General features: G+C 41.7%; 6 protein-coding genes and 1 pseudogene across 8 annotated transcripts; all 7 read right to left on the bottom strand.

Moving 5' to 3' along the window:
• Nucleotides 1-15,803: 15,803 nt before the first annotated feature.
• On the bottom strand, nucleotides 15,804-46,944 carry LOC146992242 (vasorin-like). The gene is made up of 2 exons (XM_085785003.1): nucleotides 46,654-46,944; nucleotides 15,804-20,315 (listed from the first exon to the last, which is right to left on the bottom strand). Exon 2 carries the CDS (start codon nucleotides 20,292-20,294, stop codon nucleotides 18,174-18,176), a length of 2,121 nt encoding a protein of 706 aa, XP_085641129.1. The 5' UTR covers nucleotides 20,295-20,315; nucleotides 46,654-46,944; the 3' UTR covers nucleotides 15,804-18,173.
• Nucleotides 46,945-63,818: 16,874 nt separating this feature from the next.
• On the bottom strand, nucleotides 63,819-66,129 carry LOC146992241 (tripartite motif-containing protein 16-like). The gene has a single exon (XM_085792442.1). It carries the CDS (start codon nucleotides 66,116-66,118, stop codon nucleotides 64,451-64,453), a length of 1,668 nt encoding a protein of 555 aa, XP_085648568.1. The 5' UTR covers nucleotides 66,119-66,129; the 3' UTR covers nucleotides 63,819-64,450.
• Nucleotides 66,130-71,067: 4,938 nt separating this feature from the next.
• Nucleotides 71,068-72,797, bottom strand: LOC146992240 (tripartite motif-containing protein 16-like). The gene has a single exon (XM_085792433.1). The coding sequence runs from the start codon at nucleotides 72,795-72,797 to the stop codon at nucleotides 71,142-71,144; it is 1,656 nt and encodes a 551-aa protein (XP_085648559.1). The 3' UTR covers nucleotides 71,068-71,141.
• A 3,569-nt stretch (nucleotides 72,798-76,366) lies between these two features.
• Nucleotides 76,367-91,786, bottom strand: LOC146992239 (formin-H-like; annotated as a pseudogene).
• A 3,969-nt stretch (nucleotides 91,787-95,755) lies between these two features.
• LOC146992238 (tripartite motif-containing protein 16-like) lies at nucleotides 95,756-97,786 on the bottom strand. The gene has a single exon (XM_085792423.1). The coding sequence runs from the start codon at nucleotides 97,424-97,426 to the stop codon at nucleotides 95,756-95,758; it is 1,671 nt and encodes a 556-aa protein (XP_085648549.1). The 5' UTR covers nucleotides 97,427-97,786.
• Nucleotides 97,787-106,436: 8,650 nt separating this feature from the next.
• On the bottom strand, nucleotides 106,437-125,939 carry LOC146992236 (beta-1,3-galactosyltransferase 5-like). 2 transcript variants are annotated; one of them, XM_085784981.1, is made up of 2 exons: nucleotides 125,788-125,939; nucleotides 106,437-107,539 (listed from the first exon to the last, which is right to left on the bottom strand). In XM_085784981.1, the coding sequence occupies exons 1-2, from the start codon at nucleotides 125,798-125,800 to the stop codon at nucleotides 106,527-106,529; spliced, it is 1,026 nt and encodes a 341-aa protein (XP_085641107.1). In that variant the 5' UTR covers nucleotides 125,801-125,939; the 3' UTR covers nucleotides 106,437-106,526. The 2 variants fall into 2 exon arrangements, with proteins under 2 accessions (XP_085641107.1, XP_085641115.1); XM_085784989.1 differs by lacking the exon at nucleotides 125,788-125,939 and adding an exon at nucleotides 109,733-109,861 and having other exon boundaries at nucleotides 106,438-107,539.
• Nucleotides 116,680-125,937, bottom strand: LOC146992237 (beta-1,3-galactosyltransferase 5-like). Of its 2 annotated transcripts, none has more exons than XM_085784970.1 (2): nucleotides 125,788-125,937; nucleotides 116,680-118,523 (listed from the first exon to the last, which is right to left on the bottom strand). In XM_085784970.1, the coding sequence occupies exons 1-2, from the start codon at nucleotides 125,826-125,828 to the stop codon at nucleotides 117,368-117,370; spliced, it is 1,197 nt and encodes a 398-aa protein (XP_085641096.1). In that variant the 5' UTR covers nucleotides 125,829-125,937; the 3' UTR covers nucleotides 116,680-117,367. The 2 variants fall into 2 exon arrangements, with proteins under 2 accessions (XP_085641096.1, XP_085641088.1); XM_085784962.1 differs by lacking the exon at nucleotides 125,788-125,937 and adding an exon at nucleotides 120,016-120,209.
• Nucleotides 125,940-133,096: the final 7,157 nt, after the last annotated feature.

Raw genomic sequence — 133,096 nt, 5'->3', positions numbered from 1 at the left:
CTAACCACCTCTGCGTCACAACAGTCGGCCTGTTGAGTTTCCGTATTTCGCATGGTTTTCGTGTCAGAATCAATGCATCGAGTTCATCCAGGAAATACACTCTAAACAGAATTACACTGTTGACGCCGTTTATTTAGACTCTTCACATTATGAGAGGAAGATTTTATGATCTGAAAAGCAGATAATGCAGAACAAATTTGTAGTCCTTCATAATAAGCTGCATCGGATCCTGGTGTCACACGAACACGAGAGGGAGGAAGCTTCTTCACAGATGAGCGTTGCACCATCACAGCCGTGCATCGCGTGTGTTTTCATGCTCACCATCTTGTTTGTGTTTAAAGCTTTCCCAAACAGTCTTTTTTTTTTGACGGCAGATTCCACACAGCGTTGCTTTAAGTCCCCTAAGATTAGGTTGTCATCGTAGGTCTAGTTTTAGCCTCTGTTTGTTGGAACACGCTTCTGTTTTTCCGGTTCGACTGCTTCGGTTTTTATGCCGCACATCTGTCACAGCTGAATTAAGCAGGTTTGGCTCATTTGAAATGACAGGCTGACGATCAGTGGAGGTTTTTTTTTTTTCAGACATTCAACTGTGTTTATATGAGGCTTGCTGTAGCTTGAGGCAATGAGAGGAAATCATGCAGGTCAAAAACAAACACAGAAACCCATAATAACCTTATAATTAGCCTCAGTTGTTCTGGCACAAATTAAAGCATCATTCAAACTAATAGAACCAGGATATTCTGCCCATATTTGCCTCTTCTAATGTATTCACACACACATCTGTTTCATTAATCTGTGTCCTTTTAAAAATGCTTCCTCACCGGTTTCTCCCAGGCAACACATCACAACACACTCACACACTCACACATCTGACCGACACATCCTGAGGCCTGGTTGCTTCTCAGTTCGACACCCTCTCATATCTCCTCTCAGCGGGTTCCACACAACTGCTGCTGAGTTTTAATATTCGATCTCTCCCACCCACCAGCTTTTCAGTGTTCACACAGTCCGCTGCTGATCCCACGCAATCCTAATCTCCCTGAGTGTGAGGAGGAGGCGGACGGTGATGTAATGTGATTAGTCTGAGTGTGTGTGTGTTGGGTTTCCTCTGGTACAAAACACTGAGAGAGAAGTTGGTTTATATTTAGAACTTCTTCTCTTTCTTTTTTAATTTTTATTATCAGCTGTCACTCCCTGGATCAGAAGAGTTCAATATTAATATAGACTTTCTCCAAATTTCTTCATAAATTATCCTTTTAATACCTTTTCTGTACTTTAAATCAAATGTAATACATTTTATGTAATCTGCTTGTCTGCCATGAGTTTGAATCTGTCAGCCTATTATCATCATAATGACATCACATGTGTGTTTTGATAAAGTTAGGTACCTTTTTATTAATGCATTCATTTTCTTTTAATGTTATAATAGCCGGCCTAATAAAACAGAGTCTGATTATAGAATTTTAAAATCAAGTTATTTTCATTTTTGCTTTCATGAACATGAATACACATGTGAATATGCAGGGAGTCAACACTGATGGTGGAAAATGAAAGTCAGAACAGTTTCACATCTGTCACATTCACTGTAAATGTTATATGCATCTAATTTGTCAGAGCCACACAGAGTTCAAATCCTGCACAGCATGAAATTTATTTTCCTTTTACAGTACATCCAGCATGCTGTATAATTCTGTATTGATGCAAAACTAACAAGACATGCATAAAAAGAAAATCAGAGCAATAGTATATACCACTCTACTTAACAAAGTTACACAGTGCTTTACAGAAACAAATGAGGAAATGATAATCTATATAGTAAATTCATTGTATTCTTGAACAATAGAAGCAACTGACGTTCCCCTCAGATGATGCGATGATAAAAGATAAATCATACATAGGTCAACTATAAATAATCATCAATGATGAATCAATATGATGTATTATTTTTCAACACTACCAGAGTCTATATTAACTTTATTTTCATATTAGAGCGTAACAAAAGGTGACAAAAGGTGAAAGTACAACAGTGCGTGTACACAGTGTGTGTGTGTGTCTGTCTCTTACAATGGGAGCATAGCTGACCTTGTCTGTCTGGTCTCCGCGGTGAAACCATTGTGCCTTCAGTCGCCTGCACCTGCCGACCGAGTGCGAGTCTGAGGAGTTTTAAACATTTCATCACTCAGAATCATTTCAATAGAGACGGAGACACAATGTCTTTTGTTTGAGGAGGAAAAACTCATAACTGAGAGAGGTCACTCATTTGTTCAGAGGCTCTTGGGGGGCTTCTCTGTGTGAAAGGAAATGAGCTGATGTTTGTCAATCAACAGGCTTAGAGTGGCCAAACATGACTGAAGTGCAGATGTAAAATTAAAAAGGGGAGTTGTACGGACACTTTTCAGCACGTCTGTCAGGATAGTTCAGACGTCCTGTTCAACATATAACATTTAACGCAAAAAAGAACCGCTTTTATTCAGCGGAGGAAATAAAACTTTTTCAAAATTTAATAAGAAAGAGTGAAAGAGCACAATATGCTCGTAAAAGTGCAACAGTATGGGTTTTCATGAAATATTAGAAACACTGGAGACAAACCACACCCAATATGAAACCTTACATTTCCTGCTCTGGGTTCAGTTCAGTCTGTCTGTGACGTTCAGAGCCACGATTCAACAAACTAATTGAGTTTTCCACTGAATTCTGCAAATTCTCACTTGTTCGTCGTCTCTCGTCGTCTTTAACCTCCTCAGCAGGACGAGAAACCGGTCCAAACCATGTCCACCGTATAGGAAACAGTGAATGTGGAAGAAGACAGGCCCAGGAATTGGTTGCAGAAGCCACACTGAAAAAATAACAAACATAATCCTCCCTGAGTTAAAAACAAATAAGCATTACGACGGCTGCTCCGTCTGAAAAGCCACTGGAAAGTCCAGAGTACGTAAAACAACCTGACAGGAGTTCAAGAGGAGAAACCACAGAGATCTCTTCTCTTCTCTTCTTTTTAAATATCTCTGCTTCCTCTTTTTCTGAGCTTCGTTTTATGTTGACGGAGCCAGACTAACACCAGGAACACACTGTCTACAGCTTGCACATATGGTCACACTTGTTGTCTGTTTACTATTTTTTACAGAAAATGACACTGAAATAAAACTATAAACTAAACTGTCAATAAACTATAAACTAAATGTCACTGTCCCTCATGCATCTGCTAAAATGGAGAGAAAATTTGACTACAATAAAAGTTGTCAATTTTATGCCTGACATCAACAGGTTTTTTCTATGTTGAGACACTGAATGTGTGAAAAATAGGCAGAAGCTGAATCTGAGATTAAAGTCAAGATGTTCCACAGCTGCCACGAACAAGCCCCACATTCAGTACTCAAACTGTTTAACCTTGTACTCCCAGTCTTTGTGCTAAACTGATGCCGACCATAAACCAAAACTCTAGCATCCAAGTTTGGAATAAAATCTTCTCGAGAGTTTGATCGTTTAGTGCAAACTAATTGTCTGAAGTGTCTGAAGTCCGTGTTGACGTCTCGATAAAATCAAACATCTTGGCTCAGGGACATGAACAGTTTTAACAGGAAGTGGACAACCAAGTTAGTTTATCATGAGCATATAGGTGCAAGAATGTGTGTGGTTTGGTGGAAGGCCTCACCGAGTAGGGAGGAAAGAGTGAATGGACACAGAGTGAAACCGGAAATACAGAGGAAGTAGTTACATAATAAAACAGGAAGTCATAAAAATACAAATTCTACACACTTATCTTTGAGCCAAATCATATATGGGTGAATTCCAATTCCCCCTATAGCCCTAGCCCTCGGCCCTACCCCTTTGTTTTGCGCGTTCACGTGAAGTGGTAGGGGTGTCCCGATTCTGGTTCAGACGAGGGTTAGGGTGAAGTGGTAGGGCTATCTGACCCTTCAAACTGAGATTTTTCAGAGGCACACTTCAAACCGAGGGGTATGACAAGTTTCCCAGAATGCATCTCGCTGCAGTCAGCAGCTGTTTTATTTCTCGCTGTAGCGCTGTTATTATGTCTTTTTGTTAAGTTTTAATATTTTTTCATGCGAGAAAGTAACTGTTTAGATCCCCAATGTGAGGTCGGTTTATCGAAATGACGGCTGTTAAGACGTTTGCTCCGATGTTTTTCGGAGAAGTGAAGCTCGAGCAGATCAACGGCTCGTCACAGAGACACCACCCGTCCAGAGAGCTTGTCAGCCGGCCAACCTCCGTCGTCATCCCGGGAGAAAAGACGATCGCTAATTTTTTTAGTTTTTAGAGGTTTACCACCGGCTGGTTACATTCTTTTTAGGAGATAAATGCTGGTCTCATTGATGAACTGTAACAATTGTGGCAGTCGCATTAGTTTGTTTGAATTAAAAGTGAAAGTTCATGTGTGTATTGGACAGAGGAGCAGCGCCTGGGGGCTCTGTAGCCTACGTACAGAAATCACCACATTTACATTAAGTTAACATGGTTTTGAACAAGACTACAGAGACGTATGTGATTGTTGAAGGGGTGTCCCAATTCGTAATTCAATTCCCAATTCCTTGTAGCTCCGTTTCAAGGGGCAAGGGTTGAGGGCTAGGGGTAGGGATGAAAATTAGAATTGGAATTGGACAGTACTGGTTCTGGTTCTGGTTCTAGTACTGGGTCCGGTACTGGTACTGGTTCTGGTACTGGTATTGGTACTGGTTCAGGTTCTGGCACTGGTACTGGTACTGGTTCTGGTGTCCCAGTTCAGGGGCTGCATCCTTCAGGCTGCGTCAACTGTTGGTAAATGGGACGGTCTAGCCTTCCAATGCAATTAACGTCCTAACATCACATTTGAGAGCAGCAGCTTTTTTACACTTTCCAATTGGTACTCGGCTCCATGACATAGGGATCTGTGCCTCCAAGCCGGCTGCCAAAGGTGGATGCCAACAATCCAATAGCTAGCATGCTAGGTGGCTAATAATGACAGGTGCGCAAATAATCTTGGGATACGAGAGGCTATGAAGGATGTGTCCTCCTAGAACAGGCAAGAGAAGCCCGCATTTGGAGGAGCCTTCAAATGAGGACAGACCTTGCTGTGGCGCTGTGACGTAATCTGCCTTCAAATGTGTCTTCCAAAGGGATGCAGCCCCTGAATTGAGACATAGCTACTGTCACTAGGAGCATGATGGAAAATAATCTCCAGGGGAGTCTAATTTTACAAAAGTGACTCTGCAAGATCTCAAAATCTCAGTGTGCGATGAAAAAGTCTTTGATTTCTCATTTGACTGAAGCACATATCCCCAAAACGTGTGTAACTAATCCGTAAGTCATGTGAGACACAGTTTGAATTTCAAGTTGACATGTAGTGACACAGTGTGACAGTTGTTTGCACAGTGATTGAATTACGTCGGTGATCACTGTAACAAGATGCAGTTTAAAACTAAAACACCAAATCTAATTTACTTTAAGAGATGTCAAATTATTTAACCATTACTTTAGATGCTAATTTACCTGTATCTCTGGAATAAGGATTTGGCGGCAGCTGTGATGACTCGACAGAAAACTTTTTGGTTCGATTTCTGATGAAGAAAAAAAAGGGGGCTGAGAAAAGATGAAAAGGTTGTGTGGCCTCAACTCACACAAGATTTGGCTGGATCAGCAGGAATGGCAGAGAAGAAATGAGAATCCAGTGTCGAAGCCAAGAGGGAAATTAGAAAATTAAAACATTCTTGAAATAATTAACTGGGTCGTGTCTGTCAGTAATCTGTCTTTTTTTTTTCTCTCTTTCTGCACATTTGGCTTCAGAAAAACCTCAAAGTCAAAACTGAACTGGAGCTTTAAGTTTTGGAGCAATAAAAATGCAAAAGAGGATTTAAGTTCATTTTACTTTAGATTCAATCTGAAATCAAACCAACAAATACAATGGCAAATACGAAATCAACATGTTTGATATTGTCCAAATACAAATCACCACCTCCTTCGCTTCCCTCGTAGTTCCTCCCTCTCATTCCCCCCGATGTCTTCCTGTCCTCCACCCACCCACTTCTTCCTCCTTCATGCCAGGTCATGTCAAAACCTGCTTCACATCTGGCTTGACACAAACACCAATAAAACGAACCCTTTGTCACGGGGGGGGAGAGGCGGCAATTCAATAACTCAATTGGTATCAATTTGATGAGGGGAGGGGTAGCCCAGAGGCTTACCAGACGTTTCCTGAGACCATGGGAGAAACAAACAGAACATGGGAGGGAAGGAGTAAGAGGTGAGGGGAAGAAAGAAAGAAAGAAAGAAAGAAAGAAAGAAAGAAAGAAAGAAAGAAAGAAAGAAAGAAAGAAAGAAAGAAAGAAAGAAAGAAAGAAAGAAAGAAAAGTGAAAGATATATAAAAGATCGGGACATTTAGATGTAAATGTGTCTGAGCCAAAATTGAGAATGAGCAAGAATGTCTCATTAAGTTAAATAAAAACACACCAAGACAACGAGTGGGAGAGAAAAATCAAAAGCAGGGTTGTAGAAGAAGAAGTAGAAGGATGACAGAGAGCATTTAATTTAAAGTGACATGGGGATGGGATGAGTTACTGAAAATAGCTAAACACCCCAAACACATCCCGTCTTGTTGTTAGAAGTGGCCCGCTCCTGCTGAGGGTCAGAGGTCACCTGTTGAAGGGGGAAAGGTCAAGGGGAACAAGCCCTGCAGCAGTAAGGTTTTTAGAGAGGGGCTTTGTTCAGTAAAACTGAGAGGGATAAACTGAGAGGAAAAGAAGAATCAAAAGAAAATCTGTTTACTATCAACTGCTCAACCACCTGCAGGGTTGAAAGGTAGGTGTGTAAAGCCTGGAGCTTGTTTACTTGGACAGTGGCAGTGAGATTCAGGTGGTAATTTTATTGCTATATTCTGTTATATCATAATCTACTCCTCTGCTTTGATTTAGCATGCATATGCACATTTGAAATTGCTTCAGTAATCTTACATAACCATTTCTGCAAAAAAACGTTTATATAAAGTGATTTGTCGCCTTATAAAGGGACAACGAGGAGTTTCTATTTGGTTATAAAAAAGTCTCACGTTAATGTGGATGAATCTGCGTGACCCACACTTGTTAATGGCTTCATTTTCGCTAAATATATTGTTTTGTCTCTATCGTTATTTTGTTATTATTAGTGGTGGCGGAAATGCTGGGCGAGCCGACCGGCGTTTCTTTACTTTAGGTTTCGAGTCATGAGAATAACGCCGCCAAATCTCCGTTTATGGTCGGAACTACGACGGTATGTGATCGTTATCGAACCTCTGACTTTAATTACTGATGAATGAAAACATGAGTCTGTCTTGCGCCGGTCAAAGAATTTCACGGTGCGCGCGGAGGCTCATAAATGTAGTGTGAAAACGCTTCGCTTTTCCAAAACTCCTCGTTGTCCCTTTAAAAGGAAAATTAGGTGTGAGTGCAGGAAGCACTGTGCTTTGAATGTATAAAGGTGAATGAAAAGGTCATAGGTCATATCCTTGAACAAAGAGTCAACTTTTTATTGATAAGGGTACCGTAATCAAGAGGATTTTTTTCCCCCCAGGGCCTATAGTAGCAAACTGGCTTGGCACTGAATCAAAAGTGTTATTTCTGTTCTGAAGGTTTAGGCTGAAAGGCTGGACTTTGTTTAAATATGAGGTTACCAGCGCATACTTTCAGACCGCCTCTGCTGGAAATAATTCATAGAGTTCAGTTGTACTGATGGAAAGAGAGAAAATGTCAACCCGACCTCCTCAACACCTCACAGCTCAGTGTGTCTGACACAGAGATGATTTACATGGCAGAGAAAGCAAAACTGTCACTGCACATGAAAAAAAAAAACTATCTGGCAGCACTAAAAAACAGTTCTGCCAGATAGTATGTTATGATGACTTTACCATATGCGAGACAGTCATTGATCTCTTCATTGATAAATTTAAACTACTGCAAAAAATATATTGCAGGTCTAAGAACAACCCTGATGTTTTCATCTTGTTTAACAAGCATTTGAAAGTTATTTTAAGTGTTTCAAAGGTTTTCATTTGACCAGATTTTTCAAATCCACTGAGTAGCATGTAATTATCATACTTCAAAAACATCACAAATTGAGTTATATGGTTTTCACATGACAAAAATTCATAGTTTACAGGCAAGAAATTATAGATTTAATGTACAATACGAGCATAATCAGTGGTGTAACTGGTCCCTGCATCCGTGTTTCAGACATGCCTGCACGCATGAATGTGCCTCTTCATTGTAAGCTTATTTGCAAGCATATGGTTTACAGGCATGTATGCTGCACCGTGACGTATTATTAGTCTTGTGTGTTATGCTTTGCAGTGCAGGCCCGAAAAAGGTGCAAGTCCTCGATAATCCCTGCTCTGTGCAGTCATGTCACCTCCTATCACAACACGACCCTGCCTGGCCCTGAGGGCCTATTGTTGTAAAAGTACTGGAGCCTGATAAACCCTCGGCTGCAGCTCCAAAGCCCGGCGTTCACTGCAGAAACTCTTCCCATCACCTACCTGCAGGTCACTTTTCTTTTCTTTCTGGCCTCCTTGTTCCTGGTTTTATCTCTGGTTTGAAAGAGAGGAATTTAAAGACTATGTGTTCTTGCTCTAGTTTCTCCTCTCTCTCTTTCTGCTTTCTTCATCATCATTATTTCATCTCATCTATTAGTTTTAGTAGAGATGGCAACGACCCCAGTCCTCATACTTGTGGAAAATGTTTTTATCTAACAGTTCCAGTGATCTGTGACATCTCGGGTGGTCCTGTGTTGTGCTGTGTTAAAGACTTTTTCATGCAAGTTCAAATTCTGCCTCACAGAACGTGGAAGTGATTAAGAGCCCTGGGTAAGAGGAGACCTTTGAGTTCCTCGAGCAAATGAATGGCAATTAAATCTAATTCAATTAAACCTTGTGTTTTATTTCAGAGGGAAAAGGGGCCATCCACAACTTTATCCACTGTGATTTTCTCATGAGAATAAGGAACATGAGCCCTTAACCCAGACTGTGTGGGAAGCCATTTTGGAGAGAACTACAAAGCGAGGCTCTTCTCAAAGAGATTGGATTAGTCTGTTCCTCTTCAATCTAAAAGGTAACTTCCACACAACTGGATTTGGGATTGGTATTTTGCAAAGCGGGTAATTTAATTGAATCCCAATAAGAGTTGTTGTTACGTCATTTAAGTCAAACCAGAGTCAAGTGTCACATCTGTCTTGATGAGCAAATTCAAGCCAAGTCTTAAACCTCAAAGACTGACCATTAAATGAACAGTTTTCTTTAATTTGCCTGGAATTTATATAGGCCTAGCAGTATCCGATTTAACATTCAAAAAGGCTATTTGTAAATTGTCTTGCTGTTGAGGGTTTCTTGCTGGGTGCAGGTGGTGGCGGCTGAAAACTGAGCTTCAGCAGTTGTTGCATTTATAAGACGAGACATCTTCAGGCAAGACTGGAGGCTACAGATCACAGCTGGAAAGTGACGAAACAGACTAGAGCTAGCTGATTAGCATGGTAACACGTGATACAGACATGTTGAAACATGATGGTTTCTACTACTGAAGACTAAAGAAATTAAGTTTGATGTTGAACTCGCAACTGGTAAGTTGCATGTGCAAAGTCTCAAAACCAGAGCTAGCTGGTTAGCATGGAGCTTTAGAAAGAAAAGACATGAAGCAAGAGTTAACATTAGCATTGCATTACATTCTGCTGGAGATTTGACAGGAAGTCTTAAAAAGCCGGTGCTTTGGTTGGGTTTAGGCAATGAAGAAAGGTGTTGCATCCGTCTGTCTGTTCGGACTCCGCTTTTTGGAATAGCGGGGTCTTTAGAGAAAATGGGAAACCCCGCCATTACTAAGAATGGAAGTCTATTTTCGGAACGGCGAGTTTTCGAAAAGGCGAGGTGTAACCCAAAAACACATTGGTCTGTTCCCTACTTCCCTCCTCTGTCTGCTCCTCACTGGTCAATATGAACTTTTAATAAAAGGTCACATTCTTTAAAAGTCTCAGTCGTATCCTAAAACAGTTGGCAACTGTAGTTTTTAGCAATTGTTTGCCGTTGACTATACTCTCATCTTTGCTGTGATTGCATCAGCAAGGGACTGTACATGGGATCAACTCACATAAAATTACAGTGGGTTAGTTAATGAAAGAACATGTCACCCAGTGCAACACTGTGGTTCATTTATGTGTTTTTAATGGTTTTTGGACAAACAATGGAGCTCTATGCCACAGAGGAATACGATATCAGGCTTCAACTACACAGGCTTGTTTGTTGGATCAAATCATTGTCGGTTTTCGGTCTTTTAATGGGCATTGTTGACAAAAGGAAAAACACAAGTCTCCAGTCTTCCAGCTCTAGTTTCAAGATCAAGGGCATCAAAGTGCAGAGCTTTAAATTCTTGTATTTTACAGATGCCGCATTTGCGTTAATCATGTGGTTAATGCAGCTCCGGATCACGGAAAAGTCTTTCAACTGACAAATTTTGCCGCCTGTGACGAGTGAATGGAAATTTTATGGAAACTTTAGGAATTAGGAGTCATGCTAGATACAGTAGCCTGGTTTTTCAGATCCTGTTTGAGACAAGCTTTTTCTTGTTTGGTGGATTTAATGGATTTTCATTGCTTGCCCACATAGTTGGAGCCAATGATAAAGCTATCACAGCAAGAAAAATGTAAAAGATTCAGTTAAGCAATCATGACTCATCATACTTTTTTTTTTACTTTTCCCCAAAATATTGTTTCCGTACTCAATCATCCAATTGTTTAATGCCACAGATGCAAGTCCAGTCCCTGTGAATTGATGAATAAATGACTCCAATACATGGCTGTGATCGGGATTTAGTGGGACTGGATCTGAGCTGAGGCACCAGGACATAAAACTTCAGAATTCCTCTTTAAAGAGCAGAAAAATGTTCTGGAAAAGGATCTGTGTTATGAGTTAGTGCCAAAAGGTTTAGTGTATTAGTGAATGGTTTTAAACACTATGAAGTGCATGAATCCCTTTTTAACTGAGACATCTCTGCTCTCTGTGCCAGAATTTTTCTCCTCAAAATGCATCAACATCCAAAAGACACATAAACCTTTGCCTTTCGTGTGCAAACAGATGCAGTAAACATTCCCTATCTCTCGCTGGCTCTTCCTATATATATCACCCCGGTATGTCGGCATTGATAGAAAGATATATAGCAGCGTGGATGAGTTGCATATGGAATTCACAGTTGTAATGCGGTAAGTTAGGTGCAGTATTTGCACAAAAGTATGCATGCACACTGAGCAGGGGGAGGGGTTGGGGAGGGGGCTTAAGAGGCTTGTAAGGTCCGTTTAAACCATTATCAAGTCCAACAATCTGTCTGCAGTTGGATTTCACCGCACTCACTCTTTCCTCCCTCCTCTTTTCTCTGCTCGCTCCATCTATCCACCCCCAGCGAGCGCTGACCGCTTTCATTACAACCAGATTGTTCAAATAAATCAAGCCTCTCCCTCCTCCCCTGGCTTCTTTTTTTTCCTCCCTCTGTTTCTGTCTTTTCTCTTGGTGCCCCACAGCAGTCCATGTGGAGCAAGGTCTCCAAACGAGAAGCACATTTTGGGGCTAATAAGGGTGATGGGCTGTGAAGTTGGGGTTTGTTTTAATTTAGGGGCGTCACTGTGGCTCCACTGTACGCTGTATGCATTGTCCATTTTAATTAAGGAGGTTGAGCCAAAGCTTAAACCTATCAATGAAACCAACCCAAGTCAACCTTTGATCATGTTGGGAACCGGCCATGCTTTTTAATTCTTACCTTGGGTTGTGAATGTGTTGCTGGCTCTGATTTAAGGTGTTTGTACTTGGAACCATTTCCACCAATGTGCGTCCAGGTCAATGTTGCATTGCCGAACCTACGCAGTAGATCAATAAAATGTCTTTACTTCATCAAATTTGCGTGTGCCTTTCTTAAATTCAGCACTCAAGTGGAAAGTTTTGTTGTTTAGAAACATTTTTTGCATTGCTGGTTATTAGCCAAATACCTTTAAGTACAAAAAAATCATGGACATGGGTTGTGTTGTCTTTGCCAGGAGCAGGTGGTGGTGATTATTGCTTAACAATCTTGGCCATCATTGTGTTTATAAGACAAGAGGTTATTATTCACCATCAGAGCAGATACATCTTCAGGGCAGATTGAAGGCTGTGAGAAAGTGATGGGCTGGGGCTAGCCATTATCATGCTAACCTCTCTATGAAGAAAATATGTGATACAAACAAGTGTTAAAGAGGAACTATGCAAGATTTCCACCTTAAACAGCTTCGGAGTAGGTAAAATGACTTGTTACGGGGAGAATGGAGGCTCTCTGCCTTCTACCTAGCATCTCTTGGCAGAAAACCTTGCAAAATCAGGGCCTCCGACCCGGTGTTTCAGATCTCGTCTCATGAGAAACATGGACTGCTTTGCAGCAGTACGACACAAACACACCTGGTAATCCGTAATCTCTTGTTAATGTTACCCACCTCGGTAGACATCGCTCCATGGATTGCCTTTTTGCCAGCTTTGTTGAAAATAAATGCACATAGCCGGGGGCAGGGAGTAGGGTTAGCTGTGACCGTTAGAGAAAGAAAAGTGACCAAAACAGCGAAAAAAGTGACTGGACTTGTACAGTGACAATCTTTACTGAGCTAAGACTGATGAGAAAACAGTTTTAGAAATGTAGCAATAGCAAACCTTGATAAAATGCTAAGTAGATGACTGTTCATGCCTTTCAAACTTTCCAAGTTTCAGTCATTCATGTGAATGACTGATTGACTGACTGAATGTCAGGCCTTGCCTCCATTAACACAAAACCAACAAGCTAGCTTAATAGCATTGCTATGTATTTTGATGTGGCCCACTTGTTTCTCATCAGGCCTTTGTGGTGATGTGCGTCCTCCCCCTCTCCCAAACACAGAGTTTAACTGGTGGTCCACATCCATCAAGTTGGACCACTCACTCCTCACAGTGTAGAAACATCCCCCACATTTGTAAGTGACAAGTCTTACCTTTGATGCCAAACACATTTTTGTCTACACCTGCGTAAGAGCTTACGAACAGACTTGCCAGCGACCGCTTGGTTACCAAACTGATCTCATCTGTTAGATCTGTTACTGTCATCTTATATTAAAAAAAAACTCTCCCAGTTCATCAGTACAAATTGTCTCATATCCATACCTCTGACAGGTTCAGACAGCGTGACACTGAATGCCATTCTGGCATTGTGGTGAAGTCTGTTATGTTTCTGGGGCAACATGTTGTCACGAACGGTGATCTGGCGCTCGTAAAATGTGTTGTCGTTGAATGGAATTCTCTTTTTTTTTTCAGAGAAGAAAAATATTTCAGTCACAAACACGGTCCTCGTGGCTCCATGTCAGCTTCCTGTTATATCTCTCTGTGCTATTATTATGACATTTTATTAGATTTATATTGACTTTTGAGTACACTGCCCTCTGTTTTGCTGATTCCTAAAAAAGAAATCTTTCCTTTCTGCCACAGTAATAGTACACCATCTGATGCCACGCCCTTTAAAATTAGGTCTAGTTTTAGCAAGCACATAAAACAAACAAACAAACAATCCTCACCCCACTAGTAATTTTCTGTGGAATTCAGGATGATAATCTGAAAGCCCGCCCTCTCAGCCACAGCGGCTTTAGCCAGTCCTTCAGCTCTTTAAAAGAATCCCCCGAATTTTAATCCCTTTTTCATAAGAAACCAAAAGGCTGTAATTTGCCGCAGTATAACTAGGTAGCTCTATTTCTTTATTGACTTCTTAGTGTTTATTCCTGGCCACTAAACTTGTTCGACTGATGCTGACCTCAGCAGGAGGTTGTGCTTAATGTCCTCCTGTATCTGTGTTTGTCTCATTGCTGCCTGCTTGTAAACCAACGGCCGTCATGAACGTGCTCATACCGTAACAAGTGTCATTTGTAAATGGGGCACATGCTGCTAACACCTGTGGGGGGGATCAATTGTGCTCATGCAGATGTTTCACTGTTAGAAACTGCGTCTGAGTCGTGTGATTGGTGACTGTCAGGGTTTTCCATTTCTTAGGTCATAATTCATTTTTTGACCTTTGTCCGTCTGTACTGCAAGAGAGCCTTCATCCCATCCCAAGTCATGGCTCATTCACTGTGTCTATTTTCTGCATTGAAAATATAGATTTTTAATCTCTCGATAATTAAGACTTTTCACTTACTAGCATCTGAATTCAAATGGAAAACATAATCCTTTGTCTCTAAAGCTCTTCCACATTGTCACCACTGCTGCTTCATGAGTTTCCTCCAACAAATGAAGCAGAGCCTCTGGCGTCTGGGTGTGCCACTTCCAGGGCTTTGGTATTTTTGATGTTGGCTCACAGTTAAGTCTCACTGATTGATACCTGTGCACTGACCAATCAAAAATACTTTTCTTAAAATAGATCATGGAAATATAAATATAATTCTTCCAAAGCTCCAGAGCAGACATACCTGAGCAGTGAAGTCACTGCTGTCTCCATTTGTTTGGCCACAGTTTCTGATGAATGCATGTTGCTGAACCACAACTATCTGAATTTATAATCTGAACATCAAGCTGGTATAGGAACGGTTTGCCAGATTCTCAGAAGAGAAATTAACCTTCTACCCTTACATGTTGCATCTTGTGTGTTTGGACTTTCAGTTTATTGTGTGTTGTTTTTGTTGCACTTAACTGTGGCTAACACGTGAAAAAATGTAAACTCTGAGTCAGCAAGCTCTGAGCAGCCACTGGCAAAGGCACCCGAGGTCTTGTAATCAAAATGATTTGGAAACTCTGTGCTATTTTGTAATTTTTTCCACTGGCATCTGTTCTTGGCGATTAGCAGGAAATACAGAAAATGACCTCCATCCACACACCAACATAACGTCACAAATAATCATGTTGTGGTTGAGGTTAGAGTGTGTGTATGTGTGTGTGTGTGTGTGTGTGTGTGTGTGTGTGTGTGTGTGTGTGTGTGTGTGTGTGTGTGTGTGTGTGTGTGTGTGTGTGTAATGATGAATTGAGAGGTACAGGCTGTGCACAGTCTCATGTTGTTACTGGAAATCCTTTCTCAGTAGTTGTTTTTAACACGGCTTTATTACGACACCTCTGCACATTCAAAATGGACTTAATGGCCTAGAATTGGCTCAAATCCCTCAAATCCACAAGCAGGAGGGGGAAAACAGCTAAAGCCCTCGCTACTGAGCACATTAACATGTACATTACTGCACTATTAAATAACTCATAAAAGTGACTTGAATCTGCAGCCAACACCAGTCTTGATTAAACACAAAACCACAGGCTATTATTATTGTCGTCATGGCATTTTAATACTGTTCTTTTTCTCAGCATCGCTTTTCTGGCAAACATATACACAAAAACATAATTGACATAATTGACAAACATAAAACAGTAAGAGGAAAAAAAAGTTTCCCTAAATAAACAGGGAAGGTATTGTAACAAGCATGTTGAAAATATTTCAAACATTTCCTGTCCAGCTCACTGTCCAAAGCAATACAGAGTGTCTTCCAGTTGATATATTGGAGGAAAGCAGATATATGAGCATCTGTGTCTGTGTTTATATTGGAATATTGACAGAAATGAAGGAAGGACTGAAGCCAGAGAACGGTAAGTTGATTTTGGACAGTGCTAGTGCATGTGTAGTGCATGGACTCAATTATAAAGAAGACAACGTACTGTAGATGTGGAAGTAAAAGCAAAAAGCAAAAAAAATGCAGACATGCACACCTGAACAAACGAACTGATAACACCCAGTCGTCTAAGCTTTCAGTTGAAGGATATCAAAGAACCAAGGAAGGTCTTTTTTCTTCAACCTGGATGAATTGATAACATTACATTTCATATTTCTTCATTTTTAGTTTGCAATGTAATATAATGCACTGTCTTGTGAGGCAAAATAAAGCCCCTTTTGTTTCTGAAAGACACATCAACTTGTAACATGACACTACAAGATCTCAGTAGGGCTCTGCACCAATGTTGCTAAGGCACGTCTCTGTAAGCCTGTTGTACTTTCTATTTAAGATTATTCTTTAACATCTTTTTAAAAAGAAATGATATTTCAGAAGTAAAAAAAAATAATAATAAAAGGAAAGTAACACTAAAAGCTAGTGACATTCTCAGCCCCAGACAGGAAAAAGAGAATAAATACCTAAGAATGGTGCATTTCACAGTCTGGTTAGCAGTAAACAAGCAAAACAGTCTCCAAACACACGAGCCAGTAATCATTGTTGAGCACAAACACACTGGATGGTTAAAGTGGAGGGAGGTCAGAAAACCAGCAAAAGTGTGTCAGAGTACAAAAAGCTGCAGGGGAACTCTGTTTAGGGGGCGGCACAGTGGGTCAGCGGTTACCACTGCTCCCTCACAGCAGGAGGATTCTGGGTTTGAATCTGCCGACCGGCCTGCAAGGGTTTCCTCTGAGTATACCAGCTCCCTCCCGCAGTCCACAGAAACAGCAGTGTGGTTAATTGGTGACTCTTATTGTCCAAAGGTGTGAATGTGACTTCTGTATATCAGCCATGTGATTGACCTGTCACCTGTGCAGTGTGTACCCTGCCTCTTGCTCTTGCCCAAAGTCAGCTTTAATTGACTCCAGCCCCCCATAAGCCTCAAAGAATAAGCGGTATAGCTAATGAATGGATGGATGGAATACTTTAAACCATATCTCAGAAATGTGCAGCTGAGAACGGAAACATGTGTCTAAAATTTACTGGCACTCACAGTAACTCACCACGAATGTCTCTTTTTTGGGCACGCGTGTGCCACTTTATATGAGTGGGATATGTGGCAAAAAGCCTTTGAACACGGTTTTAGGAGCTCTGGCAGTCAAATGCAGTCTGAGGCTTGTCTTAACCATGGAAGCATTGGTAGACCTGGCAGAGACAGCAAAGTGTCTGCCACTTGACATTTAGATTTATGTGGTGACTTCCTCAGTTATACTCTGTACAGATAACAGTGTTTTAATCTAATCTTTTCATTAAAATTCTTATGATATTTGATTATTGCTGGTTGCTTTTAGCGCTGGCCTCACTAGTAAACTAGCAAGCATTTTAAAGAGGAAAAAACAATGACATTTCAAATGACAGCAATAACAAAATCTGAATGGACATCAACGACAAAAAAACACAGTAAAAAAAAAGGAAAACACATGACAGAAACAGAATATTATATCAGCTAGATAAAAGAGCCTTCTAGTCACGGCACAGAACAATGCAGGCAAGTCCATTTACAATGGCTCTTCGTTCAGTCCATTTATCTTTCACAGCAAATTTATCTCCATGGAGCCAGAAGATTTGGGATGTGTGGAAAGAATTATTGTGGATCTGCTGACATAGAAAAATCCAAATCCGCATGTGATGAAACTTTAAAGTTTTGTTTCAGATTACATCATGTCAACAGCACTGTTTGGAGTAAAGGCAGCTTTTATGGTTATCAACCTATTACTAGCTTTATGATGTGTTTTTTTTTCCTTATGTGACCGTTGGTCTTGTGGCAGTTCATCACTGGGACATCAAAAAGGAAAAGGAATATTTCTTTCAGTGCAAGCTCTTTGTATTAATTCCCATGAAGCAGTTGGAGTTGGTTGAAAAAACCCCATTTTGTACCAGGACGTGTGGTCCAAGCAAGTCTGGATCCCTGTTTTTATTTAAATCACTGTCATTTCCTCCTCTTCTGTAGCCATAAATCTGGAGGCACTTCTCTCCTTACCGTATCTCCCAAATCCAGCAACAAGATTACAGCTCATTCACACAGTGTCTTTCATATTAACAAAGAAATATTCAAAAAATGAGCCGCCGATTACAGTTGTGTCAATGCAAAAAGGCACTTCCGTTTTCACTCTGCTACTAAGACCCCTCTAGTCGATTGCACTTAGGTTAATCACTTGGTTAGGTCTCACCACCATCAAACTCGGCTAGTTGACTTTAAACCACACTCTGTTTATTGTCCCACAGTGGTTTAGCACATTTCCAATTTGCTACGTAATCTTAAATTCATCATTTAGTGTTAGCATTTGAACAAGTCCAAATAAGTAAGTGCCACTTTTCGAATTGTGGATTTGTGAAATTGGAATGAAAATCATATTTTGTACCACTAAGTGAGCCATAACAGGATCTCACAAGTCCCGATGGGCAAGCCCAATCACTCCAACATCTTTCCAAGTGTTTGTATTTTTTTTGCATCTCAGAAATAGGATGGCTTTAGGGATGCTATATTGTTATTTGATGGGCAGTGTCCTTGCATCAAAGGTACTTCATAGTCTAAGCTCCCATTTTGTTGCAACGATTGTGGCAGCTGTGGATTGTGACAGCGGTCAATCTCAGGCTGTTTGTGGGGTAGTGTACCATTTCCTCCATTCTCCAGGCATGCCTTGATCCCCTCCAGCTCCATGGGATCAGAATCAGCTGGGCCCAGCTCAAGCTCCATTCCTGCCTTGGCTTGCCTCCTCTTCCGCAGACAGATGATCGTCCCAGCCACCACAGCCAACCCCAGCACCAGTGCCAAGGCAGCTAGAGCAGGGATTAGAGTATCTGTTACCTGGTTCTGTGTCTCCACCCTCGGCTCTGAAGATGTCAGTGGGACCCCCTCAGTGCGAGCCTCTGTGCATGACACTGTTTCTACAGAGCTGTTGGCTCTTGAGTTGACTCTCAGGGGACTGGCACATACTGAGTAGGTACAGTTGGGTCTCAAACCTCGCAGAGTGTACTCAGGATAAGATGCCGGTACACTCAGGATCATGGGGCGGCGGTCAGGCCCTGAGAGATTGCGGTAAGTCAACCTAATGCCACGGATATTTGGTCGTGTCTCGATGAAGCGGTGCAGGTCCAGAAGGATAGATGTAGAGGTTACCTGCCGTGAGCTGATGGCATCAAGTTCAGCAGGTATCACAGGGACAACTACAGAGACTTCTGTTGGTGAAGGTTTTGGTGGTTCAGGAACTTCATCCACATTTTCACAGAAGAGGCCAGTGGTACCTGAGGGGCACACACAACTGATCTGACCCAGTGGGTCAAAATTACAAGTACCACCATTGACGCAGATGTTAGATGGGCAGATGTGCTGCTCGTGTTTACCGCTGGTGGTGCTGGGGGAGACCGGAGGCTCTGGTGGAAGTGGGTAGCTGTCTGTTTTGGAGGAGACTGTTTCCTCACTGGGTGGAGGAGGGGGAGGAATGGCATTGGTATGGGTAGTTTCTGGAGTTGTGGTGGGCATCAGGGGAACATGAGTACTTCCAGTGGGCAAGCCAGTCAAAACTGTTGTAGTTGGTGGACATCCAAAGTCTTTGTGCTCCAGCGCTGAAAGCTTCTTCCCAGCATTAACTAGAGGGAAGTGACACCTGGTTTCCTCAGGCCTTCCAAGATTCACACCTTTCTCTTTTAGCCACACAGGGAACCAGGCTAATGGACACAAGCAGTTGAATGGGTTTTCAGCTGCTGTCAGCTGCATCAACCGAGGGAAGCTCTGGAAGAAACCCTGAGGAAAACCTTGGAGATTGAGTCCACTGAGATCTAATTCTTGAAGTCCAGTCAATTTCTGGAAGTCCTCCATCTTCAGCTCACCAAATGGATTGGTTGCCAGGCTGAGCTTGATCAGCCCTTTAAGGGAGTCTTGCTTTAGGGCCTGCGGCACCTCAGTTAACTGGTTTAAGGAGATGTCCAGCTCATGGAGGTTTCCGAGGGAAGCTATGAGATCCTCATCCACAGTGGTGAGCCCAAGAGAGGCAATCTTCAGTGCTTCTAGGTGGGGAGTCTGGAGGTCTGGGGCTCCCAGGTTTGGGATGTTGTTGTTGCTCAGGTCTAGAAGCAGAAGTCTGGGGAAATTAAGGGACGGCAGAGAGGTGAGCTGGTTCCCTTGGAGCTTGAGTTCCAGTAGCATCTCTAAACCATCAAAAGCTTCATAATCTATACTCTGAATGCGGTTTTCATGGAGATACAACCTCTCCAGCTGGACCAACCCAGAAAAACTGTCTTTTGAAATATGGGTAATCTGGTTAGAGGTGAGATCCAAGTTTTTCAGCTTTGACAGCATCTCAAACGCACCATCTGGAATCTCTGCCAGCTCATTCTGACTCAAGTCTAGCATCTCCAACTCCACCAGGCCTTTGAAGTCATCTTGGGACAGAGTGCTGATACCGTTGCTGAAGATGTAAAGGTCTCTGGTGGTGAGAGGAACATGGGGCACAGTGCTGGCTTGTCGATGATTGCACATTATTGAGTCCTGGACTGGGCAGGAGCAGTCTGCAGGGCAGTCGGAGGATAAAACCAGACCAGATGAGAGGAACAAGAACAGGACGTAAGGTAACATGGTGACGTCAGGCCTCAGACTCTGAAAGACATAAAAGAAGAAATGGTTTGTATTAGTCACCATTTGAATACTCAGGTGGTCCAACATAAAAGTGAAATTTTACAGTACAAAATTAACATTAAGTAGAATGAATCAAATAAAAAGGTTATACATTTTTTTCTCAGTCCTATTCCTAAAGCTGCACAATCTAGCAATGTAACCCACAGGCATACTGTATATGCAAACAGTGAAAATTACTCTCTCATTGTAGGGATTTTATGGTTTATATCCTTAATGGCCAGACACCCCAGGGATCAGGACCCATAGGCCAAGGCGACAGGTTACCGCAGCCCACCCAGGGTGACCCCTCCTGGGGTAAGTGAGAAACCTATTCAGCCTTTTTCCTGTGTTTATGACACAGTCCTTAGCCCATGCAATGCAGTCTGCTGTAATGCAGCTGGACGCCCACACGGCTTCAACATACAAACATACCCAAGGCAAATATGCTGTGAGGGTGAAGGCACACACACGCATACACAAACATTCAATCATATGCTTTGACATATTTGCCTAATCATGTTACCAAAAACATAAGCAGAACACACCAGACTGCAGGGAATTGCTGGGCAAGCGGTGATCTATGAGTGTAAATGTGTTGGAGAGAGTGAGACGATGAAGGTGAGTGCCAAGCTGTAATTTATCATAATAAAGCACACAATGAATGTGTGTATTTGTGCACACGTTTATGGCACAAAGTTTTATCAACCAAACTATCTAAACACATCACGTCACTGTGCAAGAATATAGACAATCACACCCTTATCTAACCAGACCTCTTTACTTTCTCATAATTTGATATAATTGTATTGTGTGATTGTTTTGTAGCCACTTGACGCATCCATTGACCTGGTTTGTGTTAATAAACTCTTGCACTCTTGCCCTCTTCAAGACTCCTGAGGTGGAAGTTGAGGAGAAACCTGAGATGTTTTTATTAAAGTCAGGAACGTACCTCTGGCCCCATGCCCCCGTTCCCCCTTCTGCCCTTTGTCTACTCCATTTATTCCCTACGCCTCATAACATGCACCATGCAATGTCAGGTCTTGTCAGTCTGGCAGGAATTTGCAATATACCCTTATGTTCTGCCTTTATTTAGCACAGTAGAAAAAAGCAGGAAGAGGGGGGTTAGGAAGAAAGAAAGTGGGAAACAGAGAGTTTAAAGTGACTAATGTATTCTAGTGGTGACCAAGATTTAAAAACCAAAGTTGGGACTTCTAAAAGCAGCTAATATAAACCAGAAGTTGCCAAAGCTAGCAGTGGTGTGGTGGTAGAGCTTCAGTGGGTAAAAAGGGAAAGATCAAACCTTTCATCTTTAATCTCTTACTTGACAATAGCCTACGTGTTATGTTTTAATTAGCCGGTCCATGAATAGCAGTTCTCAGCTAGATGCTACCACTTTTTTTTAACATGCAATGGCATTTACAGCAGGCTACAGGAAATCTTACAAGTTAAGTGTTCAAACTGGATTCCTTTAATTGTAAGAGTCTCTCATTTTACGCATGTTTTACTTTTCTTTCTAACGCTTCTTTTCTTGTACTGAAGTTAGCATGCTAACTGGCTAGCCCAGGCTCGGTTGTGCTGTCAATTCACCTTCTCACTTGACAGTCCGTAGTAGTTTTTGACATCTCATGAAAGACAAACATGATCCAAAATGCAATGTGATGCTTTGACAGTTCACCACAGGAGGAAGTTGAGTCACCAAGAAACTGAAATGTTTGTGTGACAGTGATGGGATTAGTTTTACTTTGTGCAAAGACATGAATAGAGACAAAGGCTACCACCGCAAACAAATGTCTGGCATCATCTGAAAGTCACCAAACCACTCCGTCACTGGAGTAATGATCATTATTCAGACTCATGGCTAAAGCCAACGCCAAAGGACATGCACGTTGAAACTGTCGGACAGCATGCTCCACTGATGATGAAGTATTGCTGCTATGCTCTGCAACTGCTTTTGTTTAAGGTGCATGCCTCAGTCGGCCTACAGACGCACTGTGCTTGGGAATCCAGATCTTTCTTTGTGTGCACACACACTGTTTATAGAACAGTAACATGGTTATAATAGGAGCTACTTGTCATTCCTCTAAGGGTGCTGCTGCCGCTGGTACATTTTGATTGCAGGGGAGGAGAGAGGAATGACTGGAATATGAACGGAGGAATAATTGTGTTTCAGAGTCAAGGAAGAGGGAGAGAGAGGTTTTTTCTTTTAACAGTTTGCATATTAAATACGAAAGATAACAAAACAAGCTTTTCTTCCACCACTACTTAAAATAGATCCTTTTAAAAACCATGTCTGCCATCTCAAATCCAAAGCAAACACTGTGCATGTGGTCTCCTGGCTTGGCTGGTCCAACATATGTCAGAACATGCACTGTTGTAAACCCTCCAGAGAGGATGTGTCATCACTGTATAAGTTTACTGCAGGGAAACACACTGGCTGCATGCTCTGTGCAGGCAGGTGATGAGGTGGAAGCACCTTCAGCCACAGAGGATAAGGATTCAAACCTCCATGACTGCGAACATCCGCCCTTCTGAAGCTTTCTTGTTTGAAAAACTGAATCTCCTTCACACTTCAGGGATTCAGCAAATTATTATTGTTTTTTAAAGCTGTTTTTTTTTCAGGCATTATCGTAGCTGCAGTGAGAGAGAGGGACAGGAAGGAGGAGAGAGGGGATGACTTACAGCAAGGGGCCAGAAAGAGCTTTTATTTTCTTGACTCCTTTCCTGAAAGATTACTCCCACAGTGAAGGGATTGCATGTTATTACAGCAGACTTTGGTAAATTATGCCTTTAAATGTCACCTTTTGACATCTGTAAATGTCAAAGCAGCTGATTTTAAGACAATATTATCAGTGTGTCACAGCAATTGTCTTGACTTTTTTTTTAGAAATCTTTGCAGAATAGAGTTAGTAGCTGGGAGGAAATGTCCCAAACACAATATTTTTTGAAGAACTTGCATTAACTTCAATCACAGCTGCTTCATACACCAGTACACCTCCTCTTATTGTGAAAGCTTTTCAAAGGAATGACAGGATCAAGTGGGAGGAAGCAAGGATGCCCAGAGAAGATGAAGTGAGGAACGAAAAGCTTACAGCTTAATCTGTGCGTGCCTACTTCAACATCTCAGCCTTTTGGTCCTGTTGTTTGATACTGAACTGGAGCCCACATCGCAAAGCCAAGAATCTGCCATCCAGCACATGCAATCAGTCCGGCGTTACGCTGTAATAACAGAACTCTGGAGTTACGTTCTCTTTGCTCTTTCATAAATTCATAATTAAATGTGACAGTGAGCATTCTGCTGCTAAGACTTCGTGGCACGCAGTGAATCCTCTGCTATTTGTATGAGAGCAGATAAGGCCGCGTGATGAAAGAGAAACGTCGCCGTCAGGATGACATGAAACAGGTCAACATGCACCCGAGACCTGTAGAGCACTGCACATGTACACACACACACACACACACATTCCTGCACATGTTCACACCAGCAGACACACACACACACACACACACAAACACCGTCTGCAACACAGCTGGATTCTGTTACCCACAATACACTGCAGCCATCTCTCACTGTGAGACAGAATGAAAGGCCCACATAAACCTTTGTCCTCCCCCGTGATAGGAAAAAGGTAGAGAGAAGGGGAGACTAATAGACAACGAGTGAGAGAGGGAAAAGGATATGAGACGACGGTGCAAGAGAGAGAGAGAGAAATTTAGTGTTTTAATAGCTGGTAGCTGATGACTGCCTCCATTCATCCAAAATCTGCTGTAAACAAACTGACTCCAACGAGCCTACAGAGTAAAACAAAAACCAGATATGACATTCTCTCAGACTGAGGACGAGGGAGTCCGAGAAAATCCTGTTCAAGCACAAATACTGCGACCTGGCCAACTATGACTCCTTGTAGTTTTATTTTTTGTAATACTCTGGAATTATGTTGATGCTTTGGAAAGCAGAAGTGCACTGCATTGATTGATCAAAATCAAAATACAGCCAGGTGCAATATCCAAATCTCAGGTGCTGCAATATTTTAACTGAGGGAAATATGTCAAATTGTTGTTGTGTATTGTCAGCACCATGTGTTGTGTTGCTGCAGAGAGGCCCTGGCCAACAAATCATAATCTTAAGATGTAACAGGACATGTTTGTTTATTTGTTTGGTTCAAACCCAACACAAATCAAACGATCAATTTCATATTTTCTTATGTTAAAATGAAAAACAAAATAACCATTCTCACTGAAATCACATATTACGCCCATACAGTATCAGGCAGCTCCATAAAAAAAAACCTTCACCGGTACCGAGGAAAGTAGAAATGATATGATTTGCAAAACAAAATACAAAATGATGATATATTCTTCATTCATCTTTATATTCTGTGTTACTGACCAAAATGTGTTGTGTGATCGCTGTGAGTATCACAAACAATCACTGCATCTCTGTCCTTACAAAAAGCATCCAGTTAAACCCATGTGTACTTCTTCCAAAACAAAACAAGAGCCAACTCCTAACAAACCCTTTTCATTAGCTCTACTTCGGCCCAAAACTCCTCAGGTCACCTTTAAGTAAATGCAACTGTGCAAACAAAACACAACACAGCTTTCAGCAGAACGCACTGCTCCACTTAGCTGAACCTTTTTTATTTACAGTAATCAACTCTTAAAGGATTTACACCAGCCTCCTTAATTGTGAGTAAAAAGAAAAGAAAAGGTTTCTCTTCCCTTCTCCAGCTTGGCCGGGGGTTTTTGCCGGTCATTATTAGAAGTCTTTAATTGATGTCAGATCTTCAGCTCCTTTAGTTCTTTGTCATTTGTTTGTATTGTTTTTCCACTTCATTCCTATCAGGGGTGAGCACTATCAAAGGGAGGATGCGGTTGAAACCAGGACATGGAGGTTTGGTATTCCTTATTTACACTCCACGCCATCAGGGAGCATTATGGAGATTAAAGAAATCACCAAGACGACTTGGAAACACTGCTAACAAAGGCAACCACAATAAAGGAGCAACAAAAGGAGCAGTTCTGCCCGCTGCTTTAAAGTTACAGGTATGCAGGTATGACTTAATGCTTAACGCCGTCTAGAAGCAGGGGCATGCAGGAGGAGACTGGAGGTAGAAAGAAGGAGAGAGTGGATCATTAATCCTGTCTGGAGGTCCGTCCACAGGGAGATGACCTCACTTTCGTGGAGGAAAAAAAAAGAAGGTAGTGAGTTAGTGGTACAAACTTTACCTTAACTCCCTGTGGTGAAGTATCTAGTTACCTCGTGGCTGAGGAGCTTGAGGGTAAAATCAGTTTCACCACTTCAACCTGTTGCCTCAAAAGCTGCAGCTAAATGTTCATATACTGTACGAGATGGTACACACACATCTGGATCACTACACACACACACACAAAATGTCTAAGATACTTATTTTGATCAGGTCAAACCTTTTCCTTCACCTGTATTGGTTCATTCTTAAAGGTACAGTACACGGTGCGGTTACGTGATGGGTGCCGTGTTAAAGCTGCTTTGCATGACATGAATGAAGTGAATGAGTAAAGCTGCATTTGTGCCATTGTTGTTATAGGTGGTGACATGTTGATGATCAAGTCCTGTGAGTCAGAGTTCAAACCAGGAAATGGTGCCACATTAATGGATCAACAACTCCCTGCAGCTGTTGGTAAACACTTTAGTAACAGTGGATACAGCATGGCGGCAGCTCTTGCAGTTTTTTAGTGTTTTGTTTTTTTGGTTTTTTTTATATGCGTTAGTATTACTCCAGCTCTAAATTAAACTCATGAAACTTCAACATCTGTCATGTGACCACTGGAGTTAACTTGATTGGCTGGATGGATCGATTGATTATTTCCAATATCCTGGATGTTGAATCAGACATTTTAACTCAAATCTTGTGGATCTGAAGTTTTTTTTAACCTTAAATTTTTCATTTTGAATTTGTGATAATTGAAAATAAGGGTGCCTTAATTAACGTTAGCTAGTACATTATTAAGGATTAATTAACTGTTTACAGATATATTAACAATCATTATTATGTTGGATTAGGAAACACATTGATTAATGTAGCCTATTAATAAGCAGTTAATTAATGTTTACTACTCAAAGTTAGTTAATAAATTATTAAGTAATAATAAAAGTTGAATAATGTAATTAGTTATCATTATGTATGCATTACTCCGCATTAATTAACACATTTACATATTAATGTTTAATGATGTGCTAACTAATGTTAATTAAGGGACCCTTATTGTAAAGTGTTACCCAACAAATAATATAAAATGTGATTTTCAGTGCAATTCAGTGCAACAAATTCACCGCTTTTTAATTTCCAGAATCTGATGATACAGATTTGCCTCCATGGCCAAACCAATGGGAGTTTGATACTAACACATGCTTGTTTCCGCTGCAGTCACACTTTAAAAATGTTCTGCAAAATCCGAAGTGCTGTTAAATGTGAAATGGCAAGAATTTATGATGGATGAAGAGACGGTCATGAGGAGCAAGTTGAGAAAATTAAAAACAATAAACACATTGAAATCTCTCATTAAACGTCGGCAGAGGAAGACGTGTCCGTGGCCTCGACAGCGGAGCGACTGTACGCCCGCAGCGAGGCGAAACAAAGCAAAAAACCTCGACCGACACCAGCAGCACATAAATATGTCACAACAAACACAATGGACTGTGTGAAAGAAACAATCAAACACACGCTAAGTACTAGTGTAAAAACTTAATTACAAACACAACCTCCCACACAAAGTCCTCTTTCTCCAAAGCTGCACAGAAAGCCTCAGCCTTTCATCTAAATAAAAACACACACAACTACACACAAAGGAAGTAAAACCCGTCAACTCTCCTACAAATCAATATCTCAACATGTCACAGCTCATCAGTAAAACTGTCTAAAGGTTTCGTTGGCAGCTGATCCTGAGTCAGATGTCTTCTTACCTCCTTTTATTTATCGTCTTTCCCTCCACTCATCCTTCCTCTGTGCCTCTTCCCAACTCTCGATCAAATCAACATCTGCTGCTCCGTGCATCTCTGTGTCCACATTTGTCTTTACACAAAAGCAGAAACAAGCGTTTTTATAGCAAAGTCACTATTTCTCCTCCGTCTGGCCCTGTTCGGTCCCAGTCGTTCTTCACGGCAGAGTGCAGATCAGTGATATGACAGAACCACCCAGCAAACAAGCTGGATTATTGTCTCATGATCAATCATCATTCGAGAGTGATTTAATCTTTGGTGTCGGGCCATGCGGCTGCCTCACTGACGCATGGCTGTTTTTTGTTGTCTGGCAGAGATGCCAGCTAGCTACTGTATGCTGCTGCTGCTGCTGCTGCTGCTGCTGCTGCTGCCGCTGTTCATGCTGCTGTGATGGAAATGCAAAGCAGCACTTGAACACCAAGCTGCTGCCCGTCAAACCTCGAGGAAACATCGCTGCGAGGGGGTGTGGAGTAAAACACTACAACCTGCCTGTTTACAACCTAATCTGTCTTTAGCTGGAGGTGTTAGTGGGCACAAGCCAACAGACACTTTTTTTTATTATAAATTGATTTTTTTTCCCTGCTTAAGTCGTTGTAGACCAGACTTGTATCGTCAAGTCCCAGATATTAGTCTAAGTGGAGCGTGCACTGTCTGCCAGTAAATCATGTTGATGTTTAAACTGCAGGTACAGCAGTCAAGAAGTTGTTGCTGGTAAAATCATTATAAAGGCAGAAATATTTCAGTTTGACACTGACCCGTCTCATTTTGATTTATTGTGCATTTTGGCTCATGACGCTGATCACTGTTGCTGCATTCCTTCGCGGCGTTGCAGATATACTGTACCTGCCGCTTCTCTGGTTCTCTGCACACTTGTAATGAACTATGGTCTAAGTGCCTGCAAGTAAAAAAAATAACTGAAGATGGTTTCGTCTCTGTAGTTTTGCCGTTTATTCTCCATGTGGATGTTGCTAATCTTAGAAAGCAGAGGTTAAGGTAGCACGGGTGCAGTAGTCATCAAGGCACCATGTGGTGTTTTCACTGGAAGCAACTGAAGCATGTGAAGGCCGAGGTTACGCCTCTGCAGAGAACTGACGCTCTCTTGGTATGACGTAGGTGTGGCCATCATCGTAGCCTGACAAGCACCTCCGACGCACCTCCGACTTCAACAACTGTGATTGGTCACTAATAGCGTCACATTTCGTCCCACTGTCTCTCAGCTGTTAGACAGAAACACAGGATTCTCCCTCCTCCCGTCTCAGTTGGTTCAACATCTCCAACGTCGCCTGTTTTCGCTGCAACTTCGCTGTAATCTCAGTAAAAGATGCCGATGTTGGAGGCTCCAATCTCCCCAGCATGTGAAGAGCTTCTGGCGTGGAAAATCACACATCCAGATGTGTTTAACAATAGGTTCTAACAGCTGGATGTTTACTTCAAACATTTGCAACTCCAATTTCCCTTAATGCTTTTGAAAACTGTCCCATAATCATGATTGTGTGTCATTATCCTCAATGAGACTACTGCAGCAGTAAACACACCACAGCAGGCACCTCTCCTTGTCATTGGCTTTTTAACTATTTATGTGAAACAATAATACGATGGAAACTACACATCAAATTCTTTAAGTATGAAAATTTGACAGTGACACTTTAGTATTACTTCATACTTTGCTCTCTTTCCAAATGCAGTAAATCTTTAACTGTCCTGTTGTCCTCTTGGGTCAAGGAAGGAAGGCAGGAAAGAAGGAAGGCAGGGAGGATGAAGGGAAAGAATGAAGGACAAAGGGAAAGATGGGAGGAAAGAAGGAAGGGAAAAAGGAAGGAAAGATAGAAGGACGGAGGGAACAGTTTGGGTCAAAAAGGCGGGAAGAAGTAAGGACGAAGGGAAAGAAGGAAGGAAGGGGAAAAGGGAGGAAAGAAAGATGGAGGGAGGGAACAGGTCAGGTCAATTGGATCAAAAGAGGAAGGAAGAAGAAGTAAGGACCAAGGGAAAGATTGGAGGAATGAAGGAAGGGAAAAGGGAAGGAAAGATAGAAGGAGGGAAGGAACAGATTGGGTCAGTTGGGTCAAAAAGGAAGGAAGAAGTAAGGACAAAGGAAGGAAGGAAAAATGATTGTGGAAAGAAGGAAGGGGAAAAGGAAGGAAAGAAAGACGGAGGGAGGGAACAGATTCGCTCAAGGAAGGAAGAAGAAGGAAGGAAAGAAAGATGGAGGGGGGGAGGGCACAGATCAGGTCAATTGGACCAAGAGGAAGGAAGAAGAAGGGAGGGGGGAGGAAGAGATGAAGGAAGGGAGAGAAAAAGGATTGTGGAAAGAAGGAAGGGAAAAGGAAAGGAAAGAAAGATGGAGGGAGGGAACAGATTTGTTCAAGGAAGGAAGAAGGAAGGAAGAAGGAAGGGAGGGAAAAGGATTGTGAAAAGAAGGAAGGAGGAAGGGAACAGACTTGGTCAACCCAACAGGACGGTTGCTGATGTACAATGAAATGGCCTTCTGTCGTCACCTTCCCTCGGGTTACCTTTACCTCGGTGCAGCTGGCGGGAGAATGCAGAGCGGAAACTCACTGACCAACCTGGTCTGGTATTTCCTCGTTGCACAGTCGGTGCCACCGGTTTTTCCACTTTGGCTCTAAAACTCCGAGCCGGCGGCAGCGAGGCGCCACAGACACAGTTGGCCATCGAGCAGCAACCGCTACAGCAGCGAGTCAGTCGTAAATGTCAGAAGCCGTGTGTGCGTGTGTATTTGCATGTGTGTCTTCACACTTCACTGCCTGAGAGTCGGTCCTGTCTGTCAGCAGTTGGAAATGAGCATGTCACCTGCACTCAGGCTTCACACAGGTGTGCCAGCAAGCACCTGGCAGTGGAGGCAAACCTCCAAAACACGTCTGCTCCTTCCTCGTCCTGCCCTGCTGTCAGCCGCTGCACATCTGATTCATTATCTGAGGGAAGTTACTAAACCTACAGCTTTACTTCTCTGGAGTTATTGTAGTAAGTATGTGAAGCCCGACACATAATGACAATTATTCCAACGATTTCTATGCAATTATAAATTGGCATTGATTAATACTTACTTTTTCATTTATATTTTTCCAAGTTAAACAGATTAAACTTAAGTATGTCGATAACTTCTCACCCTAAAGCGGTGAGTGTGGGTGTCTAGTCCCTCCCACATCACCTTCAGATGTGTCAGGCCTGCCGACACTCGTTGTTCATCGTAATGAGTTGTTTACATCTGGAAACGGCATCTCACCTGAAGCTGAGGTGCTGACAAAGGTCACAGAAGCAGCAAGTGTTGTTTCAGTATTGTAGCAGCAGGTTTTAACTGGTCCTGTTTTCTTTGCACCTTCTATTTGTCCCATTGTCACTGTTGTACAATTACATGTTGAAACCTAAAAGTCAAATACACTTCATTTGCTGCTGCTGCTCCTCATCCACTCCTCTCCCTCCAGCTCAGGTCCTGATTATACTGACTCCATGGGGATCACCTGCGGGACTCTTTCCCAACAGGGGCCCCGTCATGCTTGTGAAAGCAAACTGTCAGTTACCCATGTCTGGCCCCTGGCAGCTACAGACTGGGCTGGACTGAGGGGGAACGAGGGAGGTGATTAACGCTCCCCCACCAAACGTATACATGTCAGGACAGGCAACCGCTACAGCTCATTGAACAAATATCAAACATATAATCTCTATTTCTGATCAACTTAAAGGGATAGTTCAACATTTTGGCAAATTGGCCCATTGCCATAATCACTATAGTCATAGCAGTAGGTTCGTTACCTTTAATTGTCGGTGCAAGCTATTTTTAGAACGGCGGAGCAGAGCCGTGAGCTGTTCAGAGCTACGCTACGGAGGCTCATGGGATTTCTTGGTTTCCCTCATCAAACTCATCAAATACACAATCCAACAACTCCAAAACACTCTGGTGGACAAGTTGTGACCTGCATTCGAACGTTATGAGACAGAGTTGTTTTCGAGGTATACTAGTTAAAGGGACAACGAGGAGTTTTGGAAAAGCGCTACATTTATAAGCCTCCGTGCGCACCGTGAAATTATTTGACCGGCGCAAGACGGACTCATGTTTTCATTCATCAATAATTAAAGTCAGAGGTTCGAAGACGATCAGATACCGTCGTAGTTCCGACCATAAACGCCGATTCGGTGGTGTTATTCTCATGACTCGCCACGAAACCGAAAGTAAAGAAACGCTGGTCGGCTCGCCCAGCATTTCCACCACCACTAATAATAACAAAATAACGATAGAGACAAAACGATATATTTATCGAAAATGGGCCCATTAACAAGTGTGGGTAGCGTAGATTCATCCACATTAACGTGAGACTTTTTTATAACCAAATAGAAACTCCTCGTTGTCCCTTTAACAAGCAGCTGTGAGCAGAGCTACTTCCTCTGAAATCTGCAGTGCCTCAGTATCGGAAAGTGACAAAGTCGCCAACCGGTCTGGGGCTAGCTGGTTAGCATGCTAACACCATTAAAAGGGCAAAAAAAGATAGAAATTGGACCAAAACACAAGAAGCTTGTTCTGAATCAGATCAGGAAATCAATAACTTACTTGCCAAGCTTTACCAGACCCTTACCTATCAATTCAAGTAAATATACACAAATATTTTTGGAGGTCATATGTCAGAGCCTCGGATCCACAGTGACATCATGGGACTTCTGCCTTCACCAAAACTTACTCAGTAATTTCTGCAGGAAATGTGCAGACATGGCAGAGTTGCTGTGCAAAATCAGCAACAATCAGCATCGTTATTCACAATCACACGTCCTCATATCATATTTGTCCCGTGCAAACTCGACTTTACGCCATCATGAACGCTGCATTTTGCTGCGCTCGTTAAAACCCTGCATGCACAGAAGCCTGCACACACACACACACACACACATGCAAAATGAAACTCATGACCCAAAGACCTCTACCAACCGTCCCCTGCTGCTGGATCACCTCATTAACCCAGTGTTAGGTCAGGGAGTGTGGATGGATTTACTGCAGAGAGAGACTGTAAGAGAACTGCCAACACACACACACACACACTGGCAAACCGCATGAACACAGAACAATTTATTAATATGAGACATAAAGGCACAGTTTATGTGTGTGACTCCCTGAAGTGTTGTTTCTGTGTGTGTGTGTGGGTGTGTGCGCGTGAGGGATGGGTGTTTACTTTGTCACTTATCTATTTACTTAAACTCCTGACAGATCCTTTAAAGTAAACACACACACACACACACACACATCTCTGTTGAAAAGGGAATCAATTAGTGGAAACTGAAGCACGCGTGTGTTTGTGTGGCTCGGTTAAAGCCACCGACCTTGGCTGGTTCATGACCCAGAAACAAAGGCTGCATTTTTTTTACACAGGAAGAAAAAAAAAATCTGAATTTTAACTCTTTGCGCTGCGGGTTCAGAGCCACGGCAGGTCGTCTGCTCAGAGTTTACAAGACCAGATCTGATTCCCGGTCATTATTTTCACAGTGTGCAAGCTGCTACAGACACGTAAAACGTGTCCTGGGAGGGCGACTCTGCTAAGAGCGCTTTGTGTCTGCGGGAGGAGGAAAATATGGAACTCATTCCAGTTTGGACGCAGATCGTCCTGAGCTATTTGTGCGAAATGTCACTGACAGAAAATGAGTTTTCATGCTGCAGTCATGTAGAGTTTGATGTTTTACAGGACGTTCTTGACTTTTTATTAAGAAAACTCGCATTAGCCAACACTAAGCACAGAAAAAAGTGGCTGTTTCAATCTGACATCATAGTTGATATTCATCTAAACTCACAGAGCAGATTGTGTTCAGGCCTCTGATGACATCACACTCACACACATCGGGGAGCTTATCTCTTCAACAGAGCATTAATCAAGACAGGAACCAGGCTCTTTTCTCCGTTTGCATCCGCTTCATATGAGCAGTTGAACGTTCACCTCGAATAAAAGACGACTCAGAGTCAACGTCTTGAGTGAAAAATCTTGTGACCAAAATTCATTTGTAGATTGTGACATTGAAGGAAAAGCAGCCGGGATTACAAGTGATTTAGTTAAATGTGCTCAAAGGTCTGACATCTCATTGTTTTAAGAAGGTGGGACGTTTATATCAGCCCCTTGATAGTGACATTTATGTATAGGTCATAATTGTTCAGATTTTCATGAAATCAACATGTTTTGTGTTATTTCTGGTCTGATATAAAGCCAATTTGAATTTAAATTTTAATTGAATACCCCTGCTGTAGCCACACGTAACTCAGAAAACGTTAAAGCGCCATTAAGTCAGACGGAAACCAGTACAAACCAAATGTACAGGCTCTCAACCATAACAACCCCATTTTATTAAGTATGCTTGAGTATAAGTATAGCAAGTATACTATGGACCATGTACTTGTAGCATACTAGAAAGTATACTAATTTAATACTTCTTCTGACTAAATTGGAACATTTTAAGTTTCTGAAAGTATACATTATAGGTCATTTTAAGGTGTGTCGAATGATTACATTAGAAAAAGGCCAGTTTGTATCTTTGTCCAGTTTACTGCCCTTTAATCACAAATCTGCCAGTTGCGAGCCTCGCCGCCGCCCTCTGCAGTGGAACTGGACTCTGAGGAGAAATGTGAAGGAATGGCAGCGACACGCTCGGCTGCAGACCGGGGCGCTGACACACGACTCTGGATTTTTAAAAAAAGAAAAGTGCCCGAGGCTTGTGGGGATTTGGAGAAGGAACGTGGGGGGAGAAAAATAGCGTTGTTGTGTTTTGTGTGGATGGATGGATTGTGCATAGGCGCAGACACACACACAAACACAAACAGAAACACACACGCTAGACTCCCACAGAAGCCACAAGTGACCTCGTTTGATTTTGCACAGATAACATAGACAATGGTTCCTTTTTTAAACACAGTTCATGTAGAGGGGGATGAGGCGATTCGGCTGGTTGATTATATTTCTGGGTTATTTTTGTGCTTCAACTATTTTTTTTTCCTTTTAAACACAGCGAAAGTGCAGGAGGAGATGGCAGAGCGTAAAAAAAAGTGACAAATATGCGTAATTGCCAAATTATGGTTTTAAAACCCAGTGGAAACAGTCGGATGTAATTTGAGTGTTTGAAGTATTTTTTTGTGTTTTTAACTTTAAAGAGTTTTGAAGGAGTTGAAATGCTCCAGTGGAAGCGTGACCATGCTTCTTTCAGATTCCTTTACAGATAGTATCTGCTCTGTTCGATTTCATGGGAAGATCGGAGTATGTGACTGTTTGAACTATAGCCGAGGAACATGTAGAAGCTGAACTCAACAACAACAACTTCAGTCCGTCCTCGTTATTTTCTTCTAAACGTCATTTTTAGATCATTTATTTTTTACATCATGTCACATATTCTGCTTTCTTTTTTTGCCCACTTTTCACAAATGAAGTCCACATTGTGCTGTCGCTTCAGATCAGGGCTACATGTACAGAAAGTGAATCTCCCTGCAGGTTTGATCTAGTTCTTTGCGACTCATGTTCATGTGGTTTCAACTCCATTTAAACTCTGCACAAGTCAGAGGATCTGCTGAGAACATACATTGTCTAAAAGATGCGAGAGCACAGTTAAAACAAATACATACATTCATATCTCTACAGACTCAGCTGCACTTCAAGCTGCTAATTGGAAAAATACTGTATGTTTGTTTCGACTGCAGCGACGTTACTGAGTCAACTTACAGTTTTTGACTCCATGTCCACTGTTGTTTGCTTACTCAGCTGTCCTGTGCGCCGACCCTGATGTGTTGTTGCCCTCAGCTGACATCACATATAAATAGTTTTTTCTATCCTGAAGCAGAAACATTAAGGAAATCTTATATATTAAACCGACTACATGTGGTAATCTATATTGCCTTCGTCTGGGCAGATCTGGGGGAGACGGTGTCCCTTCCTGAACCACCACATGCACACTTTGAATAATGGCAGCAATCAAATTTTTAACGAGCGGGGAGTTTAGCGAAAACCAGAAGTGTCTGAACCGACCAAAGAGCCCGACTGGAAACCCAACACATTTCTGCTACGGCGCTGGGAAACGGCTTCATCAGTCTTTGCTACCTCAATTCATCTAATACGTCCCATCTGTTCCAATGAGAGCGAGAGTCTGGTGTGTCTTGGCCTCGTCGGAGGTCTGGTCTGGAGCAGCGTCTGTGCGGCTGACTGACCTGCTCACTGCTTGTCTTGGACTTGCAGTGGTCTGTCTGTGTTTATGGACTGTCTTGGTTTAGCTATAGCGGCCAGCGCTAATGCATTGGTAGGGCTACAATACTCACGACAGACACAAAGAAATAAACACTGTCTGCTGTCAAACCTTAAAACAGACCCTGGCAAGTGTCAAAAGTACAGTGTTAAGTTAATGCAAACTAAATGAATAAACTGCCCTGCAATTATTTAATATGTTCCCCCAGACTAATGATTTGAACACACAAATTAGCAGAGCAGACACAGTTATAGCAAGAAGTTGTGTTTGAAAGACAATAACTAAAAAATATATAGCCTACTGTAAATGAATCAAAAATAACAATGTGTTCCTATTAAACACTGGCAGCCCATTTAGATTGTCCACATGTTTGTTTTTTGTCTGTATTTGAGCAGCATGTGCACAGTTAGATAATGTTAATGTGAATGTTAATGGAGTAAGTGAGCTTTGAAGAGAACATTCGTCAGTTTTCTCTGCCACCGAGCATGATTTCTTGTCTGGAGTGGGTGCTGGTGACTGTCACCGGACAAGAGTTTCAAACTGATTAGAGACTAAGTGAGTCTATCTGTCAAGGCCATGGCTACTTAAAGACAATACATAGGACTAATAGAGATAAGTATCAACACTGGCACTGGCCGACTCTTGAGACAGATGTTGGTGAATAAAGGAATAAAGTTTGAAGCTGAACCCACAACGTTTCTTCTTGCCTGTAAGCAAAACTATAGGAATAATGACTCCTTTAACACAATAAAAAAGCATGATAAAGTGTTCATTTTTAGAAATATTTATAGCCTATTCATTGATACTGTATAAGCTATAGCCTACTGCATTGAGTCATTTGAGCATGAACAATGAATAGAAAGGCTAGCATGCTGCTAACTCCTTGGTAACTCACCAAGCTAGTAGCTCTCCTATAAAACTTCAGTTTAAAACTTCAAAACATGTCACCTTTTGTACCTTCCAGCTTCTTTATTATCTTTCTAACATTTAGTGTGCTTTGTTTTTAGGTGCAAATTTGTATGTTGCCTGTTTTTGTCTGTTTTTTTATTATTATTAATACACACACTGCACACATGCACATAATACACTATATACACAATTATATTATTCACTCCTTTTGCAGCCTGAGTGCACTGAGGCTGCTCCAGCCTCACTTTTGATCCGCCTGCCCTCCCTTTGAAGTGGCTTTCTGCTTTCATTTGTGAACAAGATGTCCAAATTAAAGATACCACAGGCTCGCCCACAGCCGCAGTTTGCTACGCTGGGTTCAGCGGGCAGACTGGTGTTTCATCTCAGACAGCACTAACTCAGCTGAAGCTGGGGGGTAAAGTGTTGATAAGTTGCGATGGCTTTATTTTCAACAGATAAACCAGATTTTTTTTTTGCCGCCTCTTGCACTTTTTAGCGTTTTAGCAAAGAACGTGACCATACTAAAAGCTGTTTGTCTTATTCCTGAAGTGCTCCTCGGCTCTGCTAACATACCATGTGGGAGCAATAAGGAAATAATTTGTGCTTCGCTGACTCAAAACAACAACTTTAACAGTGTTCGTTATAAACATTCACAACTGGTTCAAGCTGACGGGGTGTTTTCGAGGATATTATTGCACTGTATAAGTATTCTCAGCTTATTTTAATATTTGTGTCCCTGTTTTTTACATTAAAGCAAAACTCTGCTATGTCACCCGAAGGCTGCAAAACACATACTTTCACAGCGGGACGGGACAGAGCTGTTTAATTTGGAGAAACACTCACTTCAATCATAGTTTTCTTCAGATACTTTATATTACACGGATCATTAAGTCTGTCACTTTGATCTTTCGTCCATGATTTACTGGATGTTTTTAAGACTGCCGTCAGTGCAGGGCTCATTGTTGCAGCAGTGGAGACAGATGTTGTCGGGCCTGAAGAAATATATAAAGGATATGTTTTGTGTGTTACAGTAAAATGTGCATCTGTCAACAGACTTTACTAATGACATGGAAACAAATACATCCAACAGGTTTTGGCAGTTCTTCGCTGGAGCTGACCACAGGACGTGCCTTCCCGGGAAAATGCCACACACTTTGCTGCAAGCGCTCTGACGACGAGAGCCAAGTCGACTGTTGAAGTCGTGACCTTAACCTGTTCTCATTACGATAAACAAGTGAGTAACAGTTGTAAGTCTTGCACAAGCCCCGGCGTGCTGGTTGGATCTGTTTGTCTGTCGTGAGCCAAGTATCCAAGTATCATCAGAGGGTATCGGCTTAGAGCCAGGTGGGAAAACGTGGTGAACCACAGAACGTAACTGTAGGGTTGATTTTTGTCATTTGATTGATCTGTTTTGTACGTTTTTACTCTGATTCAGCGCCGCATCCGCACACCTCGCTTTACTGCAAGTGTTTTTTCTGCCTCGTCAGTTTCTTGTCGCGCTCTGTGGGCTGACTGGTTCCCCCCCTTTGACTCCTGACCTCTTAATCCCCTGCCAGCTGCAGCGAGGCCTCCACAAGGAGGACTGGTTGTGTGTGCATGCATGTGCGAATGTCTGTGTGTGAGTGTGTGACAGAGAGAGGACAAACTGTCTTTGCAGGAATGGATGTGTGCAAGCGCACACGTAGTATCTGTATTCAGTGTTGTCTAAAAGTTGCACTTGAATGTGTCTCTACATTAGTGTGGATTAGTGAGTGTAAATGTCACTGATCCTCTTGCCAGTTAAATAACAGATTATAACAATACAACTGGGTACAGCAAGTTTGAAAATACACACAAACAGGCTTTGAGGCTTAAGGCTGTTTTTTCACAATAGAAGAGTGACAATTCCTGTTGTGTGTGTGTGTGTGACTTGTAGCCAAACTATAAATAAAGTTAATGACAGTTTTCCGGGTTGAATTTGTGGAGACTCAAGTGTGTGGTAGCTACTGTACCACACCTGCAGTCACAGAGTTACTGTCGTTCAGTTGTTGTTCAGCAGTTTGTCCTCGCAAGTTGTGTCTCATCACGCACCGAAGATAAAACTCTACAATCTATAATTTGGTTGAAGTGCATCCTCTGACATTTCTCCGTCAATACTAATCAAGAGGCATTTAATTTGTTTGTGGTGAAGCAGCAGCCGCAGCTTCTTGGGATGAAATTATAGGATCCTCATGAGCGGCTAAACAAGCTGCTGTAGATCATTTTATTTTGACAAACCAATGGAACCACAGATTTTAATTTATTATTATTAGTGCATACCATGAAATTAGAAGAGCGACAAAAAACCAAACACATAAAAGTATCCAGTGCTGTAGCTAATTGATCACAAAAGGACGACATGATAAAGGATTTGTTTCTAAAAGGTTAAGAAAGGTCGAGTAGAGCTGCAGCAAAATCTGTGAATATTTCACAGCAATGTAAATGAAATCCAGTGAATCTGCTGTAGATTTCAACACAAACTTCCCATTGCACAAGTTTGTTCCCTCCATCAACAGAAAGCCTTGTAATGACCACACAGAGAGGACGTCAACCTAGTGGCACTCCATCAAACACGAATGGTTGCAAATTATAATAAATTGTATGATACAAACTTTTCTGACAGTTGGCACACATGCTACCTCCAGAAACTCTTTATGAAAATGTAAAAACCCTGAAAATATTATGCAAAGGTGGTAACAAGTGCCTCATAACAGAAGTAACAGAAAAAAGTGTTAGCAGTTAGCTTAGCGGCTAAACCAGTCAGCTGGCTCTTATTCCTGGAGCCAAATGTTTAGCCAAGACACACTTAGATTGATTTTGCTCAGGCCATAATTTCATAGAGGTAAATTAAACAGTTATGATGCAGAGTAATCACATTAGTTGATTTGTTTGGGTAAATTAGCTCTCTTGCCAGGTTTCCACAAGTCACCTCTTTCTCCGTCTTAAAAACATTAGCACATCAAAATCTGCAGTTTTATGTGAAAACAAAACGTCTCCCCTTCGTTACTCGTCACATACGTACACTTAATGTTTCTCCTAAATGTTGGCTCATTCCACATTCCTCCCATAGTTACGCTCGGTCCGATCTATTTTGCTTGTTTTCTATGTTCACTCCCACAAACCGAGACCCGTTTTATACGGTCACTATCAAAACTACTGTTTATTTTCTCAAGGCTGCTGTCAAACAAATGATAAAACCATATATATATAAGTGGTATAGTTAATATTTCATTTGTAAAAACATGTCAAGACATCTAGATTCATGGGCTTAAACTCATTTGTCATTCCAACATGGCTGCATTTCTTTGTGAAAAAAGGCCTTCGTATTAAATTTGGGATATATTAAATGGCCTACATGGTGTCTTTGTAGTAAACCTGCAAAAATATGTATTAAAGTGCTGAAGGCAATAACAAGAAAAACCTCATGCATGGTAGCCTACATGAAAGACAAATGCGGACATGCAGTTGCACAAAAGCAGGATTTGATTGTCGACTCTGCAACAAGAGGAGAGTCAAAGTAAAGGGAACATGACACTACATGTGCACCTGAATGCAGACACACAACAGGCACAAGACCCCGCTCCCCTACACTCACACCTGAGGCGTCTGTACGGCTCAATGACACATGTGGAGCTGCACATACACAAGTATATGAACTTCATTCAGCAGCACACGCGCCCACGGTAACCAACACCAGGCAGGGAGACTATACTATACGTCCTGTTGGTTAAACGGCGTCTCTCTTCACCTGTTGTGGCGGCGAGTTGTTCAGGATTTATCACAGGTCCAGACGTCAGTGCTTTGAAGTGATTTGTGAGTACCTGTCTGTGTGTGTATGTGTGTGTGTGTGTAGGGGAATGAGGGTCGTTGTGAATGGGGATGAAAGGGTGTGTGTGTGTGTGTGTGTGTGTGTGTGTAGCCTACACTATGTGCCCTCAGGGAGAAAGAGAGGGGTGGGGGCTTAGAAAAGGGGGTGTAGAAGGTGAGGTTGACTAATCTCCTCTCACCCTCGGGTAGTGGTATATGGCTGTGAGGGGAGGGGGATGCCTTATCTTATCTAAGTGTACTGTAAGGTCTGAAAATAAAAAAGTATCATCCCTGAGTCTCAACACAGCGAATAAATGTGTTTAACTCTCAGTTTTCTGGTTTGTTAAAGGAGGTTTATTTTTAGATTTACAGAGCCAGATAATCATCTTTGATCAGAAGATTTACTGTTTTATTCTGGAGAAAATTTCAAGGGAACATTTTATTTGATTTTTTTTTTTCTTCTACTTCTTCTTGAGATCTCGGGCACAAAAAAATGCCAATAATGTTTCCAAATTAATGAAATCAGACATGAGGTCTGGTAGATTAAATCTAACAAAGCCGTCTTTGAGAGAACAGGAGCCAAGTTTTAAATAAACTTCTCTTCAGTCTCCTTTTAGCCCCGAAGACTTTGTTGTAACCTAGACTGGACAAAACAGTGAATTATTGATCCATTTTCATTTTTTTATTTATTTTAGAGTTATATATAAAAAGGTCTTAAACTGACTGTATCTGCAGCTCTGGTTCTACAGTATTGTTGTAATAATGAGTGAATGTGGGGTTGTTGTGCTTTGTTTAGCCTGTCGTTGTTGGTATTGCTAACACTGTCTGTTCTGATTATGATGTTAATGTCTTGATAGCAAACAGCAGGAAAAGATTAAAACATATTTGCTTCATCTGTGCTAAAGGTGGATGTGATGGCTCCACTTTGTTGAAGAGAACTTTTATTGTCATACAAGAGGGAAAAATTTAGAGGATCGACAAAAAGTCCTTAGAATAAATCCTTTCCCCTTTGTTATTATTCTTTTTATTTTTAGCTATTTAGAATCTGTTTTTATTGTCGTGCTGTGTGTGACTAGTTCGGTGAGAGCAGTTGACACATCTGAATTTCCCTCAGGATTAATAAAGTCTATCTATCTATCTATCTATCTATCTATCTATCTATCTATCTATCTATCTATCTATCTATCTATCTATCTATCTATCTATCTATCTATCTATCTATCTATCTATCTATCTATCTATCTATCTATCTTTTCATGCCTGTAAACAGTTGTCATGATGTTTCGAAATAAGATCTGTCATCTAGAGATTGTGAATATGAAGATCAATTTACTAATCTTGTGTAGTAGACTGAGTCGCATACCTACAAGTCAGGCTGCTGGAGGCTAAACAACACTGAAATATTTTAGTCTGGGTGTATTTGTGAAGAGCCAATCAGCCTGAGGGTTTGTGTCTTTCACCATTTTCCGCCCAAATCCTAAAAAAAAATGTTTCTTTTACTCTGCAACTCCCACGTTTTAAAGATAAATCCAACATGTCATAAGGCGTCCAAACATATATCCTGTCGAAGATGTGTAATTCTTTTGACACTTCGTGCGCTGAGAGGGAAAACTGATCTGACAGTATCACGTTATCAAAAGACTGATCGCCGTTACAGCCTGGGCCTCGTATACTGTACGTGTGTGCAGGGAAACCTGAGCGCTGGTCTGCAGTTTGAGGCATCTTCTCTCCTCTCCTGGTGTCTCCTGGTACCTAAGAGGAATGTTATGAGTCTATATGTGTCACGCTCTTTACCTTCCTACTGAACCACCGTGTTTATACAACACACTGTGAGGATGAAGGAGGGAAGGAGGAGGAGGGGGGGTACTTAGAGACACGCTTCGTGGGTTAGTAAAGGGGCAGCAACCCCTAAACCCTTCCCTGGGGGGATGGAGGAGGAGGAAGGGGAGAGGAAGGGGAGGAGGGGGAGGTGGAGGCCGGGGGGTCGAGTTCTAGGAAAGTGGAGGTTCCCCCCGTTGGTGGAAGCATGTTGAGTCTCGGCCTGTTGTAGGCTGGAGTGTAGCATTCCTGCGGTGTCAAGGAAGCTTGTAAAGACGTAACGTGAGCCTTTTCATGTCGCTGGAAACAGACACCAAATCTAGCAACATCCCCGATGCCATCAGTGAAGTCATATTATATTCAGCTAGTTCATGTTAAAACTGCAGAATGCCAGAAATGCATTTATACGTATGGGAGGAGGAGGAGTGTCCATTACCACTGACTTACACTGCACACACTCTTATATATCTTTAAATTCAACCTGCACTGCTTCGATTAATTGGATTTTGATAGCCAGTAATTGATCTAATGATGTAATTTATCAAGCAGTCATTCTCTGGTTCTGGTTCTTTTCTCTGTTTTATTTTTTTATCGGTATTTATTGGGTATTTTTTAGCACAGGCACACTTTTCACTTTACTTGACTGTTTTAACTGGTCTTAAATGTTTTAATTGTTTTATTTTACTGTCTTGTGTTGTCTGTCTGAAGTGGACGCTTTACACTTTACACTGCAGAACAAGTTTACCTACAGGTGCAATAAACACCGCTGGTCACCACACATGACTTCACAGTATTGACATTGTGCATGTTGCTGTGTTATGTAAAGCTAGCGGGGCAGGATCTAATAGACTTATGAAACAGGGAAATTCTTGTTCACAGGTATTTTTCTATCAAACTTTTTATTGACCTATTTTTTTAATTGATCATCATGTGTCTATTGGTACATATATATCATTATCTAATTATCCCTCAGCCTAAGCCTGAACCTGAATCTTATATCATTGCACATATAGTCTGTCTTTGAGTTTCGACCCTTCATCAGACAAAACCAACACCTTTGGTTCTGGGAAACTTTGTGAATCAGTCATGAGTGATCGTATAAATTTTTATAGTTCTGGATAGTTTGGGAAAATTTATTAGCCAAATAACCCGAGCAAAAGTGGAGCAAACAAACCGTCGTCAGCAGACATTATCAAAACGGCTCGTTACTGTAAATGGTTTCAGTGTGTCTGCAGAGTTTCAGATTAGGCCTGTTCACTAGAGAGAGGGGGGGGGGGGGAATCAGGCCCTGAGCAGCGTAATGACTGAACGGAGCAGCAGTGATTTATCAGCAGTCAGAGTCTTGATGCTGGACGTCCGCTCCATCTGCACGGTCCCCGCTTCCTTAAACGTTCCCAAATGAGCCGACAAGCCGCCCAGGCCACCCCACCTACACATCTGCATAGCAGCAAAGAAGGAGGGAGCGAGCCAGATTCCTCCCACCTGTTCTCAGTGTAAAGTTTGAATTTTTGGAGGCTTTAAATCCAAATGATAAAAACATGAGGAAGTAAAGAAGCCAGTGAGTTCAAACCTATAGCTTATGGAGCAGGATTAGAGGTAATGAAGTGGGAGTAACCACAACATTACTTACACATATTTCATTAACCTCAAACACACCGATGCAATGTGTAGATATTGTGACAGGAAATTAAAAAATAATTAAAAGTCCCATAATTTAACTCTTTTCCTGCAGCTGTAACAACCAAAAACCATCTCAGTGTAGTTTTACATCTCCTCTCTGCAGCTCTAGTGACAACAGATTAATGAGCCAATCAGAAGAGAGGAGGCACTGAGTCTCTCTTCTGATTGGCTGGCTGTTTTGGGAGTAATGGATTTTGCAGATTTCAGGTAAAACACTCAGAGAAATCCTGCAAGGTTGGCTTGTGGGTCTAAGTGGGCGGGGCTTAGGGCATGATTGACTGGGGCTTTGTGACATCACAAAGATACAGAAGTCCTGACGACTTGTTTCAAGGCTCAGTTTCTATATCCTGATGTTTGCATTTCTCTGTGGACTGAAGCTTTGATTCTGCCACAGTAACTCAACCTGCTCTATAATCTAAAAACACATGGAGATCCTGCATTATATGGGACCTTTAAGTTACATCATCACGGCATCGGCATGTATCACCAGGATCTGAGCGAGTGTGACAGACAGTCTGCTCCACAGGAAAGAGAAACCCAGAGACGATATTAGCGCAGCAGCAAGATGGAAAACAGATCAAACAGAGCAGAGCGAGGGCACAGGAGGGTGAGGCTGGAAACGAGACGCTCCGCTGTGGTAAATGTGTCACGTCTGCACATGTCAGACACTGTTGATGCAACAGTCAAAACAACAACAACACCAACAGCAACAACGGTAACAGCAGCAGGGAGACACTTTCTGGAGGGAAGGAAATCACTGCCACAGGTTTTGAATATAGAAAATAGTGTGTGTGTGTGTGTGTGTGTTTCAGGAAGTGAGACGTCAGATGGTTCGACAGTTTGGTCATGTTTTATTTCCCTATATAAATCTCCTCAGCCAGTGGTGCAGTACAGTGACCGAAATCTGACCTGGGGTGTGTGTGTGTGTAACATCAGAGCACCACAGGGCACACACTTAAATCCCACTAAGAGGAGGGGCTTTCAGTTGGTGTGCTTGATAACAACTCTTTCTCTCTCTTTCTCTCTAACACACACACACACACACACACACACACACACACACACAGACTCTAGCCCATCCATGTCCCAATCCTCTTCACCTTGTAGCTCTTAACTTCCTTCATGGGGTTATTAACTCCCTGATTGGGGGAGCTTTCCTTTGGGGTCCCCTCTATTTAGTTGTCATGGTGGCATGACCCGAACACTTATTAGCTGACCCTTGGGATTAGTCCAAGCTGGAAACGGGGGGAAGATGGGGGGGCAGTGATGTGGTGGTGGTGGTGGTAGTTGGGGTTAAGCCTTCACCTCGAGGTGCTCGCTGCAGCATCTCACACAAACCTTAATTAAATTGCTGAGACACCGAGTCAGGAATGTTTGCTTTGCTCTCCCTCCCTCTCCCTCTTTCCCTCTCGTACGGTCGGCCGTCCATCCCTCTGTCTCCACCTTTCTTTGCTTTTCCCATACTCATACACCACCACGCTGGGTTTGTTTTCCTGCCAGTGCAGCAGCCAGTATATTGACTTGGAAAATCTTTATTGTACCTGAACACCTCACAGAAGGACGACAGGTCCTGGCACTTTATATATCGCCAGTTTATAAAAGTCTATAGAGAACACTAACATCTGATATCACTATGTAATATGATGCTTACAATGATGTTCTCATCTTATAATACTTTAATTGCACATTTTACCACTGCCAGAAAAAGAAAAAGTTTAGCACTGCAGATCCACAGCTACAGCTGCAGCTGCTGATGATTCATCCCTCCATTGTTGATTATCATTCTTTAAAATGTCAGAAAACATTTAAAAATATCCATCACATCTCCTCAAAAATCCTTTTCCTTCCAACCCTAACCCCAAATTAAACCTCATTCATTTAAGTGATGTCAAATGAATAGAAACTCTTCCCTTGGGGACACTGTGGGCATCAAATGTCTGACTAATTGTTGCATCTCCATTCTGAACAACTCAACTCAAACAACTTCTTTTTATATCCTTGTATTATCTTAATTATCCATAATAAATAATTAGTAGGCACCTTAATTGTACATAATGCTCAAAGCAACAGCTTCAACCTGTTTTATTTATCAGAGCATCGGTCCAAAACCGAAGAGAAGCAACAACTGGAGGAGAAAATCATCCATCCATCAGTCATAAAATCTAATCTGTGAATAAAAACGCAACATAATCAGGCAGTAAAACGCCATAAACGCATCATTCCTAACCCACAGACACGTATAGGTGCCAAATGGGAATAATGTGATCAGTCTGTGAGGATCACGCAGATTAAAACTCTCACATCGGAGGTGAGGAGAGAGAGAGGGACCGTGGAGGGGCCAGATAACGACCTCTAATCCGATACATTCGCCACAAACACGGCGTGGAGCAACGGACAGCGATAAGAGCTAATCCACTTTCCACATATCTCTGCAGGAAACCTCCTCCTCCTCCTCCTCCTCCTCCTCCTGCTGTCCGTGCGTCCCTCTCTCCGCTCGTCTGGCCGGCAGATCCTGACCCGAGATAGTAGTGACCCGTGCGCCGGGACAGGAATGCGTGGACACAAGACCACAAGAGAAGCTTTCACACGTGAAGCAGCCAGATCTGAGCCGAGCCGAGCCGAGCTGAGCTAAACTGAGCTGAGGCTGGATCAATTATCATCAGAGGCTGCGAGAGCGTCAGAGTTATAGACTAACTGATTACCCGCGTGCTGCTATAATCGATATCACAGCATCTAGCAGAGCTCTCACACACACAAGAGCGGCTCTGTCATTTACAAGGTGCTGAAATCGCATTAATCTGAACCGAGGAGCAGAAGGAGCTGTTGTGTTCTGTTCACTAAACACACGCAAAGCGCAACAACAACACTCAAGAGGCAAAAGGCGCACGAGAGGCGGCTTACCTTGGCAAAGTAATCCAAATTTCACCGGAATGCGCTCGTGCAGCTTGTGCCCAAACTCTTTCTTTTTTTTTATCCACTTTGTCCCCGTGCAAAAACTCCAAAATTTAACAAAAAATAAGAAGCGTCTTCTGGTTGCAGCGAGTCTGGAGTCACTGCGCTCACACACTCACACTCACACCTCAGACTGAGAAGGTGAATCACTGCAGCGCTCAGCTCCGCTCCGCTCCGTCTGTCAGAGTTGAAGACCGAGAGACACACACACACTTTTTCAACAATAGCGCTCGTTGAAGTGAAGGAGGAGGCGAGCGCTTAAACAAGCTGGAGAAGTGGGAGGCGCCGTGTGTGAGGCACCGGGGAGCGCGCAAAGCCATTCCGGAGCGCGTCCCCGACTCTGGCTGCACCTGCAAAAGATATAAGATATAACTACCACAGAGAGGGAAGATGGTTTATTCTCCCCGTCAGAGCTGTTAAGTCCGCATGTTACACACAAACACTCAAACACACACACACACACAGATCTGCATGACCCTGTTTACAGCTTTATGTCTGATGTTGTTATGTCACTGTTCTCTATCCTTTCTTTTTTATTCCCTGGATCTTTGAAGCTTTATTTATGAAGCAGCCTCTATAGAAATCTGACCTGACCCACTCTGAGGATCTGATGTGATGTAGTAGAGGTTCATGTTCTGTTGGATATAAAGTTGTTTTTATGTTGAACAAAAAACTCCTTAAAGCTGCAGTCACTGATTCCGTGGTTTGTCCACTTGGTGGCGCTGCAGCAAACTGTAACACAACACTGACGTTTCACCTTCCAAATTTCACCTGGTGCACTTTTTTAGCAAACACTTTTTACATTTTTACATTTAGTAACTTATCCAAAAGCAACAAGTGAAGGGACATCAGTGAATATTAAATATTGAATGTCACATCTGGGGGGAGATTGTTCAGCAAACAATCAGTGAAACATGTTTGTGTCTTTAGGAGAGTAGATGCTCTGAGAAGAGATGAGTTTTCATGAGATTCATGAAGGTGGAGAGAGATTTGATAGTTTGTTCCACCATCAGAAAACCACAGATGAGAACAATGTGGACTGACAGTCCCCTGTGTGCAGGGATGACGACTCCAGACGTCTGACAAGGAGCACGAGGCTGCGTGACTCATTCTGGTGGACAGTGTGGCTCAGTGCAGGTTGAGCTGTTTGGCTTCATGATAAGGGGATCAGTAGGTTGTCCTTTAATGTGTTATAGATTTATGTATGTATAGTTGTTAGTTAGTAGTTATAGTGTGTGATTTGGCATAAGCACTATGGAAGTGTATCAGGTTTGGAATGAATGAATGACTTTTATCATTGTGTCATGCACACTTCTGTATGCCCAGCATGCATGGGCTTATAAGACACCAAGAAAACAAACTGGGACCAGAGCACATAAAAAAAATAAGAAAATAAACATGGGCTCAAAACCTTTATCCAGAGTTGCATTTCTGAAAGTTAAGATAATATTCTGACTATTTCTTCAAGTTTTTACCCACCCCCGAGGGAATATTTGACTGTTTAGCTCCAATACTGTATGTTCAAAATCTGTCACTTTACTCGTCATGTGATCAGTTGTTAATATCAAAAACACTGATCAGAGCAGATTCGTTACGTTTTTTTGTTGTTGTTTTTTGCTCTAACCCAAACACACTGGTAACACCAGTTACATGATGGCTGATAATTCAGTGAGTGTATTTTAATCAACCACAGGAAATGACCTTACGACACAAGGGCTTATGGGTATATGAGGCGAAGTGTGTTGACGTCTGACAACCAACAGTTCTCTTACACTTTGAAACATGAACACAGCTAAATTTAAGCTTTATTATCTTATTATCAGTTACAGCATTTATATGATCCTCTTTAGTAACAAGGACTGATCTCAGTTCTGCTGCTACAACCCAAATCTCCAAATGAATCCACTTCACTAAATTGACTTTTCAGTTTCTAAAACCTTATCTGCAGTGAAGCACATTAACCAGCATGGCATGATGGTAACAGTACGTTCTCTTCTGCAGTTTGAGGATTATTTACAGCTCCGACTGTGATCACTGTGTCTTTTTCCTCTCATTACTTCATTGTTTTGATAAAGCAGAATCAAAAAGCCGCAGCAGCTTCAATCCCTGTTTTGACTCAGCGTTTCCTGTTAGCTCCATCCCATAAACACTGCACTCAGAGCACAGAGGCTGGAGGACACACAATAAACATCAGCGATGGTGAAACTCTATAGACAATGAAAAACACTCGGCTGATTTTGTTTTTCACCTGCTTTGCTTTGCTGCTCCTCTAAAACAACAACAACAACAACACCCCAACTATCACCACTCTTTTATCTACAAGTTCTCTCTCTCTTTCTCAGGTTTGCATGTCCATTTTAAGCCGGTGTATTTATACTCGGTCTTGGGAAAAGTTAACATACTTCCAACATTAACCAAATACTTCCGTTCGTCACCTGAGCTGCAAATGAGCTGCGGAGCTACGGAGACACTAAACTCAAACGCACACGGGGCCTCGGTGCTGCCTTCACAGGCACACAGTGAAACCTGACGCTCTAATCGTTTTCACCAGCGCTCCGGCCTGGAAGAAATGTGTGTGTGTGTGTGCTGACAAAGACGCACACACACAAGTACACATTGTGGTGTCAAACATATATACAAACACAGCAAAGTGGATCAATACAACAAGAGACACACATGTAAATATGTAGTAAATGCATACAGAATACATGCAGGTTACACACATGTGCAGCAGCATGTACATAGATGCCTCCGACGCACACACACACACACACACACACACATACATACATGCACATTAACACGGTGACATCTGAGAGTCTAAAACGAGGCGGTCAGTCAGACAAGCCAGGACTTGCATGAGCTCTGTCCAGATGAAATCCTGTTTCCATCAACATGACTCACACAATAAAAACACAGAGGAATGTGCTCAGTTCGCCAAAGGTGATCTGTCTGATTTTAGTGAAGAAAAAAAAAAGCTTTTAGACTGTTTTAACTAAAAAATGTTAAACTGGACCTGAACCAAAAGAATCAACAGCAGCACGAAGCCAGGGCTTTTCTTTACTGTGGTGCTTTTTGTTTCAAGGCAGTTTGAGAAAGAGTTACAGCAAAGAAAGTCTGTTATAGACGGTAACCCTTTCTTTTACAGTCCCCTAATTACTGTGTATTTACTGTGTAATTACAAGGTAAAAGAAAGAAATTACAAGGTAACTAACACTGGTAAAAATGATGGTAACTACAGAGTAAATACTAACTAATTGCCTTGAAATATCTCAACTATTACTAAAGAACAACACTGCATTAATGGGTAATTACTACCGTCATTGTGAAGGTAACTACAGTAAAATAATAACGCAATTACAATGTAAAAGGAGAGAAATTACATCCCATTTACCTGGTAGTATAATCCAATATCTCACCTGTCCATCGTGTTACTAAGTTATTGAGCTGTTTTGGCTGGTAATAACATTGCTCATTCATTTATCATGCCTGATTTTATTTAGTACTTACCTGGCAAATATGCCATCAGGGTCCTCTTGTTAATTAAACCTTCTGTAGTGTTACCAGGTAAAACACATCTATTTACCAAGCAAATAAGATGAAAGTGTGCTGTAAAAGAAAGTGTGGCTTCTTTCCACAGTATTACCAGTTTATTACTATGTAATTAAGCCAAGACTGTTCAGTTTTACACATTTTCGTTTCTCAACATTACCATGTATTTTCTGTAGTATTACTAGGAAAAAACACATCTATTTACCAAGTAAATAAGATGAAAGTGTGCTGTAAAAGAAAGCGTGGCTTCTTACCAGTTTATTACTATGTAATTAAAACAAGACTGTTCAGTTTTACACATTTTCGTTTCTCAACATTACCATGTATTTTCTGTAGTATTACTAGGTAAAACACATCTATTTACCAAGTAAATAAGATGAAAGTGTGCTGTAAAAGAAAGCGTGGCTTCTTTCCACAGTATTACCAGTTTATTACTATGTAATTAAACCAAGACTGTTCAGTTTTACATATTTTCGTTTCTCAACATTACCATGTATTTTCTGTAGCATTACTAGGTAAAACACATCTATTTACCAAGTAAATAAGATGAAAGTGTGCTGTAAAAGAAAGCGTGGCTTCTTTCCACAGTATTACCAGTTTATTACTATGTAATTAAACCAAGACTGTTCAGTTTTACACATTTTCGTTTCTCAACATTACCATGTATTTTCTGTAGTATTACTAGGAAAAACACATCTATTTACCAAGTAAATAAGATGAAAGTGTGCTGTAAAAGAAAGCGTGGCTTCTTTCCACAGTATTACCAGTTTATTACTATGTAATTAAACCAAGACTGTTCAGTTTTACACATTTTCGTTTCTCAACATTACCATGTATTTTCTGTAGCATTACTAGGAAAAACACATCTATTTACCAAGTAAATAAGATGAAAGTGTGCTGTAAAAGAAAGCGTGGCTTCTTTCCACAGTATTACCAGTTTATTACTATTTAATTAAACCAGACTGTTCAGTTTTACATATTTTGCGTTCTCAACATTACCATGTCAGTTCGGTTCATTTTCGGTACAGTAAGAGAACCAAATGCAAAACATAAATTTGATTGTTTATTAGGAATTTTTCTAAACCAAATGTACATGTTTTAGTCAAATGTAATTATTTTACTCACCTACTAATGTTATGTTGTACATTGTCCCTGATACAAATAAACATATTAAACAAAAGTAAACCATTATACAAAATATTAAAGAAGAGAGAAAAGAATAGGCCTAGGCCTACTGTTCTAAAGTGCTGCCTAATAAGTTAAATAAATTATTCTCAAATTAACAAAATACGGTATATAAAATAAGCCTTACAATGAATTAAATATTCACAAATAAACAAAATATATAAAACATGATTTTAAAAAAAAACTTCTCACACAACTTTTGACGGACCGACCATAGGGCAATGTGGGCAAATGCCACAACGGCTGCCTGACGATGCTCTTGGCACATTTGCAGCAGATCCACAGGTGCTGGAGCCCGTGCGCAACACGGCCAGAGAGAGAGAGAGAAAGAGAGAGAGACGGACAGACAGACAAACAAACACAGAGAGAGGAGCCACCGCCCCCGCCCCCACCCCTCCTACAAGCAGGAAGGCATGCTGGTGTAGACTACTCTGAGGAGAAAATAAAGGACAACATTGCTTTAGATAAAATAAAAAACAGATTTATTATTGACTGAGAACGGTTCCTATCATTGTAATGGCAAGAACACATGCTTGAGCTTTACGTCCTAAGATTTTCAGCCAACTATGATTATAGAATATTATTAGCCTACCTTTTGCAGCAGGTAGCGCACACGCGCACGCGCGCACACACACACACACACACACACACACACACACACACACACACACACACACACACACACACACACACACACACACACACACACACACACACACACACACACGTTGCTGTGCTGTCTCTGTTCCTCTGTTTTTGTACTCTGCTGCCTGGTTGTTCTTTTGGGCTCAAGCGAACATGGACGGCCCAATCCGACCAGACGCGCTGGTTCGTGCCGAGAAAAAAAAAAACGCCTGATGTCGTCGCTACAATTCAAATAGTTACCTTGGTTACCTGGCTGTTAGCCAATAAAACACGGAGGAGGAGTCTCCGCTTCCACAACACTTCTCTCTGATTGGTCGTGGCGTCGTGCCTGTGTTGCATTCACTGTCACTGGGAAATTACAAAACTACCATCTCACTTTCTGTTTAACTCCGTCTGAGAAAACATCCGGGGCTGAATAAGAAATGTTCGGGGCTAGAGCCAGGAATGCCCAGACCAGGCGACGCCACTACATGTATTTGTATTGAACCGTTTCGGTACGGGGCGTTCGGTTCGGTACAACGCTGAGCACGGGTGAGAAGTTGTGTGTGTTTACAGTCAGACTGCAGCTACATGTGCAGCCCGTTTGCGTCGTGGCTAATGCTACCGCTAGCAAGAAAACAGAGGCTTGAGGATCCCCCTGCTTGTAGGCACAGTCTGCCTGTCCCTTTGTCTGTCCGTCTCTCTCTCTCTCTCTCTCTCTCTCTCTCTCTCTCTCTCTCTATCTGGCCGTGTTGCAAAAGTTGTGTGAGAATTTTTTTTTAAATCATGTTTTATATATTTTGTTTATTTGTGAATATTTTATTCATTGTAAGGCTTATTTATACCGTATTTTGTTAATTTGAGAATAATTTATTTGACTTATTAGGCAGCACTTTAGGCCTATTCTTTTCTCTTTTTTTATATTTTGTATAATGGTTTAATAAGTTTATTTGTATCAGGGACAATGTACAACATAACATTAGTCGGTGAGTAAAATGATTACATTTGACCAAAACCTGTACATTTGGTTGAGAAAAATTCCTAATAAACAACAATCAAATTTATGTTTTGCATTTGGTTATCTTACTGTACCGAAAATTAACCGAACCGAGACCTCAAAACCGAGGTACGTATCGAATGTGATTTTTGTGTATTGTTACTGAAAAGTCTTGGTTTAATTACACAGTAAGAAACTGGTAATACTATGGAAAGAAGCCACACTTTCTTTTACAGCACAGTTTCATCTTATTTACTTGGAAAATAGTCATGTTTTACCTGGTAACACTATAGAAAATACATGGTAATGTTGAGGATGGAAAATGTGTAAAACTGAAGAGTCTTGGTTCAATTACACAGTAAGAAACCGGTAATACTGTGGAAAGAGGCCACACTTTCTTTTACAGCACACTTTCGTCTTACTTACTTGGTAAATAGACATGTTTTACCTGGTAACACTACAGAAAATAAATGGTAATGTTGAGAAACGAAAATATGTAAAACTGAACAGTCTTGGTTTAATTACATAGTAATAAACTGGTAATACTGTGGAAAGAAGCCACGCTTTCTTTTACAGCACAGTTTCATCTTATTTACTTGGAAAATAGTCATGTTTTACCTGGTAACACTATAGAAAATACATGGTAATGTTGAGAATGGAAAATATGTAAAACTGAAGAGTCTTGGTTCAATTACACAGTAATAAACTGGTAATACTGTGGAAAGAGGCCACACTTTCTTTTACAGCACACTTTCATCTTATTTACTTGGAAAATAGTCATGTTTTACCTGGTAACACTATAGAAAATACATGGTAATGTTGAGAATGGAAAATATGTAAAACTGAAGAGTCTTGGTTCAATTATACAGTAAGAAACTGGTAATACTGTGGAAAGAGGCCACACTTTCTTTTACAGCACACTTTCGTCTTACTTACTTGGTAAATAGACATGTTTTACCTGGTAACACTACAGAAAATAAATGGTAATGTTGAGAAACGAAAATATGTAAAACTGCACAGTCTTGGTTTAATTACATAGTAATAAACTGGTAATACTGTGGAAAGAAGCCACGCTTTCTTTTACAGCACACTTTCATCTTATTTACTTGGAAAATAGTCATGTTTTACCTGGTAACACTACAGAAAATACATGGCAATGTTGAGAATGGAAAATATGTAAAACTGAACAGTACTGGTTTAATTACATAGTAAGAAACTGGTAATACTGTGGAAAGAGGCCACACTTTCTTTTACAGCACACTTTCATCTTATTTACTTGGTAAATAGATGTGTTTTACCTAGTAATGCTACAGAAAATACATGGTAATTTTGAGAAACGAAAATATGTAAAACTGAACTGTCTTGGTTTAATTACATAGTAATAAACTGGTAATACTGTGGAAAGAAGCCACACTTTCTTTTACAGCACACTTTCATCTTATTTACTTGGTAAATAGATGTGTTTTACCTAGTAATACTACAGAAAATACATGGTAATGTTGAGAAACAAAAATATGTAAAACTGAACAGTCTTGGTTTAATTACATAGTAATAAACTGGTAAGAAGCCACGCTTTCTTTTACAGCACACTTTCATCTTATTTACTTGGTAAATAGATGTGTTTTACCTAGTAATACTACAGAAAATACATGGTAATGTTGAGAAACGAAAATGTGTAAAACTGAACAGTCTTGGTTTAATTACATAGTAATAAACTGGTAATACTGTGGAAAGAAGCCACGCTTTCTTTTACAGCACACTTTCATCTTATTTACTTGGTAAATAGATGTGTTTTACCTGGTAACACTACAGAAGGTTTAATTAACAAGAGGACCCTGATGGCATATTTGCCAGGTAAGTACTAAATAAAATCAGGCATGATAAATGAATGAGCAAAGTTATTACGAGCCAAAACAGCTCAATAACTTAGTAACACGATGGACAGGTGAGATATTGGATTATACTACCAGGTAAATGGGATGTAATTTCTCTCCTTTTACATTGTAATTGCGTTATTATTTTACTGTAGTTACCTTCATAATGACGGTAGTAATTACCCATTAATGCAGTGTTGTTCTTTAGTAATAGTTGAGATATTTCAAGGCAATTAGTTAGTATTTACTCTGTAGTTACCATCATTTTACCAGTGTTAGTTACCTTGTAATTTCTTTCTTTTACCTTGTAATTACACAGTAAATACACAGTAATTAGGGGACTGTAAAAGAAAGGGTTACCAGGAGAACATTTATGTATCTAAACCAGGAAGGACGTCATGATTGAATAAAAGCAGCAATTTGATTGATTGGCTCAAGCTTGTATCATTTGCAACCTGCCAAATACATGGAATAAAAATATATCCTTGTTATATAATATAATTCGGTTCCTTTCCTTTAGTTTGCCTCCTAAATGTATTTGCTGCTGCAGTTTATCTGTATTTTCTCCTGAGACTCAGCAATTCGTTTTTGTCCTCTGCAGTAGACTCATACCCAGAGGCGTTGCAACAGGGCAGTCTTTTTTGTTTCGGGGTCGGGGGCCTCCAAGGTGCCTCTTGCCTGGGGCCTCCAGAGTGTCTAGAGACGCCCCTGCTCATATGTCAAATTCATTATTCAAATAAAAAATCTTTCACATTTGAGAACAATCTAATATAATAAACAATGCACTACAGTGGACATGTTGTAAAAATTGAATGAAATTAAGTTTTCATATATTTTTTTCTTTGCAATTTAGTTTTTCACCACCCTAGCACTTAATAAATCAAAATTAAAACATGTTTTTTGTTTTCCCCCCTCTGGGTCTCAGGAGGACTGGCTGGCTGCAGGCCGAGCGTGTCAGGTCCCATCAGCTGTTTCATATGTGCTTCACAATCATCAGCTCCGTCGTCGGCAGCAGTAACATCATATTCATGCTGATGTAGAAAACAGACGTTAGAACTCGACACTCGTCACTGTTCCTCTGCTGATACCTTCACGCCCCCACAGCTCCTCCTCCTCCTCCTCCTCCTCCTCCTCCTCCCTATGGTGCTATTTTAGGTGTTGTTGATTTAACTGAGATTTATACGTATGTATGTTTATTTAGAGGGATGAGCTCTCCCAGCAGGACTCTTCATTGTTGCATATGTTTCCTATGTGGACTTTTTATCTGCCTCATTTAAATCTGAGCCGAATATGAGCAGTGGTGACGAGGGCAATGCTGATTCCATGTTTAAAACTTGACATGTTTTGTTTATTTGTGGTGAGCGGTGAGGAAAACTGGAGATGAGCCTGTAAATTAAGACGGACGCAGCCTCCATGATGTCACCCATGGGTTTACTGAGGAGCGGTTTTGAAGCTCAGGGTGAGCTGCTCCGTCAGACGCCACCAAAATACCTCCAAAAGAAATGGCAAAGAGCATGTCGGCTTGTGTCAAGCATGAGCTCCCCAGCCTGTCACTCAAAGAGGCCACACCCTTAATTATACACAACTTTAAAATTCATCATAAACGAGGAGATTAGTGGTAGAGACCAAAACTGTTTATGTAGCAGGATGTTAACATGTTTATTTCTTCTGTTGGACAGTTTACTGTAACATGGGAGTCGATGGGGACTGACTCACTATAAACACAGACCTCTAGTGGCCATTCAGACAAGTGCAGTTTTTCCTACTTCATATATTATGTTGGCTTCAGAGTTTAGTTTAGTTTAGTTCATTGGTTTAAATATACAGAGACAATGCACATTAATAAACATTTCTGTAAACATGCCGGTTTAGCCAAGTTGGCTAATTTTCAACCGTAGTCTCTGGGGCAGGTGACTTGAGCACTACAATAATTAAAATGCATTAAAAAAGAAACAAGAAAACAAAAACAGTACTATGCAAAACATTGTATACAATACATTAAAATACAATATTACAGCTCAACCACAGTAAAATCAGGTGTGGCCCTTTAAGAAAATTCAGTTTGTTAATATTTAATTATTTTTACCTTCGTTCTGTATCTACTGTAAATGGCCTTTATCCATTATCAGTAGCCTGAGCTCCCTGCACAAGGCCAGCTGGGCTGTGGGATCAGTAACAGTGTGTGTGTGTGTGTGTGTGCTGTCTCGAGGTTGAGAAAGAGGAACAGATTTTGACAGCAGTGCGAGAAAACAAACACAACGACCCTGATCCTTCACACTCCTGTTTGATCTGCTGCTTTTACAATGGAAACAGTGAAGTGGGATTTTCTCATGGGAACAAATCGATACAGCAAACTGATGAGGTCATGACACGACAAGCCGAAGGCAGATAACTGGGTATTATTGAACTCAATACAAGGTAAACTGAAAAGTGAGATTAAGTCATCAGTCAAAGTGTATTTTCAGTTGAGAGAAATAAAAGGTGGGTTTAGTTTTTCTATTGAGTTTAAATCAGTGTTTATGAAAAGAAAATAACGATATTTCCATATGTAGTGCCTGGAGTAATGAGGATTATGTATGATATAAAATAACATTAAAACTATAAACGTATTCATAAATTGTCCATCAACAAATCTCTAGCTATAATTGATTTGCTGAATTCTTGCATTGTTAAGGTTGATTTCAGCTTTTTAAATAAAATGCCCTGAAATGTTCTTTATTTAGGATAGAATGAAATAAAAATAAAGTTAAAAGTTAGCCATTCTCTATCCTTATATACTTTACAATGTGCAAAAGTGTAACACTGGGAGATAAAAGTTGCAGAAATATAATGGAAAAGCTCAGTTAAAAGGCACTCAATCAATTGTGCATATAGATGTCAGTTACTTCACCACAGAGTTAAAAAACATATCATTAAATTGTTATTGTTCGGCTTGAAACTTATTTTATTTGACAGAAATAAACAACTGTGTCATAAACCAGTGAAGTTTGTTAAGGACAAAGGACAAATAGAAAGTTTAGCTTGAATACAGTGAATTTTCACAGTGTGGTCGGGGTCGTACAGTGAAAACACGTCCGTCCATGAATGATCCAAGATGTCTGAGTGTTGATGGACGACTCGACTCAACAGAGTGAATCCTCTGACAGTCACGGTGGACGTGTGTCCGCTGCAGCAGAGCAGTGGGAGTGTTGGACTCAGAGTGTTTATGTGATTCACACAGCCGGGGCTGGGGAAGGCTTGACCCTTCACAGACCCCCCACCACCCCACCCCCACCATCCCCCAACACAACACAACGGAAATGACTTGCTTCCATGTAAGACCCTTGTGTTTTCTCCTCTCCGTCTCCTCCCAAACTCCCCATCTCCTCCCTGCACTCGTAGCTTTTGCAGGAATGTAAATAAGACGAGAAAACATAGAGGGATGAATGATAATGTGTGTGTGTGTAGTACAGTTACTGAATGGCTGTGCATGTAAACTTGTTCCCATGCTGCCTATATGGTGAGTTTAACAACAGTGTAAACAGTGGTAAAGGCTCTTTAATGAGCACACACACACACACTGGGTTTCAGGGAGAAATGACTGTGGCCGAGAGGAAAACATGAAATAACACAAAGGAATCCAGGCCTGGAGTTCTACTCTCCCCAGGGGAGGAGGTCGGCTCGGTGTTTGGTCCTGAGCCAGGAAGCGAAGGGAAGAAGAATAAGAAGAAGTTTCTCCGTCCGCTAACTTTGTCTCTGTGTCTCTGCAGCCGTCACAGTGGGTCGTGTTATCATGACTCGTCTCTTTTTCCTCATTAACCCACCTTTTTTCTCCCCCTTCCTCTCTTCCTCTCGTCTTCCATATCACTGTGTCATCTGCTCTGTGTGTGTGTGTGTGTGTGTGTGTGTGTGTGTGTGTGTGTGTGTGCGCGCTTCTCAGACTCTGGTTTATTAATAGCACTTTTCTCTGCTGATGATGAAGTTGCCACCTGTACCCTGTCACAGTCACACACACACACGTACACATGCACTGTGGCCTCTTTGGCCCTGCCTGCGTGTGTGTGTGTGTGGCAGCTCTCCAGTTATATTGCCTGAGTTATATTTCTGGTCATTGCAGAGTAAAGATTGTATTTATTATCATATCATCATTACAACAAAGTAAACAATAAAAGTCGGTGTCTGTTCAAGAACATGGGAACAAAGGATCATAAATCTGAGGGGTTATATCATTCATTAATTAGCTACATAAATAACAAGACAGAGTTAGCAGAAGAAAGAAAATGTATTTTTCATTTATCGTATTCAATGCTTAATTTCAACTCTTCTGGTTAAACTGAATTATTCAAATAAATATCAGATAAAAATTACTTTAATTAAATGCTTCTTGTAAAGTTACCTTGTTGAGCTTTTTTAAGTTTATTATTAAAGGACTCAACTCAGAGTCGCATCAACTTTGTCCCATAGAAACTAGAGGAATACAGCAGCCTTGATTTATTTATTTATTTATTTATTTATTTAAAAGGATCCCCATTAGCTGATGCCAAAGGTACAAGCTAGTCTTCCTGGGGTCCGAAAAACCTTACATCAAAAAAACAGATCATATTTTCAGTATCACAACAGTCAAATAGACATCCTAATACATCGTGTTTGCAGTAATACAATAACAACAGCACACTGGTGCTGTAAAATCTTACATTTTACGCTTTACCAATGATAATTAACCAGTGAGCTGCTTTAACTACAGTATCTGCTGCCTTGTTATCTTTCGTCATGCTGGGAAACAAGATGTGTATCGTTGGTTTGTGCTCTAAATTATAATATACAGCAAAGACATAAAACAACAACACAACAAACAACATGTGCAGATTGCATGAGCTTTAAAGCTGGTACTCTTTTTGTGTGTCTGTGGCAAGACAGGTGTTTGCTGATGTGGACGTGTGGATTTTCAGCTCACAGTAAAAAGACGTCTTTAGTTTCTCTTTTGCCACCAAGCTGCAGGAGTGACCTGCATCTTATCTCTGACAGGGAGAGGAGTGATGAAGAAGTAGGGGAGGGAAAGTAAAGATAGATACAAGGACAGAGAGAGAGAGAGAGAGAGAGGAAGGAAGGGAGAGAAGGTAAAGAGGAAGACGGGTGAGATTTCACAGTGGACAGTGAGTGGGAAGGAAGAAGAAAAACAGAGGGGAGGAGGGGTGGGAGAGGGAGAGAGGGGGGGGGGTGACATAGCCATGGGAACCTATATTTGGTCCACGCTCCGGCCCCTGCAGTTGTCCGCCTCGTCAGTGTTGTTGTTTTGTTTTCACATGGCCTTCAACCTCGCCGTGGCGACCGCAAACAGATGTTAATGACGTTTCTCACAAGCAGTTTCTGCTCAGAGTCGTCAGCGGCGTTAATGAGCTGTGGTGAGATGCTCGGCCAAGATGAAGACAGACGCCATCACAGACGCCGCAGCAAAAACTGTACGGGCGGGAAGTTAGACAAACAGAGAGAGGAGAAATATCCCAGAGGTGAAAAGAGAGAGAGAGAAGGAAGAGAAGGAGAGACCAGCGTAGTGATAAAGTCAATCATCGACATATTTTAAAGGCAAGTTTAAATGTGTGTATATAGAGTCATTCCGAGTGCTTTATGGTGGCCCAGAGAGGTCAGAGGTCATGTACAGACACAAACACACTGTGAACTTAACACATGCTGCAAAAAAATCACACAAAACAGATTCAGTTCTATAATAAAATCGCTCACACAGCGGATACAGAGGTGGAGGTGGGATCCTGACATAAGTTCAAGTCTAACCAATTGCCATTTGTGTGTGTGCGGTGCATTTGCATGTTGTGATTTTTTTTTTCTTTTCTTTTTCAAAGTGCATTTGTTATTGAAGTCAAAGCCAGGTTCATCACTTTGGTTTGGTTGGTTTGTTTATATTTTCTGGCTTTTTTACGCCTTTATATTGAAAGCACAGTGTGAGAGACAGGAAGTTAGGGGAGAGATAGAGATGGGGGTGACACGAAGCCAATGACGCCACAAAGAGTCAGTTTCCTGTGTTATGTGGGTTTCTCCACGACCCCGTCCCTTCAGGAGATCAGCAGCATCTTGAGTTTATTGACTACAATGAGCAGTGAGTATGGTTGATCACAGAAGTAAATTTTGGAGTCATTTCTCTCAAGCTAAATATCTTCTGAACATTTTGATGGCAAAAAAATGAACTTTGTTCCAGACCTGTCTCTGTTTCAGCAACAAAGACTGTGAGAGTGTGCATCTGCAGTTCGTTTGTGCGTTTGCATGTTGTGGTTTTTTTCTTTTCATTTTTAAAGTGCATTCATTTCACAGCCAGTGTTGTGTGAATCTGCAGCATGTGTCACACAACACAACAAAAGGTGTTTCCAGGGGACAGTAAACAGTGATGAACCTCGGTGGCTCATCTTGTACAGTAGATCACCACGTGAAGATGTTTCCTGAATTTTCAGCACGTTTGTGTATTTGCGCGTACATTATTCTCTTAAACTCTTAAGTTGCGGTGTTTTTGAGCTCTCGTGCCTTTGTGATCCTTTAATTCATAAAAGCACCATTGTATGTGTATGTATTGTATTGTTTGTGCACGTTGAAAATTAGTCAACCTCAGTATGTGATGACTTTCCAGCAGCAACAACAGCCACTTATGGCCACAGCTTCTGCTCTGCTGCTTGTAACAAAATTTCAGTCTCTTGGCAACAATGTAAATTATCACAGGAAGTATCTGCTTCATACTGTACAGTGAAGTGTGCATGGAATTTGTTTATCCAAAAAGACAAGACAAAATGTATTCATAACTACAAACTACAGTATATAACTTCTTCAGCTTCTGTAACAACCTGTGCACAAGATTTTTATTCCCTTTTACATTATTTGTGACATTGATTTGTGTTGAACATGTCGGCGCTGGATGAAATCCTGTGTTTGAAGAAGTAAATAAAGTATTTACAGTTCAGCAAGCGGAGCGTCCACACGTTGCTGCTGGAGCTATGTTGAAACTAAACAGCAACAACCTCTTCAATAATGTTAACTCCACAGCAGCTCCTGAGTGGAGACTGAAGGTCGGCCGGTGGTGTTTAAGTGTTGCTTTAGAGCAGGTGGAGCTTGTTGACATCAAACACAACATCAGAGGGAAAGTTAGTGAAAAGACTCAGAGATGCTGTTTCCACAGAAGTCCCCTCTGTGCTCTTCAGGCCGCTCTCCATCACAGTCACATGAAGAATGTAAACAGGACTGTTGATGGTTGCATGAGGCGAAACATGTTGCTGTGGCTCACAAAGTGGAGGAAGGATCACAACTACAAACACAAGGAGAAAATGTTGAGACTTCCACGGAGGTGCCATTTCTGTCAACATGGGAATCAAATCCAGGACCTTAAAGGGGTAGTTCAACATTTTTGGCAAATTTGCCAATTGCCATAATCTATATAGTCATAGGAGAACGTTACACGTGGTTGTATTTGACAGAGACTTGATATAAATGTATGGGAATCAGGGGTCAGAAGTTGATTAACAGCATTTATCAGAGAAGTGACTTAAATAATCAATTGGTCTCAGCTGTGGTTCTCGTCTGAAGCTCAGAGGTTGCCACGGAAACTTGAGGGGGCAAGTATTTCCTTGTCAGTGTTTACTAAAATAAGTTGTCACCTCCTCCAGAGTTTATCTAATTTCCATCATCAATCTCCTCATGAACTCATATTTGACCCATGATTTTAAGAAGAAAAGAAACATATCAAAGCAAAAATTGTTTGTGAGTGTTTTATTTTTTTGATGTTCAAATGGGGACTGTTCAATGATTTATTTGTACAAAATCTTCACAACTGCTCCCTAAAATTGTGACCAAGTAACAACACTTCAACACGCATTTTATAGATTATATTTTAAAATATAGTAAAATCTTAATTCCATAAATTTTTTCTGGTTGACAATTTGTTAATTTACTTTATATTGCTGTGTGTTTTTTTCTCCATAAATGAAAGTAAAGTGATTTTGATAACATCATCACAACCACAGCGGCAGCACATGTGGTCCATACAACATCAGTGTAAACATCAAATCATACAAGTCATATTCATGATACAAACATCTGGCAGGTGATTAATGTGACATTGGGACATTTTCCATTGTCCATTATGTATCAACATGCTGAGTGCAAATTTTCAAAAAAAATTATTTCACAATTTCACAATTTCATTGTTATTGTCGAGACAAAGAAAACATCACTGTATCACTGCAGACCAATGTTGTGCTAAGTAATTAAATTAGCCTACTGATTACTCATTTTAAAAGTAATCACATCACTCTTCTGATTATTGGTATGTTCTATGTTTATATATATATTTATTTTATTTTATTTTTTTATTTTTTTGATGTATGTTGTGTTATTTCAAATTGAGCCATTTGCCACTCTGCACTTTTTTTGTAAAGCACTTTATAATTATAATTGCAAAAAGTGCTATATACAAATGAAGATTACTTACTTACTGATTACTTTATTTAAAAAAAATGGTCACTAATTAATTAGTTACATCAGTGGTTCTCAAAGTGGCATCCTTGGGAGGGTTCAAGGGGGTCCCCAAATTACCACTTTTTTCTAGAAAACTTTTGTTTTTGAGAGATCAACTTTTTTTTTTTTTTTTTTACCACTTTTTCTAGAATTTAAAAAAAAACTTTTTTTTGAGAAATTTCTCCACTTTTTTTGAGAAATTCTTTTACTATTTTTTTTCAGGGGTCCTTGAGAGGGTTCAAGGGGGTCCCCAACTTTTTCTTGAAATTTTACCAATTTTTCTAGAATTGTTTTTGAGAAAATGTTCCACTTCTTTCTAGAATTTTTTTTTTTTTACTTTTTTTGAGAAATCATCATTTTTTGTTGAAATTTTACCACTTTTTCTAGAATTTTTTTAAACTTTTGAGAAAATTTTCCATGTTTTCCTGGGAAATATTACACTTTTTTTTTAGAAATCATAATTTAAATTTTTTTTATTTTACTACTTTTTCTAGAATTTTTAAAAAACATTTTTTGACACATTTTCCCGCCTTTTTTCAAGAATTGTTTTTGAGAATTGTTTTCCAAAAAATTCTCTACAATATATAGTAATATTTTTCAGTCTCAATGTAAATATTTGTGTATTTCTGGTGTTTACTTCAAAATTTTGTCCAATGGGGGTCCGTGGTCTAATTTGTGTCGATTTAGGTGTCCTTGTAAAAAAGTTTGAGAACCACTGAGTTGCGTTACTAATTACTCTATTCCCTCAAAAAACAAAACACAACCTCTATCAGATCAGGAAGGGCAGACTGACACGGTGCTTAAGTAAGTGAAAGCAGTGTAGAAACTGGCATTGGTGACATTTACCTGGGGTTGTAACTACAATCTAATTACTATTTTAGAAATTATAACCCGTTATATTACTCCGTTACTTAAAAAAGTAATCACATTACAGTAACGTGTTACTGCCCAACACTGCTGCAGACAAACCAAGCATACAGTCCACTGCGCAGCCTCACTGATGAATCACATTAAACACTCCTGTCTACCTGAGCTGACACAACTCAGCTGTGTCTCCAGGAGAAAACGAGGGAAGCCAGAATCCAGGATGAAGAGGCTGAGTGAACCTGGTCTGGACTCTGTGGAGCAGAGTCGTGGTTTCTGTGACGCTGTAGAAAGACAGAGTTCCTGCCCTGTGATCCAGGTACAAGCCTACTCTGGAGGAGTGAGGCCCTGAGATGGGAGTAATAATACCATTATGTACGAACTGATATTCACCACTGCGACAGTGTAATGCCCAGGATCTGTCATTCAATCCAAACCCACATTCGTTCCTGGTCCCTGCTCTGCTGATGTTCTTGTAGGCCACTGCTATAAAAACGTGACCACTCCACTCCACTTCCCAGTAACAACGTCCCGTCAGACCCTCTGTGCTCAGGACCTGAAACCACTGAATGAACGGTTCAGGGTGAATACAAAACATCTGTTCCTCACTCATCAGTGTTGCCTTTCTGTTCCCATTAGTCAGTGACAAAAATGTATTTGCAGTGAATGGATCCAGTGTGACATAACAAGCATAAGCCAAAAGATCAGTTCTGGTTCGGGGTTCATGATGCTGCATCAGCTCATGAACTCCAGAGACCTTTGTTTGCTTCTCATTGAAGGCAGCCTGAAGTTTATCTCTGGTCTCTGACAACGCTGCTGTCACTTCCTCGAAATGTGGTCGCTGGATGCTGAGTACATCTATTGCATCACTCAGATTTGACAGGGAGTGGTAGTTGTTTAGGAAGTGGAAGTGATCCTCTGTGTGCGACAGCTTTGCCAGACCGGTGTCTTTCGTCCTCAGCTCAGTGATCTCCTGCTGCAGCTTCTCCTTCAGCTCTTGGACTCGACTCACTCCAGTTTTCTGTTGAGATCTGATCTGCTGCTCCACCTCAGACCTTCTTCTCTCAATGAGTTGAATCAAGTCGTCGAAGATCTTCTCACTGTTACTCACGGCTTTATCGGCAGAGAGATTAATGGCCTCCACCTCCTGTTGAAGCACTTTCACATCTTTCTTTATGTCTTGAAGTCGTTGTTGGATCTTTCGACGACTCGCCCCGAGCTCCTTCTGCTTCTCAGCGCTTTCTGCTACAGCTGAGACTGTGTCGTGGCCTTTGTGTTCGTCCATGGAGCACAGGTAACAGATGCACTGCCGATCGGTGCGGCAGAAAATCTTCATCACCTCATTATGGCAAGGGCAGATGTTCTCCAGAAGTTTCGAGGATGCTTCGACCAGCTTGTGTTTCTTCAGTGGAGCTACATCGTAGTGAGGCTGAAGGTGCTGCTCACAGTAAGAGGCCAAACACACCAGACAGGACTTGAAGGCTTTCAGCTTCCTCCCGGTGCAGAAGTCACAGGCCACGTCTCCAGGTCCAGCGTAGGAGTGATCAGGTGGAGCAGCTCGAAGTCCGATTTTCTTCATTTCCTCCACTAACTCTGCAAACATGGTGTTTTTCACCAGTGCTGGCCTCTGTGTGAAGCTCTCTCTGCACTGTGGGCAGCTGCATGAGTTCTTCTTTTTCTTCTTCCGATCATCTTCGCCCCAGTAGTTTTTAATACAGCTCATGCAGTAGCTGTGACCACAGGGAATAGTCACCGGCACCTTCAGAAGATCCAGACAGATCGAACAGCTCAGTTTTTCCTGATCCAGCTGAAACATTTGCTCTGCCATCTCTCCTCCAGGACTGTCATGAATGTCAATAAGTTTCACTCTCGATTACCAAGAAGCCGCACCAGCTCTGACACGTCACTTGTTTACAGTTACAAGGTTCAAGGTTCTTTTTTTTTTGACATTTGTAAACCTGATCTCACATGAAGTTAATGAAATGTGTTGCTCAGGTCTAAATAGGGCAGTAAAGTGACAGTAAAAAGAGGAGCAGTGAGTTACAATGTATTGGCATAAACCAGGTGGTGATTGACTCAAACTCAGACAGATCATACAGGAAACCAAATAAAACATGAAAAGGGCATTTATTGTTTTTTGAAATGCTGTTGATCTATTTATTAACACACCATACACATACACACAGGGAGAGAGAACACACACCATACACATACACAGCACAACATCCCTCCATAACAATGGGAGACAGGGGTCAGAAGTTGATTACTGTAACTGCAAAGATATCAGAGTCCTTGAATAATGAATTAGTCTTGGCTGTGGCTCTCGTCTGAAGCTCGGAGGTTGCCACTGCAACTTGAGGGGGCAAGTTGTCAGTGTTTACTAAAATAAGTTGTCACCTCCCCCAGAGTTTATTTAATTCCCATCATCATAGCACCCTGGAATAGACTTTCCCCGGGAGGCTGAGGAGTGTGATCCCCCGATAATTTGAACACACCCTCCGGTCCCCCTTTTTGAAGAGAGGGACCACCACCCCGGTCTGCCAGTCCAGAGGCACTGTCCCCAACTGCCACGCAATGCTGCAGAGACGAGTCAGCCATGACAGCCCCACAACATCCAGAGACTTGAGGTACTCAGGGCGGATGTCATCCACCCCCGGTGCCCTGCCACTGAGGAGCTTCCGGACTATCGCAGTGACTTCAGCTTGGGTGATGAATGAATCTACCTCTGAGTCCTCAGCCTCTGCTTCCTCGACGGAAGGCGTGTCAGTGGGATTGAGGAGATCCTCGAAGTATTCCTTCCACCACCCGACAATATCCCCAGTTGAGGTCAACAGCTCCCCGCCTCCACTGTAAACAGTGTTGGCGGAGCACTGCTTCCCCCTCCTGAGGCGTCGGATGGTTTGCTAGAATTTCCTCGAGGCCGACCGGTAGTCCTCCTCCATGGCCTCCCCGAACTTTTCCCACACCTGAGTTTTTGCTTCCGTGACCGCCCGGGCTGCCGTCCGCTTGGCCTGCCAGTACCCGTCGGCTGCCTCGGGAGTCCCCCGAGCCAGCCAAGCTCGGTAGGATTCCTTCTTCAGCTTGATGGCATCCCTTACTTCCGGTGTCCACCACCAGGTTCGGGGATTGCCGCCGCGACAGGCGCCGGAGACCTTACGGCCACAGCTCCGGACGGCCAAAGCTCTCCCGGAGGTGGGAGTTGAAGACCTCCCTGACAGGGGATTCTGCCAGATGTTCCCAGCAGACCCTCACGATACACTTGGGTCTGCCAAGTCTGACCAGCTTCCTCCCCTGCCAGCGGATCCAACTCATCACAAGGTGGTGATCAGTTGACAGCTCAGCCCCTCTCTTCACCCGAGTGTCCAAGACATACGGCCGGAGATCAGATGACACGACTACAAAGTCGATCATTGACCTCCGGCCTAGGGTGTCCTGGTGCCACGTGCACTGATGCCACCCTTATGCCTGAACGTGGTGTTCGTTATGGACAAACTGTGGCTAGCACAGAAGTCCAATAACAAAACACAGCTCGGGTTCAGATCGGGGAGGCCGTTCCTCCCAATCACACCTCTCCAGGTAACACTGTCGCTGCCCACGTGGGCATTGAAGTCCCCCAGCAGAACGATGGAATCCCCAGTTGGTGCACTTTCCAGCACCCCTCCCAGGGCCTCCAGGAACGCCGGGTACTCTGCACTGCCGTTCGGCCCGTAGGCCGAGACAACAGTGAGAGACCTATCCCCGACCCGAAGGCGCAGGGAAACGACCCTCTCGTTCAGTGGGGAGAACTCCAACACATGGCAACTGAGCTGGGGAGCTATGAGCAAGCCCACACCAGCCCACCGCCTCTCACCATGGGCAACTCCAGAGTGGAAGAGAGTCCAACCTCTCTCAAGGAGTTGGGTTCCAGAGCCCAGGCTGTGCGTGGAGGTGAGCCCGACTATCTCTAGCCGATACCTCTCAGCCTCCCGCACGAGCTCAGGCTCTTTCCCCCCCAGCGAGGTGACATTCCATGTCCCTAAAGCCAGAGTCGTTGTCCGGGCATTGGGGGCCCCCGCCCACGGCTGCCACCCAGAGCACAACACACCGACCCCTCATGGTCCTTCCTGCGGGTGGTGCGCCTACTGGAAGGCGGGCCCACGTCGCTCTTTCGGGCTGGACCCGGCCGGGTCCCGTGGGCAGGAACCCGGCCACCAGACGCTCGCCTGCGAGCCCCAACCCCAGGCCTGGCTCCAGGGTGGGGCCCCGGTGACGCCGATCCGGGCGATGTGAACTTCGTTGATATTAATCCACTCATGAGGGGTTTTGGAACCGCTCTTAGTCTGACCCGTCACCTAGGACCTGTTTGCCTTGGGAGACCTTACCAGGGGCATTAAGCCCCCGACAACATAGCTCCTAGGATCATTCGGGTGCTCAAACCCCTCCACCACGGTAAGGTGGCGGTTCAAGGAGGGGACTTGTAATTATAATTGCAAAAAGTGCTATACGCATAAAGATTACTTACTTACTGATTACTTTATTTAAAAAATTGGTCACTAATTAATTAGTTACATCAGTGGTTCTCAAAGGGGGATCCAAGGAACCCCAGGGGTCCTATGGGAGGGTTCAAGAAGGTCCCCAATTTCTTCTTGAAAATGTACCACTTTTTTGTAGAACTTTTAAACTTTTTTTTCTTTCCAGAAATGTTACCACTTTTTTCTAGAAAATATTAAACTTTTTTTTGAGAAATCTTTTTTTTTTTTTTTTAATTTTACTACTTTTTCTAGAATTTTTTAAAAACTTTTCGTTGACAAATTTTTCCACCTCCAAGAATTGTTTTTGAGAATTTTTTTCCAGAAAATTCTCTACAATATTTCCAAAAATTCACGCCATTGGCCCTAATTTGAACGTACATTAAAAAAGTAATGTTCTTCAGTCTCAATGCAAATATTTGTGTATTTCTGGTGTTTACTTCAAAATTTTGTCCAATGGGTGTCCGTTATTTGTGACCATTTAGGTGTCGTAAAAAAGTTTGAGAACCACTGAGTTACGTTACTAGTTATTCCTTTCCCTAAAAAAAAAAAAAAAAAAGAACACAACCTCTACCTGGTCAGGCAGGGCAGACTTGGGGTTACCTGGGGTTGTAACTACATAATCTAATTACTATTTTAGATATTAAAACCTGCTACATTACTCAGTTACTAAAACTGTAATTCCATTACAGTAACGTGTTACTGCCCAACACTGATGTCTTACATGTTTTTGAAGCCAAAATTAAAATGGATGAATCACTCTTTTTCTTGAGATTCTCTTTCACAAAAATGCATTTTTCTCAGCTTTCTAGAAAAAAAGTGGTCTTTTTGGTGCAACCAGGCTCTATTCAACTTAAGATATATCAAGAATGGAACAAGGTACAAACAAATGTTGTTTTCCCTAGTTAAATAGAGAGTCTCCTCTTCTGTGAGCTGTTTGGTGTTTTCAGAGTCATAGTACAAAATATTCTGTGGGTCTTGAAATATTACTCAAAATGCCCAGAAACGCTGGCACATGGCACTGACCATTTTATAAAAGGGCTGGCACTCAATGAGTTAAGTTGTCAGTGTTAAGTAAAATAAGTTGTCACCTCTCATCAATCTCCTCATGAACTCATCTTTGACCCATGATCTTAAAAAGAAAAGAAACATATCAAAGCAAAAATTATTTTTGTGAGTGTTTTTTGTTGTTGTTGTATTTTTGCTGTTCAAATGGTGACTGGTCAATGATTTATTTGTATAATGTTGTACAAATAAATTTCACAACTGCTCCCTAAAATTTTGACCAAGTAACAACACTTCAATACACATTTTAAAGATTATATAAAAAAAATCTTAATTCCATAATTTTTTTATTGACAATTTGGATAATATACTTTATATCATTGTGTTGTTTTTCTCCATAAATGAAAGTAAAGTGATTTTGATAACATCATCACAACCACATCGGCAGCACAATCTGTGGTCCATACAACATCAGTGTAAACATCAAATCATACAAGTCATATTCATGATACAAACATCTGGCAGGTGATTAATGTGACATTGGGACATTTTCCATTGTCCATCATGTATCCACATGCTGAGTGCAATGATGATAAAGTTTCAACAACAAAAACACATATTTAAGGAAAATAAAAATTGTAATATGAATTATTTCTTCATTTCACAATTTCATTGTTATTGTCGAGACAAAGAAAACATCACTATCTGTATCACTGCAGACCAGTTTTGGGCTAAGTAATTAAATTACTGATTACTGATCACTCTTCTGATTTTCAGTATATTCTTATACGTATATTGTGTTTGTTTGTTTTTAATTTGATGTATGTTGTGTTATTTCAAATTGAGCCATTTTGCCACGAATTGTTGCCTAGAATTGTTTTTGAGAATTTTTTTTCCAGAAAATGTTCTACAATATTTCCAACAATTCACACCATTGGCCCTAACTAGAACGTACATTAACTCAAATGTTCTTCAGTCTCAATGCAAATATTTGTGTATTTCTGGTGTTTACTTCAAATATTTGTCCAATGGGGGTCCCTGGTCTAATTTGTGACCATTTAGGTGTCCTTGATGTAAAAAAGTTTGAGAACCACTGAGTTATGTTACTAGTTACTCCATTCCCTCAAAAAAAAAACACAAGGCAAGCAGACTTGGGGTTACCTGGGGTTGTAACTATAATCTAATTACTATTTTAGAAATTATAACCCGTTATATTACTCCGTTACTAATAATGTAAACCCATTACAGTAACGTGTTACTGCCCAACACTGCTGCAGACAAATCAAACATACAGTCCACTGTGCAGCCTCATTGATGAATCACACTAAACACTCCTGTCTACCTGAGCTGACACAACTCAGCTGTGTCTCCAGGAGAAAACGAGGGAAGCCAGAATCCAGGATGAAGAGGCTGAGTGAACCTGGTCTGGACTCTGTGGAGCAGAGTCGTGGTTTCTGTGACGCTGTAGAAAGACAGAGTTCCTGCCCTGTGATCCAGGTACACGCCTACTCTGGAGGACAGCGGGCCTGAGATGGGAGTAATAATACCATTATGTACGAACTGATATCCACCACTGCAACAGTGTAATGCCCAGGATCTGTCATTCAGTCCAAACCCACATTCGTTCCTGGTCCCTGCTCTGCTGATGTTCTTGTAAGCGACAGCTATAAAAACTTGACCACTCCATTTCACCTCCCAGTAACAACGTCCTGTCAGACCCTCTGTGCTCAGGACCTGAAACCACTTAATGAACGGTTCAGGGTGAACCCAAAACGCCTGTTCCTTAGTCATCAGTGTTGCCTTTCTGTTCCCATTAGTCAGTGACAAAAATGTATTTGCAGTGAATGGATCCAGTGTGACATAACAAGCATAAGCCAAAAGATCAGTTCTGGTTTGGGGTTCATGATGCTGCATCAGCTCATGAACTCCAGAGACCTTTGTCTGCTTCTCATTGAAGGCAGCCTGAAGTTTATCTCTGGTCTCTGACAACGCTGCTGTCACTTCCTCGAAATGTGGTCGCTGGATGCTGAGTACATCTATTGCGTCACTCAGATGTGACAGAGAGTGGAAGTTGTTTAGGAAGTGGAAGTGATCCTCTGTGTGCGACAGCTTTGCCAGACCGGTGTCTTTCGTCCTCAGCTCAGTGATCTCCTGCTGCAGCTTCTCCTTCAGCTCTTGGACTCGACTTACTTCAGTTTTCTGTTGAGATCTGATCTGCTGCTCCACCTCAGACCTTCTTCTCTCAATGAGTTGAATCAAGTCGTCGAAGATCTTCTCAATGTTACTTACGGCTTTATCGGCAGAGAGATTGATGGCCTCCTCCTCCTGTTGAAGCACCTCCACATCTTTCTTTATGGCTTGTAGCCTTCGTTGGATCTTTTGACGACTCGCCCCGAGCTCCTTCTGCTTCTCAGCCCTTTCTGCTACAGCTGAGACCGTGTCATGGCCTTTGTGTTCGTCCATGGAGCAGAGGTAACAGATGCACTGCTGATCGGTGCGGCAGAAAATCTTCATCACCTCGTTATGGCGAGGGCAGATGTTCTCCAGAAGTTTCGAGGATGCTTCGACCAGCTTGTGTTTCTTCAGTGGAGCCACGTCGTAGTGAGGCTGAAGGTGCTGCTCACAGTAAGAGGCCAAACACACCAGACAGGACTTGAAGGCTTTCAGCTTCCTCCCGGTGCAGAAGTCACAGGCCACGTCTCCAGGTCCGGCGTAGGAGTGATCGGGTGGAGCCGCTCGAAGTCCCATTTTCTTCATTTCCTCCACTAACTCTGCAAACATGGTGTTTTTCACCAGTGCTGGCCTCTGTGTGAAGCCTTCTCTGCACTGTGGGCAGCTGCTTGAGTTCTTCTGATCATCTTCACCCCAGTAGTTTTTAATACAGCTCATGCAGTAGCTGTGACCACAGGGAATAGTCACCGGCACCTTCAGAAGATCCAGACAGATCGAACAGCTTAGTATTTCCTGATCCAACTGAAACATTTGCTGTGCCATCTCTCCTCCAGGACTGTCGTGAATGTAAATAAGTTTCACACTCGATTACCAAGAAGCCGCACCAGCTCTGACACGTCACTTATACAGTTACAAGGTTCAAGGTTCTGACATTGACATTCGTAAACCTGCTCTCACATGAGGGTAATGAAATGTGTTGCTCAGGTCTAACTAGGGCAGTAAAGTGACAGTAAAAAGAGGAGCAGTGAGTTACAATCAATCAATCAAACTTACTTTGTGCTATTTCAGCAATTCATATATCAAAATATGCAGCTTTCTCAGGACAAGTGTGCTATTATTTTTCTCTTTTCAACCATTTATACTTTTTAAAATATTTAACTTTTTCTGCAATTTTTCTCCCATAGGAAATGAATTGAAACAGTCTTCAAACTCTTCAAATCTTCTGCTTCTTTCAGCCTCTATAGCTTCAGCATACTTTCAGCTACAGACTTCATTCAACTTCTAAACTGTTCACAAACCTTTAAACTATTCAGCTATTTCTCAGCTCATTGATATCTTCAACAGTTTCAGATATTTGGCAGTTTTAAAATCATTAAAATTTCTGACAAAATTCAAATTTAACATGGGAGTCAATGGCACGAAATGTTCAGACCTAGAGTGGGTGACATCATCAGCTAGAGTGAGAGAGGGTCTAAAAATCCTCTCACACTTTTCTCTCTAACCTGTCGCCACAGGCACAAATTATACTCTACACACACAATTTTCGCACAATTTTTTTTTGTAGACAAAAGAACAACAAATAGACAAATGTGCACAAAAAGTCAGAGAGGCCAACAGAATTTGATCTTGGAGCCTCTGAGTGCGGCCAGTTCCCTCCCTTCCTCTCATTGACTCCCATTCTAAAGTAGGCGCTGTTTTTCTAAACATCCCAAAGTTTCCAACCTGCGACACAATCAACAATTTTTACTCTAGAAACACCAAAGTGACATGGACGCGTTCAGCAAGAGCTTATGGTTCGGAAAATGTAAACCTTTTGCTCGTACTAAGTACAGATTTGTCTTACATTAGATCTGTTTGAGGGTGTCACAGAGCAGTTAAAGCCACCATGCCATAAAGCCACCAGCCAGCTGTTAAAGCCACCATGGTAACCTCAACATGGCAACCTCACCATGGCAACGGACACACATTCTCTCTTTCTGTCACACACACACACACACACACACACACACACACACATGGATACACACGCATACACTCACCACACACACACACACACACACACACACACACACACACACACACACACACACACTCACAACCAACAAACACATACACAATTACACACAAACAGACACACACGCACACATTCTCTCTCTCTCTCTCTCTCTCTCTCTCTCTCTCTCTCTCTCTCTCTGTCTGTCGGTCACACACACACAAAAATGGACACACACACACACACACACACACTAACCAAACACTCTTACACACATACAGACACACACATGCACACACAACAAACACACTCACATACAAATGGACACACACTAACCACACACAAATCCTACACACATACACTCATACACAAACAGACACACACATCCAACACACACACACACACACACACACACACACATTTTGTGCAGTTGTCAAGTCAGACCTTTTTGTATGTACTTATATCTTCCTCACACAAACACACACACACACACACACACCCCTTTCCTCCAGTTGTCAGGTCAGACTGTTTTGTGTGTACCTCTCTCCTGTTGTAGTTAATGGACTTCTTCTCTCCACTCCTCCAGTCCAACTGATCAAAGCTCTGTGCTTGAGTTAATACCAGCTGCTTGTTGAACCATTGTAGCATTGCTACAGACTCCTTCAGCAGATTTACAAGAACATAAGTTGATGTTAAATTTGATCTTTAGCTATTTAAACTGAAAATACACATTTCCCCTTTTTGTTCATGTTGAACACATTGTTTTACACGTATCCTAAATTACTGAGGCTCTTCTCAACCATTTCACACCATTAAACCCACTGTTTACAATTTTACTCTTCGGCTAATGCTCCGTGTAGAAAGACAGAGTTCCTGCCCTGTGATCCAGGTACATGCCTACTCTGGAGGACAGCGGCCCTGAGATGACACAACACTACTCTGTGACTAGTATGGACTGGACTGGACTTTCACACCTGAACAAACGAAGCGGACTATCCCAGGAAACAAACCCTGGTCCGTTTAAAGCGGACCAAACAGCTCTGGTGTGAAAGTGACCTTATTCCTCAATTTTATTTTTAGTTCCAGTGTCTCCAAATTGAAATGGTTAACAATTGTATATATTTACTCATGTCCAGTGTGTTCCCCAAACATTGTATGTTTTCCTACAGGAGGGTTAGGGTTAGGGATGTGCAGTTGTACAGAAGAAGGCTACAGATGTGCAGTTGTACAGAAGAAGGCTACAGATGTGAAAAAGTTCAGATGTGTACAGGTGTGCAGATGTACAAGAGAAGGCTACAGATGTACAGAAGAAGGCTACAGATGTGCAGATGTACAGATGAAGGCTACAGATGTGCAGATGAAGGCTACAGATGTGCAGATGTACAGAAGAAGGCTACAAATGTGCAGATATACATACGTACATAAGGCTACAGATGTGAAAAAGTGCAGATGTACAGAAGATGGCTACAGATGTGTACAGATGTGCAGATGTACAGGAGAAGGCTACAGATGTACAGAAGAAGGCTACAGATGTGCAGATGTACTGTACAGAAGAAGGATACAAATGTGCAGATGAAGGCTACAGATGTACAGATGTGCAGAATAAGGCTACAGATGTACAGATGTACATATGTACAGAAGGCTACAGATGTGCAAAAGTGCAGATGTACAGAAGAAGGCTACAGATGTACAGAAGAATGCTACAGATGTGCATGTACAGATGAAGGCTACAGATGTGCAGATGAAGGCTACAGATGTACAGGAGAAGGCTACAGATGTACAGAAGAAGGCTACAGATGTGCAGATGAAGGCTACAGATGTGCAGAAGAAGGCTACAGATGTACAGATGTGCAGATGTACAGAAGAAGGCTACAAATGTGCAGATATACATATGTACAGAAGGCTACAGATGTGCAAAAGTGCAGATGTACAGAAGATGGTTACAGATGTGTACAGATGTGCAGATGTACAGGAGAAGGCTACAGATGTGCAGATGTGGTCCTTGGAGCTTCTCCCTACAATTAACACATTCAGAATAATCTCTGACCTGAAGCACCTCAGCTCCAGCTGTTCCAGCTGCTGCTCCTGACAAGTTTTATATCCCTCATTGATTTTATCTCAAAGTAAACATGAAGTCAAACCGGTCTCTGCACTGATCAGCTCTTGTCAGCTTATTTCAGCTCTTGTGAGCGTCTCTGTACATTTCTCATCTCTATACAATAAATCACATATATGCACAATAAAACACACTGAAAATATAAATATCAAAGCAACATTTTACCCATTATTGTTCTTATATCAAATTATATTCTTGTTCTTATATGACTCTGACTAAAACTGGCTGGTTTTCAGTATTTCACTGATCATCTTTGATCATTAACATGTCATCTATACTAATTCATGTAGTTTCAGTGTGGGCCTTCTTGAAATCGAGGATGAACTGACAGATCAACTTAAAGAGCTCTTGAGGGTCCTGATCGGTCCGTTCTCCAAATTTAACCTGGACAAGAGACAAAGAGAGAGAGAAAAACAAAGTATTAGAAGTTAAAAACCTGAGTCTGATACTACTTACACCTTCAGACACAATCGAGCGGATAAAATCAGTTTTACAATTAAGTGAAATCACTTTTCATCAGCAGCTGGACGCTACAATATGACTATTGCACCAACATTGAGTGTGTAAATCTATGCCTCGCAACAACCCAACCTCCATGGCCCTCCCACCTCTAAAATGAATCCAGCGCCACTGACCGGACACATTATATCCTCATGTAAGAGCTCAAGGATAGTGCCAAAGATGAAACCTTGCGAATTTCTCCCTCTGGAAATACTATGTACTCTCCTGGTGAAGGAGGGAGGTTGGAGGGGATCAGATCATAAATAATAGAAGTGGGGCCATGCGGACAGTAGTGCAGAAGACCACCATCCATCTCTGCGGCTGCACAACAGAGATACTGACATAATAAGTCAAGGATTTACCAGAATGTCAGAGTAGAGTTTGTTCATCTCGTCACGAGTCTTCTTCAGCGCTGACATATCAGTCTCGTACTTTTCAATCATGTCCTGTGGAGTCAGAAAGGAGACTGTTCATCCATTCATACCGTCCATCACTTAAAGGGATAGTTCACTCAAAATTCAAATTTCATTATCTACTCACCCTCATGTCAACTAAGGGTTGGGAGAAGTTTCAGAGTCCTATGTGCCTTCTCTGAGTTACAGCGGGGCTCCATGCAGCACTGCATGTCCATACAGTATGACAGTAGCGAATGGGGCTCACTTTTCTTCATCCAAGACACACCAAAAAACTTCCAAATACCTCCATAGTGCTTGTCTGTAATGTCCCAATCTTGTATTGAAGCCCCAACATGAGAAATTGTTCTGAAAAAAATTAAAGCAGTACTTAAGAACTTTCAATTTTGGTTGAGTTTGGCGGCGCCAGTGGACCAAAGCGGTAGTGTTTTGCCTGAAGGGAGACTCCATTTCCCATGAGCACTAGCACGTAGCGTCGTAAACATCCTGATCTCCAGGTGCATGGAAATGAACAGAAGATGTCCAAAATAAGTTTCTGTTACCAGCGGATCATTTCTCAGTAAACACACATACACAATCTGACGGAAAGGTGCCGCATTGCCTGCTCCCTCCTCATTCTGACTCGCAAAAGTGAAAGTGAAACTTAAGTGAGAGCCGGGTTCCTACCATGCTCCTCAAAGCTGCTTAGTACCAGTGAAGGCGATACAGACCCCCTCAGGCCATGACAGGGGTGTCATTCAACCTGTTGTAAGTTGATGTACCATCACAAAAGTTATGAAAATATTATATGAAGGTTGAAAAGTTCCTTAGTGTTGGTTTAAATAAGTCTATATTTTAAGCTTGTTTGTAGCGGAAGCTCCCAGTGTTGCTCTGCCGGAATCTCGCGCGATTTGCGGAGCCGTGAACTGGGACACAGACACATGCAAAGCAGTGAACTGAGACAACTGATACAAACAAGCTTAAAACATATTATTTATTTTTTTTCAGAACAATTTCTCATGTTGGGGCTTCAATACAAGAGGGACATTACAGACAAGCACTATGGAGGTATTTGGATGTTTTTCGGTGTGTCTTTTTGGACGAAGAAAAGTGAGCCCGATTCGCTACCGTCATATGGCAGTGCAGTGCTGCACGGAGCCCCGCTGTAACTCAGAGAAGCCACGGAGGACTCTGAAACTTCTCCCAACCCTTATCGACATGAGGGTGAGTAGATAATGAGTGAAATTTCAATTTTGAGTGAACTATCCCTTTAAGTCAATCAATAATAATCACTTGGGGGTTAAACCTAACAATTACATTTTGGAGCTTTCAGAAGTAGAGCAGAGTTTAATAAAATAACACAAACACATATCTCAATAACTTTAACTTAAAATGATTACTATCTCATGCATTAACTGGCTACAGGTAAACTAACTTTTAAGCTAACAATTAGCCTGACCTGTACCTGCTGCAGCAATAATCAATAATAGAATTAACATTAAAAAAAAAGGTTATAATTAGATGTAAAGTGTCTTTTAACTTCTTTTAATGTTTTTATATGTTATAATGAAGGATTTCAACAGTGTGTTATGTGACTTTAAACTGGCTGCTCAGTGAAGTCCCTCAAATTAATTTTGGTGAAAAGCAACAACAACGTTTACAAGAAGAAGTAGAAGAGGAACACCAGCTGATGTAAACAAGGCAGGCTGTAAATATCCAGTCTGAGATAGAAACACAATGAGCGGCCATATTTGTTGACAAGAAGACGGACGGCGCCTTCGGAAGAACGAGTGAATAAATCAGAAAGTAAAGTGTTTGCTGCCTCACCTTCAGCTCTTTGGAGAATTTTTTGGGTTGAGCTCCATCATAGCTGTAGTTGGATTTTTTTTCATTCTCACTTATTTCCTGCAGTTTATTAGTCAGGACTGAAGCGACACACACACACACACACACACACACACACATTGGTTACTACTGTATCCATCATATTTGAGCGCTGAAGCAAATAGCTGCTTTAAATCGGACGCGGTCTCCTGAGCAGAGGTGGGTAGTAACGCGCTACATTTACTCCGTTACATTTACTTGAGTAACTTTTTGGATAAATTGTACTTCTAAGAGTAGTTTCAATGCAGAATACTTGTTACTTTTACTTGAGTATATTTCTTCAGAAGAAGCGGTACTTTTACTCCGTTACATTGAGCTTCATTCCGGTCGCTACTCGCTACTTTTTCTTATCGATCTAATGTAATAATAGTTTTGTTTTAATGAGATACTTCCGAGCCTCTGTCACATGACCGCGTTTCACCAATCAGATGTAGCCACTCACGACGTTTGCCTCCGTGTAACCAATCAGACAGAGCCAAGCAGTCACATGACCGCACACAAAATCTCCGCGGTAAACAGGATGGCCACTCCGCCTCAAATTTGAGAAACTGCGGCTAGTAAATGATTAGGATGACGTCAGCCCAGGTATGTCGTGGATAATGTCCGTCAAGGCAAAGATATTCAATATAAACCGTCTTTGGTGAAGGTTCTCAGTCATACAGGTCATCTTATTCTTCTTCCTCCCCAGGAAGTTTACACCTGGAGACATGTGACTCCTAGTCACATGACCCCCCTCCAGTTTCGGGGTGTGGTCATGTGACTTTGGTTTCACTAGAAACCAATCATAGGACCACCCACTCTGGGCTTAAATACCTGGTTCTGGCATTAGTCTCAGACAGTCCATAGACCTATGTAAGTTATTGTGGCTGAATTTGTCTTAATTTATGTTACTTTGTAAAAAAAATAAAATAAAAAGTCATTTAGGCTATTGTCTTAGTTGTTAAATGTTGTTCTTTGGCAATATCTGATTTTTTTCATTGCTATTATATTTCTGTGTATTTGATTAGGCCTACATTTACGCACTGATCATTAAGCGAACAAATCAGAGGTTACTCAGCAGTTACTCAGTACTTGAGTAGCTTTTTCACCAAGTACTTTCTACTCTTACTCAAGTAAATATTTGAATGGCTACTTTTTACTTTTACTTGAGTAATATTATTCTAAAGTAACTATACTCTTACTTGAGTACAATTTTTGGCTACTCTACCCACCTCTGCTCCTGAGTGATCCTGTCTGTAAGTCGACACATAGACAATATATTGGATTGACCCCGGACGGTCCCAGGACAATCAAAAAAGTAAACTGGAACTACAATTACAGGAAGATGGAGCAAATGTTACTGTCACACTTCCTCACAGAAAACTTGGCACTGGCACAAAAACACAACACAGATCTCAGTCAGCACATTAGTAGTAAAATGTGATCTACTCACCATCCACCTCTGTGGTCAGTTCCGTGATGGAAACTGCCCAAAACACACACACACACACTATATGAAACCACACATTTAACTCAACAAAGCCACAATCTTTTTTTTAATTATTATTCACTTTGATTAAATCTGGATTAGCACATACCACCAGAGACAGTTTCAAATTCTGCCAGCTCTTGGGTAAAAGAGACCAAGTGTGGTTCGTGCAACATGATCTGCTCCACAAGGGCATGGAGCAAGGAGAACTTCTTGTCTGTCCCACGGAGCCCGGTGAGCTGGAGGAGAAGAAGAAGAAGAAGAAGAAAAAATGCATAGTGAAGAAATAAAAAAGAGGGTGCAACCTATACAGAACTGCACAAGGACATCCACACACACACACACACTCACACACATGTCCATGCCTGTTTGTGCAGCTGCAAAAAAGAGTAGTTTTTTTAAAATTATTATTTTGTGTCATATTTTAACATAATGTTATTGTTGATAGTTAGTCATTGACAAGAAAATGTTCAAATTGACAGAATCATAGAATCATAATTACTTTATTGACCACGCAGGGAAATTATTTTATTAAAGCTCCCGAACAGAGAAATAATTAATAAATAAATGTTATTAAATTTCTCCGCAAAAAAGTCAATTTTTCAGCTGTCCTAACCCTGCCAGTATTTTTGTCTATTTAAAAGCAACATCTAAATGTCTTTACATTGCCGTCTACAAATGTGTGTTTGCATGTTCAAGTTTGTCTCCATTAGCTATAACGTACTGGGGAATGGGGATTACTGATTACTTGATTTTAAAAGTAACTAAGTTAGTTTGAAAGTTACTTAATTTGTTACATTCAGCAGCTGCTTACAACACCCCCCCTCTTACTTTACTTAAGGAGGAGAGCTGGAATCCCTTGGCCTTTTCCTTCCCGGCGTTCTCATTGAGGAAATTGCCGATGGCAAGGAGGTACTCCAGCACGGAGACAAATGACCTGGAGTTGTTCAGCTGCTTGCACATCCTGATCTTCTGGTCAATCAGCTGCAAGACAAACACAGAAAGGGGGGGGGCACAGAGCAAAGTGATTTTGTTGAGTAATCCGAGCGCATATACTGCAGGCTCCTGCATTAACAACTTCACAAAATTTACGGTAAGTGGAATGAGGATGGAGCTTTGTCTTTGTATTGTTTGGGGACTACGGATGAAGTTTAGCAGCAGTGCTAAGTCTGGTGTATTTACAGTGAGTACTCATGTGCTCTACCAACTGAGCTAAACACCGCCCCAGAATCAAAGGATTTAAAGCATTCGGCATAAGCGGCGGCGGCAGCGGCGGCGGCGACCTCGATACGAGAAAAAAGAAAATAATAAAACAAAATAACTTTTTTATATAACCACAGCAGAAAGATAAAGCAACCAGGAGTAAATTGAAACTTAAAGCAGATATCATCGGCACGGCCGTTTCGGCTAATGCTGTGTTCAAGGCAGGCTTTTGAAACCGTAAGTTACAGCTTCAAGTCACAACTACGACTTGGTAGCGTTCCAGGTAACCCGTAGCTTGTGTTTTTACCGTCCTGTTGTCTGTGAAAGTTCCCTATAACGGCCACCTTAACTTCCGACCCGTGAACTCGTACCAGATCGAACTGGTATGACTTCACAGGAAGGAAAAACACAAAGTACGAGTTTCCTTGAACGCACCATGAGTTAGCAGCCCCCGCCCTTGTCAGGCATCAATTGGTCCTCGTGCTACGTCACCACATTCACGCGCATCCCTTGGCTGCACACACAGCCCTTCATGCCGTTCTCTCTCCTCATTGGATAACACTTGTATCCCACAAGGAAAATTTTCTCCTCGGCTTACAGCAGAGCAGAGTGACGGAGAGACTCGTGTTTAGGCTGAAATACTTCATGTAAGTGATTGCTGACGGAAAATAGGACTATTTAGGACTTATATTAACAAAAACATTCCACTGATATCTGCTTTAATGAAATTTGCTAATCTTTCTTGTCGACTTCTCGTCTCCACAACATGTTTGTCTTCGCAGTTTTTTAGACAAAGAAGAATTACGGTCACCGTCGATTACAGTGCTATCATCATTCATCCTCATCCATTGTTTCTGTTGGTTCGCAGACAGTCAGCAAGACAAGAGGTTACAGGACTGATGCAGTGATGCTGAAAGAATCACAAGCTGCAGAGAATCAAATAAATAAAAGAAAACAAGAACAGGTGCTTGGAGGTGTTCGTGTCTGTCTGCAATATCTTCACACCCTGCAGAGCTGCAGCGCTGATAAACAATAATCCTCTATCAGAGTCTTATCAATTAGTCTGACTAATGATATTTACTGTATATTGTAACCTTGTGTTCTTCTTCACGTATTAATTTAAGACAAACCAGAGAGTGCAGAACTTTGCAGAATGAAGGGAAATCGTGAAAAACATGGATTTGCATCGAGATTCTTATAAGATAAAACGTATTTCATTTTTTAAATTATTTTTTTACATCACCTTCAGGAAAATGGGAACTTGATTTGATTTAGATTCATCTATTACTTCACTCTCGGTCAAATCAAGAGAGAGATGTCTTAAAGTGCCTCTCAAAGCTTTTTTTCACTTCCAGGACACTTAACCATCCTGCAAATAGAATAGAAACGACTTCAGACGCCACTTCAAACATAAAAACTCAAACCGGAGGGGGAAAATTTGTTCGTGTATTAATGTCACTTCTTCCCCCAGATGTTCTTTTCTGAACGTATCTGGACGTTATGGAATAAATCTGCACGGTCGTGTTTTATCATCAGGGGACTGTGGTTGGTTTTAGCCTGATGGGCTTGTGGGAGACGGGCCAGACTTAAAAGGCAAGGCAAGGCAAGGCAATTTTATTGTCTATTATGTATAGCCCGTTTTTACAAACCGTTTGTCTCAAAGGGCTTTACATGGCATCTGATTAAAACGTTTACCGCCGCAGCAGCAGGTGATCGGGAAAACTCACGGACTGCCGGTTGTTCATGCTGAAGCGGAGCTCTCTCACACTCAGCAGCAGGTTAAGTTGTTTGCTCAGGTAGGGGATGTTGCACATCTGCATCAGAGGGGGGCAGAAAAAAGAAGAAGATGTGAAGCATCAAAACCTGAGAGCAGTGGAGCCGTTTGGAGACACAGCACAGGCCACAGTGTGATACAGTATAACCTGCATGATTAGCATTTGACTGGCTCATTTATAGAGAAAAAGTCACTGCTGCAACACTTTATATAGTGAGATGTTTTTAAATGCTGCAAATTCTTTACTCCCATATTGTTTCCTCCACAGACGTCCAGAGATGACGGTGATGATTTAAAAGTAAAAGTCTCTGGAATCTGGTACCTAGCCAGCCGGGACCAGCAGGTCAACCTCCGTCGTCATCCCAGGGGAAAAAGTGATCTAGTGAAGTTACCTGCAGCTTTTTGGAGGCTCTCAGAGCTCTAGACATCACCACATTTCAATCAATGAATGTTTGAAAATGAACAGAGCAGTCTATATTTTCTCTCTACTCTTAAGGTGGTGCTATCCTGTTATGCAAACGACCTCCAGAATAGAACCTGCCATATTTACTTCAGTGACCATGGAGCGAAAGAATCGACCATAATCTGAGCTCATGTTCACTTCTCCCACTGGAGTCAATAGACTCAAGACCTGCTGCTGCTGGTGGTGGTCTCCTAAAGGGGGCGGGGTCACGGTCTGCTGGTCTCCTAAAGGGGGCGGAGTCATGGTCTGCTGGTCTCTAGTCTCTGCTAGTCTGACCTCTGACATCTGAGTCCTCAGCTGTCACAGGAGAACAGGAGCGGATGCTCTGGGAGGTTTTAACTCATGACTCCTGAACCATCAGACCTGGACCTGGACGTCTCCAGAGTTTCCTGTAACTCCCTGACAGGTGTGAAGAGCCGAGTCCTGCTGCTGGAGAGAGGACACGGTGCTCAGAGTCAGAGTCAGAGCAGGAGGAGGAACGAGGAGACGTCACAGGGTTAATGATGAGGAGAGAAACAGATCAGGAGTCATGGAAACCTGGACAAAACAATCTGCACCTGAGCCTCAGTCCCAGGCTAAGATCCTCTCTATGACGAGACGACTTATTACAACCACCAGAACTGGAAATGAAACTGGACCCAGGACTGGAAAGGGATCAGGACAAGGACCAGAACCATAAGCAGAACCCAGGACAAGAATGAAAACCAGAATTGGAACTGGAACCAGGATAAGGACCCGATCTGGGACAAGGACCGAATCATCAGACCCAGAACCAGGACTGTGAACATTATTGGAACTGGAACCAGAATCAGAACCGGTAGCAGAACCAGAACTAGAACCAGAACCGGTACCATGACCAGAACCAGAACCGGATACAGAACCAGAACCAGAACCAGAACTGAAACCAGAACCATTACCAGGATCATGACTAGAACCAGAACCAGAACCAGGACTGGGACCAGAGCTTCACCTTTAAGTGTGAATCAAAGATCCTCTACTTCTCTGACAGACAGGATGACTCACTACAAGCTGCTCCAACGATATGAAATGTTACAGCTTCACTTCCTGTCTCCTAAAGTCTGCGGTTTTTATTAAGTGCAGTATTTGAATAGCAGCAGCAGGAGCAGCAGCGAAGAGGCCTGTTAAACGTTGTCTCTTTAGCAGCATCCAGGGCTGATGAGCTCAGTGCTGCTGCAGAAACACAAGGACGTAGACATGAGATGCCGCCCTGACATTGACGTTGTACATATGGATATATGGTCAGAGCCGCTGTGGGCTGATCCTGCTGTTCATCTGCTGCTGTATCCTGCAGCCCAACCACCGACGGGTCAGACAACGACTGCCAGGCATGCTGGGAGGTGATAAACAGATGAATGGTGACGGAGCTCGCCACAACACCCACGTGAGTGAAGCTCGTTAAAAGGACAGCGTTTGGTGTTGCATTCAAATCAAAAAAGGAAATTATAGTTAGATTCTAACATATGAGGAACTGTACAGTACCTCCATCATGTACTGGTCCACAATGTGAAGGTCGGCCACTGGTCCTTTGTGGGATTTGTACATTTTCTTGTCTTCCAATCTGGGGGCGTACCTGCAACATGAACACAAACAATAATATTTAGATATTATATCATTATTATAACTAGGGATGTACTGAATCCTTATTTTTTGGGGTTCTGCAGAATACCAAGTCCATACTGAATCCTACTCCTACATACAGTACAGTAAACACATTATATATGCAGAAAACATCACACAGTGTGTTTTAACTGTATAAAACAATGGGCAATAACTTTCACCTCTATGCATTTGAACCAAATGCCCACACACAACATCACCAAACATTTAATTTTCAAGTCATTCAGGTGACAGGGTTTAGTAATTTTTTTCTCATTAAAAACAAGAAAGAAAAAGACCAAAAAGTTTTTTTTATTTTATTTTTTTAAAAATTTACAGTGATGATTTGGGTTTGGTTGATGTTCTATAAGGTTCGGCCCAAAATTCATCGAATCCAAAACTGAATCCTGTATGTGGTAATAATAACAGTTCTGAGATGATGGGGTTTTTTACATTTCCTGCCAGTGTAAGTTGTGTTTTTGGGCATTAATTGATATTTCCTGCTCCTCTCTGGTGACAGTTGTTCGGATCGACGAGTGGTTGGATTGATTGGTCATCTGTCAATCAAATCTGATCAAACCACCCCAGTCCAGCAGTGGTTAATGGAGATGAATGTTAAGTTTGTAATATTTAAACTCTGATGTTATTTATTCAGTCACAAACACCATATTTCTTTACGCCGTGCTTCTTCCACATACGTCTTCAGAAAGGTGATGTGCTCATCAGACAGGCCTCCTTCTTCCTCAATGACGAACAGTTTGTCCTTCAGCTCTCCTGGCTGCACGGGGAACCTTTTGAGGAAAATGTCTGGCAGAACAATAGATTAAAAAACGTCAACACACTCAATAGTACATGAAAGCGTTCCCCTTGACAGATAGTCTTCTTATCCTGCGATGAAATGACTCAAAAAGCATTGTGAAGACAAAGGGTCCTTTGCTTAATTACTCTCTCTCAAATGCCGAAGGGAAATGCACAAATTTGCATTTAATTAAGTCAAAGCTGATGTGATTTTTCTTTCTTTCTTTTCTCTTTTTTCTATTTTTTGCATAATTCAGGAGCTGAGAGGAGAATTAGGAGCCTTCGTCAAGAGTCTTAGACATGTATATAAAATAGACATTGTAAATTTTACAAAATATAGTCTGCGCAGCTTTTTTTTGAAAGTATCACATCCATCTTTCTCTTTTTCTTCAAGTGCTAGTTAGCCTAAGTTGGTTTAAAACCTTCCGAAGAAATCTTCACATGGTGTTTTCACAAACATACACAAACAAGTTGATGTTCTGTTGTGATTCTTCTTCTAGATCTTGTTTTTAAGCTCTACTAACGCTGCATAGCTGACGTTGGCATCAACAGTGGTTTACTAAATCATGGTGAAGAGTTTCAGTCATTGTTGTATTTTATAAGACAAGAGGTTGTGATGGAAAGTGGTGAGCTGGGCTACGGATAACGACTAACTTTGAACATTGAGAACTTGTGTTTGTTATTAAAATTTAAATCTAAATCAATAATCAGAGATTAAAGAGTAGTGGTTCTCAAATCTGAGGTGAGAGAGAGAAAAGCAAATCCTCAAAAGCTTCCTTAAAGCAGAAGTAAGTGGAATGCTTGTGTTAATATAAGTCTTAAATAGGTCTATCTTCCGACAGCAATCACTTACATAGTGTTTGGTCTGAAACACGGGTCTGTCAGTCCCTCTGCTCTGCTGTAAGCCGAGGAGAAAACTTTCCTTGTATCCTACAACCTTTATCCAATGAGGAGAGAGAACAGCATAAAGGGGCGGTCCTCTCTGTGTGTGCAGCCAAGGGATGCGCGTGAATGTGGTGACGCAGGGACGAGGGCCATCGGCTAACAGGAAGTTAGCCAAAACAACCGGATCGCTTACTTCTGCTTTACGCAAACAGCTGCTAATGCTAAATAGTCTACTGAGCAGGTCCTAAGTGTTTTCCTCTACCACTGCTGAAATGTCACTTTCTATCTCGGTGTTAAAGGACCAAAGTGGGACAGGTGGGGGGAAAAAATAATAATGATCAGAGTTTCCTTTATTCAACAAACGTCTGAAATCTTCCAAAAGGCTGTCATCACTCGGCTGCTGCTGCTGCTCCTGACACAACCGTCCTAAAGTTTCCAGGTAAGGGAGGAGCGACAAACTCCGACTACCAGTGTCGCTTAGATCAGGGCAGCTTCCTTTTAATTGGGCTGTTAAATTCTATCTATCTATCTATCTATCTATCTATCTATCTATCTATCTATCTATCTATCTATCTATCTATCTATCTATCTATCTATCTATCTATCTATCTATCTATCCATCCATCCATCCATCCATCCATCCATCCATCCATCCATCCATCCATCCATCCATCCATCCATCCATCCATCCATCCATCCATCCATCCATCCATCCATCCATCCATCCATCCATCCATCCATCCACCCCAGTCTACTCTGTCTTAAGCGGCGTTCACACCGGACGCGATAGACGCGAATATAATCGCGCCAGACGCTTCCATCGCGCCGCTTGGTCATTTTGGATCATTCGCGTCCATCGCGTCATTCGCGCTAGACGCTCCGCCCGTTCATTTGAAAACCGGTACTCTCAACCTGCTCTCTTTCCACGTCGATCATGGCTGATATCACCACCGTTGCTGCACTGTACTACTGCTGTACAAGTCTCAGAAACACCGGAAAACCACCCGCCGTCCTGTCTGGGTTCACTGTGTGTGTGTGTGTGTGTTCACTCTGTGTAGAAGACGGCAGCGGTGCCCACACACAGCTCAAATACAATTAGCTTCTCCTTCATGTTGTTCTGAGTGTAAACAAGCGTACAGAGAAGTGACGTCGTCGGCTTGAACTCGTCGCTGATTGGATGTCACGGCGCGATGCCGCCTGAAAAGTTCAATATTTTCAACTTTATTCTCGCCGCTTCAGACGCGCCGCTTCATTCGCGCCGCGTCTCATCGCTCCAGACGCTCCATTTGCGCCGCCTCCGCCTGAATCGCGTGTCATCGCGCCATTTACATTGATTTTCAATGTAGAGTTGCCGCTCCATTCGCGTCTATCTCGTCCGGTGTGAACGCCCCTTTTGATACACTACATGGGTTGGGGGTGATTAGGGATGGGGCAAATAACAGTTGTATCATACTGTAATATGAACCCTGATCTGATGGACGCTGAACAATTGTATCACTGCCTGAAATGACCAATACATATTTGATCATAAAAAAAAAATGTTTCATCACAACACGGTGGAAGAGTCTGGTCTTTATCCTAAAATGCTGAAATTCATCTGTTGCATTGGACCAAACAACTTCACCACAGCCCTTGTTGTTGTTGTTGAGCTACTCACTAAAGTTCTGTGCCATCTTCGGGTCGAGCAGGATTTTGACGGCCCTCTGCTTCGTCGCTCGAAACACCACATCCTGAACGGCAAATTGCTTGTATAAGCGCGACGTGTCGATTTCAATCCTCCCGGCACATCCTTTTTCCCAAAATGATTCTGCAATCTGGCGAGAAACACAAATTAATTCAGTGCCAAGGTGACTACGTTTTACTGGGAAATCAATGTTAATATTACAAAGGGAGCAGCGACACTGGGGAAGTAGTCGAATTAAGAAGTGACGGACAAAACAAAGACTAATTCCCAACAATGATGCAATATAGAGGAATGATGAAGAGAAACTGAGCTGAAACTGAGCTTTCAGTGTGTTTGCCAAAATAGTAAAAGACGGCATTTAAATACTGTATGACTAATTCACACCAGGGACACCATTTGTTAAGTTTTACACTTAACTGTGAAAATATGCTAATTTAGAGTCTTCTAATCAATAAAAGTTTGAAGTGTTACCTTTTCTGAGCTGAGCGTGTCCCAGTGGAAAGCCTTAGTGCATATTTTTCTCAAATTTGTCTTGGGTATACAGGGTAAAGCTGGAGCTACTGGGATGTCCAGGGGCTGAGGAGGCCCTGGGACAGTGGAGGAGGGTGAGGTGGGTGAGGATATGGGAGAAGTTGGAGACAAGACAGGAGGCAACGTGTCTTGTCCCGTAACTTGAGTATCCACCATCTTGCAGCTGCGAGGTGCAGGTACAGGCTTTGAATAATCAGCAAAGGGATAAATGATGGATCCGCCACTAAATCCACTGATTGACTCCAGATCTGGATTGGTGTCTCTGCGTCTTCGGCTATGCTTACATGTAGACTCTCTAATAAGAATTCATCCCTGGACATCCCTGGTCTGTGGACAGCCGTCACCCAGTCGTCTCGCTCCTTCTGAACAGCTCCGGTTTGATCTGATGCAGGAACCTTGAATCTGCAATGAATCACCCAAATTGCCCTTTAATTCAAGCAGAGATCTGTCTGGCAATGAACACATCTACACGTATAAAAATCTATCTATCAATCAACTAATCAATCTCTACATTTTGGTAGCCATTCGGTTCCAGTATCTATTGAATTTCAACAGAAGCACAACTCACTCTTTTTAATGAGGCACTGATGGGGGGGGGGGTTGCGGAAGGCAGTGCATGTTAAATTGGGGGTCGCGACTCAAAAAGGTTGAGAACCACTGCTTTAACTAGTCCTTCATACATCAAAATGTACAGCTTTTTCAGGACATTATTGATGTTACTTTTCTCTTTACAACTATTTATACTTCTTAAATTATTTAACTTTTTCTAATTTTTTTATCCCATAAGAAATAAATTGAAACTATCTTCAAACTCTTTAATCCTTGTGCTTCTTTGAACCGCTATAACTTCAGCATACTTTCTGCTACAGACTTCATTCAACTTCTAAACGGTAGACAAACTTTTAAAGTATTCCTCTATTGCTTAGATAAACTGTTTATGATTTTTGGCAGTTTTAAAATCATTCAAATTTTTGACAAAATCCAACTTTATGGGGGGTTAAAGCTATAGTTTGTAAGTTATTTTGGGCGTCATTCGGTCAAATATCCATAATAACCTTTCAGCATATTGTAATTCAAAGTGTTATGGGAGGGCTGAAACATACTGAAACAGACACTGCGCCTCTGCGCCCTCTGTTGGCTCTGTATTTGAGCTGCAGAAAATCAACACCGTGACGGCAGTGTTCAGCCAATCACAGGCCATTTTACAAAGCAGGTGTTCCATGAGCTGTTTTGTATGTTCCTATTGGCTAATCGACAAAAGTCGATGTACGTTCACGTCCCACCGGTGGTGAACAGAGGTGGTGAATATGGCAGTGGCAGGAAAAGTGATCATACCGGCGCTCAAAACAACGGCATACACGGCAAAACAAGCCAAAAAGAGGAAGAGTGAGGAAGAGAGGAAACAGACTAAAAAGGAGAGCGATAGTAAAAGGAATAAATCCCGTGTCAACATCGGAGGGTCATATGTAAGGTGATGTGCTCAAAACAGCAGACAGACTTACAGAATTTTTATTACTGAGCCTCTTTGTGCAGCTAGACCCGCACCACTGGCTCATTGACTCCCATAACAAAAGGAGGAGCTGATTTTTTGAGAAAAGCAGGAATGACTCATTTTTCTAACTCACGATTTCAAGAAAAGTATGTGCCCTACAAACATTTGATTTACATGTAAAATTCAGGAAGGTCTTCTGACCCATTTAGACTTTACCACCTTCTGATAAGAGTTACTGTTCTCTTTTATCAGCTTTCATCCAGGAGATGCACCGAGCTCAAATCTCACTGCTCTGCTCCTGCTCTGTGTTGTGCAGGTGGCCAGCTGTAGGGGCCATCTCGTTATCAACGTCTATAAATGGAACAGGTGCAGGTGGAGCCTGACACTCGTTAAGATGATTATAAACACAGCCCCACACACACTAAATCAGACTGACATAGGATGCAGCTTTTAACATGTGTGTCAAGTCTCTCTTTCTCTGTGTCTCTATCTGTCTCTCTTTCTGTCTTTCTCTCTTTCTTTCTGTCTGTCTCACTCAATTTCTGTCTTTCTTCTTCAGCGCTCACTCACTCGCTCACACTTACCCCTCCGTCAGCAAAGTGACCCATACAGCAAAATGTAACTGTGCCAGATCAGGGCCGGACATTTAACACAATTTGGTGCAGCTCCACGCCAATACCGATTTATTATTATAACCTTTATTTAACCAGGTTTGTCCCATTGAGATCCAAAATCTCTTTTGCAAGTGAGACCTGGACAAGAATGACAGCACATAGTTTCAGCACATAGTCACATTAATTAAAGACACAAAACAAACAAACAAAAAAAAACAAAAAAACAATTGAATTTTCAAAATTAGTTCAAAGAATTTACAAGATTAGTCAAACATTTGCACTCAAGTAAAACATTTGCACTCCTGAAGCCTGGATGTGATGGAATCTATTATGGACTTGAATACATTCAGCGATACCAGACCTTGGAGTTTGAGCTCTGACTGCAAACTGTTCCATGTACTCGGAGCAGAGAATCTAAAAGTTTTCTTCCCCATTTCTGTTCTCACCTTAGGAACAGTAAAATGACAAAAGTCCTGAGAGCGGAGACTGTAGGCCCTGTTAGTCAAGATTAGAAGGGATGATAAATAAAATGGAATCATCTCAAGAATGGCCTTGTAAATCAGCACATACCAATGGCCGAGCCTGCACACATATAAAGATGGCCAATTTACTTTACTGTACAAGACAATTTACTTTACTGTACTTTACTGTACAAGACACAATGATGAGTTAGAACTCCACAGTTTGTAATAGAGCACCATGATACACAGATCCAGATTACTGATCTGGAACAGATTTTGGCTAGTCACGGGCCCAGTACAGTTAGTAAAGCTGAAACATGTGGATTGGATCTGGCACAGATCCGTGATCTGTGCTATGATATGGGCAATATCTGAATTTTTTGATTGCTATTATATTGCATTGCTATTATATTTTTGTGTATTTGATTAGGCCTGCATTCATGCACTGATCATTAAACGAACAAATCAGAGGTTAGGTACAGTTACTCAGTACTTGAGTAGCTTTTTTACCAAGTACTTTCTCACTTACTCAAGTAAATGTTTGAATGGCTACTTTTTACTTTTACTTGAGTAAAATCTCTCTACCCACCTCTGGTCTTGAGTGTTTCAGTAGCAAGACTAAGACAGTGATATCTGTTGACCAGAAAATCTATTATAATGTGTAAAATAAACACATCATGTTGACCAGAATATTATAGAGAAAATACATAACATTTCTGAAAATATACTTGTAAACAATTTTAAGACTGAAAAGACAGTGTAATCTATCAGATGCAACCTACCTCCGTGTGCCTGCTGAGATGTATGTCCTGCTTGAATCGAAAGAAAACACTTTTTACTTAAGAACTAAGAAAGGCTTTGACCACATGACAGCGTGCGTCACTCAACTTCCTTCTGTGTTGCTGCTTTGAATGTTTGATTTCTATCTGTGTCCCAACTCAAATTATAAAAATTAATTAATCCAGCCTTTTCTATGGATGAAATTAATGTAAGGTTCTTTATCAGTATGTGAGAAATACTTTAATATTTGTTGTGTTTGTTGTGACAAACAAGGTTATAGGACCAATGTGTTCATTCCGAGGTATGGAACTTTGCAGAGAGTGGTTATCTGAATTACCACAGCATTTCTGTCAGCTACAACTCTTCAACACTTACCTCTTGGCTGGTGTTTGGGAAAATTCTCTTTAAAAATTCTTAAATCAGCTCATTGATCTGTGGGAAATAACCACTTCCATTTCTACTACTTTACAAATCATACAGGTACTGCAGTTGTTCTGTATTTACAGTAACACGCAAGCAACCTCCCTGGTGAGAAAATGTCAAGTCAGATAGTTAAACATTCATTTGCTTTCATTATGACACACAGTTGAGATTCAACAGATTTACAGTAAATGATCAGGTTTCCTAAATTTGTATTACACACTGCTCCGTACTAACATACACTCTCATGCTGTGTGGTCTGTGGTGTGTGTGTGTGTGTGTGTGTGTGTGTGTGTGTGTGTGTGTGTGTGTGTGTGTGTGTGTGTGTGTGTGTGTGTGTGTGTGTGTGTGTGTGTGTGTGTGTGTGTGTGTGTGTGTGTGTGTGTGTGTGTGTGTGTGTATCCATCCATCCATTTGTGTTTTCCTGAACGTTGGCAAAAACGTTTCTTGAAGTCACGAGATAGAAAAGGGGGTCATTTCTGCTTTTCTCAAAAAATCATCTCCTACTTTTGTATTGAAGTCAATGAGCCACTGGAGCAGATCTAGCTGCACAAAGTGGTTCACCGAGACAATTCTGTAAGTCTGTCTGCTGTTTTGAGCACATCACATGAGACAGGACAAGTGTGGCTTCGAACGTGGAGAAAATCATGTGTCTAGAGTTTAATTTGTGGCCGTGGTGACAGTTTAGCCAGAAAAATTCCAGAATGTTTTTTTGGTCTCTCCCACTCTAACGATGAAGTCACGCACTCTAAGCTCTGCTCATTAGACGCAATACACAGGGGGAAAAAAAAGACGCAATACACACCCATTATAAAGTTGGATTTTGTCAAAAATTTTAAAATAAGTTGTCACCTCCAGAGTTTATTTAATTCCCATTATCAATGTCCTCATGAACTCATATTTGACCCATGATCTTAAGAAGAAAAGAAACATATCAAAGCAAAAAGTTTTTTTTGTTTGTTTGTTTGTTTGCTGTTCAAATGGTGACTGGTCAATGATTTTATGTTGTACAAATAAATTTCACAACTGCTCCCTAAAATTGTGACCAAGTAACAACACTTCATACACATGTTAAAGATTATATTTTTAAATATAGAAAAATCTTAATTCCATAATTTTATTTATTGACAATTTGGACAATTTACTTTATATTGCTGTGTTTTTTTTCCTCCATAAATGAAAGTAAAGTGATTTTGATAACATCATCACAACCACAGCGGCAGCACAATCTGTGGTCCATACAACATCAGTGCAAACATCAAATCATACAAGTCATATTAATGATGCAAACATCTGGCAGGTGATTAATGTGACATTGGGGCATTTTCCATTGTCCATCATGTATCCACATGCTGAGCGCAAATGATGATAACATTTCAACAACAACAACAAATATTTAAGGGAAATAAAAATTATAAGATGAATCATTTCTTCATTTCACAATTTCATTGTTATTGTCAAGACAAAGAAAACATCACTATCTGTATCACTGCAGACCAGTGTTGGGCTATGTAATTAAATTACTGATTACTTATTCTAAAAGTAATCACATCACTCTTCTGATTATCAGTATATTCTTATATACATATTTTTGTTTGTTTGCTTGTTTTTGTTTTTAATTTGATGTATGTTGTGTTATTTCAAATTGAGCCATTTTGCCACTCTGCACTTTCATTGTAAAGCACTTTGTAATTATAATTGCAAAAAGTGATACAAATAAAGGTTACTTACTTACTTATTGATTACTTTATTTAAAAAATGTATCACTAATTAATCAGTTACATCAGTGGTTCTCAAAGTGGGGTCCTTGGGAGGGTTCATGGGGGTCCCCAACTTTTTCTTGAAAATTTACCACTTTTTTCTAGAACTTTTAAACTTTTTTTTTTTTTGAGAAATTTTACCACTTTTTCTAACTTTTTTTGAGAGATCATATTTTTTATTTTTTATTTTTTTTTAACTTTTTTTGAGAAATCCTTCCACTTTGTTTTAGAAATTCTTTAACTTTTTTTTTCCAGGGGTCCTTGAGAGGGTTCAAGGGGTCCCCAATTTTTTCTTGAAATTTTACCAATTTTTCTAGAACTTTTTTTTTTTTGAGAAATTTTTATCACTTTTTTCTAGAATTGTTTTTGAGAACATTTTTCACTTCTTTCTGGAAAGTGTTTAACTTTCTTTTGAGAAATCTTTTTTTTTTTTGTTGAAATTTTACCACTTTTTCTAGAATTTTTTAAAAACTTTTTTTGAGAAATGTTTCCACTTTTTTTCTAGAATTGTTTTTGAGAATTTTTTTTCCAGAAAATTCTCTACAATATTTCCAAAAATTCACGCCACTGGCCCTAACTTGAACGTACATTAACTGAAATGTTCTTCAGTCTCAATGTTAATATTTGTGTATTTCTGGTGTTTACTTCAAATGTTTGTCCAATGGGGGTCCGTGGTCTAATTTGTGTCAATTTAGGTGTCCTTGATATAAAAAAGTTTGAGAACCACCCTCAAAAAAAAAACACAAGGCAAGCAGACTTGGGGTTACCTGGGGTTGTAACTATAATCTAATTACTATTTTAGGAATTATAACCCGTTATATTACTCCGTTACTAATAATGTAATCCCATTACAGTAACGTGTTACTGCCCAGCACTGCTGCAGACAAACCAATCATGAACTCCACTGTGCAGCCTCATTGATGAATCACACTAAACACTCCTGTCTACCTGAGCTGACACAACTCAGCTGAGTCTCCAGGAGAAAACGAGGGAAGCCAGAATCCAGGATGAAGAGGCTGAGTGAACCTGGTCTGGACTCTGTGGAGCAGAGTCGTGGTTTCTGTGACGCTGTAGAAAGACAGAGTTCCTGCCCTGTGATCCAGGTACACGCCTACTCTGGAGGACAGCGGGCCTGAGATGGGAGTAATAATACCATTATGTACGAACTGATATTCACCATTGCGACAGTGTAATGCCCAGGATCTGTCATTCAGTCCAAACCCACATTCGTTCCTGGTCCCTGCTCTGCTGATGTTCTTGTAGGCCACTGCTATAAAAACGTGACCACTCCACTCCACTTCCCAGTAACAACGTCCTGTCAGACCCTCTGTGCTCAGGACCTGAAACCACTGAATGAACGGTTCAGGTTGAACCCAAAACGACTGTTCCTCACTCATCAGTGTTGCCTTTCTGTTCCCTTTAGTCAGTGACAAAAATGTATTTGCAGTGAATGGATCCAGTGTGACATAACAAGCATAAGCCAAAAGATCAGTTCTGGTTCGGGGTTCATGATGCTGCATCAGCTCATGAACTCCAGAGACCTTTGTCTGCTTCTCATTGAGAGCAGCCTGAAGTTTATCTCTGATCTCTGACAACGCTGCTGTCACTTCCTCGAAATGTGGTCGCTGGATGCTGAGTACATCTATTGCATCACTCAGATGTGACAGAGAGTGGAAGTTGTTTAGGAAGTGGAAGTGATCCTCTGTGTGCGACAGCTTTGTCAGACCGGTGTCTTTCCTCCTCAGCTCAGTGATCTCCTGCTGCAGCTTCTCCTTCAGCTCTTGGACTCGACTCACTTCAGTTTTCTGTTGAGATCTGATCTGCTGCTCCACCTCAGACCTTCTTCTCTCAATGAGTTGAATCAAGTCAGCGAAGATCTTCTCACTGTTACTTACGGCTTTATCGGCAGAGAGATTGATGGCCTCCTCCTCCTGTTGAAGCACCTCCACATCTTTCTTTATGGCTTGTAGCCTTCGTTGGATCTTTTGACGACTCGCCCCGAGCTCCTTCTGCTTCTCAGCGCTTTCTGCTACAGCTGAGACTGTGTCGTGGCCTTTATGTTCGTCCATGGAGCAGAGGTAACAGATATACTGCTGATCGGTGCGGCAGAAAATCTTCATCACCTCGTTATGGCGAGGGCAGATGTTCTCCAGAAGTTTCGAGGATGCTTCGACCAGCTTGTGTTTCTTCAGTGGAGCTACATCGTAGTGAGGCTGAAGGTGCTGCTCACAGTAAGAGGCCAAACACACCAGACAGGACTTGAAGGCTTTCAGCTTCCTCCCGGTGCAGAAGTCACAGGCCACGTCTCCAGGTCCGGCGTAGGAGTGATCGGGTGGAGCCGCTCGAAGTCCCATTTTCTTCAGGTCCTCCACTAACTCTGCAAACATGGTGTTTTTCACCAGTGCTGGCCTCTGTGTGAAGCTCTCTCTGCACTGTGGGCAGCTGCATGAGTTCTTCTTCTTTTTCTTCTTCTGATCATCTTCACCCCAGTAGTTTTTAATACAGCTCATGCAGTAGCTGTGACCACAGGGAATAGTCACCGGCACCTTCAGAAGCTCCAGACAGATCGAACAGCTCAGTTTTTCCTGATCCAGCTGAAACATTTGCTGTGCCATCTCTCCTACAGGGCTGTCTGAACGTCAGTAAGTTTCACTTTCGATTCCCAAGAAGCCGCACCAGCTCTGACACGTCACTTGTTTACAGTTACAAGCAGTGGTGTAGTAGTGTAGTGCACGGCCAATACCCACTTATTTTTCAGTCAATAGCTATAGGCTACCCACCCCCTCTATAGGATCCAGAGAGTGGATTTTCAGGCGGGATTGCTGTCTTCTTCACAATACAACATCTTTGGTGCAGCGCATCACACGTCATTTAGCCAATCACAATCAAGATAACAGCATTGTCTTTTTTCCCCGTGGTTTACCGGCAACTTTTCGTGCTACGTTACTTCTATGGACACCGAGCCACTCCGTCTCCACCCCGCGCCGCCGCCTACAGCTCCGACTGACTGACAGATCCAACAGTCACCTGCTGATGTTGCGTCTGAGCGCAGAGCAGCTGGAGACCCGAGATCCCCGGGTCACGGGAGCAGCTGATGAGATAACAGCCATGTATAAGTGAGATAAAGATGTAAACAACACATCACTTGGCTTTTCTGCAGTTGATTTGCTGTTCATCTACTGGTTTTTTAAATTTATTTTTCACTTCCCGTTTTTATGACTTCCCGTTTCTGATGAGCAGCACGAACACCCTTGATAAACAATGGTGTTAACAGAGACCTTTTTGGGTTTTTGTTTTTTAACTGAAGCAATTATTGTTTTTTTCTGTTATCTGTATTCATGCTTTCATGAACATGGAGTTCATGAAATGTGTTGCTCAGGTCCAATTGCACAGTAGCTAAAAAGAGGAGCAGTGAGTTACAATACAGTGGCATAGGTGGTGATTGACTCAAACTCATCAGACAGGAAAGTAAAACAGGTTTTTAAAATGCTGTTATTTATTGGGTATTGTAGCATTTTTATTAGGACAGGACCGTTTTGAATTTGTATTAAATCTCATGTTTGTCTGTCTGAAGTGGACGCTTTGCACTTTTCTTACTGTAGAACAAGTTTTAACTACATCATGTAGCCTACAATAAGTCACATGAACCAGAAATCATTCCTCATTTACACCTGCTGCCAAATCTATGATGTTTGATTACTGTATTGGGGATACAATCTACTGACACGCATGCAAAGGAACATCTCCATAAATTGGACACATCTATATTCTGCTATTCGAATCAGGACTCACCACTCTCTGCTTTATTTTCAGGTCAAATGTCCTTCTTTAGTATTAGGCTAACTGGTTCATACTCACCTATATAAAACACTCCTCAGTCATTCACCTCCATATTTACAGTAAACCAGCTACTGTCTCCAGTATCGACAGCCAAGTACAACATACTATCACACTACACCAACCAAAGTCTTTTCTTTGGACAACTGTCCTTCTCATTTGCTGCATCAAATGACTGGAACCTATTACAAAAACACAAAAGAAAAACTCAGCTCATCTTGGTTGAGTCACGATACAGTTTGTTTTGTCTTCTCCCTCTTCCCCTACAAGTGATTTTATGGCAGTTAACAGGCCGACATTGTACAGTAAATATGAATTTTGTTCTCAATACTTTGGATGGTAAAATAAAGGTAAAAAAAAAAAAATGATTCTTGGGGTTTGTGCTGCAAACAGCTCTGATAATGACACACGTTTGATACCTGCACATGTACCTACACCCAACACATATTCTGATTAGAGGTGGTTGGGATAAGTGCTGCAGATCCAGGCCTGATGCTGAAACGTTTCTCCAACACGAGCAGCAGCTGTGTTTGTTTTGAGAGAGAGAGCGAGGAGTAGAGGACCGAGCACATTGGAGAGGAATCAGGGCGCCGAGGAGGCCGAGTGTGCCATTATGTACGCTTGTTTGAATCTGTGTATACACAACATACGTCGACTTGTGACATGTTTGTGTGTGTTTTTGTTTGCGTCTGCCGAGGGGAGCGGACCGCAGCGTGAGGGAGGGGGAGAGGGAGAGAGGGAGGGGGGAGGTGGTGGTTCTCACAGCCCACAGAGTGACTCTCTGACAGGGATCGTGAGAACCTGAGTGGCAGGGGTCCATGTGGTCGCGAGGAATCCAGCACAATGTTAAAGAGAAGAAAAACATCAGTGTTTGTAGATGTGAGCAGCAGAACGTAGAGGGAGAGAAGACATTTGACAAGGAGGCTATTTCTGGATCAAAGGACACAAACTGCAGCTACACTGACACATCTGTGGACACATCTGCTCATCCTAGATAGATAGATAGATATAGATAGATAGATAGATAGATAGATAGATAGATAGATAGATAGATAGATAGATAGATAGATCCCACTTTAATGTTGAAATAAACCAAAATATTAACAATCAACAACAAGCAATCAAGGAAACATCTCCAGTCAAAGTTTCTACTGTGAAATGACGAAATAATGAAAACTAGACATGCAAAATTTTTTTTTCTAAAATCAAATGAACTGAAAATCCACTGTGTTTACAAAATCAACAGATTTTAACTATTATCGAGAAAATCTTTTAAGTTTTTGTCACTTTGTCTTTGTCACTTCAAATAAGTTTAAAGACTCATGGTTCAATGTGTTTGTTGTATGACTCCTCAACAGAGAAACTAAAATACAATCTAAAGCAAAACCCTAAAACCAAACTAACATTAAAAACTAAAAGTCAAGACAAAATAAAATGAATAAAAACTAATGAAAAATCCAACTTCTTAAAGGCACATGCCGTGTTTTATATCACTGAAAACTGAACATGTTTGTCATAACAGTACATATGGACATCTTAAAGATAAAGTGACTTGTTTATGAACAAAACAAATGACAATTTACTTGTTAATGAGACACAATCAAAGTTTCTAAAGGTGAATATTCTTCTAAATTTTCGGTCCATAAAATATAAACAGCCCCATTTTCTGACTCAGACCTTGAACCTGCAGGACGTCCGCCCTCTGTCTCTCTATTCCCACACCTGTCTTCTTTCTCTCATCTCTTTCTCTCGTCCTCTCAGGTCATCTAAACACTCCTCCTCCTCTTTCTCTCTGTTTCTCAGGCTGCAGCTTCCCTCGTGTCACTGTGGGATTATTTATGGGCTGGTGAAGGCAGAGAGAGATAGTGTGAGACCCCAAACTTGGCCTCTACCCTCTCACTGTCTGCGACCCCTAAATCACCACTGCATCTGGTTAACTTACTTTCACATGAGCAGTTTGTTGATAGTCGGTGTGTGTGACAGAGAGAGACAGAGAGACGTGAGGACGTCATGTGATAAAACATCCAGCTCTGGGTTTGTTTGTTTGTTTAAAGGGGCAAAATCAAATCCAGCAGATTCACAAAACTTTGTGCATGTGTTTCCCACAATGCAAGTTAGAGTTTTCAGGTGTGTTGTGTGAGCACTGGCTGCAGAGATGAAGAGCAGGACAAATAATCTGTTAAACTCCTTTCTCCCCCTTCACTTTAATGTGTCAATGTCAAATGTCAAATAACAACAAACACAACAACAACAACAGCTCATCTCAGCCTCTGGAGAAAATGGTTTGTGACACCAAACTGATTCATTTCTAAATCAGTGCAGAAGTCCGAGAAATGACTTTCACAACCTAGTGTCATCATCATCATCACGCTCCAGGAGTCTGCTGGTCTGGACCAACGGAGGGTGAACACGTAGTTTCATGTCCCAGCAGGTCACAAGTCTGGTCCCTAGTGAAATGACTCAATATAAACACAGCATTTCATCTGAAATTAAAGATTTAAAGCAACGATAGCACAGTTTGATTTCTGCTTGTGGGCACAAACTCACAGTGGCCGTTTCAATAGCATTAGCATTAGCCACTTTCCTTTTAATTCTGGTTTCTTGAGGAACTCCTGCAGGATGTGAATATGTTGCCCTTTCACTTCTAGTCTTTACATCTACAACAAGTGATCATTCAGAACCTCAAAACTAATAACCATGATTAGCACTTAAATCACTTTAGCACTCCAGCACTTTAACATTCAATGGTCACTTTATTCTTGGTCTGTCACAAGTAACAAGATTCATTGTCTGTCTATGATGTACTGTAACTGTCACTCTTATTGTTATTGTACTGTTTTACCCTTTTACTGCTAGTATATCTCTGTCCTATTAACTACAATGTTAACATCAACCTTCCTAGGGACAAAGGATGGAAATTAGCTGATTGCTATAGCATATCAAAATAATTATTCATTCACAATCAATCTATCCTGTAAAATCCCTTTTATTTCCTCATAATATTATAATAATATATATTATAGGTAGTAAAGTTATATGAGGTCTAGCCCAAGGTCTAACTCGTATGTTCACTGTTGCATCGATTGTGTGTTTGCAACATCTTTGCCGTTCATGTGTTTGGCCTTATATGTGTTTTTGAGTCTGTCACTGTTTATGATTTGGCACCGTGCTTCTCCTGATGGAAGTGGTTTGGATTGATCCTTGCCATGATTTTGTCCTCATGGGCCACCGTATTTATTTAATTTAAACATGTCTGAAGCAGCAGAAGAGAGCGGTCAGGAGTCAGGTGATGATCATCAGTGGGTGAGTGGCTCCATAGAAGCTCATCAATATTAAAATAAACATTTGTTATTGATACCACGGCTTTAAAAAGACACTTAGACAAACAAATGACACGCATCGTTCAAGTTAAAGTGTGTGTGTTTGTGTGTGTGTGACCAAAACAGAACGGACTAAGGTTCATGACCCCGCCGTGCTCTGTTTTCTCAGGGTGACAGAGAGGACAGCCGGTCTGCAGAGGGCAGGGAGGGGGTTAAAGTGCAGACGTATCTGTGTGTGCTGCGCTCGTAAAAAACGACTCGTCCTCATGACCAAGAAATATAAATATAGACGTAGCTCAGGGTTGAAATATTAACTTCTTATACATGCTGCACACTGTCGGACTGGTTCTCAAACATTTAACAGAGTTTCCGTCCTCCAGAGAAAAATAAAAGACCTTTGTTTTAAGATGAGGATGAGAATATAAATAATAAAGCCCATCCACACATACACACACATATATTACATACTAAAGGAATGTATCAACTCAATCCTGTCTGAGCATCAAAGGAGACGAAGCAGATGAGCAATTTCCTCTGCAGTGGTGGGCGTGTGTATGTGTGTGTGTGTGTGTGTGTGTGTGTGTGTGTTTGTACAAATTGCAGAGCCTATGAGAGTTGTGTGTTTATACCTTAAACAGCGAGACAAGAAATGGGCCCAGTAACAGACTCAGACCCAAACAAACTGTCTGTCTGGCGGTGGTGGTGGGCACAGACAGGAAGTAGCTAGATGAGAGGACAGATAACAGTCTGAGGATGAAACAGAAAGCAGAGACGACGAGGACGACCTCGCCTGGTTCAGTTATAAATGTGAATCTGCAGAGCAATCATGAAGGTGCTAAACTCCAAACTGTGCATGAAAACCACAATGTGCTGCACCATTAACAGGATTCACACAGACGGGTGTGTGTTTACAGAGAGTAACATGGCACTTCTTACTCACTCACACACACACACATACACATACACAGCGGGCAGAGCCACCGGCGGTTGATTTATAACATTTCCAGCCGCTGAGCCGGACGGATCTTTGACGTTAGATGGCAGCAAAAACAGTGAATGATGTGTGGATCCTGGGTTTGGGGTTTTCAGCATGTGTGTGATTTATGCCGGCTGCAGTCGGCAGGAAAAGGGAGAGAGGAGAGGAGAGAGAGAGAGAGCAAAGGGCCTTTGACTTCAGGGATCCTCCTCCCTTATCTGACAGGGAGGGAGAACAGAACAGATCATAGACAGCTGCAGATGAATGACAACACATGGGAGGAGGAGGAGGAGGAGGCCGAGGCCAAGGTTAACGTCACTGTCCTCCACTGGCTTTGATTTAGACCGAGATTCATTACACATATTAGATGGTGGAGCACGGACCGTTAAACCTCAGTCCTCCTGATGGGTTTGAATCCAACTCATGGCCCTTTGCTGCACGTCCTCCCTCTTTTCCCCTGAGTTTTATAGTGATCAATTTGCCCATGTTTCCTCCACTAATCAATGCTAAATGAAACTGTTGTGCACACAGGATAACCTACAGTATGTAGTGGTTCCTCCAGAGTCACAAAGTCTGGGGGTCATTAAAGTAAAAAAAAAAAAAAAGTTGTGCTTGTGTGATAAATATTATTCATACATGTGATATTAGTTATAAGTATCACTTCACAGTGAATCAGCTTTTATCAAACCATGTTTTCTTTTTTCCTGAAAACGCCCTGAAAATAAGTGTCAGTGTCCAGGAGGTCGGAGCTGCAGTGGAGGACTGCAGGTTTAAGGTTTTAATCTGATGTTAGTCTGCCCCCTTGTGGACCAGAGGCAACTGTGCAGCTGGATCTGATCTGATCTGATATGCAAACCATTAAGGATCTTGAAAGTGTTTTATGTCCAACAGGTTGTAACTTATATTCCTATATCATCAGCAGTAACATGTTGTTCGTAGTACACAGTACACAGTTAATCTTGATTAAACATGACTCCAATAGTGAAAGTTGTTCAGTCAAATTTTTAAAGTTTGAATTTAAATACAGTAGGATTTTCCTGAAACACAAAATATAGACTTAAAAAGAGTCTAAAAAAAATAAATAAATCCTGCTTAATCATCACCTATCAGCTTTTACTCATGTGTGGTGGTGACTGTGTCTGCAGAGTACAAACAGTCCATTGTTGTATTGTTCCCGATCTGGTACAACCTGCTGAGTTACAGCAGAGCAGGTAAAATACTTGAATACATTCATTTCAATAGAGCTGTAAAAGCCAAAGTGTATAGATGGACATTAAGTTAAAATTTAACTTAATGTCCATCTATACACTTTGGCTCTTACAGCTCTATTGAAATAAGTGTATGTTTTCATGGTTTTAAGCTTTTGTATAAGATTATAAATGTAAACTGTTCATTAATAATGCATGTATATTTAATGGGAGCGCTCCTTTAGTCAGTGTGGTCATCTCATTTTTCATCTGTGTAAGCCTACATCCTGTTCCTACAGCTCATTAGTGGCTTTCTGTCGCCACAACAAAAGCTTTTAGCTGCTCTAAAAGCTCGACTGAAACAGACATAAAAACATAATTGAATCCACAAAAGAGCCTTTGTTGCTTTTATATTTCAGCTTTTTCTTTTTTTTTTGGTGCATTGATGACGTCGGGTTGTAGCAAGCACAGTAAACAATAAAAACCAAAGAAATCTTTATTCATTAATTTCAAACATCCTTAGACCTGCTGTTGCCAACAAGTTCAAAGTGAGTGAATGCAGCAGATTTGACATCTAACATCCCCACAGTGTATTGTCTGTCACATTTTCAAAATAAAAGACGATTCAGGTCTGACTAAGAGCTGTTTTAAAGTCACAGTGTACTGCATAGATATGTCATTAGGAGTGCAATATTTGTCTTTACTTGTAGGTGCAATGGAGTAAAAGTTAAACTCTAGTAAAGAACAGATAACTTAAAAAAATAGACTTTACAGTACAATACTCAAGTATTAAACGGCAGCAAAAATGTTTTTGAAAGCTGAACTATGCATGTCTGGTAACTTTTTCTCTGTTTCCTGTAGCTTTTTTCTCTACAGAGCTCCTACAGTTTCAGAGTGCGCATTTTCATGTCATTAAAAAGACACTACTAGCTTATTCTGGAAAAGTAGTTAAATTACGGATTACTCCGATACTGTTCTGATTACTTTATTTCAAAAGTAAAAAGCTACATTACTAGACTAGTTACATTACTAGTTACTCCATTCACACAAAAAACAATAAAAACAACCTCGAGCAGGACAGCCAGGTGGAGACTGGCCATGGTAACATTTAGTTACCTATAATCTAATTACCATTTTAGAAATGATAACATGTTACTAGGGCTGTCCCGATTACCATATGGTCCTTGGACCAGTGATTGACATATTGGGGTGAACATGTGCTAACGTGTTTGATGCGTTTCTAGCGACGCACCGCGCATCCGTGAAGTAGCGCCGACGTCTGTTATGACAGTTGCTGGCAGCTTTGAGGCTCATTACCGCCACCTGGATTGGAGTGAGGACTCGACTTTTTTTTCTTCTTTCTTTAAAAAAAAAAAATTCATTCAGACATTCGTCGTGTGATTGCGTGCACCGAACCGTGACGGCACGGGACGAATACATATACCGTTACACCCCTATCCATTACTAAAAAAAGTAATCAAATTACAGTGATGTGTTACTAAATAACACGTTACTGAGGTCAGAGGCGCTGATCTTGCATACTTGGTTGCTTCTCCCTGTAACACGTCATTTAACCATCACAATTACTCTGAAGCTGTTTCAAGCTGTCAAGATAAAAATAAAAATCTTGCATAGTTCCTCTTTAATTCTTTGGTCCAAAACGATTGTCAGTGTGGAGCCTTAAAGGGATAGTTCACTCAAAATTGAAATTTCACTCATTATCTACTCACCCTCATGTCGACTAAGGGCTGGGAGAAGTTTCAGAGTCCTCCGTGCCTTCTCGGAGTTACAGGGGGTCTCGGCGTAGCAGTGCATGTCCATATGACGGTTGCAAATGGATCCCACTTTTCTTCGTCCAAATCTCGCGAGATTTGCGCCGGCATCAGTACTGACGCCAGCGCAAATCGCGCGAGATTTGGATTTGAAATATAGACTTATTTAATTTTTTTCGGAACAATTTCACATTTCTGGGCTTCAATACGACAGACATTACATACGAGCAGCATGGAGGTATTTGGATGTTTTTTGGTGTGTCTTTTTGTTACGAAGACAGTTGGTATCCATTTGCAACCGTTATATGGACATGCACTGCTACGCCGAGACCCCCTGTAACTCAGAGAAGCCACGGAGGACTCTGAAACTTCGCCCAACCCTTAGTCGACACGAGGGTGAGTAGATAATGAGTGAAATTTGAATTTTGGGTGAACTATTCTTTTAAAATCTGTAGTGTTGCAGCAAGCTGATGTAGAAAAATCTGCCTTTTCGTTTTGTTTTTTTTAATCATAATTTATAATCCATCTTATTGTCTCGTCTGTGTCTGTGATGAAAGAGACATAAAACATAAAACGTCTGAAAACAAAACACGTCATATAAATAAACTCCTGAGTATAGCAATTCAGCATTTGGCTTCTGGCTTTCTGCTCCTCGTCCAGTAGCTTGTCATCTGTTGGACGCTCGTGGTCATCACGGCGACCGCTTTGGAGAGGCTGCAGCCGCTCAGCGGGTGACGGGGGTCCACGAGGAACATGGTCGACTCCGGGGGGTTCGTGGGGGAGATGTTCAGGCGTTTGAGGCACATGCCCAGGTAGGCGTCCTCGATGTAGATGGGTCTGATCTGAGGCGAGACCACCAGGATCTTGGCGGGCAGGTCCAGGGACATGACGTAGGCCATGCCGAGCGGGTACGGCGGGTACTCGTCCTCGGCGATCACGTGTCTCGGCATGTAGAACTTGACGAAGGGGTTTCTCAGCACCGGGCTGTGCCACCACACCAAACCGGTCATGTAGTTGGTGCGCGCCGTGCCGGGGTCCTGCAGCAGCTTCACCAGATTGGGCACGTGGAGGAGCACGTCCGAGTCCACCTTCATGGCGTAGGCGGCCGCGGCGGCGCAGCGCAGCACCAGCCACTCCAGCATCACCATGGTCTTGATGGTCAGGTTGCCGTAGCTGTCCCGGAAGCTGCTCTGGATCAGGTCGCGGTGCCGCTCGTTCTCCCGCCGCAGCTCCTCCTGCTGCCGCCGCTCGGCGTCGGCGTCCGCTCCCGACGGCCGGCCCAGGATGAAGACGGTGTCCACCTGCCGACCCAGAACCTGTTTCTCGCTCCCCCACGTCTGACGGATGGCGTCCCGCGCCGCCACGTTCCCCGGCGCAACCGGAACCATGAGGATCAGGAAGGGAGTCCCGGTCTTACAGGTCGGAGTGTCGTCCATGATGAACTCGTAGTTTCCTGGATAAGCCACATAATACGGCGATGGTGGTAATGAGGATGATGATGATGATAATGCTGGTGATGGTAAAGGTATAGAAAATGATTTCCAATCGAAGCCGAAGTAGAGGAGGAAGAGTATCCCTGTTACCGGGGTGCAGATTAAAATCCACTTGCAGTATTTCCTCTTAGGCTCCATTAAAACTACAGAGAGAAGAGACTCGTTGTTATCACACAGAATAAAACAGTTTACAATGTTGTAACATCAGGTTGAACATGGTTTAGTAAAACCAGTGACTCATATTTAACATTTAACAGTACAGGCTTGAAGCTTTGACTTTCATCAATCAATCAACCAGATGTTTCTATCACAGCGATCAATATTTTCTGCAGCAGCTATAGTTTGATCCCATCTATGCACATCTGTAAAGCCTCTTAATTGTGTCTCGCACAGTTGTGACATTTCCATGGTGACAACATCTGTCTACTGTTAATATAGTGACATCATAGCTCTTAATCAAACTAATCGTTTTCTGCAGAAAACCGGGAGAAATGTTGATGTCAGCTGTGGTCAACATTTTGTGGCGATTTGAGAGAGACGCGGGTTCATTTATTTTGGTTTTTGTTTACACATAAAACAACTGAGGAGTAAAATGTGCTGTTTTGTTGTTGATGACATACACAACTCACAAAACATTAGTAATATTCAAAAGTCGCATTTTCTGGAAAATTTTTAAAAAGTTCATGCATCAGTGAGATTATATCATGAAAGTAGGGCTTTTAAAGGGATAGTTCAACATTTTGGCTAGCAGTCTCTGCATTTGCCTCTGTGGCAAGGTGAAGAGGGCCCGGGCGGGGATTGAACCCACACCCACATCCCTTTGGCCAAGTAGCCAGGGCAAATCATCCGCGCAGGCTGCCACACATTAGGAATCCATGGACCCACCCCTAGTGCTACATGGATCCTGCCAACAACGCCAGAATGTGGCAAGGTGAAGAGGGCCACCACTGTCACACCTCTAAAACAACTCTGTCTCGTAATGTTCAGTTATTATCTCATAGTGTGGTGAATGTGCAGGTCACAACTTGTCCACCAGAGTGTTTGAGTTGTTGGATTGTGTATTTGATGGGTTTGATGAGGGAAACCAACAAATCCCATTAGCCTCCGTAGCGTAGCTCTGAGCAGCTCACGGCTCTGCTCCGCCGCTCTAAAAATAGCTTGCACTGACAATTAAAGGTAACAAACATACTGCTAAAGACTATATGGCAATGGGCCAATTTGCCAAAATGTTGAACTATCCCTTTAAGTAAAAGTATGGAGTGGTAATTTCTTCATCTCCAACATTGTTTTGAAACAAAAGCTAACAACAGTGATGGGTACCGTACAATCATAACAGAACAATGTCAATCTGTCGGTAAGTTGTCATGTGGCCAACGGACGTCCACTCCTCTGTCTTTCTGTGACTTTTCGAGTTTCTCTGTTTCTCTGTTCAACCTGCCGATGACACTGTGACACTCTGAGCTCTGTGGACACTTCCTTCTGACAACATCCCATTGTCTGAAGCCTCGACATGGCCCATACTGTTGATGGATCGTTATACAGGTGTGGTCTTGGTCTCATGGTGTCAGAATGTAAACAGCATGATGAAGAGGACGGGTTCAATACAAACTGTCCCTAAACCAGAACATTTAGAGGTGGATTCATGGATCAGACTGTTGTTGTGTCTGTGGTTAATTACTCACCTTGTTAGAGAACAGCATATTATGTTATAAGCACTGAAACAGTTGGACTGGACATGTGTATTCAAAGGTTTAGAGAAGGTTAAGTTCATCTGAAAAGGTTATGGTGCGTTCTGAATGTTCATCCCAAAGCTCAGTATCCCTAACTTTATGAGTAGGCCTAATGTATAACACATTTCCTCAATATCCACACACATAGGCTATGCAAACAAATAAACTATTAAAATATAAAACCCATTCAAGATATTATGTTACATATTTAGCTACTTTCTTTGCATTTAAGTTGTATTTACTGTAGGATAAATGAAGCATGGATAGTGAAACTATTTACTCAACGCGCCACTGTGGTATTAACACGCGGTGGAAACTGAATCAGCAGGTATCCTAATTATCAACGAGGAAGAGTCAAGCGCCATGATATCACCATAATAGCCTATACGCTACGTTTCTATTATGATAGAAACTATACGATATATTATGTATAGAACAAATCTCAATAAAGACGTCACAAGGGCCGGAAACAAGGAACCCGCAGGATAACAAACATTAACAGGAGCAGATGATGAGGATGAGGAAGTGAAGCTCGCTCCTCCTTCAACAAACTCCACCACTTTTCTGAATTCTCTTATTTTCAGGCGCCAATATATTAACACTCACCGTCATTTTCCCACAGCACAGACACACACACTCTCACACACACATACACACTCAGGAAACCGACCGAAAACACACACAGACTTGAGCGGCTCGGTCCAGCAGCTCCGTCTCCCTGCCCCTGCTTCAGTTCCGCCTCCGCCCACAGCAGATACACACACTGATACACACTGACGTCTTGAGAGACACACACACAGCCAAATGTTCACGCTGTTGCTAAATCATTTCCCCTCAATTTAACAAACCCAAACTAATTATCGATTAATTCTTTCAAAGATCCCATTATCCATGGCTCGCACACAGGTTAGGATAATTATTCTTAGATGATTTCAGAAAGCTTCACTTTTAGATAAACAGATAAACTTCAGTCTAACTTCTAATTAAAATCCTTATACATTTGGTGTCTGTGTCTGACTGACCTCAAACATCATCATGTCACCACATGTCTCACCTGTCACCTGAGATATTACCTTATTATTATTAACAGCTCTTATATTAATTTCATATTCTGTCATCTAGCACGCCTATATGTTCACTTACATTTTTCTGGAGTCGTGCCAGAAGGAAAATGCACCTCAAGCCTATAAACCACCACAATCTCCATCTCTTTGCACTTCGATAATGAAGGCTTCAGCTCTCATGTGTAGATTAAACTCACTGTGGTGGATCATGTTCAGTTGTTTTGCATTTTGACTGTGATACTTCAACTGTCTCAGAGTTCATTTTCCATCAGTTATCATTCAGATGTGGCCTGCAGCTGGATAATTACTCGAGGATAATGACGCATAAAGTTTTATTTCCTCCGTGTATCAACGTTTCATGTGAGGAAAAGTCCAAATGTATGTTTCAGTTAAACATAGCCTATTTAAATATTTGCATTGTTCAGTCAACATAGATAAACCATTTGTGAGGAGGTAAAACAACAACATCTTCAGTCTCTGCGCGGTAGCTATACTGGGTAACAACAGGTTATTATGGAACTAACACGTGTGGAACTGATTGTAAGTCAACCTCCCGCTGAGTTTGATAAACTTTTTACTTTTCCTGCTGTAGGATGACTCACCGACTCACGGCCACGCGGAGGGCGGAAGTCAGTCACTGTGGGTCTACAAAGTAAACAACACCTGGGTTATAGAACCACCTGTACCTGTGGTCTGTGTGTGTAACTGGACTTCCTGTCACCGTGGTCCTTCATCCCTGTTCAGTCACTGCTGCTCCTCCACTGAGTCGAGCTCACCGCGCGGACATGATACAGATCCTGGACGCTGCTGCTGCTACTTCCTCACCTGAGGCTGAGCTCCGCCCACACTTTGCCCCGCCCCCCCGGTGTAACCCAGTCAAACCAGCTGCACACACACACACCTTCATGATTTCTCCTTTTGTCCGTGATAAACTAAATAATTTAGCTTTCCTTCAAAATTAATGTTTTGTCAACCAAAATATTGATTGAATAAATCAATAATATGAGGATTAAACTATGTGCAGGTCTGTTTGATTTATTCATTTGCACCATTTTGAAGTTGTAAAAACACTTACAATAGATTATATTTATCCTAAATTGACAATTTTGACATGTTTCTCCCAAATCCAGTCAGACTTCATTATGCATTTAAAAATCGTTATGAGACAGAGTTGTTTTCGAGGTAAATGCAGGGACTACTTGCCGAAAAACTGCCACCAACGGGAATGCGTATCAGCAGTTTGAGTTTTGCATGAATTTACCTCTAAAACAACTCTGTCTGGTAACGTTCTGTTATTATCTCATAGCGTGGTGAATGTGCAGGTCACAACTTGTCCACCAGAGCGTTTTGGAGTTGTTGGATTGTGTATTTGATGAGTTTGATGAGGGAAACCAAGAAATCCCATTAGCCTCCGTAGCGTAGCTCTGAGCAGCTCGCGCTCTGCTCCGCTGTTCTAAAAATAGCTTGCACCGACAATTAAAGGTAACGAACCTACTCCTAAAACTATAGGGATTATGGCAATGGGCCAATTTGCCAAAATGTCTAAACTATCCCTTTAAAAACAGTGAAGTTCACAGTCTGGACAGGGAGGGCAGATGGTTTGAGCGAGGGGTAAAAGAAGCCATGCATCTATGTGAAAGTGTTTACACCACAATCTCTCCCCTATCTACAACATTGTCCTTTCCTCTTTACCAAAATAATTAAATACGTCCTCAAAGTTTTGATATCAGACATAACCAACCCCATAATGTGACGCAACAAGTCTCAATGATGCATCGAAACCAGACTCCTGTGGCACCAACAAATAACTTGGACGAGAGTCATTACAGTATCTAAAACAACAATCATCACTGGTGAAACAGAGCATCAGACTCATGTGGGCTAATAACAAGAAACCTGGGTGTAACACTCACAGAGATCAAATACCTGTCATTCACCATTTTTTCAGACCTGCCAGTCGAGTCTACATGAACAGATCTGATTTCCTAAAGATACTATTTGTTCATATTTGCCAGTATGTTATTAGAAAATGTATTCTTGCATGACTAATATGGAAATGATCTGGAAGTCTAAAACTAATTGTTACTTGTACAAACCAAACAGTTAGTCAAAGCTCAATCACAGAGCTCTTCAAAGTGTTTAGGCCTAAATGAAAAGAAAATACTGTAACATACAAGTGCTTTTAGGCATCCTGCTCCTGACTGAACAACATGTAATAGCCTTTCTCCACCACTAGGTGTCACACTGTTTTCAATATTGACAATTTCCAAAAATGACCACTAGCTACTGCTGTTACATAACCTACATGATGCAGCTCTCACTCATCTGAAGTTACACAGCTTTTGTCATGTTTGCACCTGAATCAAATACATTTTGAAACTACAAATTGAAACTACATCATAAAATTCTTATAAAGTGACCTAGACTTGTAGTTCTTAAGACCGGTCTTGGTCTCAAGACCACTTTTTTGTGGTCTTGGTCTTGTCATGGTCTCGACAGTGTTTGGTCTTGGTCTCGGGTCTCTCGGTCTCAGGTCTCTCGGTCTCGCAATGTCTCGGACTTGCAGAATGGTCTCAAAGGGATTTGTAGCCTACAATATCCAGGCAGGCATGCTTTTTATTTGGATATCATTATTTATATGGCCCCTTCAAGTGGTACCAATCACATGCATTTTGTGACACAGACGCGTTGGCACTTGTACTCTCGCGTTCTACAACTCATGTGGAATAGCAAAATATGGTGTAACTGTTGGGTTTTTTTGGTCTCGTTCTCGGTGTCGGTCTTGAGCTCAACTGGTCTTAGTCTTGACTTGGTCTGTCTTGGTCTTGGTCTTGTCTCGGCCTTGATACTCTCTGGTCTTGGTAGTGTCTTGGTCTCGGGTCAGGCGGTGTTGACTACAAGTCTAAAGTGACCTTAAGTTTTGACTGGTCATGAACACCGTGCTGATTCCCATCATGCAAATCCCACCAGGGCGATAAATGATCAGCTTTAACGACTGGTCCTAATAATGTGAAACAGATTTTTCCCACAGATTCTCTTCAAACTGAAAATATACTGTATAAACACTTAGTGAAGACTCAAAGACATCTGAGTCCGAGCTGTATCAAATGTCACGCTCTGACGAAGACACGAGGTAGTCAACATTATCTGAAAGGAGATGAGTGATACTGTTTGAACGTCAGCAAACAATGACACTCCAGACCTTGTAACTTGATATCCCGTCCGTGCTGGTGTCGCAGCTTGACACCTCAGACAGCTACTCATTAATATATAAACCTGATGGCCAGATGAAACCTGATGTACTAATTAAAGATTTAAGTGGCACGTTTTCTTTCAATAAACATTGTTCATTTAATATCTGTATAACAGGCCCCGCCCCCTTTTCTTTCCCCCTGACCATTGTGAAGACAAACCCAACAACAGGAAGTCCACACTCAACACCTCACCTTTGTGTAGCAGCACGTGTGCAAAAGCCAAGAGGCCTGTGAACGTGAGCGCTCACACAGCTCTTCTTTGCACGTCCCCATTAAAACTTGTGTAACTTTATTGTTTTATATTTTGTTTCAATTTCATATTTAACTGAAGTTATCTCCCTGCAGTAGCTTTAACACTTCCACCTGACACATGTGAGCATATAAATATACTAAACTTTTAGATGTAAAAACATGTTTGCACAACAGGAGGCTTAAAATGAAGGACCCAAAGATACATTTTACTGTAGGTTTGATTTGAGGAGAGTGGGTGAGCTGTGTTTTCGTCTCTTTTCTATAGAAACCAGGCAAAGCAAGCAGGTGTTTGATGCCTCGTATTATGGGCTCGGACCCTGTTTGTACTGCTGATGAAGTTTGTTGCTGTTTTGAGCATTATTTGTGGCTATGAGTGGCTTTTTTGATCGCGGTTGGCTCGTGGAGGAATCAACAGCAGTATATTGCTATTGTGTGGTCTTTGCAGAAGTTGCTATAACTAGAGTAGTTTGCAGGATCTCTCTAACCCTTCTACTGTGTCTCATGGTGAGTTAGACCACGGGTTAAATTTACACCGGAATATCTCTTTATGAAAGGTTGTGTAAAACAATGAGAAGCAGAATTAGAAACTTGTGGTTTTATTGCGCTGCTGGTGCAATTCACAGGAAACATGGACACACCCTGCTCTTCCTGAATTACACTGACGCAACATCATTTTTTGCCAAACGTTATCAGGCCTCACAAGTCGATCTGTGACCATTTGGATGAAAAAAAAAGTCACTATTTTATCAAAATTTTCAGTGTTGTCATAATTAGCATATGCATTTGTGAATCTTTAACCTCTGATGACCACATCCTCACTCCTTTAAAAGGAGGGGGTGGAGGGATCAGAAAGCATGTCTGGTATTGGCTCTGGCCCTTGTGCAGGAGATCGCTGGTTTGACTCCTGGCCATGACCTTCTGTATGTCCCCCCCCCCTTGTTTCCTGTCTTACCTCCACTGTCCTATCTTACAATGGCAAAAAAAACAACTTAAAATGAATAAGTTGTACAAAAACTGTTTGTTACTGTATATAGAACTATTGTATTTTATATTTAGGTCTTTCCAATGTACATTAAAAACGTTTTAACATGTATTTTTACTATGAAGAACGAGTGAATTATTCTAACTAAACCATCTCATCTTCTGTGAGAGGTGTAGGAAGACCATTGCACTAATGAAGTTAGTAATGAAATATAAACAATGTTCATTAGGATTTGTTTTTCTAACTCTTTTGGATAATTAAACATGCAAACATCATGGCTGTCCACTGAGAAACAAACTATAACAGTGGATGTTTCCTCCAGCAGCAGCAGCAGCATATTGTTTTATTGTGGATATGGGAAATATCACTTCACTCTCCTCTATGATATTTCCCATGTTTGTTTTTTTTAATTTTGTTTTTTCGTTTATTTGCTCCTGGTCGTTCGCTGTTAATAAAAATTAACCAGAGAAGGTTCCAGACGGACCTCCTCTGTTTGAACAGTGCCACCGTGAGATATCGTCAGCTGTGAATTGGTGCTGTAAAAAATAAAATCAACTTTTCTCAAACACATCGGACAAGCAGTCACACCTGCTCACTGTGTTGTTGCCAAGATGTTTCGTCAGCTGAGTAGAGTCCAGACGCCAATCACAGACAAGAGGTTTTCCAATCTCCAAGCTCTTTATTTTGCCTAAAGAGCCAATTTTGACATGCTTTCCTCAACATTATTCAAATCCCCACTTCCTGTCCTGTCCACCTTCACTGTCGGGTCACCTTGAAGCTTAGCCATATACATAGGTGCCATCCGTCAAACCTGTTTTCCATGTGATTATTCAAAGGTGAGTCAAATTCTGGGGTGATCCAACTTTTTAAACCATTGTAACTTTGCAACACCAGTAACAGATGCAGCCGAGCCGGTAACAGATTAACTTCCTTATGCCTCTGGGCGTTATTTCCCTGAATGAATGAATGAATAACTGCTACGACACACTTGTCCTTGGTGCAAATGAAAAAAAACAGCAACTCCTATATCCAGTCCGTCCAAGACAGAAGAAAGTACCAAGAACGATACAGTTGTGGTTAACCTAGAATGAACTTTCCCCTGAAAGTCTCTCACAATCACGAATATGACAACAACAAAAAAAAACAGAAGCACTGACAGGAAGACAGGGATACAGTATCAACACAACCACAGACCTTCCCAGGAGAGGAAGGCAATCTGGTTTTGTTTGTTCCTTTCCCATCATGCAGCCAAACAGAAGTGAGTATCTGGTCAAAACACAGTACGAGATCCTATCTCCATACAGTGAGGTTTCTTCAACAGCTTTCTATAATGCATTGCCTGGTTCCTCATTGAGAAAATATATCAGTCAGTTTAACGTTTTGACCGTTTTTTGTTTGTTTTTTTTACAGGAAATTTCATTTGTAGACTGTGTCAATAGTTAATGTATTGTGTATAGTATACACAGAGCAGTGTCATCAGGGTGCTCTAACCTCTACAGAGTGAAACCAGTGACAACCACAAGTAGATTTAACCAAGAATAGATCTATAGCATGATTCGAGTTTTTATACTAAATATAGTGACATCCCCTTGAAAGAGTCGATTTCAGCATCATCTATCCAGCTAGGCCATGACAGATCCCAACCTTATTCTGTGCAGACAATGTAATTTCTTAAATGATATGAAGCTTTACTGTTAGAGTTACAGTCTCTGCAATGTGAAATTCCTTCTGCATGTGTGTGTGTGTGTGTGTCTTTCCTGAGCTGTAGCAAAGGGAAGTCTACACAACCAAAGGAAACTGCGAATCATAACCTGTGATAACAAACTTGGCTGCATGGTTTTTTGGGGGGGGGTTTTGTGCAGAGCAAACATCAGAGCACGTTTACAGTTTTGATCAGGAGTCTCATATGTAGTCAACGTTCAGGATCACTCTGTGCTGCAAACTGTTCAAACTGCAGACAAGACAATAAACTTAAATGAAGTAACAGTGGCTACGAATATTAAGTCTTCAATAGTTTGGCTTCTTTTATTATTAATAAATTCTTTAAATAAAAAAAATTAGACATCTTCAAAATATACAGGAAAATAATATCTTTTACATGTTCTTCCAGTAGTCAGTGACTTCTTACAGCCTTATACTTACAGTAAAACAGAGAGAGCCTTAGAAGTATTATTGTAAACAAAGTTGAATATAACAGCTCTCCATAAAATCTATCGAGCAAACACACTGAAAGCTTTCCACAGTTATGAAGCCGTTTCTCTTTTAAACCTGCATTTGTTACACCGGCTTCAAGCGGTCTTCGCCCTCTTTGTTTATTGCTTATCAAGGTTTTCTAGTGCACAGCTCACACACATGTACAATGTGATGCAGAACCCAACTCTTAATTGTTCTTTTAATTTCACTCACTCATATTTTCACTTTTGCTAAAATAAAAAAAGAGAGAAAAAGCCAAAAAAAACAAAACAAAAAAAACATTTCCTTCATATTTTTTTCTTTGTTGCCAACCATGTTGGACTTTTAAATACACCCAATTCAGAAAGTAGTGTGGTGAAGTTGTTCATAAATCTCTGAAATGGAAAACTATAAACAAATATATTAGAAATATATCCTATAAAAATAAGTTAACTTCCTGACGCCCCCGTCACCCAGACCCTTCCACCCTTGTGTGTGTTTTGTCACAGTCATTGCGCTAACAAGGCGCTCCAGGCTTCTTCAAGTCTGTCCAATAGTTGATCAGCTCCTGAGCAGAGCCCAGGATGTAGGTGATGATTTTGGAGTATTCGCAGCGATTGTATTTGGTGTTATAAGCTTTGAACTGCCACGGATCGGGCGGCGACGTCGGCGCCAGTCCCAGCTTTTTCATGCACATGCCGATATAAGCGTCCTCTATGTTGAAAGGTTTGATTGTTTTGGAGATTTCCACGTATTTCGCCGGCAGATCGTTGGAGAAGACGTAGCCCATGCCCAGGGTGTAGGTCGGGTAGCGGGGGTCCGGGTACAGATCCTCGCTCACGTACCACTTGGAGTCCTTGGAACGCACCACCGGCCGGTCCCACATCAGCATCCCCGTCAGGTACTTCTCCTTGGGGACGCCCGGCTTCTTCAGCATGATCACCAGGTTGTCCACGTTCAAGAACATGTCCGAGTCGATCTTCATGGCGTAGGCGGCCGCCGGGCAGCGCGTGGCCAGCCAGTCCATGATCACCATGGTTTTGATGGTCAGGTTGAGGTAGGTGTCCATGAAGTCGCTCTGGACCAGGTCGTGGTGCAGCAGATCCTCCTGCTGGAGCTTCTCCTGCTGCTCCTTGCTGTCTGCTCCTCCTCGGAGGCCCAGCATGAACAGGGTGAGCACCGCCTCGCCCTGAACCTCGCTGCCGTTCCCCCACGTCCGCCGGATGGCGTCCCGAGCCGCCACGTCGTGCGGCGCCACGGGAACCATCAGGACCAGGAAAGGCTTGGTGGTTTTGCACGCCTCTGGCTTATCCATGATGAAGCGGTAGTTGCGTGCGTAGGCTTGGTGGTACTGACCCTCGGTGGTGGCCGGAGGGTCTGCCGCAGACGTTTCGGCCGCAGACGTTTTGGCCGCTGACGTGAGGACGGGCCGCTGCCGCGTGGTGAAGTCGATTCCTCGCAGCTGGACTCTGTGTCTTGGGTGGACTTGGTAGGCGGGGGGTTGATAAGGACGACTGTTGGAGCTGCGCAGCGGGAGGACGTCCTCCCACGACAGGGAGCTGTTGGACACGGCGTAACACAGGGCGCAGAGTCCCAGACAAAGCAGGAAGATGACCTTGGTCCAGTACTGGAACAAAATCTTCCTCTGGAGGTAAAAGCTCTCGGCGATTTGCCTAAAAAAAAAAAAGAAAGAAAAGAAGATAGATGAGTTTTTATATATCTCTTTAATTTTGTCAGCCAAGTAAACAACTGCACCATAAAGATACTGTTATCATGACACGGCACTTTTTATTTGAATGTTCTGTTGAAGTCATAAGTATGTGATATCTGAACACACACACACACACACACCATCACGTGCCAAAAAGTGTGCACCAAACTGACCTTTTAGTGAGTTCACACCTTTAAGTGTGTGTGTGTGTGTGTGTGTGTGGTTCATTTACAAAAAGCGTCCAAAAAAAAAAAAATGAAAATGAAAATGAGAGCTGCTGTGAGGCTGTGGAGGAAAAAACCTGTCACCAGCGACAGTTGCACTTTAGTAAAAGCAGCACAACAGGAAACATGAGTCTAAAACAGTGACACAGACGCGCTTTATCTCAATCTACAGTATGTGTTGCACAAATGCTGCGCGTGCCGTTGCTTGATTTGATCATGAACTTGTACCTCACAAATGTATGCTCATTATCTTAGAACTGTAGTCGGAGAATGCCACCCTACAAGCCCCTGGAGGGTTTTTTGGCATTCCCCTTCACATTGTTTTGGATTTTATATGTTATATCTTTTTTAACTTTGATATGTGAAAATAAAAAAATAAAAAATAAAAACTTGCTTCTCACTGATCTCTCTTCTTTAACAGACTGGTGGTGACACATTTGACACATTTTTGCACTACCAAAAAACCCTGTCCGGAAGTAGATCTGTTCAGATGGAAACGTTGACCTTCTGTTAATTAACTTTTTGGGAGCATTTACCGGTGTGCAAACATTTCTTTCCTCTCGTGGACTATCCATATATTTAAAAAACGCCACTTCCTCTCTAGTTGTTGTTGTTTTTCTTGCAATGCAAAGCTGTTACTTGACTTTTCACATCAGTTCCCTCATTGTGGGTCTAATTAACACAGGCCCAGATATAAGCAACAGCGGACCATGGCTTATCCATGATACAGGACAGGTCAGGTGATCAGGCTATTCTATATTTTGGATCACCATCACCAAGTCAGAGAGCATCTTAAAGAATAAACGATAGGAAACGGTGAATGAAGACACTTGTCAATTGTTTCACTTCCTACTTTTCTAATGTAGAAGTGACTGTTATCTTGTGTCATAAACAAACGTGTTAATCTCAGCTCCAACAGAACTGAAACAGAAAGTGGAGTTAAAAAAATAGGATTAGGTTTTGTATCTGCACTGAAAAAAAGACATTTAATCTGAATTTGTTGTAGCTCGGCAGAAAAACTCTCCTGATCCCACTCAAAGGAAAACTATAGACAACAAGAATATACTGTATTTTGAATTTTAAACGAGGAGAGGAGAAAGTAGTGCACCAAAGAGGACCACGACGTCTCTGTCTGGCTGCACCTGTTGCGAACAGAAGACTGCAGCAAAAAACAACAACAACAACAAAACTTTAAAGCGCACAAAGCGCCGGGGCGTCCGCGGAGCTTACTGATGTGAGAAGGAGAAGAGCCTGAGGAGGCGGCGAGACACCGGCCGAGCCGCGTGCAGCACGGACAGGAGGAAGCCCAGAGACAGAGAGAGCAGGAACGACCGACGCTGCCGGAGCCCCTGGACCCGGGCAGGAGGAGGGAGAGGAGGGGGAGAGGGAGGAGGAGGAGGAGACGCCATGAGTGGAGAAGTGGAGAAGTGTGGAGTTCTTGGTCGTGGAGTTCACAGAGCTGACAGAAGTTTCCGGTACATCCTCACTCTCCTCAGGGCGCCGCGCGGGGGGCACGCGGGTTTGTCTACTCTGCACGAGCTCAAAGACAAAACCGCACGCGGAAGGGTGCGTTGGTTTTGAGTTACAGCGAGTGTCGAGGGGGCGCGGCAATTAAGGCTCATTTAAAAAAAAAAAATTTAAGTATGATGATGATTATTTTAATTATAGATGATTAAATGCCCTCATCTGGTTCTTCTTTACGAGTTTAAGTTTGCATCACTTGATTAATTCCTCTCTTTAAAAAAAAAAAAAAAGCATTAGTTTGTTTGCTTCTTTAACATTGTTGTTGTATTCAGTTGCAACACTTTTTACGTTTTTCTCAATTACTCAGAGACTGTTTGGACTAACACTCACCAAACTTTTACATATTAAACTTACATGTCTGCTAATTATACCATTTAAAGATCATATGACATATCCAATCACAATGTCTTATGGAAGAATTCAGATGTTGCAACTGACAGTTGGGGACAGTTGCAACATATTCAACACAATTTCACTGTTTAACTTTTTCTTGTTCATACAAAAGGTCAGGACAGTATGACAAAAAATACTGCTCATGAAAAAAGCTACTTTCATACCTATAAAACAACGTTGTGTCAATACAAGCAGCAGGAGCAGAAGCTGATATGTCTTCTCTATTCTGGGTCTAACTGTGCGTGTGCAGTGTGAGTGTCATCACACTAGCATGTTTCTGATTGGAGAAATAAGACTTGTTGCAACCGTCCCATGTTGCAACCGTCCCCAGTCGCCCCTATACTACACCATAAACTTCTTTAAAAAGGCTCTGGCCTGACTCCCATCATGTTACTGTGCCTAGTTTTACAGCGGTTTACAGTTTGGTTCAAGGAAACACAGTTGATTTCTTCCTTCATGAGGGCCGTATAGTGGGAGTGGGGGGGTGGTGGTGGGGTTAGATCAGATATGGCCTTGTGTCACAGACATGCAGGTTTCTAACCCCAGAGATTGCAGCGAGAAACACAGTCCCGCTGTTCCTCTGTTGACATGTTTATTAAGATGGTTAAGAAGATTCTAAAGAAAAAATGCAGTGGTTTTAATTTGGACGATGAAGTGACAACTAAGTTTTGTTGATGGAGTAACAGCGCGGGTACAGAAAACATCAACCATCAGGGTTGGTTGCTTCCTTTTCCTATTTGTGTTCTCCGTCCACTTTTCTTTACTTTTCCATCCCTCTGTGGATTGTTTTCCCTCTGGTCTGTCTCTTTATCCCTGTGCGAGGAAGCCGATGGATGGGTGTGGTCATCCCAGCTCATCCCCCACCGATCCATGTCGCCGCACACAGCTGAGTCTGATCATCAGCTCACAGCCCACAAGAGTAAATAAACTCCCACCAAACTCATCTCTGCATCTTTCGTCACATTGTTGTGTCACTTTGTGGTTAAAAGAGAAACAACACAAACAAACAACTGCCCTTCATTTTTTTTCTCACACGTCCTCTCTGGGTGATTTCCTTTAATGGTTTGGCTTGATTTCCTTGTGATTTCACTGGTCGGCCTCCATTCTGGGACAAAACACATCCTGCCAACTTTCCTCCAGTTCAGACTCAGCTCTGCCCCTTCACCCCAACCCTCCAGTAAACTGCCTTTAAAGGAATAGTTCACCAAAACATGAAATTCAGTCATTAGTGACTCACCCTCATGCTGATGAATACTTCTGAGTAGTTTTTTATTCCTCAAAGTGCATCTGGAGACCCAGGAGGCCGGTTCATAGTCCAACAAAGTCCTTATATGAGAGTCAATAGGGCCCGACACAAAAAACGTTTTGTATTCCTCCTTACTGCTCGTCCGCTGCAATCCAAGTGTCCTGATGGGTGAGTTTACTCGAAACAATGTTTATTTTTAGGACATTATTTAGGACATTTTTACAGGCTAAGCAGTCCTGTATTGAATTTGCCTGGTACATGCTCACGCACAAACGTGACTGGACTTGCCTCAATGACGTTGTTTCTAGTAAACTCTGGACTATATCCCTTCAGGATTGCCACGGACAAGCAGTAAGGAGGAATATTTCAAGGTTTTTGTAGTTTTATGAACCTGTTTGTGTTGGTCCCGATGCACGCATGCATCGCGTGAACGCGAGAGCGCGCCCCAGACAAATTCAATACACGACTGTTCAGGCTGTAAAAATGTCCTAAATGACATTGTTTCAATAAACTCTGGACTATATCCCTTCAGGACACTTGGATTGCAGTGGACGAGCAGTATGGAGGAAGATTAAATGTTAATGTGTTAAAAGTTTTTGTTTTATGGACATTTTTGTGTCGGTCCCTATTAATCTCATATAAAGTTTCCATTGGACTATGAACTGACCTCCCGGGTCTCCAGATGCACTTTGAGGAATAAGAAACTACTCCAGAGTATTCATCAGCATGAGGGTGACTCACTAATGGCTGAATTTCATTTTTTGGTAAACTATTCCTTTAACCTTCCACCTGCCTATAGATGACTGTGAATCACACTGTCCACCTGTGTCAAGTTAGCATTCGGATCAACAGATCAACTTCACGCAAGAGGCTGTTGCTGTTCAAACCAAAGAACATGATAAATATTATATGGGTCTGGTCCGGGCTATTTTTGGCAAATTTAGGCAATTCTGAGAAACAAATAGGAAGATAGATTGGCAAGCAGTAGTTCTACAGTGGCTTCACAAATTGAGAAGTGGTTTCAAATTGAGATTTGAAACCACTGTAAAAAAAAATAATAATAATAATAATTTTTGGAGGTAAAATTCTGATATTTTTTTGTCAAACATCATCTACCATGACTCTAAAATTTTGTACTTTTGTTTCACAAAGACTATCCAGTATATTGATGTACTATCATTATCACCCTTGCTGGGGCTTGAACCCACATCATCTTACACTAAGAACCAGCTCGTGTGTGTGTGTCCGGACCCTAATAAGCGAACGAGGCAGATTTTTTAAAAAGTTTTGTGCATCTAAAACCTTCTGTCCTGGGACAAAAAAGTATCATGGGAAGAGGCATTCTCAAAATAACTTGAACATACAGTATGTGGTAATTAGAGGGCCAGGGAGCGCATGCAGACCTACGGCGTGCAGAGTCAAACAGTGTACACTAAACTTATAAGAGAAAAAAGAAACCATCTGGATTTGCATAAAACATTGAATTTGCTTGTTCTCCGGCCCATGGCCCCAACTCTTCCACCACCTTTAACAAACACGATCAATGATTTACCCATGTGAATTTTTAACTCTGGGTCCCATGGGAACGTGGAAAACCATGGTGATACGTACCAGCTCTGCAGGGGAGTGAGTGACATGATCCAAATCTTTAGTTTCTCTTTTGCAAAGAAAGTACACAGCTGTTTCCATTAGAGTTAAATCATCAGTCATACAACTATTTGTTTCCTGGGATAGCTAAATCTTATTTAACGTGTTGTTGACGTCCACCATGTTGTTGAAGAGCAGAGATATCATTTCTTTGTTTTCTTAACCTCTTCAACTCTGAATACCTGCAGATAAAATCAAACTGGTTTCTCAGGTTCAGGCTGACTCAGATACATTCATACCTTCAAGAAGTCCTCACTTGATCCACCAATACAACATCTATCTTTTCCCCTAAATGGCTACAGTATCTAATCCGCTTCACACTTGAGTTGACAAAAAAAAAAACTCCTTGTAACATCAACCCATTTTTTCTTGATTATTTAGTTCAGATTTACAACAGTAGCACTGACTTATCTCTTAAAGGGATAGTTCAACATTTTGGCAAATTGGCCCATTGCCATAATCGCTATAGTCATAGCAGTAGGTTCATTACCTTTAATTGTAGGTGTAAGCTATTTTCAGTACGGCGGAGCGCAGCAGCTGGCTGCTCAGAGCTACGCTATGGAGGCTAAGGGAATTTCTTGGTTTCCCTCATTAAACTCATCAAATTCAACATCCCAAAACTCCACAGCGCTTTTGTAGACAAGTTGTGAGCTGCACAACCACCACGCTATGAGATAATGACGGAACGATGCGAAACGGAGCCGTTTTCGAGGTAAGTACAGGGTAAATACGGAGACTGCTTGCTGAAAAACTGTCCCTGAACGCAACGCGCATCAGCGGTTTTGTATGAATTTACCTCGAAAACGGCTCCGTTTCGTATCGTTCCGTCATTATCTCATAGCGTGGTGGTTGTGCAGCTCACAACTTGTCTACAAAAGCGCTGTGGAGTTTTGGGATTTTGTATTTGATGAGTTTAATGAGGGAAACCAAGAAATTCCCTTAGCCTCCATAGCGTAGCTCTGAGCAGCCAGCTGCTGCGCTCCGCTGTACTAAAAATAGCTTACACCTACAATTAAAGGTAACGAACCTACTGCTATGACTATAGCAATTATGGCAATGGGCCAATTTGCCAAAATGTTGAACTATCCCTTTAATGCCAATATTTTCTTTCTCTCTGTTAAGATCCCGACAAAAGTTTATGGCACATTTAAAACAAAATGACAGTAAACTGATACTGATTATTTTCAATATATCTGATGATTCTTTCTTAAATTGGTGCTATTTCCCCTCAAGGGTCCTTTCTGAGATTTGAACCATCTTGACCCACTGGTAACTTTTTTAAAAAAAAAACTCTTCCGTAGACACCAGTTCAAATACTTTCTGTCTTAAAGTCGTTACTCATGTCCTCACACAGTAATAGGCCTATGTGTTCCCCTGTGGTCTAATGGAGTCAAGTTTCAGTCCCCTGCTATCATCACTATCACTATATATCACACCTTCTGCACACTAATGCGTTGGTATTTGATTGATTGATTAATTGATTGATTGATTGATTGCCTTTATTGTCATTGAAAGAATTCAACGAAATTTACGTTGCTGCCCCACTGTGGTACTATACAACTTATATAAGACTTTATGTAAAACGTGAAACTCATAAAAACATCACATGAGACAAGATAAGTGTAAAAAACATATACAAACATAAGCATTTGTATTGAAGTAAAGGATTTGAATTGTTGCTTTGTTTTTTTTTTTAGCTGATCCTCCTGTCGCCTATAGATAAATGGATGTGAAACCTGAGTGACTGGTCGGGCAACAAAGTGTCACACACAAAGCAACTTTATAAATCACTGCTATACTGTACGTCCGTGCGTAAAATACGCACCAGAAGAAACGCGATGTAAACCCCCTCTGTCTCTCTCTTTCCTGGTTGTTGGGGCTGGTAGGTAGCCTACTTCTCTTTGTTGATGCGGAACAATAGCGCCTATCTCCTTTTTTAATTATCTGTCACCTACATCCATCCGCACACAACCCACCTGTTGTTGCCCTGCAGGTATAAAGCAGTCCGGGCCCGGCATAGTAAAGTAAATCCATCATGAGCACTTATTCTGGAGTTTCCATGAGTAGTCTGTGCGTCAGAACATGAATCTATAAATTAAATTGAATTAAATAAACTAATAACAAAAAATATAGTATGTAGATAAAAACTTCATGCGCTTTTTGAAAAGAGTATGGTGGTTTTAAATTCTTACCTTTTCTGCCCATTTACTTCTAAAGGATTGAGATCCCCCATGATGAGTGCAGCGAGTCTTCCTTACGTCCTTAATTCCGTGTTTCCTTCCTATCCTATAGATTTTTACATCTGTACAGTCATTAAAGCTCAGAGCGTCCACTTGCCACCGAGTCCTAACAAACTATATAAGCACAACTCCCATGCGTGTCGAATAAGACATCCCAGGATGATGACGGTAAAATATTCTCTGGAAGCGCGAGGGAGGGAGGGAGAGAGGGAGGGAGGGAAGCAGGAAGAGAGAGAGAGAGACAGAGAGAGAGAAGAGAGAGAGGGGGGGAAGAAGGGTGGAGGGAGGGAGAGAGGAAGAAGGGTGGGAGTGGGACACGGTGACATCTGAAGCTCTCCCACCTTTGTAGACAAAACTTGCGGAACAACTTTTTCGTCATTTATCTACCAAGTGTTCACCTGGTTAGAGACACGTGGACGCGCACGCACACGCACGCACAGACGCACAAATCGAAAGCCTGGTTTGGAAATGTCCTTTAATCAAAACCAGCTCATTCTGCGGCTGAAGAGTTATCTGAAAATTTATTACATGGGGTCATGAGAGATTTTTGTGTGTGTGTGTGTGTGTGTGTGTGTGTGTGTTAGGAGGGGACTTTACCACAGTAATTATGAAAAAGGGAAGGGAGGCATTCCTGTTGATGTGTCAGTGTACCAAAGTAAGACGTCAAGAGGCAAACAGAGCAACTATTGTTACAGACCCAGGTCGATGCAGCAGAAAGTTTGTCTTTATAAGTCATTTATTTAAAAAAAATTGATTAATGTTGTTTGACTGTCCAGTCCAAAGAAGACGACTCTGCATGCTGTCATCCAGTGATTCACAGCTCTGCAGCTGCTGTCGGGGGCTGGATGGATCTCATTTAACGCAACAAAACAGAAATTATGAATCAGTTTTTAAAAGATACTAACCAAGCCTATTTTCTAGGCCTTCTCTCGAAATTGCATGAGTATATCTCTGCAACCACAAGGTCTATTTGAATACTTTTGGTGTCATAAAAGGGGAAAAAAATGAGAAATTGCTGAGACGTGTAAATTTCAGTATATGTGTTACTGGTGAAGCGTAAATGAAGATGGCACACAGAAAAAATAAAATAAAATTAATATTCGCCCCCCCAAAAAAATCATATTTTAGATGAGTGTCCTTCAGAATGATGCTACAAAGCTCAAAACCTCTATCAAATGATTGTACAATGTATGAACATTGTCTCTGCAGTGGTTGATTCTGATAAAGGGAAGCAGTACAAAATTATTGAGATTTTACTACAAAATATTCAGGCGAACTTTCCAAAATGTCCATTTTTGGCACAGCTAAAACTAACTGAAACAGAATCAACCGGGACTAAATAACAACTCCTTTCTAGGCCCTCTGTGTCGCTCTGCGTAGATCTGCACTGAGAGCTGTTTTTTTGGCTATCAGCCTCTATTTCTGCAGCGGATTGGGTTATTCGAGTGATTGACAGCTCATTCCCTAAAGGAAACCCGTCCGGACCGATTTAGATGTAACACAGGTCAAAGTTCAAACTGGAAATATTGTGGATTTACCCGTAAAACAAACTTTTCACGGCAAAACAGCAAAGGTAAGAGGAAATGTACAACCATGTTTTGGCCAAGCAGTGTCTGTTTGCTCGACTTTGCTCGTTGTTGGCTTCTCTCTCTGCCTTGCTGCTGTGTAGCTTCTGTGTAGCCGTGGGTGCTACATGTATCTTCCAATCTTTGTAGCCCTTTCATTTGAGCGGAAGGGTGACTGGGTCCACACAGAGGTGCTTCATGAAGTTTGATGTTTAGTTTATTTGAGTAGTGTTTGGGCTGTGTTTGGGTCATATAAACATGGTTTTTACACGTTGTAGCCCAGCTTCTGCTGTTTCATTTGATGTAAACTATGACTATATTCTTTCATAATTAGTGCTGTAGAGGCTCTGTGGTTGTTCTGTATGTCTGCCTGTTCCCCAAATGGAGGACTTTGGGGTATTAAAGGAGATCTTATTTAAAGCAGAAGTAAGCGATCCGGTCATTTTGGCTAATGCTGCGTTCCAGGCAAGCTTTTGAAATTGTAAATCACAGCTTCAAGTCACGACTTACGACTTTGTAGCGTTCCAGGCAACCCACTCGTGTTTTTCCGACCTGTTTTACCTGTGAAAGTCACTATAACGGCCACTCGTAACTTCCGACCTGTGAACTCATACCAGATTGAACTGGTACGACTTCACAGGTCGGAAAAACACGAGTTACGGGATGCCTTGAACGCACCATAACGTCTTGTCAGTCGACGGAGTTAGCAGCCCCCGCCCTCGTCATGGATCTATTGGTCCTCGTCCCTACGTCACCACATTCAGGCGCATCCCTTGGCTGCACACACAGCCCTTCATGCCGTTCTCTCTCCTCATTGGATTAAACTTGTAGGATACGATAAATGTTTTCTCTTCGGCTCAGAGCAGAGCAGAGTGACTGAGAGACCCGTGTTTCAGTCCAAACACTCTATGTAAGTGATTGCTGTCGGAAGATATAACTATTTAAGACTTATATTAACACAAATATATCGCTTACTTCTGCTTTAAGAGATCCCTAATAAAAAAAGATACATCCGAATAGTCAAGAGAGTGTGAAACGAGTGACGTATAAGACGTTCCAGTAGAGGAGAACAGGTTAAGGACTAAGACATGACATGAGCATGAATAAATACATAAATAACAGTTGACCGCAAAAGGAAATTAATGCATTCCCCCAAAAAGCTCAACTGCTCCTTCAACAGTAACTGTACAACATGGATGAGATGTTAACGCACAGTCTCACAGGAAAGGTGAAGAAGGATGCCGACTGAATTCTCAACCAGATTTAATTTATTTTTTTATTTTGTTTACCAAATACCTGTATAATTAATGATTAAAACCTGTCAGCACCTTGATGTTATTCTTGCCTGAACTTCAGCCTCTTGGACGTAAATGTTGCTGACTGACTGAGTGACTCAGCTCAATGTTGTTGTGTTGTTAAGAAAAGAAAGCATCTGCAGTGTCAAGTTTGTTGACTTCGTTGGCAAACAACAGTTTTCTTTAGAAGAAGGAAGTGGTTTGACAAGTGAACACTAAGCTTGTTATATTACATCAGGTCTGGATTAGGTTTCAGTGTCATACCAGTTCTTGAAATAGAAAAAAATGTACCTGAGCCCAGAGGGTAAAGCAAATATTTTATTTTCTTGCAGGCTCAGTATACGCCCAACGCCACAGATAGACTATAATTATGTGTCAGTGGCACACGTAGAGATCCCGTCAGTTATCGTCGGTCAGTAGCCTACCGGAGAGTAGCCTCCAATTGATCATGTGCCCTGGCTACTTGGCCAAGGGGATGTCCCTTTGGGTGACAGGCAAGCGCACACGACTCTTACCCGGGAGGTGTGGGTTCAATCCCCGCCCGGGCCCTCTTCACCTTGCCACATTCTGGCGTTGTCGGCAGGATCCATGTAGCACTAGGGGTGGGTCCATGGATTCCCAATGTGTGGCAGCCTGCGCGGAAGCACGAGGACGTGCTTGTGAAAAGAGGGGGAGAGATGTGACAGTGGTGGTCCTGTCACTATGCCTCCAATTGATCATGTGCCCTGGCTACTTGGCCAAGGGGATGTCCCTTTGGGTGACTGGCAAGCGCACATTACTCTTACCCGGGAGGTGTGGGTTCAATCCCCGCCCGGGCCCTCTTCACCTTGCCACACTAAGAACAGGCTGTGTGTATGTTGGGTTAGAACAGGCATGGGCAAACATCAACTATCCCATCAAATATTAATAGTACAACACTGCCCAAAGCAATAGCAAAGACTACAATGTTCGATGCACTGGCAAAAAAAAAGGCAGTGACCAACAACAACAGCATTGCTCCCACTGAAATCGAATGTAATTTCAATGCGAGTTTTCTTTTTTACTGCTAGGTAATCAGCGTTTACATGTAATTTACATTAGTTCATGCAAACACTCTCCATCAATCTGATAGTGTCCATCAAATTCTTAAACTCAGTGTGGCCCCTGAGCCCCCAAAAATATTTTGCCCACCCCTGGCCTGGGTTAGAGCGGAAATTGAGCTGCATTAAAAAAAATATAGCACACGTGATCGCAGAGAGCAGGAAAAAGGGAAACATACAAGTCACTGACACTGAGCAGAATGCAAATGGTCTGGGATACAGTCCAGTTGATGCTGTCACTGCTGAAACAGGGAAGCTTCCTTGTAAACACCACATGAACACACCCATCCAACAGGACTGGTGCTTTATTCCAGAAATATGACGACGGGTAACTCCTTGACATGAGCTTTATCCAGTTTGAGATTCGAATGGGTATCAGGCTACAGCTGATACAGAGAACAGCCGAGCAGCTCTTGTGTTTAACGTCAGTGAACTTCATTTAAAGTGTAATTGTAGCCTGTATAGGTGCCGAAGCTGCGGTCTGAGAGGTTAATTGCATACGGTTGTAACCCAGGGAGTCACACTGGTGTTGAGCTTTGAACTGCTTTAAATGATGAGTTGGGAACAAACAAAGTCATAATGTCATAATTTCACACTGTTGTGAAAACGGTGAGTAGTTTTATGAAGCTGCTCTGAGTTCAAAATCCTGGGATTTAATGTGTGGCCATAACATCATAACACATCTCTGTATTTTATAACATAGATTAGACATTGAACAGGCCTTTTTAGAAACAGGATGTAACCTTTCATCTTAAAGTGACAACTGTGTCTGGGATCGCTTCATTTGTGGTGTGTCAGTCCAACCACATCAGTCTGAGTGTCAGCACGCATGGAGGTTTCCTGCAGGAATGGAGAAACTGTATTATTAATAATAATAATAATAATAACAATAATAATAATAATAATAATATATCATTTCTATATCACTTTTCACAGAATGGAGTCACAAAGTGCCTCACAGAGAATAACATAAAACACAAGGCAACAGTAAGCAAAATAAAACACCATACTGTACATGAGCGACAGTCAAAGTAACAATAAAATACACTGCCCGTCCCAAAAAAAAGTCACACACTCTAATATTTCATTGGACTGCTTTTTGCTTTGATTACCACACGCACTTGCAGTGGCATCGTTTCAATAAGCTTTTGCAATGTCATATTTCCGCCCATATTCATTTTTCCAAGATTCTCAGTGGGATTAAGGTCTATCACATTGGACCACATTTCTTCCTTGAGGATGATGGTTCCCCACTCTCCTTCCAGTTTTTAATAATGTGTTGGACAGTTCTTAACCCAATGTTAGTAGTTTCAGTAATCTCCTTAGATGTTTTATTTGCTTGATGGCAATAATTTGACCCTTCTGAAGCAGATTAATATCTTCTCCACGACCACAGGATGTGTCTCTCAACACTATTTTTTTTTACATCAACATCTTGTGAGAAAATACAGACAGATTGGAAATATTGAATAAAATGATGATCGAAAGAAGAAGAAAAAAATCAACAAATCAAAAAGTTAACATCTTTTCCACGACCACAGGAGGTGTCTTCTGACATGGTTGTTTATGAAATGAGTTAGGGTTAAATAAGTTGTTGCCAGCTGAAACATAATCATCCATGCAGTAATTATCCAATGGGAGGCTCTTACCTATTAGCTTATATAGTTAAATCCAAGGGGTGACTTTTTTTTTTGGACAGGCAGTGTATCTCGCTATTCAAATGCAATCCGAAACAGGTGGGGTTTGTAGGGTTGAAGATGTCCGAGGGTCAGGGGTCAGGGTTAGTTCAAGGACCTTAGGGACCAACTGGTGGTTTAAGGGCTGAAGAAGGCCAGAGATGCAATATAGGGGGTGCTGCCGGATGCAGGGCGCTGAAAGTCGTTATCAGGATGTTGAATTGGTGTCTGAAGGCAGAGGATGGGAGCGATGTGGCAGGACTTCCATGACGGTGTTAACAGCCTGGCAGTGGCGGCCCAGAGATGATTTATGGGTGACTTACAATAAAGTGTTGTAATCTTAATTGCAATTTGGATTTGGATTTTATTATCTTATATGATTCTCAAGAAGCAATGTTTCAATTGAATTCCCTTTAGTGTGGAGCACTTTGAGTTCCCATGTGCCTCTGTGTGCTGCTGTGAATGGGACGGTCAATAGGACGCACACATCCTGCTGAAGAGAAATTAGGCTTTCACTTCTTCGGGCTATCGCTGACACTGAGCCAACAAAAGAGGGAGAAGTTACAAAAGAGTGTATGCATGCGTGTGTGTGTCTTCCATTTAGCCGAGTCACTGCGTCAGACTTTCAGGTATTAATCAGAGGCTTTGGTTACTCAATGGTTAGTTGCTGACGTCAGTGTGAACAGCTGTTTTACCAGCGTCCTCGCCATGAGTCGTGACAACATGCTGTCCACAGCAGCCCAAGAAGCCCAGTCGTATGTTTAACAGCTTTTTACTGAATGTTTACGACAGTTAAACATTGACCCACACGTTGAAACACTGTCGGCCGGGAAGTTAAAGCTGTTGCATGAGGAAGGATGCGCCCATTTGACGTGTTTGTTACACCTCAGAAATGTACACAGGGGTGCATTTACAAAAGGAAAACATGTCTGACTCCAACCTGTAAGAAGATTTTTAATGGTGAAAGCCAGTTGACATGATGGTGACTTTAAAGGCATAGTTCAACATTTTGGCAAATTGGTCCATTGCCATAATCCCTATAGTCATAGCAGTAGGTTCGTTACCTTTAATTGTCGGTGCAAGCTATTTTTAGAACGGCGGAGCAGAGCCGTGAGCTGCTCAGAGCTACGCTACGGAGGCTCATGGGATTTCTTGGTTTCCCTCATCAAATACACAATCCAACAACTCCAAAACACTCTGGTGGACAAGTTGTGACCTGCACATTCACCACGCTATGAGATAATAACAGAACGTTACGAGACAGTGTTTTACAGTAGAGGTAAATTCGTGCAAAATCACTGATGCGCGTTTCCGTCTGCGGCAGTTTTTCATCAAGCAGTCTCTGCATTTACCTCTAAAACAACTCTGTCTTGTAACGTTCTGTTATTATCTCATAGCGTGGTGAATGTGCAGGTCACAACTTGTCCACCAGAGCGTTTTGGAGTTGTTGGATTGTGTATTTGATGAGTTTGATGAGGGAAACCAAGAAGCTCTGAGCAGCTCGCAGTGAACCTACTGCTATGACTATAGGGATTATGGCAATGGGCCAATTTGCCAAAATGTTGAACTATCCCTTTAAAAATGGGAGGTATTTGACAAAGTACTTTCGCACACCACAGGCCGGTGTAATAACCCTGCACCTATGA

This window comes from Trachurus japonicus, chromosome 1, assembly GCF_045865225.1.
Source record: "Trachurus japonicus isolate A0001 chromosome 1, Traja_1.0".
Taxonomy (NCBI): Eukaryota; Metazoa; Chordata; class Actinopteri; order Carangiformes; family Carangidae; genus Trachurus; species Trachurus japonicus.
Note: the sequence above shows the minus strand (reverse complement) of the source record. Positions and strands in the feature narration are given on the sequence as shown.

Excerpts from the sequence above, each read along its gene's own strand:
- LOC146992242 (XM_085785003.1), bottom strand. The coding sequence starts at position 20,294 with ATGTTACCTTACGTCCTGTTCTTGTTCCTCTCATCTGGTCTGGTTTTA.
- LOC146992241 (XM_085792442.1), bottom strand. The coding sequence starts at position 66,118 with ATGGCAGAGCAAATGTTTCAGCTGGATCAGGAAAAACTGAGCTGTTCG.
- LOC146992240 (XM_085792433.1), bottom strand. The coding sequence starts at position 72,797 with ATGGCACAGCAAATGTTTCAGTTGGATCAGGAAATACTAAGCTGTTCG.
- LOC146992238 (XM_085792423.1), bottom strand. The coding sequence starts at position 97,426 with ATGGCACAGCAAATGTTTCAGCTGGATCAGGAAAAACTGAGCTGTTCG.
- LOC146992237 (XM_085784962.1), bottom strand. The coding sequence starts at position 120,194 with ATGGCGTCTCCTCCTCCTCCTCCCTCTCCCCCTCCTCTCCCTCCTCCT. Across the intron at positions 118,524-120,015 it reads CTCTTCTCCTTCTCACATCA|GCAAATCGCCGAGAGCTTTT; the intron begins GTAAGCTCCGCG and ends TTTTTTTTTTAG.